General features: G+C 38.1%; 1 protein-coding gene across 1 annotated transcript; it reads right to left on the reverse strand.

The window, feature by feature from the left end:
• Positions 1–50,537: 50,537 nt before the first annotated feature.
• METTL21C (methyltransferase 21C, AARS1 lysine) lies at positions 50,538–117,560 on the reverse strand. The gene is made up of 5 exons (XM_044071248.1): positions 117,457–117,560; positions 110,995–111,122; positions 95,903–96,051; positions 90,370–90,487; positions 50,538–52,189 (listed from the first exon to the last, which is right to left on the reverse strand). The coding sequence occupies exons 2-5, from the start codon at positions 111,110–111,112 to the stop codon at positions 51,798–51,800; spliced, it is 777 nt and encodes a 258-aa protein (XP_043927183.1). The 5' UTR covers positions 111,113–111,122; positions 117,457–117,560; the 3' UTR covers positions 50,538–51,797.
• Positions 117,561–144,179: the final 26,619 nt, after the last annotated feature.

Raw genomic sequence — 144,179 nt, forward strand, 5'->3', positions numbered from 1 at the left:
TATACAGCAATGTGCTGGTACAGTGAAAGTGGGAACATAAGATGGAAAAAAGTCAAGCTCATTTTTTTTCACTAGGCATAGCAGATGAGCTTCACAAAATCATGAATGCTGACATGATGCAGTACAGAATCCCACTGATCCACAGGTGAGGCCTTGTCACCCCTACATTTCTTTTTGTTAGCACCATTAGTAGGGGGTTCCTCACTATGTTATGTATGTACATGGCTTTTTTTTGCCCTGACACCACTACAACACTGTCATTTGCACATGGAGTAGAGAGCATCACCTGTGACAGTGGTTCAGCCCTTTGTACAGTGGACCTACCGTGTTTCACAAGGCGCATAGGTTCATCACATGGAAGTGAAACCCAATGAATGTGTGTGGATTGTGGTTCATCACTTGGTACAGGGGATCTAGTGTGTCACAAGACATATGGGTTCATCATATAGAAGTGAAAGACATTCATTGTGTGCAGACTGAGAGTCTGATTCAGGGATACTGGAACCAATGCCAAACTCACCAGATGGGAGCATGGGGTTGTGGTTGATATTTCCAGTTGGCAAAGTTATGTTTTGCAAGTCAAAGCTACTGGGGTACTGTGAGCCTGCTAATTGCAGAACAGTAATACTTTGCAGCAGCTGGCTGCTCAGACTTGATACTGGTTGCATGAGTTTGCCATCAGTGTACTACAGATGCTTTCTACTGCTTGGAAGTGACCCATTTTTATTCCTGTCACTCTTAGATGGTGGACAGTTATCAATGGCTGCATGTAAAACTTAATTTTCATTGGCCATGGATCACAGCAACCTTTGTAACTGTGGGGGGTATGAGGCCACACTCCTGAGATAGTAACTGCAGCCACTGCAGTGATGACTCAGGTGAACCACCCTTATCATCACTATTTGAGGTGTCCTCAACACTGCTTGGACTTTCAAAACTATCCTTCAAGATAAAGGCAAGGACAGGCACACTGTATTCTACTTCATTTTCATTCTCAATTTCATCCTCAAGTTTTTTCAAGAAGTTGTCATCCTCTCAGCGGCTGACTTCAGCAGCCATCTTTGCATTGTAGGATTCCATTACTGGTAGGTACACCAGTTATGTCCAAATGGAAGGCTTACTCACAATCATTTGCTGTGTATTGTGCAGTTTGCCTTACTGCTCAGTGACTTTAGGTATCCCAAGTTGTGGTATCTTTTCCTTGATCAGGTACATAATATCTTGAGATCTGTAAGGATGCATAAGCAGAGACTGCATTGATACTTGTGAATCATTATGCACATCTGTTTGTACATGGAGTTTCACAGATAAACTTGTCAAATCACTGTTTGTAACAGTATCGTTGCTGAAGCAATATAGAAACATTTTTACAGATGTCTCCCTCCTAGACAGCAATATCAGACCCTGGACTCAGATTCACCCCCCCCCCAGACAGCAAGACCTGAGCCTGTACATGGATACATCCCCAAAGACAAGAAGACCTGCCTAGACACAGACACCTCTCCTCAGACAGCAAGACCTGAACCTGGATACAGACACTTCCCCCAGCCAGCAAGACCTAAGCCTGGTCATAGGCATGTCTTCCTAGTCAGCAAGACCAAGTCCAGCAGTACTGATGGCAAACCTTCCCTTTGCAAACTCTGACATGCACAAAACTTGGGTTGGAAATATAGCTAAAAGTCATGTGATCCCCACATCTAGACAAAACAACCAAACAATTGGACAGCAGTCACAATATATGGACATGTGTCAGCAGCACTGGAAGTTACAGAGAAACAAAATGGAACAACATTCAGCATAACCATGCACTCTGGTAACAGTACAGATAACGTAGCTGTAAAGTACAAGTGTACAGTCCGCAAGCCTAATTGAGTGACCAGTACATCTCCACTGCAAACTGTGACATACAGCAAATGTAGGATGGAAGCATAGCTAAAAGGCCTGTGATCAACACATCTACACAAAACACCCCTCCCTAGACAGTGAATGCTCCTCCTAGACAGAGGCATCCCTTGCTAGACAGTGGGTGCTCTCCACAGACAGAAGCATCCCTTCCTACACAGAGCCAAAAATAAAGTAAACAAATCATAAAAATAAACATCATATACAATCATCCAAATAACAAAATGCATGAGAACAAATAAAACATACTTTGTTTCAACAATACTAAATATAAGCAATATAAATTTACATATAAAGACGCATCATAAATCTAATAAAATATACACACATATATATATATATATATATATATATATATATATACACACATACACACACACACACTGTGTGTGTGTGTGTGTGTATAAAACACAGCATAACCTGATGTTACTAATTGTACTCAACAACAGGAATAATAGCTTACCATGCAATTTGAAATTCTAAATAGGTCAGCGCTAACACCTTGGGTAGTGAAGCAGAGAAAAGCAAGATCATTAGCACTTCCTCAACCAACATTTAGCACATTTTTTCAGAGAGTAAATGGTATTCACAGCTTGATAAAAGTCCAGCATTAATAGGTAATATATTTATTTCATAACTCATATGATATAAAATGTGAGAACATACATTGTAAGGAATGAAAAGTGTCCCTGGTCTCCAACCCCTAACAGAATTATATACGGCAGCCCACCCACACACACAAACAAACATGTTAGAGCTCCACTGTATTGAATTTAAGTGTCACTGCTGTATAGTGTACCCTCCACCACCCACACCCCTTCCACTTGTTCATAGTCAGCTTACAGCACAGGGCATTAAATAACTAACTAAATTGTTTGTGTCTTTTGGCTTTTCCCAGTTAGGGGTCGCCACAGCGGAACTCCGGTCCGCTAATGATTGGCAGTAGATTTTTACGTGCCGAGTTGCCAGCCCTGACACACAACCTTCAATGAAGGTATGCCCATTCACGCATGTCTCCACACAGAAGACGCTCTAGCTGAGAATCGAACAGGACAGCATCTTACTGTGAGGCGACAACGCTACCGCAGCACCACCACCGCAGTAAATTGCTAACTAACTAAATAAAAAGGCTATATGTAAGAGATTCCTTGTAGAGAATGAAAAGTGTTCCTGGTATCTATTGCCCCACCCCCACCCACACACAATTTTGAATGTAAATTCCTCTTATACGTAACTTGCAGTACAGTGCAAAATAAATAAATACAGTGATATTTAAGAGCTCCATTGTAAAGAATGAAAAGTGTCCCTTTTCTTTTTTAACAGCAACACTGGATACACTATGCATAATGCAGCATCCACCCTGCTTCTAAAAGCTGGACACCGTCTCCACACATAGGATCTAGCAAGCCCCTAAATAATGGTAAACATTTGAGTTTTGGACTTCATATTCTTCAGAAACTACATGTTAATACAAAATATGTTATTCTAACAACTTTCTAAGTTTCAAGAGGCATTATGTGAAATATGTTCCATCATTATTTTTGGCACTGTCCAGATTTCTAGCACTAAGAAATTGAGAGGTATGTCTTCTGATTTTCTGAGCTTACAAGTTTGTATAGAATAGAAGCATATACAAGCATTGTAATCAATTTCTTCAATCCCCAAGTGTCTATGAGAAATAAACAGTCAGACTACATGCATTAGGTTTATTTTGTTTCATATTTGCTTGGTGATGTGTTAATGATCAGTTCATTTGTGTGAGTGATGACAAGTTGTTAGCACACAATATGGATTTTTTTTTTGCAGAATGATATAGGGGAGACATCAATGGATTTGAACACCTACCTTTCTAAATGATATTCTTTAGACAAGTGAATTAGCACATTATGGTGAAGGTGTCAGAAAACATACATTTCAAGGAATGTGAGAAAGATGTTAAACATATTAAAATGAACTCTGTAAAACAGCATTCAACAATCAGGAGATTACCCACAGTGTATTGACAACGTGCAGATCACTGCATAACTACACTGAGCAAGGCTAGTTGGTGCATACATAATGTTTCCTTATTTCATATTTATATGGTAAATGTTTAGCTCATACTACGGACCTTTATTCATTTTTGCCATTAGATGGGAAATGCCATTTCTTTTTGTTTATGTATGTACATCACAGTTGCTCTCTACAACCTATTACATAATGTACCACCAAAGAAAGTTTATTTTATTCTTTTATAAGCCTTTTTTAGGAATGTATGTGGTGTACTAATGTATTTTTGACAAGGTTAAAGTTTTGAGAAGACCTAGGGTAGAGATGAAAAGGGCAGCAAACAGAAGGTACGACACAAGGTGAGGAAAGAAAGATTAAGGAGCATGGAAGTGGGTGAAGAAGAAAAATAAGACATCAGTAGATATGAACTCATGCTTTTCATATTGATATTATGTATAACAGTGCATTAGCAAGGGGAGCAACTGAAGTGCTGTCAAAGGAAAAACAACTTCAAAATGATCAACACACGGCAGGTTCAGGTTAAGGCACTTTAATCTTGCAGCAAGGAGACAAAAACATGCTAATACAGAGTTTGTCTAACTAGAATCACGAAGTGAAGCTATTCTTATACATTTCTTACAAGACATTGCCTACCAAGCTGACGTAATAAATCACAAGTTATTTCATAGCAGCTGTTTGTCCATGATTTTCTGCTGGCACATCAAGTTTACAAAAAAAACTTCCTAAGAAAAACAACATGGCCTTGATGACCACCGGTCAGATACAACTTCTCACTATGTAATGTTACCATCCAAGGTACTATGGCTAATTTGAGCACAAAGCAAGTACAGATTATAGTTCATTTCTTCAAGCAGTCTTTGTTTGATGTATCTTTTCTGCAGCTGTGCATGTTCTCAATAACACAAACAGAGCTGAATTTTCATATTCAATAACATTATAGAAAACAATATTGTTCTATTCATTCACTATTCATTCATTTTCCTGACCTAGCAGATCATCACCTGCTTCTCAGTAGATTTCCAAAAGGCATAAACATGAATTTTGCTGTGCTAGCAAATACTAGGTCAGAGAGCATCTTGCAATATCAGAAAGCATACTGCAGTTTGAAAAAGCATCTTATAATTTCATACAGAATTAAGCTGTACATAAAATAGAATGAAATGTGTTAACCCTTTTAGCTTCTAATAAGCACTAAACATATACATTAGTACATATTTTTCTAACATTTCCCCCCTGTTAATACTTTTTATTCTATTTTCAAAAGCATAAACAGTTGCTTCTTCTCCTAACCTCTTTCTGTTTAGAATTTGCAGTTAAGAGAGTCATTTAGTTTAAACTTATGAAAGTGTTTCATTTTTCAATGGTTCTTCAATTTCAGTACTTTGATACAAAGTCTCAGAAACTGACATGCCTATAAAATCTTTGATTAATCTTTTCATGCAGGGAATACCACAACAAACACACACTCCTAATAGGAGTAATCCCACACAAATGGCAATCAGGATGTTCATTAGGATGCTACCCCACCCCCCAAACAAATTCTGGGAAAAATCCATCAGTGGGTTTGGGCCTGGTTTGGTCATGGCCCACACTTGCTGAATCACCTCAAGATGGTCGTTTATCTCATGCTGGTTGTCAGGAATATATGAACAGCACTCCTCTTTTATTAAAGCGCACATACCACCTTTCGTCGCTAGGGTGAAGTCGAGAGCCATGCGGTTTTGAAGCACCACAGTTGTCATAGCGTTCAGTTCATCAGTCACTAATTCGAGAGCAGAAAAAGTTGCATTGCTAATTACTTTGAGAAGTTTGGACAGTTTTCTCAGCTCCCAAATCGATTTCACTGCGCCATATGCAGGGGCTATACCCACGATATAATAGTGTCACTCAAGTCCATGTGTGTCAGTTTATCTTTATTTTTCACAGAGTTATGGTTTCTCCAGCCTGCTTCATTTCGTCCCATTGGATTCTCAGGTCTCTTGATTGGATTTCCAGTTTTCTTGGTGACCTCTCTGGCACTTCGAATTCTTCCCTGAGGCAAAACTGCAGTGTGTCGTATGGCCGGAATCAGGTAACCCAAAAAACAACTGCCGGACCAATTCTCAGGTAACCATTTGTATACCTTTTTCCCACACACAAAATAACAATTCTCTACTTTAGTATTAATATATACTTGCCCTGCATGAAACATTTTCTTATCAATGATAGATAGTTGTTTAAAAAGAACAGGATTATTTTGTACTTCATCAACCATTTTGTGCATTAGTTCAAAATAAGAGTCATAGTTTGTATCACAAATATAACCTGCATTATTAGCTTTGATATAACATTTGTATGGAACAGTCACATTACAATTGCTCCAACCCACCTGTATTGTATCATTTTTGTAAAAACATACAATTCCCTTTTGTGTAACAGGCAGGTACAATGCTATTTTGTCTTGTGATTTCACAGTTGTAGTATCGAAAATCAAATTTTCCCAGGTCTCATTGACCCCTAGGGGGACAGCAGTCATTAATAATCCCCCGTATGCTGTTGGTATAGCTGTGCAGATCCAGCAATTCGAAATATTAAAAGTTTCAGCATATACATATTTAATTGCTTGGTAAGTGTTAAAGTTTGGATGCCAGTCTATAAGTAACGAATCTCGTTTATTCAGTTCAGCTTGTGTGGCTGGAAAAAGGAAAGGCCACAACAAAAAGATTAATGTTATCAATACGGCCAACAGAATGATCATGCAATACTTCTGAGTTTGTTCAACATTTCTATTTGTTCCGTATCTGGTCATTTTGTTCTTGTGTAACAGTAACAAGTTTTTTGTCCAGTTCAAAGTTTTTAACCAATTTACAGTGTGTCAGGTGAATCCAGGACGCTTGCTCTGTGATCTTGACTGCAGTGGGTGTTGACAGTAGCACTTGGTATGGCCCCTCCCACTTCAGTGTGGTCCAATTCTTCTTCTTGATAACTTTCACCCAGACCCACGTGCCTGGGACTACTGCTGCTTCCGATGGTCTGGTTTGTTCTTTATCTGAAACAGAATTTAACTGCAAAAGTTGTTTATTACTTAAAAGTCGTCTCATGTATTCTGCAAGTGAACTGTCGGCCTTCTGGTCTGCAGGCATGAGAGGTTTCCACTGAGGTATATAATATGCCCTCCCAAACAGTATTTCAAAAGGAGTTAGCCCCTTTGCATTTGGAACAGTTTTCATGCTCAACAGTGCCAGAGGCAGGCAGTGCACCCAGTTCTTTTGTGTCTCACTAATCAATTTCCTAAGTTTGTTTTTCAAAACCCCATTATGCCTCTCTACTAATCCTGCGGATTGGGGGTGGTATGCACAATGGTTCTTTAAGGAAATTTCAAAATATCGGCTCAACTGTTGTATAGTTTGATTTACAAAGTGTGTGCCATTGTCACTGTAGATCTTTTCCGGTATGCCAAATCTAGGAATAATTTCTTTAACAAGGACTTTTGCAACAGTAGCTGCATCTGGATTTTTGGTCGGAAAAGCTTCCACCCATTTGGAAAACATATCTATAATGACAAGACAATATTTCTTATTTTCACATTTGTTTAGTTCTATGAAATCGATACAGATAGTATGGAACGGGTATAGTGGTGTTGGGAAACTCCCTTGCTTAGGCTTCAATGCCCCTTGTGCATGATGCTTGTTACAAACATGGCATGCTGCACAAAATTTTTTTGTGTGGTTTGTAAATCCATATGCAGTGAACACTCAGTTCACTAACTGTACCATCCCCCGTGTTGAGACATGGCACTGCCCATGGCTCAACAAAGCTGCATATCTAAACAAGTTAGACGGCAAAATTGGTTTTCCTTCTTTTGGAGATGTACAGCCCTTTCTCAAGAATTGCTCTTCTTTTTATCCATTTCTGTTTTTCTATTTTCATAGTAAGTGTTTGCATTGTTTTCAACATTTCTAAATCTAAAATCTCAGTAGGTTGTAATTCCTCACTCAAAAGAAATACTTCAGAAGCTGAAGCTGCCTGCTTTGCAGCTGTATCAGCTCTCGCATTACCTTTTGAAATCCTATCCTGTTGCTTGGTATGAGCTACACATTTACAAATAGCTACTTGCTGAGGTAACTGAATGGATTCTAACAAATCTAAAGTAAATTGCGCATGATTAATCGGTTTACCAGTAGATGTTATCATTCCTCTATTTTTCCACTGTTGTGCAAAAACATGTACAGTAGAAAAAGCGTACTGGCTGTCATTGCCGAGGTACATGCCCTTGTCAAGGCAATCAATTCTGCTGCTTGCGCAGATAAGTTGTGTGGTAAAGACTTTGCTTCTAAAATCTCAGTATCAGAAACTACTGCATACCCCACTAGGTTCTGTCCTGTAGGACCCCTTCTGCATGAGCCATCCATGTAATATGTCACCTCGGCATTATCCAAGAGAACATCCATTAGATCTTTTCTAGGCAGTGTCTTTTGCTCAATCTCCTGCAGGCAGCTGTGTGGTGTGCCATCCACATGGGTTGGGAGCAAGGTAGACGGATTTAAAGTTGTACATCATTCAATTGTCATATGAGGTTGGCTCAAGAGTATAGTCATACAGGAAAGATGTCTAGCAGGAGAAAGATATGCTACTTTTTCTTGCAGTAAAATAACTGTGACTGCATGAGGCACTCTCAATGTGAGAGGGTGGAACAACACTACTGAGGCTGAAGCCTGTACTGCCATTGCAGCTGCAACTACTGCTTGTACACAGTGGGGCAGGGATCGTACCACTGGGTCCAGCTGTGATGAATAATAAGCTATGGGATGTTGCTTATCCCCATGTTGCTGTGTTAACACTGATGTCATGTAACCTTGCTTACAATCTACAGTTTGGAAAAAACGTTTATGATAGTTTGGTAATCCTAAAACTAATGAGGATGCTATCAATTGTTTCAGTTTGCAGAAAGCTGATTCTGCTTCTGGTGTCCATTGTAATAAATCTTGTGCTGCCATAAGCTTCTTGTATATCAAGTTGGTCAGTGGAGCAGACTCCAAGGCATAGTTTGGAATCCAACTCCGACAGAAATTAGTTGTGCCCAGAAAGGACATAATTTCCTTCTTGGTAGTCGGTTTGGGTGCTTGTAAAATTGCTATTTTCCTATCTTCATCGAATGTTCTGCCTTCTTTGGATCTTACATATCCCAGGTATTTAACATGCTTTCTCCAAAGCTGCACTTTGTTTTTGTTTACTTTATGTCCTTGAGTGGCTAGAAATTGTAGTAATGCTATGGTATCTTCTCTGCATTCTTGCTGGGTGGGGGCTGCCAGCAGGATGTCGTCTACATAAAGTAAAATTTGGCTGCCTCTTGGTGGGCTAAACCCTGCCAAGTTGCTTGCCATCTCTTGTGCAAATATTGTTGGGCTTTCACAATACCCCTGTGGTAGTCGCGTGTATGTATACCTTTTCCCCTGAAATGTGAATGCAAACCAATGTTGGCTGTCAGGGTGTATCGGTATCGAAAAGAATGCATTGCTAATATCTACCCCAGAAAAATACTTCTGTTGAGGCTTCAAATCATTCAATAGGGTGTGTGGATCTGGCACAATAGGTGCTCTAGGTATTACTGCATCATTTACAGCTTGTAAATCTTGGACCATACGCCATTCTCCATTTGCTTTCCTGGCAGGAAATAAGGGTGTGTTACATGGTAAATCGGAAAATTCTACCAGTACTCCTTCCTTAAGTAAAGCTGCTATTATAGGTTTGATTCCTACTTCTGCATCCTTTCTTAAGGGATACTGTCTCTTTTGAGGTCTAAATGATGATTTTTGCATAATAGTAACTGGTCCTGCTGTACGAATTAGTCCTACATCTGATTTCCCTGTTGACCAGAGAGTTTCTGGTATGCTCCATAAGGCATTTTCTTCCTCTTCTAGTAAGAGTGCTAATCAGCTGTCCTCGCTAGACTGCAAGTGTACAGCTGGGTGTGTCTGCGTAATCCAATTTAACTTCTGCTTCTGTACTCCCTCTTCTGACAATTCTAACTCTGTTTTTCCCACTTTGTGACTTTTTCTCCTAGATCTATCCATTTCACATTCTTGTCCTTAGTTAAACTAACATGTGGTAATTGATTAGATTTATAGAGTGCAAAGAATTCCTGGGGAAATGAACAGCTAACTACACTGTTCCTTTCTGTGTCCCAGTACAGATTACGTAATACTAATCTGTTTGCATGGTTTTTAAACAGTTCTTGCTCATATTCCTTATCAGGTCCTGGTGTGCTACAATAATACAGAGTACAGTGCAACAAATGCTGTTTATCAGTGTCAAGGGAGGGGGACTTACTGATGGCTACGTTCATCAGTTCTTCGGTTACTGCCCCTGGACCAGTCGTGACTAAGTCCTGGCTGTACCAATAAAATGTTTGACCCTCCGGTCGCACCACAAAAGTATCCATTTGTCACTGTGCTTCCATACCCTGCATAGTCGGTACTACTGCAATGCCAAATATCTGCATACGATCTCTGCCCAAAAGGTTTACTGGGCATTTTGCAGAAACAACAATTTTGCTTTTCTGGGTCATCCCTGAAACAGGGTCAGTTATTGCTATGTTATGGGAGAGTGGCTCCCGATACAGCTGCCCATTAGCTGATTTCACTAATATGTAATCAAGTGATTCTGAATTTTCTGGTAGTTTGGAAGGATGTATCAGGGTTCGTGAAGCCCCTGAGTCACACAAGAATTTAACTTCCCTCCCCTCTACCAGAAGTGTACTTCCAGTTTCGTGTCTGCTAAATAGAGCTCTAGGGTCAATAATGCTAAGTCCAAAATTTCACTTTCTTCACCATCGGTGATTTCTTGTACTTCCTCTATTTCTTCTATCACATCCTCTATTCCCTCTATCACATTTGCATTTGTCTTTTCTCGGTTACTCCCTTCTAGTGATTCTTGACTATCATATAGTCAGTCCTCACCCTCCTTATCTTCCATGGCTACCTTCTTGTTTTGCTTGCAATCCCTTGCTAAATGTCCCTTCTTTCCGCACTTATAACATTCACCCCTTTTCTTTCTCTCTTCAAACTCTTCTGATCGTTTATCAGATTGTTTGTTTCCCTGGGCATTTTTCTTGCCCTTTTTTTCGGACTGTACTACATAAACTTCTGCTCCATCTTCTACAGAAAATATTTGGACTTTCTTTTTCTTTTTACTATTAAAATGCCTTTCAGCATGTCTAGCATATTCAAGTAGTGACTGTAATCTACTCGTACGATGGTCTACCATGTGCTTTGTAATAAATCTGCTTATAGGCAAAATACTGCCTTTCAAAAATGCATTCTTTAGTTGCTGCTCATACGGGGAATCATGTGTTTGGTCTTCAGGTACTTGCATTCCACAATGGTTATTAAAACACTCTAATAATCTACCATAATATCTGTCAACAGTTTCACCTTCCTGTTGAATGCATTGATTAATGCAAGTCCAGTCTGCCCTAGGCTTTCACTTCTCAGAGATTCGGTCTGTTAGACCTTTCACTCTGTTATCCAGTTCTGCGTTGCTATGTGGGAGTGGCTTGTGTTCTGCATCACGGGGATTCCAGTTGCCACTGATCATGTGCCAATCTGGACCTACGATTTGTCTCACTACTTTTTCTACTTCTCCATTCAAATGATAGCTTAACCTCATGCCCTGTAAGTCTTCTATGAATTTTCTAAAATTAACTTTTGGATGGGGAATTCCCACTGTTGCTTTCCGGATGTCTTCCGGTGTCCACGGTCTATATACTAGGAGAGTCGGGTCCTGTCCTGCCTGAGGATTTGGTACCTCTATGAGTGGACATATCTCTTCACTCATAACTCGTGAATTTTTGTTTATTTCATATAACTCAGTATCTCCTCTTAAGTTACGTGTTTGAGACCTAGTCTCGATGGGATCTCTAACATACGGTCTTGGCTTTGCGGTAACAGCCGGGTATAGCGGAGGTGGACCAGGTTGTCCACTCGCTTCATATTCTGGTGCGGGAAGCGAAGGGGGTAGAGGGGCTGATGCTATTACCAAATTATTGTCTTCCTTATCTAGAAACATAGCTTTTGAATTATTACTTTTTTGTTCTCTACGGTTTGCTTCCTCAATCCACCTGTGTGCCTGAGGAATGCCTAATTGACGTTGCTTTTTTACCTGACCTTTTGCGTCAGTTTTAAGCTGTTTGATAAGTTTAATAAGCGAGGATTTTTCTAATTTGCCATTAAATTCATATTTATTAACCCATTTTGTATAGTATCTAACATTGTCGGCACGCTGTAATTGCATATATTTTGCATCTTCGGTTAGCGGTGGATCTTGGGAACTTTTTGTGCACTTATTACCCATATTGTTCTGACTGTTAAAAATATTATGTAACCCTTCTTATTTTCATGTGGTACCAAGATTTTCTGTTTCACAGTTTATCTAGAATAACTGTCTTACCAGTTCTGTTTCCCTGATCTATGACAAGACTGCAATCTTTCTGTCCCTGACTTGTACAAAACAAATCTCCTGACAGATGATTCAAATCAAGTCCCTGATCTAAAACAGAAAAAAGGTAAATTTCACCTTACCTGAGCCTCCGTGATTGACCGTCTCTGGTTCGTATGCTAACTCGTCCTCCAATCGCAGATCAGAAAAGTGGCTAGCCTCTTTTGAATGACAAGTCAGTCGGAGGTCTTTCAAAGCAGAAGAACCAATGTGGTTTCTTCTCCATAAGGTTTCATGCCACCTGGCCCATCTGACCTGAGGCGAAGTGAGAGTTTCCGGTCCGAAGGACCAATCTGTCAAAAGAAAAACAACTTCAAAATGATCAACGCACGGCAGGTTCAGGTTAAGGCACTTTAATCTTGCAGCAAGGAGACAAAAACGTGATAATACAGAGTTTGTCTAACTAGAATCAGGAAGTGAAGCTATTATTATACATTTCTTACAAGACATTGCCTACCAAGCTGACATAATAAATCACAAGTTCTTTCAATATTATTTCATAGCAGCTGTTTGTCCATGATTTTCTGGCGGCACATCAAGTTTACAAAAAAAACTTCCTAAGAAAAACAACGTGGCCTTGATGACCACCGGTCAGATACAACTTCTCACTATGCAATGTTACCATCCAAGGTACTATGGCTAATTTGAGCACAAAGCAAGTACAGATTATAGTTCATTTCTTCAAGCAGTCTTTGTTTGATGTATCTTTTCTTTTCCGCAGCTGTGCATGTTCTCATAACATGAACAGAGCTGATTGTTCATATTCAATAACATTATAGAAAACAATATTGTTCTATTCATTAATTTTCCTGACCTAGCAGATAATCGCCTGCTTCTCAGTAGATTTCCAAAAGGCATAAACATGAATTTTGCTGTGCTAGCAAATTCTAGGTCAGAGAGCATCTTGCAATATCAGAAAGCATACTGCAGTTTGAAAAAGCATCTTATAATTTCATACAGAATTAAGCTGTACATAAAACAGAATGAAATGTGTTAACCCTTTTAGCTTTTAATAAGCACTAAACATATACATTAGTACATATTTTTCTAACAAGAGCACTGAATAAAATGGGTCATGTAATATGCATATCAGGGAATATAGCATATAGGTAGAGTGATAACAATAAAAACAAAATAGGTTGCAATAATTTGGAATACAAGCCTTTCATAGTCATGTTCTCCATAGCAGTGCATTAACAAGGGTGCCAGTGAAGCTGTCAAGCTCTAAGGGTTCATTAAAAACACAACAAATCAGAGATATGTTGAGCATTTGTACAGTAAATAATAATCAGTGTAAAACACCATAAAACCCCACTGGGACTTCAACACCCCATAGAGTATGTTGGCATGGTAGAAATAATTTCTTGAGTACACTGAGCCTTCAAATTGGCTAGAATAAAGGCATTCACTTAGCTGTATTGTACATTTCCCTGCTGACTTGAATCTCTGCTTAGCTCATTGCTTTGATTGATAGTAAGACTTTATTGCATCCCAAGAATTTTTCTTCATTTCTGTCATAGGACAGGAAGTATAATTTATCTGTGGTTATATATATATATATAATCCTCAATGTTGCAATCTGCTAACTGTCATGCAACATATAACTGCAGAAAGATGATTTGCACTATAAACTCTGTGTGGGCATAGGTGTTATGTTTATCTGCTTTTTAACCAGGTTGAAGGTTGGAAATGAGAACATAAGACAGGGGTGAAAAGGGAAAGCCCACAGAGGGTAGAGCTATTAAAAATGAGCTGGATGGAGGTGGGTTAGGAGCATAACTCATAACTTCTCAACCTGAAAAATGTTCATTGAATCCATATTTACATTTGGTTACAAAGTGCCAAACTCTCTGGCAGAATTTACACAACAATGAAAGGAATGTTTCTGGAGAATGGAACATGTGATAGCAAGAAAATAGAAATACACATGAAAGCATTTGAATCCATGACTTTATCACTTATAATCCATGTACCAGAGAATAGTCTGGTATGCCACAGAAACATTCATAGGAAAGGTATTCGAAAAAAAAAATCAGTACAGAGGGAATGGAATATCATTGCACACTGGAAATTAAATATTATAAAACAGCATACTAACCTCAGCGGGTTACAACCCTCCACCCAGTGCACTGAAAATGGACTCATCACATCACGAATACTTTAAGCCACAGAGACTAAGTATTAGCGTTAGCATATTTCATTACTGCTTGGTGATGCACAGCTCACTTCATTTGTATGACTGATGGCTGTATTGTTTGCACATGAAAAGGATTTTTCTTCCTTTTTGCCATAGGATATCGAGTATCATTTTTCTATGGTTACATGTGACCATTGACATTGCTTTCTGCCAAATGTCAAGCAATGTATGGCCACAGGAAGATGATTTTGAATTATAACTCACGTGTGGGCATGTGTATGTGGTGTTTTCCACTATTTTTGACCACATTATAGGTTGGAAATGAGTATAGTATAGAGATGAGAAGGGGGAAGCAAGCAGAGGGTATAACACGAGGTGAGTAAATGAGGAATGAGTAGTACGGAGATGAGCCAGACGTACATCTCTCAACTTCTTAGTGCAGTAATTATGTGGATCTACAGCAACGTCTGTAATAATTTACTGAAAGTAATTCTCAGTGATTCGTCAGACATGTATACTTTTTAGAATGAATGATTGTAGCCAATCATGTGGATATTACTGAAATATATGGTAAGTTGAGAGGTATGGCCTGGATGGGAACATTTTCTCTGTGGTGCAGATTTCCTTTATTTTATTTATTTTTTTGTTGAGAAGGGAAAGTTAGGAAAAGAAGTCAGGGAAATAAGAGGTGGTGGGTAGTTTGCAGGGAAAGACACATGACTGACAGAATGGGTAACACAGTGAATGAGTGGGAACACAATGGTGAAGGAGACATCAGACAAACGGAGGGAAGACAATGATGAGGGGAAGACTCTACAGCATACATGTGTGGGTAGAGACACAAAATGGAGGGGAGCACTGGGTTTAGGGATAGGATTCAGTGTTCAGAGATGCAGTCTCTGCCACCTTAGACCCAGTGAGAGATTATTTATCATCCTGGTACCCGATACTAATAGGTCCTACCTCAGAATCTGAATACAGCAATGGGCAGGGAAACAATTCAATGTGTCACTGGACCATTGGCCATATACCACCAATACTGGCATCTAACCTCTGTCTATTATCTCTCCCACAGGCTCTGCCAACTCCTGATGGGCAGCAAAAGTGTCCCCACTCGCACTGCTACTGGCAGGTACCACTGTACCAGCCTCTGCTGTAGGGCTACCTGACATAGGTGCTGCAGGTAGGGCTGGAGGTTTGGAGGCAATTGTTGCAGCCTGGGACCCAGATGTACTGGATGCCTCTTGTGGTGGTGGTGGTACTACATGTGTGTGTGTGTGTGGGGGGGGGGGGGTGACAGGTCTTGCCAGTGTGGGTGGTAAAGGCTGCTGTGCTGCAGGTTGTTGTATTGCCGGATATTGTAAGAGAAATGAAAAAAAAAAAAAAATGTATATATATATATATATATATATATATATATATATGAAAGAAAAAGGATAGCATCAAAGATGGTGGGGAAAGAGGCATACAAATTCAGGAAATTGCATTCTTAACCATGTTGAAACTCATACAATGAAGGAAAATAACTTTTAGTACTAGGGCCTACACAGGTGTGCCATCAGCCTGTTTGTCTGAGTATTATATTTGGGAGGGCGGTGCCTAAGCCAAAAGCCATCTTCATATGCAGTTTGACATGAGCATACCAACTGCAGGAAGCAGTACGCAATCTGACATAACATGCAATTTGATGTATAAAAGGAGGAAGAAAATCATGCCAAAAATTAGGAGGTGCAGCACCCAGCAGGATAAAAGGCACTGTAATCAAACTAAACAAACAACTCAGGGGACAAATAAAGTCTACCAAAGCCAAATTTGAGGTAAGTTTGCCCTTCCAGACCAAGGACAACCACAAATCATTTTTTAACTATGTCCGCAACCTCAAAGGCAATACACAACTCTGTGTAGAGCTCATTGCAAATGGAACCATCTATACTGAGCCTGAAGATATAGCAAACCTCCTGGTTGATAAATTCAGCTCCAACTTTACTCCTCTCTCCCCCTCAGCCTTCCCTCACGAAATATCAATTATAACTTCCCCTACTATCACTAGGGAACAAATCCTTAATGCTCTCTCTAATACCAAGAACATTGCATCAATGGGCCCAGACAATATCCCAGGATGCCTTCTAAATAGCATGAAACATGACCTATCATGGCCTATGGAATTACTATTTAACTGTAGCCTCCAAGAAGGCCTTATGCCTCATGGATGGAGAAAGGCAGCAGTCACCCCTCTGCACAAAGGTGGGCCATCTACAGACCCTGGAAACTACAGACCCATAAGTGTCACTAGTCTTATATGTAAAGCCATGGAAAGAATTATCATGGAGATGATCAATAGAGAAATAGTAAACCGCTAGGCACTGGACCCAACTCAGTTTGGTTTTATCAAGGGCAGATCATGCCTACTCAACCTGGTGGACTTTGAGAAGGTCACCAAAGCAATGGATGAGGTTGAAATCGTTCACACTGCCTACCTTGACCTAGCCAAGGCATTTGACACAATACCCAACTCAGGCATTGTTGACAAACTCAAAAGGTTAGGTACAAACCTGTAAGTCACCTGGTGGATAGCTAACTGGCTCACAGACAAGGCCCAAGAAGTTAGAATTGGGGAATCCACCTCTACAAAGAGGCCAGTCACAAGTGGAGTCCCTCAGGGATCAGTCCTTGGACTTTTCCTTTTTGGCATTTACTTCTCAGAAGTCAAGGCCAATGTCAGTAGTCTCTGGCTGACTAAATTTGCAGATGATTGCACATTAGGAGCTGGGATGGGCTGACACAGACAAACAACTGGTGTCAGAGTCATGGACTAAAACTAAATGCTAGGAAATGCATAATAGTATCCTTTGGGAATTCATCCATCCCTGGTAACTATCATATTGACAACACACCCCGTAGAAATGACCCAGTAGTCAGGGACTTAGGGACACACATAGATAGTGATCTAGCCTTTGATCATCACATGTCTACAGTGGTGAGAAAATCATTCTATGTTGTGCAACTTATAAATAAAGGTATGGCATCTAAGTCCAATGAAGCCATTGCTCTATTGTATTCGTCTTTCATCAGACCTATCATTGAGTACAACACCCCTTTGGTATGTACCTAACCAGGCATATCCAACAACTGGAATATCCACAGAGGTTCCTCATTTAAAGAATACAGTGTGTAAGTAATATGGCCTATGCAGACCACCTCAAGGCCCTATCCCTGTATTCTGTCTCCTACAGGCTTTTGAGGGAGAGCTATGCCTGGCATACAGAGCAATGTCAGATCCCATTCTGATGGACCACCTGCATATCCACAAAAAAACAGTACCAGAATTACCTGTTCTAAAGACTTAAACCTTGCCTGTGCTATAAATAGGACATGCTGTAAAGATAGGTATGTATCCCAGTGACTCCCCATCTATGGAACAGGCTCCACATCCATGTGAAGCAGCATTCCTCCCTAACTGAATTCAAGTGCAACTTGGACAACTGGATGGGAAAATGGAAATTCATCCCTGGTTTGGCACCTATGTCCCTGATGCAAACAGGTAACCTGTAAATGGTTCATCTCCCAGGCCCATGCTTACACTTATCAAGGGTATGAGAACTTGTCAGAAATGTGGGATGCATGGCTAGGCTTAGAAAGGCCTTGTGGTCATTAGCCCAGTAAACACCTATGAACCTATAAGTGCACACTAACTGCAGGAAAGAGTATGCAGTCTGATATGAACATACTAACTGCAGGAGATATCAGGACAACATGTCTGCGCCTGCAGACAGTGGTGCTGTTACAGTTTTGACAATAATATGACTGTACATATACATGAGAAATATGCTGATCGTACAATCAAAATGTTAAGTACAGGTGATATATGAGGGACAGATAGATATACTGTATACTATGAAGTGTCCAGTCAGCTAATAATTATGCATATGATATATATGGACCTGGCAGTGGTGCAGTGATATTACTGATGCGACACATGTACTCCATGACAAAAGATTATCCTTGGGGAATAGGAAATTGAATTCATAACCACTGTAGCAATTTCAGTGCAAATAGACATTATGCGCCACATGTTCAACTATACATGGAGAGGTATGCAGAAGCACACCATGGCACAGTTATACTATTTCCATTAAGGTATGCCAGTGCTGACAGATGTGGTACTGGTGTATTAAAGTTATGCAGAATTGTTTTTAATGGCTACAATTGTTACTATGTAAACAGACCCATCTTTCATAACAGCAGGTCTACTTACCCTGGCTCTCTCTTAGGCACTCTTATTTGTTCATGTATATCTGCCTGTTCCTTTCAATACCTGCAGAGGCTTGAGATATAAGCAGGTCATGATGTGATACTGAATGCTACTATCCAATATTACATAAACAGGGCATAATGTGATACTGGATAGTTGCATGAATTAGCAGATTATTTGCTTACCTAAAAGATGGTATACTTAATATACTGAGGTGGTGATGTACCCTAACTTCTGCCTTCCATTGGCCAAGGAGGTCAGGCCAGCATTGATTCAAGTCACTGTAGTGGTGATGGCACTATTCCTCATGTATGCAATGTGAGTAGTGTGGGTGACAGCCTTTGTCAAACTGTTCTTTCATATCAACCTTTTACTGTGACCCAATATAGCCCTCCTGCCTAAAATGTTCATGTAGAATGTCCAGAAAATCTTGGACTCCTCCTCACACCACTTTTGTGCTCTAAAAGGAGAACTACCCTCACCTTCTCCAGCCATAATTGCCTCACCTTTAAAGACCTCAAGAAAAATGGCAGGGAACTGGCACCTAAAGCAATTCTTGGGTATCTCTGCATTTGTACAAATACTGGCACTGACAGGCACCTCATTTACATGATGAATGGCAAAGTAAAATATACATACTGTGTTATTATTCTGAGTCAAGTATCCTGCATATATATGGTAAGAGATACCTCTTACACAATAAGTTCAGTTCTATAATGTTATCTTTGACTGTTTATATTGTGGACCATAATGCCTGTGAGGGATGTCACTTTGTCAATCCTTTTAACGTGTTGAAGCTGTCTTGTGAGGCACATTGTAAGAGTACTGCAAGTACTTGACTGTGGATGGCTGTAAGGCTGATGATAGACACTGCCCTAAGCTCATATTCTGAGTGATATTCATTACTGTTTTGCTGCTGTGTACCTTACATATATGTAATTAGACACACAGCCTTATTAAATAATTATTTTATGGGAAATAAGTGGTCAGTACACATACCATGTTTGACTGTTCCTTAAAGATTGTGTGTAGATATATATAACTGTCAGGCAGACATTGACCATGATATATACCCAGGATAAGAGCAATGTACAGATTTCTTATAGCCATGCAAGAGCAAAGCTATTAATTCCTGCATTTCCACACCAAGAGAGCAATGCCTAAGAAAACTGTAGAATCTAGAGGCCCATCCACATCCACCTGCAAACCCAAATTTACAGATGTAGAAATTGAGGTGGTACTACAGCTCCTCTATCTCAGTGGCCAATGACTCTTCACTACCTATACTGCTGACTAACCCTTTTGTAACTGTGCTTGGGCTGATAGTGTCACAAATGTAAATGTAGTGGGAGGTCATGGCCACAACTATGACATGGTCTGTTACTGGTCAGTTGGATATGATCCATGCTGCCGTCAATCAGCAGAGGCTGTGGCATGAGAACTGAGGGCAGCTGGTGCTGGGCCATTGACTAAGCCACGTACAGGGATGGAGGAGTTTCTTACCTCTTTGAAAGGCAGTATCACCTCCACAGAGTTCCATAGTGCAGTGCTAGATGTTAGGGCTGAGCTGGACAGGCCTCAGAGAGTTGCAACTTAACATGCACCAGGTATGTATTCCTACTGGTTTACCTTCATATGGTTGGGAATGGTTTGTGCGATCGTGCATAACATCAACCGATATGAGCGAATTTCAGAACGTGTTTGCGGCACTATGGCAAAACTCACTATGTGGAATATGGATGTCGAACAGATGTTATTCATTTGAATGGCACAGTGCATTCACACTTCAGCCATTTGAACGTCTGTGAAGTGACATTCTGGATTTTTGCCATTGTACTTTCACTCAATTGTCTGTCGCACAAACCCTCTGTGGCCTTATGGAGGTAAACCATTCCTACTTCATGTTATTCATAGCTCCAATTTGCTAGTGTAATGTTCTTTAAATTTATCTGACTTATGGTATACAGTTACATTGGAGATCCACATTCCACATCCATCTGCATGATGTATGGCCAAAGGTATTAATTGTTATCATGGCTTTATAACTTTAAAACTACCAGTTGCATGTGAAGTTGTAGTTCTGGGTCCTACTTACACTGAGTATATTTTTTTGCTTTGGTATACATGCATGTGACTCTTTATCTAGCACCAGCACTGTAGAACTGCACTTATCAGATGTTGGAGGGTCTGTTACCTGTGATATTGATGTCAGGTATGAGCTGCCACATTTAAGGAGTGCAGAGTGTATGTTGCATACATGGAGTGTGACCCACACATCTCCTACTCAGAGTGTGGACAGTCAGTATGGCTGAAGTTACTCAGGAAACACAAACTTTCTGAGATTGGGCAGGTCAATGGGTCACACTAATTTAGGGAGGTGTGGTTGCTCCCACATCAGATATGCCTGCATCTGCCCCTAACACTGGTGAGTATTGTGGTCCACATGAGGAGGAGGAGGGAGTGGAGTGGTAATGGTCCTTCCCAGAAGTATGGTTACTGCCCTCTTCCTGATGTTGATGTGTCAGTAGCCTCACACTGAGCATATTTACAGAGTCATTATGTAACCGCATGTTAGTTCCATCAGTGCCATGGCAGAGATAGTAAATGTTATTTAAGCTGTGCACATTGACCTACAAGAGTGCATGACCCATATCTGTGTTTTGTTAGACTGAATCACACACTGGACATTTCAGCGTCTTCTCTGGGTCATATATTAGGAGTAAGGTGGTCATCCCTATGGCTGGTCATCTGCTACATCCACAGATGTTAACCACCATGACCAAGGATGAGTGAAATCCCTCTCTCACAGTGCTAGCACTTCCAAAGTAACATCGACTGTGGAGTTGTCTGTGCCCAGGATAGGTCATCACCGTGGTCAGGGTCATGATGGCACATCTGCTAGTGGATGTCAATCTTGGTCATGCAGCACACCACCACTGAACCAACGGCATGATATAAGTAGTGCAACTCCTGGTAGAGCCAGCTGTCATGAGAGGGGCTGTGTAAGGGATGCTGAACCCTCTTTTATACATAACCTGCACTTGCCCAGTATGCCAAGTCACAGTGCTGCCCCACATGCTGAGGCTGCATCCCTGCATGCACACACACACACACACACACATCAAAACAGCCCCAAGCACATCACACCCACTCACCAACCTTGGCCCTTCAATGGATTAACACCACCACCAAGCAATCAAGTTCTAGCAATGCATATAAATGCACTTTTTGTTTTACTACTCCTCAGGATTCATATGCATACACTTTTCAGTGAAAGATATGGATTCTTGTACTCCCTTCCCCACCTGTGCAAATGATGATAACTGTGCCCTGCCCTTTTTACATTGGTTCATAGGTTTCATAGGTTCATAGGTTGGTACTAGGCTATCGGCCCTAGGCCCTATACAAGGCTAGCCATAACAATTCCCTGGATATTTCTTCCCACAGTATTTACTTCCCTGGACCCCTGTCCAGCAGGGCGGCTGACGTGATCCCCTGGGTAAATTTCCTATCTCCCATCCAGTCGTCAAGGTTCCTTTTGAAGAGGGCCAAGGAGGTGCTCTGCTTGACATGTATGGGCAGTCTATTCCAGAGTATGGGGAGTTTCTGGGTCAGGAACCTATCCCTCCAGCATGTTTTGTTCATTGTAATGACAAAATTTAGGTTCCTGGAGCATGTGGCTCTGATGGATTGGGATTTCTTTAAGTGTAGCATGTCCAACAGCTCTGGGTTTGACATGGCCTTGTATGTTAAGCAGAGATTGCCTCTGAGTCGACGATATGCCACAGAGTATAGCTGGAGTTTTTTTAGTCGATCAGCATATGGCATCTGCTTTAGGCCTGTGCTTCTTTTAGTGAGATGTTTCTGCGGCCTTTCCAATTGTTGCAGATGTCTTGTGAGGTACATACCAAATGGGGCATTGTACTCTATGATGGGTCTAATGAGGGATGAGTACAGTGGGACAATGACCTCCTTTTTTCTGGATGAAAAGACATTAGTGATGAGGTGTGCCCCACAGAAGGATTTCCTGACTGTTGTGGCGATGTGGTTATCGACGGTGAGACCACTGTCCACCTGTGTTCCTAATTCTTTTGTCACACTTTCGGTGTTTAGTGTACTGCCACCTATGTGGTAATTCATGGGTACATGTTTTTTCCCAAAGGGGATAACTATACATTTCTTGGCATTGAGCTTGAGTCCATGGCTCTGGCACCAAGCATCTGTTTCTGTAAGGCCCTTTTTTAGAATATCTACATCATTTGGGGATTCAATAATGGCTCCCAGTTTGCAGTCATCTGTGAACTTTGTTGGCCAGAGTCCCTTAGTGTTGGGCTTTACTTCAGAGAAGTAGATGCCAAACAAGAGTGGTCCCAGGACTGAACCCTGAGGTACTTCACTTGTCACTTGCTTGGAGCTGGATTTGGAGTCGGCTACTTTTACAGTGTGGGTTCTGTCAGTAAGCCAGTTGGAAACCCGTCGAATGATGTAGGGATTTATGCCCAGCTTAGTAAGTTTATCTATGATTCCAGAGTGGGGGATGGAGTCTAAGGCCTTGGCGAGGTCCAGATAGGCTGTGTGGACCACCTTACCCTCGTCCACATCTCTGGAGACTGATACAAAGAAGTCAGTCAGGTTCAGGAGACACGATCAGCCCTTCATGAACCCAAACTGGGTGGGGTCCAGTGTTTGAAGGTTGCCAAGGTCTTTGTTTATAAGTTCCATGATAATACATTCCATGGCCTTGCAGATCAGGCTCATCAGACTGATGGGATGGTAGTTCCCAGGATCCAAGGTGGATCCCCCCTTGTGAAGTGGGATAACTGTAGCTGTGCGTCACTCAGTGGGCACGAAGCCTGAGGTGAGGCTATGATTAAACATGACACTTAGGTGAGGTGCCAGTTCATTTTGTAGTTCATGTAGTACACAGTCTGGGATGTTGTCTGGTCCCATGGATGCTGTATTCTTAGCTTTGGAGAGTGCTGTTTTTACCTGTGTGGCTGTGATTACCGGAATTTGACAATCTTTTGGTATTGAGGTGGGCCCTTTAGGGGGTGAGAGGGGGGTGAATTTGGCACTGAATCGAACTGCCAGGATATTGGCAATGTCCTTGGGATCAGTATATTTAATGCCATTCTGTTGTAGCTCAGAGCAGATCTGAGCATTGCCATTTAGATTCTTGACATGGCTATAGAATGCCTTGTGGTTGTCTTTGGAATCTTTGGCAATTTTATTTTCGTGACCAGCTTTGGAGGATTTTATGAGAGATCTCAGGTTCTTACTGAGGCTGGTAAGGGAGTTTTTTTGCATCCTGGGATTTTCCTCTTTTCTGCAACAGTTCTTTCCTTCTGTTGTATAGTTTGTTTATGACAGGGGACCACCAGATTGGCTTCCTTTTTTAGAAGGAGAGAGTCTTGGTTCTATTTGGGATGGTACGATTCATGCACGAGTGGATGTGCTCATACAGTGGTTTAGTGTAGGATTCGGCAGTCGAACTTTCAGTTCCCATCTGCATGGGTGTCAAGAAGTTTGTCACTTCTGACTTGAGTAGCATGAAGATGGCCTTGGAGAAGTTTTTTTATGAATGTTTCCTTACTGGGGGGTGGGATGTGGATGTCAAAGGTGATTAGCTTATGGTCAGACCTAACCAACGAGGGGTTGACCACTGGTGTGGAGCATCGATTTCCCATGTTGGTAATGACCAGATCCAGGATATTGGAGCCCCTGGTGGGACTATGGATTAGTTGATCCAGGGCATTGGAATTTATGAATTCCAAGAACCGTTGAGCAATGGTGTTGGTAAACGAGTAGTTTTCCCAGTTAATGGCAGGGTAATTGAAATCACCCAGTATTAAGGTGTTTGGTTGTATCTTAATATTTTCCAGTATGTTTAGAAAGGTGTAGTGAGAATCTTGGGGCATGGAGGGGGATCTGTAGCAACTATAATTTGGATTGCAGTCTTACCTAGTGTTAGTTGTACCTGGAGAATTTCAGATGCATTGTGTTGGGCAACTTGCCTGGAGGTATGAATATCCTTGGTGAATATGGACACTCCACCTTTAGTGTTTTGGTCCTGGTTTGGTGGCCGAAAAGTGTGGTAAGAGTTGTAGCCTGATACTGCAGGGGTGGTCTCTGGAGCCTTGAACCAGGTCTCAGTTACTGTACAGATATCCATGTTCTCTATTTTTAGGAGTGCCTTGAGAGAGTGCATTTTGAAGTTTAGACTTCTAGCACTAAGTAGCATTACCTTCAGATTTTGCATACTTGTACCTGTTACAGTGGTGGTTTTGTCCTTTGAGCCTTGCCTAAAAAAGGTACTATAGGGCTGGCAAGAGCCTTAGCCAGTAACCTGAATCCCAGGGGCAACAGGTGCAGACCATCTCTGGCAAATCATCGTGGTTTGTCGATCATGTCATCCCAGGCAATGACAGAGTCATATTTGTACTTGTTGTGGAATGACTTGAGTGCATGCATTATGTGGTGGATCCTGGCACCCGACAGACAGCTGACAGAAATTTTCTCCTTGTTCAGCCTGGTGAGTGGGACACCAGTGTGCCTAACTATAGAGTCACCTATGACTAAAGTGTTGAGTATGTTGTCTTACCTTAGGGGCTGTTGTTGGGTGGCACACTGGTGTTGTGAGCTATGTGATACTTTGGTTGTGATTGGTGTTTGTTTGCGTTTCAGCTTTGGTGGTCCTTGTTGCTTGGGCAGGTTAAGGGCCTCCGCATATGTGAGTTTAGTGTTGCTATGTGTGGGTGTTGGTGGTGGGGGTTTTGAAGGGCTATGTGTTGCTTGAGGTGTAGTGTGGGTGTTAACCTTCTCCTCTTGATTGTCTAGCACAATCTTGGCTGGGGAGAGCTTTGTTTCCAATTTGGCTATGTAAGTGCATCTCTCGCAGGTTGTAGTGTTGGGTGGTAGGAGGAGAGGGTTGTCTGTGTACATGAGGCAATTGCTGCATTGCCCCAGTATGCCCAGATTCACCAGGTGGACAAGAGAAATTACCGGAAGCTGACCCTTGGACATGCCTGGTTAGGCGTTAATGAGTTATCTGTCTGGTGTACTGCATGGCCAGCTTAAGCGTGGTTAGACATAGTCTAGTGTTACTGTATACATCATTTTTACTGTATGTATCTGCTTAGCTCTTATATAGTTATGTTGTTAAACTACGAGCAGTGTGTTGCCTCTTTGCTAGTGCCATGGCATAATGTGCCCACCAATGTCTGGTATGATCATACCCTGTTGCTGGATCTTCTTGTGTCTCAGCTGGTGCTGCCTGTGGTGCTGGGAGCTGCAGTCCCTGCAAGAGGCCACCCTGCAGTAACTGCTTCCCCAATATCATGTTATTTAACATAGTACATATGGTCAGTATTTTTCACATGTGGCAAGGTCATACTCCTGGACACCAGCAGATGTGTCCAGACAGTGTTATCTTCAGCAGCCCAAACACATGCTCGGTGATATTACTTGTTTATGATATTGCATGGTTGTACACCTGGTCAGTTTGATTTTGTGGATTTCTGATGGGTGTCCGGTGCCAAGTTTCTAGGGCATATTCAGCATCACCCATATGATGTGACTTTGGGAAGTCATCCCTTGCAGACCATAGATAAAGGCCACATGTGCGTCATATGCCTGAGCCATGAAAACTGCCTGTGCGGCCGGCGCGCGCACGCACACACACACACACACACACACACACACACACACACACACACACACACATTATAAATACCCTGTGCATCACAGACCACCTGGTATTGATGGAGTGATACACTTTGTGGTTCACATACCTCCTTCCCAGTTACCAGGTAGGGCCTTTATTTCAATGTGGATGCAGTCTATTGCCCTAAAACCTCAGGAAAATAGGCTATGTCATAGAACCCCTGCATGATGTTTGTTCTTTCCTTTGGGTTACATGGAAACCACACATGCTCCCCCCATAAGCTCATGCATGGCATCAAGGAATTGATGGAATGTTCTGAAGGCAGATGCTTGAGTTACCCCCACTGTGTCCCCAGTAGGTAACTGAAAGGTCACTGTAGCTAATATAGATAAAGCAACAAGACAAAACCCACAAAGTCCCTCAAAGTTTCAGTAAGCCAAGTGTCACTCACTTATTCCATAAAACCAAATACTGTAAGAAGCTTTCCACCAGGTGTTCTCAGTGGAATAACTATACAAAAATACTCCCCAGACTTGAAACAATATAAACCTAGTACTGGTATTAACTGTTATTAAACTTAAGCTTAAAAAATAATAAAATATAAAGCTGTCTACTCTAACAAATCTCTTAAACTTAGTAAATCAAGTAAAAAATCTAATCCAGGATATGTTGAATTTGCAGTTCCTTTATCATTAAGTCTGATGGAGTGCTCATCTGTCCTTACTAATAAAGGAATTGCAAATTTAGCATATCCTGGATTGGATTTGTTACTTGATATACTAAGTTTAAGAGATTTATTCCAGTAGACAGCTTTGTATTTTATTATTTTTTAAGTTTAGGTTTTAAGTTTAATAACAGTTAATACTAGTACTACGTTCATATTGTTTCAGATCTGGTGAGTATTTTTGTATAGTTATTTCACTGAGAACATCTGGTGGAAAGTTTCTTACAGTGTTTGTTTTTTGTCTGTGTGTGTGACACTTGGCTTACTGAAATTTTGAGGGACTCAGCGGATTTTATCTTGTTTTGTCTTCTTACTAATGTGTTACTAATAAAGGAACTGCAAATTCAACATATCCTGCATTGGATATTTTACTTGATTTACCAAGTTTAAGAGATTTATTCAAGTAGACAGCTTCCTATTTTATTACTTTTCAGTTTAAGGTTTAAGTTTAATAACAGTTAATACCTGTACTAGGTTCATATTGTTTCAAATTTGGGTAGTATTTTTGTATAGTTATTCCACTGAGAACACCCAGTGGGAAGTTTTGTATGGTATTTGGTTTAATATACATAAAGCTACTCATACCTTAGTATCCACTGGGGTAGAAACTCTACAACTCCCGCAAGGCTGCAGCAGAAGCTGACACATGTCCATAATTCCTTGCATAGTGTCCCTGTTCACAAAGTACCAGGTCACTATGTTAGTGTCATGGAAGGCACAAAATGTTAAGTGGGGTTGGATGACACGGTACTTCCAGGAAGGATATTGCAGACTGTCAAGCACAGCAGCTGCTATAAGACCCTCTTGCAGCAACACCTAACATCATACACTACTCTGGCTGAATATTAGCATATGGCCATGTACAATCCTAAAGCAAGTGCAGCATCGCTGCATGGCATTTAAGGGATTCTGAATATCTCCGACATGTTTTTTTTTCCTCATTAGCATATGTAACACTTCATTATACAGTCATTAACATATAACACAGCAGCAGACCATGTTACTATTACCCTACTACAACTAGGGTTGCTATTTTTTCTAACTCACACACACCCTGTGCATGGCCTCTTGTCACACAAATTCACTTAATGCAATGTGGCAAAGTTTTCTGAATCTGGCCCTGTGATTTGGCTGAACCTTTTAATTCAATAGAAAGAGCAACAAAGTTGGCAAAATGGAAACCCAGAAATAATGCTATGGAATAAAAAGGCAGGCAGAGTTTTTGAGCACTTTTTGCTACCTTGCTTCACCCTACAGCCTTCCTACACAGTACCCCATGTCTGTGGCAGGTCTGCCAGCTACTCTGCTTCAAACATACTCCAAAGCAGCTGAGGCCAGTTTGAGAACCTAAGTGTGTCCTGGGTGTCGCTTGTCCCTCTCTAACATAGATGACAAGCAGGTGAGGTATTTCATTTAGATGCTTTAATACATAGAAACACATCAGGATGGATAGCAGTATTTGTCTGGGGCTTACATATTTCTCTAAATTTACTTTTTACGCACTCAGGGTCCTCCCTTGACTCAACTGGTACAACAATATGATGTTTTTCCCCCTCTCCTGTATAGCTAGCAGGTGCATACACAAATGAACATTTCCTTTCAATGACTTCTGACCCAGCTAAATTAAGCAGAAAAAATGCCTTTGTACAGTCATCTTTATCAGAAAATGCAGCCTGTATGAAAATATCATACTCTTGCTCAAACACTCTTCCATTCCTAGCAATATTGTTATCAAGCACAAGTGCATTGGGGTTTTCAAAATTCGTCTGCTATGCCCACAAAGTATGCACAAACACACTGAAAATATGGCCCTTGTAATTATGTACGAATAAACTGTTCTGTGAGCTTGTGATAACATTCAAATGCACAATAAACTCTTTAAAATACTGTACTTTGCAAAATATGCTCTGAAGTGGCTGTATTTTGTGAAATACATTTACTGTAATACTGCACAGACGTGAACACTTTATACACTTGATAACTCGCATATCTTTAATTAATACAAAAAATACGTGCTTAGCGAAAATGCAGTTGTTTCCTCTTAAGTAATTTGGACTTTATTTCAAACATTTTCAGTAGTAATTCAAATATTTTTATCAATATAGGTCATATTGGTTTATGCGAATATCGTTTAGAGCATTCTGTATGCCTCATTTCATATTTTGCGAATAAGAAATAGTTTTGAGCAAGTTTTAACATCAGAAATTAATTTCTGACCTGTTTTGTGAATTATGCGTGCAGTAGGGATGATTCACTACTCTATATTCCTCCATTGCCAACCGGGTGTCTCTTGGACTCAAATGGAAGAAATTGGAACTCTTTCTGGCAACAAGTTGTTTTGACCATGCTTCTTCTAACATCATGTCCCTTTAGGCTTGCTGCTTCTGATACCATGTCACTCGTCCTTCTCTAACACAGATGACAAGCAGGTGGGGTATTTAATTTAGATGCTTTAATACATAGAAACACATCAGGATGGATAGCAGCATCATAAAATATAAACAAACTGGTTAACAGACAGACCTTACCTACATACATGCTAACATTTGGCATTTACATTTTACATTATATTATAATTATATTATTTTATTGCATTTTACATTTGACAATTGGATGGGAGATAGGAAATTCACCTCGGTGATCACGTCAGTCACCCGGGTCTATATGACGCTATCGAATGGACTAAATAGCGAATGCTATTTAGTCTATCTGATACTGTTGAAATGGCAAAATATCGAAGTCACGGAACATCGAATTTTTTCCCAGGGAAAAATTCGGTGAGCCGTCATTGGGACTTTGCCATTTCCTCCATTATGGTGCGATCTCGGAGTTGGTATATTTAAGTAGGGGGGTGTGGGGGGCTGGGGGGGCGAAGCCCCCCACTTAAATTTGTGTTTAAGTTTATTTATTTATTTTTTTACAGAGCAGCGAATTTTTTCCCTGGGAAAAAAAATTGCTGTTCCGTTTGTTCGATATTTTGTTGTTTCGATATTATCGGTACGATGAAATAGCATTCACTATTTACATCGTATGATAATATGATATAGACGCAGTCGCCCTGCTAGACAGGGGTCCAGGGAAGTAAATATTGTGGGAAGAAATATCCAGGGAATTGTTATGGCTAGGCTTGTATGGACCCTAGGGCCGACAGCCTAGTACTAACCTATGAACATCTCAACAGCTTACTACAAAATGGCAGTCAGGTTTGCACATGCTCAGTATTTAAACACTTGTGCAAGCACTTAGATAGATTCTTAAAGATATATACACACACATTGATCTACACTGGAGATCTTGACTATCACCATTAGCCAGGAGTTTTATACTTGGGCTAACCCTATTACTTCACCCCTATTGTGGTCTGTGGTTGTATCAAAGGGAAAGATGTGCAGTGTATCACCCTCACTGTGCCTCCATGGCAACTCAGCCCTGACCACCACCAATGTACTCGATTTCCACCAGAGATCGTCGCAGACAGCACCCACATAACCATCACCCCCCAGGAGGGGCTCACTCATCCCTCACCATCCTGCTCTGTTAGTCACCTGAGCTACTAAGTGAACCCAGGTCAGCTGGGCCTTAATAAGGGCTTTATCCCTGTATGCCATCAGAGCAACAGAGGTGGAGATATTGACTGTAAACTGAAGTTTGGGGGCACCAGCATTTGCTGGTAGGGTGTAACAATATATATATATATATATATATATATATATATATATATATATATATATATATCCGGGTTCATATTACGTTATCGAAAGATAATGTAATTGAACGGCCAAAATATCAAAACGGCCACATTTCAAATCTTTTATTGTGCAGGGCTGTGCCCCCCACACCCCCCGCTAAATATATATTCCAACTCTGAGATTGCGCTACAGTGAGGAAAGGGCAAATATCCCAATCTTCACTGTACTACGATCCCACAATTCAAACTTTGAAATGCGGCCGTTTCGATGTTTGGCCATTCGATTACGTTATCTTTCGATAACGTAATAGGAACCCTATATATTCTACTTCCTTTAAGGTGTGTTCCAAAGGTTTTATTTCTCTAAGTAATGTAAATGTGCACTATCTGGAAAGAATAGCAGTATCAATTTGGTCATTTGGACAAAAAATGGGGTTATTTTTGGAAAATGAGCAATAACATAATGAGACTCATTATTTTAGTTAGCATTTGACAGGTTGAGGTTTATTTATGCACAGTTGCTAAAAAATGTGTTATTTTGTTGAGTACGTTTTTGTATTCATATGATGATAAAGCACCAGTTACAGTGATGTCAACAAATAAGACTTTATTTTTATAAATCTAACAAAATGGGAATGAATAGGCCAAATTGCTCTTGCTCATGGCTTAACTGCATTATTTCAGTTGTTTTATTGTATTATAATTTAAACAAAGAATAAACTAAAAAAGAAAATTGGACAAGGGATGTCAATCCTTTGCAATCCCATTAGGAAAAAATAGAAAAGTATATATATATATATATATATATATATATATATATATATCATCAAAATGAAGAGTGAAGGTTCGGAGAAAACAAGAATGTCGAACGTAAGTTGGCTGATTCCCTTATTGCCAACCTACAAATCTCCGAGTATCCTGTGCAGTGAATGCAACTGTGCATTTGCTTATATGTGGTCGATGTAACAAATAGAGATTGAGGTACAGTGCAGATCGGGAAATGAATCCTTTTCCTCACTGTAGTGTGACCTTGGAGTTGGAATATATAGTTTGCAGGGGGTGTGGGGGGAATTGGGGCTTGCCCCCCTGCAAATATGTGAGTTGCAGCATTGTACAGTACTGAACTGCTTACGTTTGTACAGCAGAAAAGGCAGGCTGGTGAAAAAGCTTGTCGAAAAACACAGAATTCACATTTGGATATTCTTTTTCTGACGTTTTGACCTAATTAATATGCATGACATCGCACATGCGAGTTGACCACATAAACACATTATATAATTATTCTCAACCATACATATCTATAGATACAAAACATATACATACATACTTACTGTAATGACAATGATTGAATTTGGTAAACTTGATAATAAGTAGTAAAAGACATGTCCACGAAAAAATAAAGCATTGGATTTTAATGTATGGTATTCTCAGTTCTTGTCTGCTGAGTTTTGCTATTACTGAAAACATCTATTAGAAAAGTTCTTGAAGCTCCATACAGATAAAATGAAGTAGTGATATCAGTAAAGGGATTATTTTGCATAATTTTCCCTGCAGATGTGTAACATTTTCCTCTGGTAATCTGATCTTGTTAAGGTGTAATAAATAACCCATAATTCTAATAGAAAATATTCTTACGCTGGATCCCCTATTCTCCCAGAAGAAGACAGCTGCCATTTGGGGTCTTTGTACATTTCTTCTCTTCTCTTCATAGCTGCCCTGTTATCACTTCCAAACCTGAATCATTTGTCTTACAAGTATAGCAGTACAATTTAATAATTTGCTTCTCACTTGTATTGGTTGATCTAAAATGGACCCTTCACAGCCATGTCATGGGGCAGAGATAGAAAAAGGGAGACTACAGTTAAATCCAAAATACATTAAGCATGTAAATATGGTTGCACTGAACTGTCTGACCAACTAGATGAACAGACAGACAGCAGTGATTCACAAATTGTTCCAGCTGGCTAATACAAACAATGCATTCACATTGTACTTTGTGGGGCATGTGTACACATACCCAGAAGCAGTAGAATCAGGTCGTTTAGCAACATGCTATTCTACCAGGGTATCTGATGTCTCTGTAAGCAGAACTTCAGTAATCTTGGAAAATGTTACTCTTCTTTCAAAGAAAAATACAATATGAATTGTACTAAAGCTGTAGTAATTCACAGTAAAATAAAAGTCATATTGTACTTGCAGAAATGTAACATGTGAAAGAAAACCTGCAAAGTGGCATTTAATTGCACCCCAGCCTCCAGTCATAGACAAAAGAAGTTTTGACTGTCACCCATCTTGTTTGTTTGATTACCTGCAAGAAAGCTAGAGGGGAAGGTTGAGGGAGGAAGGGGTTTCTGATACTAGCTTGCCCATCCTGTGTGTGTGTGGGGGGGGGGTCCTGGCTTGCTATATTAGTGACATCTACTAGTAGATAAGTGATCACTCATGGAAGAGATCAGAGCAAGCTTGACCTGTTAAGCAGTGCATGCTCTGCTGAGTCAAGGATGATATGGGGAGGAGTGTGTGCCCATTATTATCCATTGTGAGTATGATGGCTGCCTGTGAGGAGGAGGAGGAGTAAACAGGGACATACTGGGGTTCTCTATGAGACCAGTAAGCTGGCTTGCTTCCTAAAGCATGACTTTTATCTCCAGGGGGATGACTTGGATGATCAGGCTCCAAACGGGAATGAGTACTCAAAGTGCTCTTGCCCAGTTCAGGGATGCCTCTTCACCACTGGCAGAATGGATAAGCCAATGAAGTACATGCAGGGATGCCATTGGGCATGTGTCATGGAAAATGCAAAAAGGGTACATAATTGTATTTTCCATTGTGAACATGTATTGAAATTTGAAGCTGGAACAGAATTTGATTCCTCAATATTTGTACGATTGCAAAGTCTTCTGCTTGAAGTTTATGGCTAGGTCATGGGATGTTGTCTTATTTGAACAACCATCTGTTTTGACTTTCCCCCTCTCCTTATGTATGTAACTGTAGAAACAGGAAGGTTATAGTCTAATATTCAAACCAAAGTAACAGGAAATACTGTTAGGAGAATTACAAATAGAGAGACTGAATAATAATTAAAAATGATAGCAGACATACAGAATCTACTGGGGTTAAGCTTTGATGGGGAATACTCTTGATCCCTCCGCACCACATGCTGCAAAGAGCTCAACCTCATCACCACAATAAACAGAACCTGCTGCAGGGACAGGTTCCTAACCCAGAGACTTCCCATACTCTGGAATAAACTCCCCATTTATGTCAAGCAGAGCACTTCACTAGCCCTCTTTAAGAAAAATCTTGACGACTGGATGGGTAACAGGAACTTCACCCTGAGGATCACTTCAACAGCCTTGCTTGATAGGGGCACAAGGAACTAACCGGCAACAGGACAACTGGGAATATCCTTGGGCTAGGCTTGTGAACCTATAAGATAGAGCTCAAACTATAACACCTGTAACAATTAAAAAGCCAGAAACAGTAGTGGTACAGTGTATCTTTAACCAGAAGCAGATAGTTTCTAATTTACACATTTGGCAGAATTTGTCTCACCATCTTTTTTTAATGCTTTACTTTCAATTTCTTGTTAATGCTGTTACTGTCTGCATATTTACTTGGAAAATACTTAAATATAGTTATTACAAATAAATAATTTTATTAGTCAACTTTGAATGCTTGTAGCTGATGTTCTGTTTGTTAGTTTAAGGGTTTATCCATTTTAACTGAGCACCAAACTGTGTGGTGTCTGTCCTTGGAAGGGTGACTGTTCAGAGGTAGTAGCTACCATTTGAATATTTACATGTTGGCTTATTTTAAGGGAAAACAGTAAGGTTTGTTTTTGTTTTGTTAGTTTTGACTAATAGGAGAGAGCACACCTTAAAGCTTGAGGAGGAGGAGGAGTTTGTGCTGTTTAACTTCCCCTTCTGAAAAGTATTGTGTGTGTGGTCTATATTATGATGTCGAACGATAAAAAGAGCGAACGCTCTTTTATCGAACACTAAAAGTCGAAAGCACTGAATGCTGAACACACGGAACAGCAATTTTTTTCACAGAGAAAAAAATCTCTGTGCCGTTTTCGGGACTTTGTCATTTCCTCCATTGTGGTGTGATCTCGGAGTTGGTATATTTAAGTAGTGGGTGTGTGGGTGGTGGTGAAGCCTCCCCCCCCCCCACTTTATCTTGTGTTTGGATTTGTTTTTTTTTTTTTTTTGTGGAGCAGTGATTTTTTTCCCTGGGGAAAATAATCGCTGTTCCGTGTGTTTGACATTTACTGCATTCAGTTTTTAGTGTTTGATAAAAGAGCGCTCGCTCTTTTTATCATTTGACGTCTTGATATAGTCCCTGTGTGTGTATGTGTAATTAGTCTACAGTTTAATTTACTGTTGGTACATTTGCACTGAAAGGCACTGTCTCAGTCTGAGGTGACAGTGATTAGAACTCTAATCTGTTACTGTGCAAATCTGAACTACTCTATCTATGGATGGTATTGGCTATAAGATAAGACAAGATTTCTTTATTGTCATTGCACAAGTACAACAAAAATTGTAGCAATCCTCCTAAGGTGCATTCACATATAATGAACATGAATAAATTAGAGAATACAATTCAATACAATGCCAAACAATACAATATAAAACAATGCAGTGCAGTAAACAACTAAGTTATTGCACTTGGGTATATTGCACATGAAAGGAATCAAGTAATGTGGAAAGGAATGTAAACATATAAGTTAGAGTGCAAATGGCTAATATCTGTACTCAGTGTATTTAACATTGTTCAGTTCACATATGCCCATGGGATAGAAACTGTTCTTAAGTCTCTTTGTCCAAGATGAAATGGAGCTGAACCACCTGCCAGAAGTCAGCAGCTCAAGTAGGTGATGTCCAGGGTGAGAAGGGTCTTTCATTATGTTGGTTGCCCTGCTGACACAGTGAGAGATGAAGAATTCCTCCAAAGAGAGCAGTGAGCAGCTAATGATTTTCTGGAAAGAGTTAATGGTGCTTTGAAGGGCCTTCATGTCTGCTGCCAAGCTGTTGGCATACCATGTGGAAATGTAGTATGTCAGCACACTTTCAATAAAGCAGTGGAAAAAGACACCAGTAGTTTCTCTTGCAGGTTATTTTTCCTGAGGATCCTTAGGAAATGGAGTTTATGCTATGCCTTCTTGACTGCCTCTGTGGTGTTTATGGACCAAGAGAGATCTTTTGCAACATGTACACCTAGAAACTTGAAGGCAGGAACCCTTTTTACACCATCACCATTGATGTATATTGGGTTGTGATCTGAGTTGTGCTTCCAGAAATCTATTGAGTTATTTTGCTTTGTCAGAGTTCAAGACAAGTTTGTTCTCAGTACACCATGCAGCCAGTCTTTGAACTTCATCTCTATATGCTGTCTCATCTCCTCCTGAAATAAGTCCAACCATTGTGGTGTCATACACAAACTTAGTGATGGTATTAGTAGAATGAGCGGGGACACAGTCGTGGGTGTAAAGATTATACAGAAAGGGCTCACCACACAACCTTGTGGGGCACCAGTGTTTAGCCTGAGAGTGGAGGAGAGGTACGAGCCTAGTCTAATCATCTGAGGATGGTTAGTTAGACAGTCTTTAATCCAAAGGCAGGTAGGTTCTGAAACTCCTAGACCAGTGAGTTTAGTGACCAGTCTATCTGAGATAACTGTGTTAAATGCTGAACTAAAGCCTACAAAGAGCATCCTCACATAGCTCCCCTGCTGCTCAAGACGACAAAGTGCAGTGTGTAAGGCAGTGGCGATGGCATCTTCCATAGACCTATTTGTTCTGTAAACATACTGATGTGTATCTGAGATAACTGGGAGACTTTCCTTAATGTGTCACAGAACCAGTTGCTCAAAACACTTCATGATGACTGGAGTAAGTGCCACTGGACTGTAGTCATTGAGACTACTGATGACAGCTTTCTTTGGCAGTGGAATGATCATAGTTGACTTTAGACAAAACGGAATAGTAGACTTGGACAGAGACAGGTTGAAGATCTTTGTAAAGACCCCACAGAGCTGGTCCATGAATTCTTTCGGCACCTATGCCATCACTCCATCGGGGCAGCAGCCTTGTTTGGATTGAACACACATCTTACATTATGCTCTTGTACTGTGAGGATGTGGTTGTAAGAGGCTGGTATAGATGATGTGAGACTGCTATGGCCTATCTGCTGGTGCCTAGGTGTGACTGTCTTTGCTGTTCACACCTCAAAATGGGCGAAAAAATAATTAAGTTCCTTTGCCATCGAGGCATCTCCATCAACAGCAATATGGTTACTGGTTTTATGATTGGTAATCTGCTGAATACCTTGTCATAGTCATTGTGTGTTCTTTTGGTAAAATGGTCCTCTATCTTCATTTTATAGGCCGCTTTAGCCTCTCTGATGGCTTTATGTATGTTGGATCTAGCCACATTGTAAAGAACTCTGTTTTCAGACCTGAAGGCTGTATTGTGGTGCCTGAGAAGAGATCTGACCTCATTCATCATCCAGGGCTTCTGATTAGGGTACTCACGAATGTGCTTGCTGATGGTGACATTGTCAACACAGGTGTTTAGATAGCAGAGTACCATTGATGTGTACTCTTCCAGATCCTGATCCTTGAAAATGTCCCAGTTAGTTTTTTCTAAGCAATCCTGTAGCTGTGAGAGTGCAGTTCCAGATATATTTCAACAATATTTGTAGTAATGTGGTCTTTTCTCCTAAAAGGAGTGTATGCTGGAGTCAAGAGTAGGGACAAATGGTCTGACTGGCCTAGATGAGGTAGCTGTTTTGCCCTATAGCCATCCTTGATATTTGAGTAGGTCTTGTCCAGTGTTTTTTCCTCCCTGGTTGCACAATTGATGTGTTGATAAAATCTATGGATAATTGACTTTAAGTCTAGCTAATTGAAATCACCAGCTATGATATGAACAGCTTCAGGATGGATGTTTTTGTTGCAAGTTAATGATGTCAAATAGGTGACCTAGAGCTTTGCAAGCATTAGCAGCTGGTGGAATGTAAACAGCTGTAGCTATAACAGCAGTGAACTCCTGAGGTAAATAAAAAGGGCCTGCATTTGATTATCATATACTCCAGATCAGGAGATTAGTAACTTTGATTAGTAATTGTCTACAATCTTTGAATTGGTACACCATAATTGATTCACATAGATGCAAAGCCCCCACCTCTGCTCTTACCTGAGTCTTTATTCCTGTCCCACCAAAAAGCTGTGTGCCTGCCGGCTTAATGGCTACATCTGGTATACATGAGTGTAGCCATGTCTCTGTAAATAATAAAATACAACAATCTGTTACAAGTTTGCTCTCAGAAATCTGTACTGAAGTTTGAAGTTCATCCGTTTTGTTTGCAATAGATCTGGCATTAGCAAGAAATATGCTGGGAAGAGGTGGTTTATGAGGATGTTTCCTTAGCCTAGCATGTAGGCTGGACCTGCAGCCACGCTTTTGCTTCCTGTGTCTCCACAATCTTCTCTTGATTGGGATGACAGCAATCCAAGGAGTGCCTGGTGTTCTTGCTATTTCTTCTGGTATGTCATGTAAGTGTGACAATTCACTTGTAACAGCCTGATGGCACTGAAACCTGATACGCAACAGATCTTGCTGACTGTATCTAAGATCAGACTGGCTGAACTTGACAGAAGAGAATATACATACGAACACAAAAAACACAGAAAACAAGCACAAAGAAGGAGAGCAGGTACCAATGGTGGGACCCAAACCCTAAACTGACGGTTCTATTGTACATTTAAATATTGATGCCAGTATTGTGGTAGATAAAGCCTGCAGCCCCGGTCCATCACATTAACTGTTGGCAGCAGGTTGGGTTTGCAAGCCTCTCCATCACAACCTCAACCACTGGTAACCTCTAGATGTGTGCTGTGTAAATTATTTTTCATAATTTTAAACATTGGATGAGCTGCCAGAAGGCCAAGATATTTTCCATCTACTGAAAACTATGAAAAAAGAAAAGAAAAATGAGCTTATGGTAGGTTGGTGAGGACTGTGTGTATGTTAAAAAATTGAGTCTTTGGCAAAATTAAGGGGGTGATTAATACAGAGAGCACTGGGACCAGTTTTGGACACTGAAAGGTATATATTGTGTTTGGAGTATGTATATCTTATGTTTTGTTCTATAAACAATTCACAGAACAATGTCTGCTGCATTTTTTTGCTTTACTACTTGACCACCTTTGCTCATTTATTTATTTATTGGCATTTATTTACCAGGAAAATCCACTGGGCCAAGAAGAGCCCATTTTCAGTGGTGACCCAGGGAGAAAAGCCTCCACAAATATGACAGTGAAGCAAGATGCATTGTACAAAAATATAGAAAATGCATTATAAACGCAAGCAGAATAAAAACAAAGTCAAGGTGCAATGCACAAACCACACCAAAAGCATCATTAAACAACAGTAAAAAAAAATACAAATTTAGGCACAGATATTAGTTAAAGCTGTCCAATAACAATTCAGGGCTCATTTAGATAATATTTTAGGATATCCAATTTCAGAGTTTTCTTTAGTGTGAACAAGTAAGTGTAGAAGAGAAATATGAAAGGGTAAATAGGAAGGCTTGTGAAGTTAGGTGATAGCTGCTTGAGGTATATGACAGTTACAAATCCTTTTGGAGAGAAGATATGTGTGGAGGGAGGTTTTAAAGGTGGCAAAACTTTGAAGTATTCGAATGCATGAAGGTAGGCTGTTTCATGTTTTGGCAATGATCCAAGAACATAATAGCTGACCGGCTAGTAATTTGAGTTTGTAAATTTGAAGAAGGTGTTGGTTTTCAGATTTTAGGGGCCAATTTGGGTTGCAATGGATGAATAGGGGCGTTAGGGCAGGGCAATCTTGTGGTTTATTAATTAGTTTGTGTGTGGTCATTAGTTGAAGATAGTTTAAGTAGTGGGGGAATTTGAACCAATGCAGTTTGCTTAGGGCTGTGCAGTGGTGGGTAGAATGGTGACTCTGTTGCAAATTTGGCTGTCTTATTAGAGCATATTTCTAGTTTGGTTTTCAGGGATTAATTGAGGTTAGTTAGCAATGGAGCACTGTAAACTGGGGAAGGAAGCAGGTAGGGTGAAGGAAGTATTTCATTTGTGAGGAGGGAGAGGAACATATTGTGTCTGTAGATTAGTCCAGGTTTTCTCTGAGTCTTAGTAATATTGTTATATACATGGATATCAAATCTGAGGTTTTCATCGATTATTACCTCTAACAGTTTTGTATGGGTGACTAATTTAATTTTAGTGGAATTAAGAGATAATATATTGAAAAGGGATTTGTCAAGGTTTTTTTTTTCTTGGGAGTGAAAATCATGAGTTTGGTTTTATTGGGGTTTAGGGACAGATGATTATTGTGGAACCGAGTCTCTAGTGTGAAAAATGCAGTTTGGGTAATCTGCTGTAGTAGGGGTTGGGTTATCAGCATTGCAGACTGTTGTTGAGTCATCTGCACACTGAACTAGGGTCCCCTGCTGGATAGTTTGATGGAGGTTATTGATAAAAAGGTTAAATGGAAGTTGTCTTAATGCTGAGCCTTGGGGGACACAGGTGGGATTGTGAATGTAGGGTGATATGGAGTTTTGCCATTTGACAGCATGTTTCCTGTTGGAAAGGTAGCTTTTAAACCAACTAAGAGAGGAAGGTGAAAGTCCTATGCTGGCAAGTTGAAAGAGGAGGATAGTGTGAGAGATGGTATCAAATGCTTTAGAAAGTTCCAAGAATAAAGCAGAGACAATGCTCCCCGAGTCATGAGGTTTGTTAACTTCATCTAGGAAAGATATTTGGGCAGTAGAGGTGCTATGTCCTGGTCTAAAGCCGTGCTGTGTATGGCAGAAGATATGATATTTTAGGAGAAAATGTAAGAGTAGCTTCTGAATGCATTTCTCTAGAAGTTTGGAGATGGGGGAAATAATGGCAATGGGACAAAAGTTGGAAATTTAGGTTTTAGAGCCCCCTTTGTGAAAGGGTAGAATGATTGTTTTTTTTCCAGAGGGTAGGGATGTAGGACTCATGGATAGATCTATTTATGAGAATACTAATGGAACAGGCCACAGCATAAGTGGCAATTTTGAGGTATTTTGCTGGTATACCATCAGCATTAGAGCAAAGTTTTAATTTCATGAGGAGTTTTTTGATGGTTGTAGTTGGGATGGGACAGAGTTTGAATTCTGCTTGGGAAGAAGGTTGTTTAGGGTTACTGTGGTTGGGTGGAGGTGATTGGGAACTTGGTGAGGGGTATCTTAATATTTTTGTAGTAGAGGGAGGGGGTTGAGGCTGAGAGTTCTGAGTGAGGTAGGTGTTGTTAGAGAGATTGTTATTTCGGAGAGGTAGTGGAAAGGTTTGGCAATAGTGTCTAGAAAATAGGAGTTAAAAATGTTAGCAATTTGGTCAAGAGTTTTATCGGGGTGTGGGCATGGATTAGGTTTAGTTACAGGATTTAGAAGATAATTTAGGATTATTTTTGTGATATTTTGGAGATTCCAGTAATATTCTTTTTTGACTTTTAGTATAGGTTTTTAGGTTGGTTGTGAAGCTGTTTGTACTTTAGTAGATCAGGGTTATTCTGATGTTTATATCATGACTTCCATGCTTTGTTCAAGGCTCCAGAGAGCACCCCTGCACTACCAGGCTATAACTCATACCACACTTTTCGGCCATGTAACCTGGACCAGAACACCAAAGGCGGAGGTGTGTCCATATTCATTAAGGATATCCACACCTCCAGGTTAGTTGCTCAGCATAATGCAGCCAATGTTATCCAAGTGCAACTAACTCTGGGCAAAACTGCAATCCAAATTGTAGCTTGCTACAGATCACCCACCATGCCCCAGGATTCCCACTCCTCTTTTCTTGATGTACTGGAAAATATTAGGGTTCAACCAAACACCCTAATAATGGGTAATTTCAACTACCCCACCATTAACTGGGAAAACTACTCATGTACCAACTCCTTTGCTTAATGCTTTCTGAAATTCATAAACCCCAATGCCCTGGATCAACTTATCCACACCCCCACCAGGGGCAACAATATCCTAAATCTAGTCATTACCAAAATGAGTGACCGGTGTTCCACACCTTAAGTCAACACCTCATTGGTCCGATCCGACCATAAGCTAATTACCCTAGATATCCACATCCTGCCCCCACCCCCCATTAAGGAAACCATGGTAAAAAATGTCTCCAAAGCCAACTTCATGCTTCTTAAGACAGAAGTGGTGAACTTCATGACACCCATGCAGATGGACAATACAGTTACGACTACTGAATCCTACACAATTGCACTTCTTAAGCACTTACATGAGTGCATGGATCATGCTATCCCAAACAGAACCAAGACGCTATCCTCCAAAAAAAGGAAGCCAATCTGGTGGTCCCCTGCCATAAACAAACTGTACAACAGAAGGAAGAAACTGTTGCAAAAGAGAGTAAAATCCCATGAGTGGAGGAGCTCCCTGGTCAGCCTCAGTAAGAAGCTGCGATGCCTGATAAAATCCTCCAAAGCTAGTTACAAAAACAAAATTGCCACTGATTCTAAAGACAACCACAAAGCATTCTATAGCTATGTCAAGAATCTCAGTGGCAACACTCAGATCTGCTCTGAGTTACGGCACAATGGCACTAAATATACAGACCCAACTGATACTGCCAACATCCTGGCAGATAGGTTCAGTGCTAACTTTACCCCCCTTTCACCCCCTAAAGAGCCCATCTCTATACCGGAAGAATGCAAAGTTCCTGTAATCACGGCTGCACAGGTAAAAACCACACTCTCCAAAGCCAAGAACACAGCATCCATGGGACCAGACAACATCCCAGGCTGCATTCTACACAAACTACAGAACAAACTGGCACCCCACCTAACTACCATGTTCAATCATAGCCTCACCTCAGGCTTTGTGCCTGCTGAATGGCGCAGAGCGATGGTTATCCCACTCTACAAGGGGGGAGCCACCACGGACCCCGGGAACTACCTCCCCATTAGCCTGATGAGCCTGGTCTGCAAGGCCATGGAACGTATCATCATGGAACTTATAAACATAGATATTGGTAATCTTCAAACTCTGGACCCCACCCAGTTCAGGTTTGTAAAAGGCAAATCATGTCTCCTAAACCTGATAGACTTCTTTGAAGCAGTCACCAAAGCTGTAGACAAGGGTAAGGTGGTTCACACAGCCTATCTAGATCTTGCCAAGGCTTCCAACACCATCCCCCACTCTGGAATTATAGATAAACTCACTAAACTAGGTATAAATCCCTATGTCACAATATGGGTTGCCAACTGGCTCACTGACAGAACCCACACTGTGAAAGTAGCTGACTCCAAATCCGACTTCAGACCAGTGACAAGTGGAGTACCACAGGGTTCAGTCCTGGGTCCTCTCCTGTTTGGTATCTACTTCTCTGAAGTACAGGCTAACACAGAAGGTCTTTGGCTAATGAAGTTCACAGATGACTGCAAACTAGGAGCTATAATCGAAACTCCTAACTATGTGGACATCCTACAAAAGGGCCTCACTGAGACAGATGCCTGGTGTCAAAGCCATGGCCTCAAGTTCAATGCCAAAAAGTGCATTGTCATCCCCTTTGGTAAAAACTCTGTACCCATGAACTATAACATAGGCGGTAGTATACTTAACACCGAAAGTGTGATAAGAGACCTTGGGACACAGGTGGACAGTAGTCTCTCCTTTGATAATCACATCGCCACAGTAGTCAGGAAATCCTTCTATGTGTTACACCTCATCACAAAAGGTTTCTCATCCAGAAAAAAAGAGGTCATTGTTCCCCTCTACTCATCACTCATTAGACCCATTATAGAGTACGCCTTTTGGTATGTACCTCACAAGACATCTACAACAATTGGAAAGGCCGCAGAAATACCTCACAAAGAGGATTACTGGCCTCAAATAGATGCCCTACTCAGACCGTCTCAAAAACTCCAGCTTTACTCTGTCGCATATCGACTACTCAGAGGTGATCTCTGCCTAACATACAAAGCTATGTCAAACCCAGAGGTGTTGGACATGCTCCACTTAAAGAAATCCCAATCCCTCCGAGCTACACGCTCTAGGGACCTAAACCTTGTCACCACAATAAACAGAGCATGCCAGAGGAATAGATTCCTGTCCCAGAGACTTCCCATACTCTGGAATAAACTACCTATCTATATCAAACAAAGCTCTTCATTAGCACTCTTCAAGAAAAATCTTGATGATTGGATGGTAAATAGGAAATTCACCCCGGGTATCACCTCTGTGGCTCTGCTCGACAGTGGCACAGGAAAATAATTTTCTTATAGGTTCAGAGGTTCATAGGTAGGTACTAGGCTATCAGCCCAAGGGCCTACGTAAGCCTAGCCAACAAGGTTCCCTGGCTTATGCCACCCAAGAAAGTTAATTTCCTGTGCCACTGTCGAGCAGAGACACAGAAGTGATCCCCAGGGTGTATTTCCTATTTCCCATCCAATCATGAAGATTTTTCTTTAAGAGTGCTAATGAAGAACTTTGCTTGACATAGATGGGTAGCCTGTTCCAGAGTATGGGAAGTCTCTGGGATAGGAATCTATCCCTCCAGCATGTCCTGTTTATTGTGTGACAAGGTTTAGGTCCCTAGAGCATGTAGCTCGGAGGGATTGGGATTTCTTTAGGTGTAGCATGTCCAACAGCTCTGGGTTTGACACAGCTTTATATGTTAGGCAGAGATCACCTCGGAGTAGGCGATATGCTATGGAGTAAAGCTGGAGTTTTTTGAGATGTTCAGTGTAGGGCATTTGTTTGAGTCCAGTAATCCTCTTTGTGAGTTACTTCTGTGGCCTTTCCAGCTGCTGCAGATGTCTTGTGAGGTACATTCAAAGGGCGTTGTACTATAATGGGTCTAATGAGTGTCGAATAGAGGGAATGATGACCTCTTTCCTGGATAAGAACCCTTTATGATGAGGTGTGCCATGTAGAAGGACTTCCTGACTACTGTGGCAATGTGACTATCAAAGGAGAGACTACTGTTCACCTGGGTCCCAAGGTATCTTATCATGCATTCAGTGTTAAGTAGATTGCTGCCTATGTGGTAGTTCATGGGTGCAGGGTTTTTACCAAAGGGGATGACACTGCACTTTTTGGCATTGAGCTTGAGGCTATGGCTCTGACACCAGGCATCTGTCTCAGAGAGGCCCTTCTGTAGGATGTTCACATCATTTGGGGACTTGACTATGGCTCCTAGTTTGCAGTCATCTGCGAACTTCATTAGCCAGAGGCCTTCTGTGTTAGCCTGTACTTCAGAGAAGTAGATACCAAACAGGAGTGATCCCAGGACGGAACCCTGTGGTACACCACTTATCACTGGTTTGAGGTCAGATTTGGAGTCTGCAACTTTTACAGTGTGGGTTCTCTCAGTGAGCCAGTTGGCAACCCATCTTGTGACGTAGGGATTTATGCCTAGTTTATTGAGTTTAGCTATAATTCCAGAATGGGGGATGGTGTCGAATGCCTTGGTGAGGTCAAGATAGGCTGTGTGAACCACCTCACCCTCATCTATGGCTTTGGTGACTGCCTCAAAGAAGTTGATCAGGTTCAGGAGGCATGATCTGCCTTTCACAAACCCGAACTGGGTGGGATCCAGAGTTTGGAGGTTACCAATGTCTTTGTTTATGAGTTCCATGATGATACGTTCCATGGCCTTGCAGACCAAGCTCTTCAGGCTAATAGGTCTATAGTTCCCGGGATCATTGGTGGCTCCCCCTTTGTGGAGTGGTATAACTGTTGCTGTGCGCCATTCATTGGGCACAAAGCCTGATGCGAGGCTATTATTGAGCATGGTGCTTAAGTGAGGAGGCTGTTCATTCTGAAGTTCATGTAAAACGCAGCCTGGGATGTTGTCCGGTCCCATGGATGCTGTGTTTTTGGTTTTAGAGAGTGCAACTTTCACCTGCGTAGTTGTGATTACAGGGACTCTGCATTCTTCCTGTATAGATATGGGCCCTTTAGGGGGTAAGGGGGGTAAATTTAGCACTGAACCTATCTGCCAGGATGTTGGCAATATCAGTTGGTTCTGTAATTTTCGTGCCTTTGTGCCATAACTCAGAGCAGATCTAGGTGTTGCCATTGAGATTCTTGACATAGCTATAGAATGCTTTGTGGTTGTCCTTGGAATTAGTGGCGATTTTATTTTCGTAGCTAGCTTTGGAGGATCTTATAAGGGATCTCAGCTTCTTACTGAGGCTGACCAGGGAGCTCCTCCACTCATGGGATTTTACTCTCTTTTGCAGCAGTTTCTTCCTTCTGTTGTACAGTTTGTTTATGGCAGGGGACCACCAAATTGGCTTCCTTTTTTTGGAGGATAGCATCTTGGTTCTGTTTGGGATAGCACGATCCATGCACTCATGTAAGTGCTTATAGAGTGCATTTGTGTAGGATTCAGCAGTTGTAACTGTATTGTCCATCTGCATGGGTGTCATGAAGTTCACTACTTCTGTCTTAAGAAGCATGAAGTTGGCTTTGGAGAAATTTTTTACTGTGGTTTCCTTAATGGGGGGGGGGTGGATGTGGATATCAAGGGTGATTAGCTTATGGTCGGATCGGACCAACGAGGATTTGACTTCAGGTGTGGAACACCGGTCACTCATGTTGGTAATGACTAGGTCTAGGATATTGTTGCCCCTGGTGGGGGTGTGTATAAGTTGATCTAGGGCAAAATAAGTTGATCTTGGGTGGCAAAAGCCAGGGTACCTTTTTAGCTGGGCTTGTATAGGCCCCAGGGCTGATAGCCTAGTACCTACCTATGTCCCAGATTAACATATTTTCTTTAGTAGATTTGGTTAGCCAGGGGGCATGATTAGTCCTTGTTCTTTTAGTTCTAGTTGGGGCTGGTTATCTAGTATTTTCAAAAAAAGTGTTATTAAAGAAGAGCAGAGGGTCATCTAGGGAATGGGTTTTGAGGATATTCCAGCTGATACTTTTTAGGGTACTATTGAATGTATGGGGGTTGAATTTAGATTAATTTCTGACTAGTTTGATGTGTTTTTTTGGGGTCGGTGGACAGCAGTGGATAATGAAGGCTGGTAGGTGATCACTAATGGAATTAGGAAGAGTACCAGCTGATAAGATCTTAGAAGGGTCTTAAACTAGGATCCAATTTAGGATGGATCCTTCATTGGTTCTGTTATTGTATCTAGTAGTAGAGGTTATCAACTGAGTATACTAAAACAGGATTATGCGGGAGGAAGTTGTTTTAGGGAAGATATTAGACCAGTCAATGTTCACATTGCCTAGGATAATTGTTTCATTTTTTTATAGTACAGTACGTCCAGGATAAAATTTCTAGTACTGGTATGTTGTTTCCTGGAAGAATGTAAAGGACTGTGATACAAAGTTTTTTGGAGCTACTGATTTCTAAGAAGGAGATCAAGATTTTGGTGTTTTGGAATTGTGGGATCTGGTCAGTGAATGGGATAATGTTAAGGGTATTAGGGTAAATGATGGCCACACCACCACCTTTCTTGTTATGTCTATCAGCTGTTATTATGCTATACTTTGGGGAGAGTAATTCAGAGTCCTTAATGTTGGGTTTTAACTAGGTCTCTGTAGTGGCTAAAATGTCTGTATTGTTTAGGGTTAGCCAAAAGTGTAATTCGGAGGTCTTACTGCAGATGCTTATAGGTTTAGTGTGGTTATGTGTAAAGATTTTGGGCTTTTTGGATGGATTATATTGGTTGGGGAATGTATTGTGGATGGGCCTGTGATAGGATGAATGTCACCGGACTGGCCTAGGGTAGAGACAGTGTGAGAAATCTGGTGTGAGATATGTGAGAGTTTGGAGGTAATATAATGAAGTACTTGGTGATAGGTAATGTATGTGGGATGTGAATTAAGTTTAGTGGGGAAGATATAAGTTTTAAGGCAGAAGAGAGAGTTTATATTAAACAGGCTGGGGCTAGTTTTGGCCAACCAGGATGGTTTTGACCAGCAAATATTTGTTGAACTAAATGAACTGCTTATGGATTGCAGTCAATTACTCGTTTTGACAAACTTATGACATTCCATCTTACCAGAGTTGTATAGATACAAAACACACATGCATACATTGTAAGATATATAGATATAGTACTAAATGAGTACAGTAACAGAATGATCACATATTAGAAAGCAGCATCACAAAACTATGATACAGAACTCCAAATAAATGTCAAACTTTGAGCTACTACAGTGAGTTAAAGACAGCATGATTGGTGGGTGTCACCCTAGAAGAACATAGCTATTTTGTCTTCAGCAGTGGGCAGCTGTGGAGCCTACTTCTTTTACAACTTTGTGCACTTTTTCAGTTGTGCACTTCTTCAGCAGCTGCGACAGAATAGTTCATAAATGTTACTTTACTGCCAGAAACTCTGGTCTAGCTAGAGAAAACTGCATTATCTCCTACCCTTACCTCTCAACTACTTTAGCAAGAATTCTGTACAAAGCCAAAAATAACACAGACCCAAAATCAGGGACAGTTTTTAAATATTACTGTAATTCACTTGAAAAGTAAATAGAACAACATGATTTGTAACAACATGCATTTTCTAAATGATAAGGAGTATGAAAACTGTCTGGCATTGTTGCCCGACTGTAGTCCTCAATGATTTACCAGAAAATCAAAATTTTGTGAGAAACAAATCAAAATATGAGGCTAAACCAATGACATTCTGGAAAGTTGGAGAGTTGAGATGATGCTCATCCCTTGCTAGTGTAAGAAGTGTAACGGTTTAAGATGTCTGCCGAGTCCCAGAATGTGGAGACAGAATTACTGAAAATCTGGGTTTGCATATTTTAAGACCAAGCTTGCCATCCCTGAATATTCCCTTTTCACCAACGTGTGGCAGTGTCACAACTGGTACAAGTCCAGGGATGTGTGAGAGGGGCTTGCCCCCCCCCCCTCCATATTGGGGGTGCAAGGGGACTTGCTGTCCTGTAATAAACGAGTTTAAAGGAGAAGATGTTCAATATTTGCTCTATTCCTGTATATTTAGTCTCTTTTTTTTTTCACTGTTTTGGGAATTGGCATTGCAAGTCCAAACATTTTAATAGAGACTAATAGGGAGCAACAGCAAATTTAGGGTACATGCTTACGACCCTGCATCTGGTCACTACACCTGCAATGCAGCATGGGCCTCAGGCCGTTATGTGAGCATATGTGCAACATTTCAGTTACTATCATTTGTGCCAGCCTTCAAGGGCAAACCCATGTTTTCAGCCTTCTACGGTGATCTTAAACATCACAAAATCTGAACAGACTCCACTTTTTATGAAATGCTCAAGAAGAAACAAGGAAACTCAAAATGTTTAGGAAATATAGAATTTGATGTTTATTTACATAACAAATTTCAGTGCTCACAATATTTTATATTGCCACTAATTTTAATCTACAAGCAATATAATACAGCAAATAATACTTCTTTGCTTATAAATGATTAAACTGTACAAAGAGTAAATATCATCCAAAATTACTATGTGTATCATTTTACTACAGCATCAGCTGCTCTTAACCTATTTTGAAAATAAATATTTTCAGGAAAGCTTCAGTTATTCCTTTAAAGTTGGTTTGAAATAAAAAAAAAATCATGCCTTTGTATGAAAGTTAAAGATTAAATGCCAGCCAGAGTTTAAATGTTTCAAATTACCTCTACTTTGGGTTTGTTTGGTGCATTTTATTAACTCAATATTAACAAAAGGTTCATATGTATGTTTTATAGTTTACATCCCCTGAGCTACAGAATTCTAACATATGATACATGTGTGCTGGTGTGATCACTAAGTAAAACAGGACAGACTGTATAAATAAAGTGTTAAAATTTCTGTTTAAATTAATGATGGATGAATGTTGAACAAAAACAGAAAATGAATCAATATTTCAAAACCATCTGAAATACTGATCTCTAGTTTAACTGTGACAGTCTTTTAAAGTCTATATAAAATAGTTTCTATTTTGCTGTTTTCATGTGAAGGAGAAATGGACTTGTTACTTGGGTGTGTTTGGAACTCTAAAGAAATTCACAAGTGTGCTTTTGCAAGACGTGAGAAAAGCAGACTCGCTAGAACATCGTCTGTTCCGTGGCTATACTGCACTGTGCTACTGACTGGAGTGTCAGGTACATGGTCATTTGGCTCAAGTCTTCTTGGAGTAAGGCATGTAAAAATAAAAACAGGAACAGGAATGATCATGAAATGAGTACAGTGCACTTCTGACCAGGCATTCAGTTTTAGTGGGCAAGTGGCACATGACATAGGTTCATAGGAGATTACTAGGCTAATGACTTAGCCCTTACAAACCTAGCCAATGTAACCTGATTTTATACAATATATGGCCTCTAGGGGCAAGAAGATAGCATGGATTTGCCCCTATGTCGTGAGTATGTTACAGATTGCCCCTGTCCATAAGGGACATAGGCACTACCCCATGTGTGAATTAGTCTGCCTATAGAGGAGCTAACCATGTAGACTGAGGGGAAACCAATTAACTGTTTACTATACTTTTTACCACCTACTCTTCTGAAACTTATATTTTTACCCAACTGTTTTATTCACTGATTTGCTGTTAGTGGTGACCCCAGGAAAATATTACTTTCCTTGTATCCTTTGAGAATTGATTTGCAGTATTGGAAAACTATTTTATTGGAACAGAAAGACAAGATTTGTATAATAAATATTTAATTCAAAGCATGTCATTAACTTTTTAAGCCTCTAAAAGAGCACAAAGGAGAAAACAGTGAACAGTATTTCCATCTAAATTTTACCCACTGAATTCGGTCTCCTTTTTAATTTGGCCTGCCTCTCCTCATTCAGTGCGTACTTCACCTGAGCAGTGGACCCCTGCATTATTTACAAAGTACCTCTATCCCAAGGAGAATGAGAATTTAGAAGGCCTCCTCGGCAGTGACTCAGTTATAGGAGGAATACCATTGCTCAAGGAATGGCTGATTTTGTACGGTCTCCCATGTGTAATTGGTGTCATAAATATAGTTTTGTATGCATAGACAAATAACAGGACCCCTAAGCCCAAAGCACTGCTGTTATCTAGAAGCTTAATGTTTGAAATCTCCTGGGATCATCTCTAATGTACAACAAAATTGCATAATTCATCAGTACTGACCTCCCTTAAGTGATCTCTGACTCCCTTGGTTTATCTGAAAATTGGGATCACAACTGTAGCGAAGGCAAGGTATAACAGATTACCTTAATCTTGCCTTGTTATCTATTTTGGAATGACTGTTAATAATGAAAAGTCATCTTTCACATTCCTATATATACATACCCACTAATTACTATGGCATGCTCTGGTTCCTTACCCCTGACTCAATAATGGGCAAAGCAGGTGCTGAAAATTGATACTTATGTGTATGCCTTTGCACAAAATGGAGCAAAATAGTCTACGTTTAAACTATTTAAAGCTGTAGTACTGTACTTTCAAGATTATCAGTCATGGGGGGATTTATATATGTGGCAACAGTAATATTACATGGATTAGATTGCTTATAAAAGAGCATATTTTGTACATATGGCTGGTAGCAGATGAAAGCAAATTATTCCCTAATCTGGCATAATCTACTACAAATGAATCACAAAGGTCATTACAATTCAGTTAACTAATACACATTGGAAACATTGCTTTATCAATTGACAGCCTTGTTTGATGAAACTGAACAACCTCCACAAATGCATTGAACATTCATGGTAAAATATTACTAGTCTGTGTGGGTAGTAATACTTTCTTATTATGCATGATACAAAAGTGAAAAATAAAGTGCTTTGTCATAGCATAATAACATAACATGTCAGTGACACTGGACATTGCAGAATGCTAGGTTGGCTCTATTGCAATGTCACAAAATATACCTCAAATGGTATTTTGGCCGATCAACTGGTTTGTGGTTGCCAGTATTACATTTTTGCCTTACTGTTTTACTGTTGCTCTAAATAACTTAACCTCTATGTCTGGAAAATTTGCAATGCATTTTGCATCAAATGTGTTAGAAAATCGTTCTACGAATTTGTAGTCTGTTGGCAGTCGGAATTTGTTTGCCCATAATACCACTGTTCCAGGCTGACAGAAATATTCCATTGTCATAATTAACTCATCCAAATAATTGTGTGAATAAACTACGTCAGCTGCCAAAACATAATCAAACCGATACTGGCTTTTGGGAAAGTTCTGTTCCAAGTTTTGGCCCCAACACAGCTCTTTGACATCAGGAATAGTTCTACTTCTGTTTCTGGTATTTCTTGCGATATTGAATCTCATGTTCCCCAGTATATCGGGCAGGTCTGTAGCAATGACGCGAGCACCTAAAGAAAAAAGACAGTTATTAGTTTGTATATGATTCATAATCTACAAACGCATTACACAAACATAGATATTTTTAAAATACAACATCACACATCTGTAAGTTATTAGGGCTTGTTTGCTATGTAAGTGGGTTAATGTCATAGAAAGGATTTAACTCATTTGTTCTGGCACTGATGATCACTGCTTGCTTCAAATGCCGATGTCTACATTAGCTAATGAGAACACATTATCAGAATGATAATTAAAAATTGGCACACAGAGAGTTTCAGGTTTAAAAAATATAGCAATGGGTTTAGCAGTGTTGTTAGCTAAAATCCTTAACACAGGCTGGTTCTGTATTATAGATGGACGAAAACTAATTAGGCACTAAAAATGAGTGATTAAATTGACTGGTTGAATACCGCTTAATAAGGATTTATTTGCATTTCATACTGGGTTCCTAGTGATGCATGCCTTTCTTCTGTATAAAAAGTACAGCTTGTATAGGCCTCAAAACTGGCAACATTCCAAGTTGAATGCAGGAGTGCAACAGTCATTCCTCTCCACAAGGGCAGACCATCAACAGACCCAAAGAACTACAGACCCATCAGTCTAACAAGCCTAATGTGCAAAGTCATGGAATGAATTATCATGGAAATGATAAACAAGGACATTGGCAATCTATAGACACTGGACCCATCCAGATATGGTATCATTAAGGTAAGGTCGTGTCTACTTAACCTGGTAGACTTCTTTGAAAGAGTCACCAAGGCAAAGGATGAGGGTAAAACAGTGCATACTATCAATCTTGACCTGGGCCAAGACAGTCAATACAATACCCCACTCAGGCATTTTTGACAAGCTCCCTCTAGGCATGAATCCCTACATAAGTCCCTAGATTGCTGGCTGGCTCTTAGACAGGATTGAAAAAGTTGTATCAGGAAGACTACCTCCATCAAGGGACCATCACCAGAGGAGTACCCTAAGGCTCCATACTGGGCTCACTTCTTTTTGGCATCTACTTCTCGGAGGTCAAGTTCAAGGCCTCTGGCTCACAAACATCAGAGATGACTGTAAATTGAGAGCTGTTATAGAGTCCCCCAGTCATTAACATCTTGCAAGTGGGTTCATCACAGACAAATGACTGGTGCAAAAGCCACAGGCTTAAAACTCAAAGCAAAAAAATACATTATTATGCCCTTTGAGAAACTGTCAACCCAAGTTAATTAATCCATCAATAAAACATCCATAAGAGTTGACCTAATAGGGATCTAGGAACATATCTAGACAACAGTCTGGCCTTTGACCAACACATAGCTAAGATAGCAAGAAAATCATTCTATATCACCCAACTTACAGGTAAGAGTATGGCATCCATATTCAAGGATGTTATGCAACCACTCTACTTGGCCCTTATCTGTCCTGTGATTGAGTACAATGCCCCCTTTGGCATGTATCTAACCAGACACCTGCACCAGTTGGAATGTCTACAAAGGCTTCTCACCAGGAGAATTCAGGGCATGAATACCCTGTCCTATACTTATCAGTTAAAAGGCTCTGTCTCTGTATTCAGTCTCCTACAGGCCGCTGAGAGATCTTTGTCTGGTTTACACATCTTCCTCAGATCCAGCCCTGATGAATCTGTTGCACATGTGCAAAACCAACAGCACCAGAAACACTATATCCATGGATCTGAACTTTGCTTATGACATAAACAAAATGTGCTTTGGAATCGTCTCCCAACCATGTAAAACAGAGTTCATCCCTGACCCTGTTCAAACAAAACATTGACAACTGGATGGGAAATCATAAATGTATCCACGGTCTAGCCCTCATGTCCTTTGTGGACAGTGGTCATCAATAAGAAAAGTATTATCATAACATCCCCTACAAATCCTTAGTTGACTCCCTACTACCATTCCCCTCCCATATAGATGTCCATAATACTCGGGACTTAAATTGTTTTGCATGCACTGCTGGATTTGTAAGGGTCCTACTAGTTATTAAGCTAGTAATAACCCATGAACCTATTATGTGAATGACAACGAGTAAGTGTGACTTTGGAAAAGGAAATGCCTGTACAAATATCATCTTTAAGCACAGAAACACTGCTTCCTCTCTAGGAGAAGACTAATCCAGTGTTGCGGCTGTGGGACAGGGACAGGTTTATAGTTCTGTCTGGTGGATATACATGGCACCAGTGGCTTGAACTTGCAGATCCACCCAGCATACAGCCTTAGTGTTTTTTTCCAGTAAAATAACTGTTTATGTGACAGAGGATATCCACCATAGGCCTTTGTTTTTGCATATGTACTTCTTTTGGCTGGTCTTACAAGAAAAACTAATCTTTGTTCTTTTTAGTTCACTATGAATAGCTGCATTATGTGATGTATCTATGACCTGTAGCACTGTATATGACACTTGCAGTGAAAACAACGTAGATTTTGAAAGCAAATGAGGTATGACTGACCCAAATATTTCTATATTAATTTGTCAGTATACTGTATAAGCTGGAGTGTAATCCATTTACATGAGTTTTGATTTTTATTTATTTTTTGTTTATTGACCAGTTTAGTCCCAGTAGGCTGTTGGTCTGTTTTCAGGGAAAACACAAACTGGTAGTTGTAATACTAGGGGAAATATGGACAGGGTATCACAGAAACTTCCCCTACTCTTTTTGATAGGTGCCATGGGATCTTTTACATCCACCTGGGCTACCACCAACTTGAGCAGATGGGACCTTGGTTTAACATCTCATCCAAAGGATGACACACTCAGTAGTGCATCAGGCCTCCAACTTATGTTGCATTGTAGTGTCAGCTAGAATAGTTCAGATACCAGATGGTGAAACTGCAGGTAGATGTCAAGAGAAAAGCCCAAACCAAAAATTTTAATTGGCTTTTCTGTAGTGGACAAACTTCCCTCTTCACTGATGGGGCTGTGCCCTCAATAACTCTTAATTAATACAATGAACTCTTCAATCACTTCACTTCTAGGTAAATGAAAAAAAAAATCAAGACTTCAACAATGGTGAATGTTTGCCAATTAATAGTGTAGTTTGACCATCTAGTAGCCTGTTAAACATATGAACTTAATTTTTATAATATTAATGGAAAGTAAATATGCGCAAGTGTTGTTTTGACTTGAATCTGACTGGGTGAAAAGAGTATATAAAATATGTTCAACATGATATAAAACAGGCTTCTGAAATTTACTGGGAGGGCACTTGTTCTATACAATCAAAAACTGTTTTATTCTTCATTGCAGGGTCTGTGTGTCTGTGTATGTGCATTCTCTCTTTCTCTCTATTTATATATATATATATATATATATATATATATATATATATATACATGCATACTTGTGTGTGTGTGTGTGTGTGTGTGTGTGTGTGTGTGTGTGTGTGTGTGTGTATATATATATATATATATATATATATATATATACACACATACTCACACTGATACAGACACAAGTGCATGTGTGCACATATATATATATATATATATATATATATATATATATATACATACATACATATATGTATATGTATATATAGAGAGAGACAGACAGATCAATACATAAGAGATGTGTGTGTTGTATATATATATATATATATATATATATATATATATATATATATATATATATAATATATATATAATATATATATATATGTCTACACACAAATATATATATATATATATATACATATATATATCTATATATGTTTAAATCACAATTTTATATCATTTAAATGAAACACTTTGCATTACTTTGATCTCCGTACCCATAAATAAAAGGAAAAATGTCCCCACTCTTTCCTCCATAACACCACATCTCTAAATATATTAACTTTGAAAGCACACACCAGTGGTGAAAATGACAAGCTTCCTTAACCCCACTGTTCCTCTATTGACAAAACAGGAGTTGATGGAATATTACCTACCCTTTCTGTTTACATACACACACACACTCCTTGTCACAATTGGTGACCGAGTATCACATAACATGGTCCTACACACAATAACAGAAATTACTGGGAAGCCAACTACTTCATAAACAAGAAAGGTATTCTTCTCAGTTGGTGAAATGCATATGTAATTTTTCACTACTGATATAGTCACTTGATATGTCACATAATACAGAGTTTTGGAAATTACTGGGAGGACAGCTATTCTGTAAAACTACAAACATTTTATTCTACCCCTCCCCCCAAAAATGTTATTCTTTCCAGTGGGGATTGTATATGCTCATTTATTCCCTTACCTATGTGTTTTTCATATACATTGCATATGTACACAAACAAAGGAGACCTCCAAGGCAAAGGAGACCCAATCAAAGGAGACCTCTGAGGCAAAAACACATACGATCTCCACAGCCCTCCACACCACATACTATGCATAGTCCACACACCTATGTCTCACAGCTACTAAGGCTTCACCATAAGCCTAACATATTAGTCATAGGGGACACACAGATGTGCCTCTTACCAGGCTGAATAAGGAGAAAGTCACGGTTAGTTGTCTGTCAGGTGCCAGAACCCACATATCACACACGCACTCAAGTCTCTCAACAACAGGTACTGTTATGACTCTGTCATAGTTCATGTTGGTGTGAAGGACTTGAGACGTACCTCTCTGGACTATATGAAGAGAAACATGACTGAGCTTGCTGTTTATGTGCCCCGGGCAGGTATGTCCCTAGCCTTAAGCAGCATTCTGCCATGGGTCTATATTAGAAGCACGAAAGTGCTTCTGTGTGAATGTAAAAAGAGCAACATAAATACATCGAAATGCATTTGAGCATTTCGATGTATTTGTCATAAGGCAAGGAGGTAGTTGGCCAACTACCTGGAGTTGCCCTTTCTGTCACTATAGTGCGATCTTGGAGTTGGTATATCTAGTTGGGGGGGTGTGGGGGTGAAGCTCCCCACCTGTTTATGGTTGTATTTTAGTTTTTTTTCGCGAATGGCCACGTGAATTTTTTCCCTAGGAAAAAATTTGATTTCATGGCCATTCGTGATTTCTAGGTTTCGTGCATTATGTGTTGACTTTTATGTAGTTGGACATACGCAATTTCGCTAGAATAATATAGAACCTTCTGCCATCACTCAGAATGATGCCTCAATGCAAACAGAAAATTATTTACTTTAATAATTGGCTTAGTTTCTGGTGTCATTCCAGGAGGATCCAGTACCTGACGGATGATATGATCAACAGACCATGATGCTTTGCCAGAGATGGTCTGCATCTTTCTCACTTGGGCTTCAGGCTTCTAGCAAAGACTCTTGCCTCTCCCATAGTGCCTTTTTTAGGAAAAGTGCTGAGGTCGATAAAACCAACATAAAATTTTCAACAAAACACAAATTAAAGGTCGTGCTGCTAAACACTAGGAGTTTAAACATGAAACTGCACTCATTGCAAGCATTCTTAACCCTGGAAAATGCTGACATCTGTGCAGTCACAGAAACCTGGTTCAAAGCTGTGTAGAGCACCCCAGCCTTACCTAGTTACTCATCCTATCATACATTCAGACCCCAAACTGTGGGCAGTAAAGCCAAAGGAGATGAAGTTTCAAAATATATTAAAGATACACACACCTCCAGGCTGGTCAAACAGTATGATGCACAGGAGACATTCCAGGTGCAGTTAACCATTAACAAGACCCCTATTCAAATCATGGCTAGCTACCAGCCCCCAAATCTGACTCAAGATGCACAATCTGCCTATTTGGACTTGTTCAACTCTATCACGATTCAACACTTTACCCTGATTCTGGGTAACTTTAACTTCCCAAACATAGACAGGAAGAACTACTCATGCCAGAACACAAATTCCCAGAGATTCTTCAGTTTTGTCAATGCAAATGCCTTGGAACAGCTAGTTGATACCCCCACAAGAGGTGATAATATCTTGGACTTGGTATTAACCAACATGAGTAACCACTGCACCATCCCTATAGTATCATCCTCCCTGGTAAGATCCAGCCATAAAGTGGTCACTTTCAAAGTCACCACCTCTTCCAACCCACCTCTAGCTAGGATCAGACATAAAAACTTCTCCAAAGCTGATTAGAGCCTCCTGAGGGATGGTATAAACAACTTCACGGCCTCCTCCCCCTCTGTAGGAACTGGCACCAATATCCAAAACTACACCAAGCACTATATGAGCATTTATGTAGATGCATGGAATCAGGAATACCCAACAGGACTAAATCATCCTCTGAAAGGAAGAGTAAACCTGTCTGGTGGACATCTGCAATAAACAAACTCTATAACAAAAGGAAAAAAATGCTGTCCAAGACCAAGAAGGAGCAGGTGTCCAATTGGAATCAATGTCTCCTTAGCCTGAACAAGCAAATAAGAGCATTAGTGAAATCCTCCAAAGCAAACTTGAGTCCAAATTGGACATATCTATTAAAGACAATCATAAGGCCTTCTTCACATATGTCCACAACCTCAAAGGAAGCACCCAGATCTGTTCAGAACTGGTGGTTAAGGACATCACATATAGAAATGTCGTAGATATAGCAAACTTGCTGGCTGACAGATTCTGTGTCTGCGAAAACTTCACTTCTCTGTTCCCACCATCAGTAAATCAGGACATCCCCAGAACCTGCCCCCTTCCCCTTATATCTAGGGAACAGGTCATCACTGCTCTCTCAAAGGCAAAAATTACAGCTTCCAAGGGACCCAATAACATACTAGGCTGCATCCTACATGAACTCAGGCAGGAACTTGCAACACCATTAAGTGCTCTATTCAACCAAAGCCTGAGTACCGGCTTCATCCCAGCTGAGCAGAGGACAGCCACTGTCATCCCTTTGTACAAAGGTGGAGCATCCACCAATCTGGGAAATTATAGACCCTTCAGCCTAGCTAGCCTGATCTGCAAGGCCATGGAACAGATTATCATGGAACTCATTAACAAGGATATTGGCAAACTCCAAACACTTGATCCCACATAGTTGGCTTCATCAAGGGGTTGTCATGTCTGCTAAATTTGGTCAACTACTTTGAGACAGTCACCAAAGCCATGGATGAGAGGAAGATGGTACACACTGCCTACCTTGACCTAGCCAAAGCCTTTGACACTATTCCCCACTCAGGCATAATAGATAAACTCTTTCAACTAGGCATCAATTTGTATGATACCAGATGGGTAGCAAACTGGCTCACTGATAGAACCCACCTAGGAAAAATAGAGGAAGTCACCTCAAGCGGTAGACCTGTAACAAGCAGCGTACCCCAAGCTTCAGTCATGGGGACTCTGTTATTTGGGATATACTTTTCTGTGGTGCAGGCCAAAACCAGTGGGCTATGGCTGACCAAGTTTGCAGATGACTGCAAGCTGGGTACTGTCATCGATTCCCCTAGTGATGTGGACATCCTCCAAGAGGGTCTCACTCAGACAAATGACTGGTGCCAGAAACATGGCCTCAAGCTGAATACCAAAAAATGCATCATCCCCTTTGGGGAGAGTGACGTCCCCACATATGATCACATTAATAACAATCTCCTAAGCACGCAATCATTTGTGAGGGATTTGGGCACCCAAATTGATGGCAACCTGACTTTTGACCACCATGTTGCTTCTGTTGTATTGAAAGCCTTCTACATGGCTCACATCATAAGTAAGGGTATCTCATCCTGGGACAAGGAGGTCATAACATCCCTGTATTCGTTCCTTATAGGGGCCATTATTGAGTACAATGCCCCTTTCGGCATGTACCTTGCAAAGCACATGCAACAGCTGGAGAGACCACAGAGGTTCTTCACCAGGAGAATCCAGGGCCTCAAACATCTACCATATACAGATAAGCTAAAAGCCCTATCCCTGTACACAGTTTCATACAGACTCCTTAGAGGTGACATCTGGCATACAATGCGATCACAGACCCCACTTTGACGGGACTGCTGCATATAATCCTATGATCCTAAGTACTTTTCTTATAATAGTCTATTTGTCTGCCTCCACTATCTTTAAACAACCACTATAAAAAGTAGTTCATGCTTTTCTACAGTCATAATATGATTAGCCAAAGCATTATTTTTGTCTTTAATTTTTAATCACATTTAAACCCTCATTACTTCCTTCTTTAAAAACTATATTCTGTTTTGCCACATCATAACACTGCATTCATATTTACATTATGTTAGTTGTCATCACCACATGTCAAATAATATACCATGGAGTGAGTTTAAAATCTGTCCTGTCTGAATATGCATGAACATGTGATATTTGAAATAAGAACGAGTGGTATATGATGTGACTTTACATCTAAAGTAAAACTTCAAGAGAAAAACATCCAGGCTAGAGTTCTCACATTGCGAAACCTTAGGCCACCTGAATGGAGGCCCATGGGATATATGCAAACGACCCCTTAAGGACATCAAATGTTTCACCATATCACTCAAGTGTACCTCATTATGTGGAATATTCCTCATTTTCAGTTTTAAAAAGTCCATATTCCACATTTATTGCACATTGAAAGGGTCTGTCACACATTCAGTGCTAAGATTTTTTGTTAAACTGATATCCATGTTAAATAATACTGAATCATATTAATTCATCAAAATGACTTTTTATAAGCACAAAGTAGCTAATTTTAACTATCCTGTGAACTTTCTAGTTGAAATTATTAGTAGGGTGCTAGTAACTGTTCCACTTTTTGCCCGTTTATTCCATATTATTAGAAGTGGTGCCCAAGATTTTGGAGATAGAAGATAGTGATATGGTTTCTGAATGTCTATAGCTTTTTATGTACATTCAAACCAATAAAGCAAAACTCCACTAAGTTTAGACATACAAGTTTCAGCCTTTTTAGTCACATCATCAGGACAGCATAAGCAGATTGTTTCACTATATTTTATAAACACGGGACTTCAAACCCAGCTGTTGCCCATAAACATTAAGGTGCCAATAACTTATCCCAACTAACATCCAAGCCAAGGGGTAAAATGGTCACACAGACAAACCATCCAGTAAAAACCCAGCCAAGCTAGAATTTTCACTGTGTAATATCTTAAACCTCCTGTAATGGAGGCCCATGGGATATATGCAAATGACTCCTTAAGGACATCAACTGTTTCAGCTATGTTGCTTCTGAATATTCATGACACTTTACTTTTTACTTTTTAAGTCTTTATGGGTACATTCAGGGCAATAAAGCCAAACCAACTAACATCCAAACCAAAAAGGTAGAAAGGTCATACAGACAGGCCTGAATTAGATTGATTAACTGAAGACTGTTTGGTTAACACTGACAATGTGAATGGTGTTTCAGTGAAATTTGGGGAGTATATGGTTTAATCACATCAACTAAATTTGTTTTCTTGGAATTACCCATATCAAATGTCTGTAACAGCAACTATCTCTGTTGTGACTGTGATGTATGGGAATTTTTCACTTTATGGGTGGTACCTGGTGGAGTATGCAAGTTCTGAGGACATTTTTATTTATTCATTTTTATTTTCACTTTGTTAACTGGGTTAGTCCCACTAAATCAATCCCCACTTTTCGGGGAAGACCTGAGGTGATATTCATACAAACTAGGTGAAATTGGCCAGGGCACCAGGGAAGTTCACCTATTATTTTTAAGTTGTCATGAGAAGAACATTATGGAGATGATGGAGAATATAGCAGGAGGTTTCCTTTCAAAGGAACAAGTGAAACTCATTTGGCAGTGGTTATAGGGAATATTTCAACCTGTGAGGTGACTGTTCTGTTGACGGGTAGTTTGGAGTATTCAGCTTTACAAAAGATGATTTCAGAAAATGCACTAAGCAACTCAATGGTGGTTTCTTGGTTGCAGATGATGGATCATTTAGGCCAGGAAGCATTAGTAGAGATAATTTAAAATTATCTTTACCAGGAAGGATGGAAGAAACACATTGCTGTGTAGGAAACAGGTAAGCTTTCATTTGAATTTCAAAATAAGTCATATGCTGAGGTAACTGCAGTAGTTAAAGAAATGATTTACATTTACCAAAGAAAATGAAAGAGATACAGTGTCCAGTTGTGTGGCTTTTTCTAAAGAGCAGCAAGAGCTGGACAGATACTTTATTTGGGACATCATTATTTGCCTGTTGGGATTTCATCCTACGGGCATTATGTCTGTCATTCATTTGATTAAGGAGAAATTTTGTTCTGTGACTTTTGAAACTGTACCACTATTGCTAAAATGTTTGCAGTTAGAGAAAAAATGAGTATCTGTGGAATGCATTGACTTTTTTCATCTGATATAAATGATGTTAAAAAATAATAGTGTAATTTCTCAATGACTGGATAAAGAGACATTCATGCATAATTTTCCTCTATATGTAAAGAAGTTTTTTTCTGTAAACACTGTTGGACAATAGGCTGATCTGGACTGGGGCTTGGGAGATGTGGACTGTTTTGCATATGAATAATGACAAATCAAGCATTTGCCTTGCAATATTCTGATAAATAATATATGTGCCACACTGTGGTATCAGGAACAACCAAAATATGTTTCTTTTGTTATAGTGAAACATTTTGATAAATTCTTTTTCCATTGAAAATATACTATGTTTGGGGAAATGTGTCATTTAACAAAAGACCAAATTTTGTCATTTCTGTTGTAAAGAAAATAGTCTTGGAGGTTAATATTGCTTATAGGAATACAAGACTGCCTCTTATTTTAAATGAAGCAGATAACGCAATAGCTTTGGTTAAGAACAAAATATGGGCAAAAAGAGCATTGCAGAACTTGAAGGAAAATGTAGGATTAGTTGGGTTAAAACTGAGTTTGGATAAGAGTAAATGACTTGGAAAAATGTATAGAGTAGATGAGATTCATTTTTCTAGAAAAGAAATTGAAGTTCTGGAGATAATGTTTGGAAAAGGGAAGTTATTTTGGAGCACTGGAAGGAAACAGAGAGAGTTACATTAAATAAAAAAATGGAAAGTTTATGACTTATGTTTTAGTAGGAAAGTTTACTTATTACATTTGGTTTCCTTAGGGAAATTAGATTACTTAGGTAATGTATTTTTATTCCCAAAGTGTATGGAAAAGGATTTAGTAGGTTAATCTTTAGTGCAATTTGGGATTCACTGTTAAATCCTATTAAAAGGAGTATTATTTATAATAAAAGAGAAAATGGTGGTTTAGGATTAACTACTCAATTGATTTTAATTCATTATTGTTATTTGGAAGTATTAAAAAAGGAAAGGGAGAGTTAATCACTAATGTTGTTTGGTACAAATACTTAGAAATGTGTCAAATATATTTGAAATGAAAGAGTGTGTGTTTGAATGGCAATATGTAGAATTTAGGTAATAAGGTAAAGGATTGAAAAGTAGATATAAATAATTTACAAACAAGTAGAAAAGAATGGTATGAAAAATGATGGACATTTTATATTAACCCATGGATTAGTCTACAACAAGATAAAAAATCTGTTAAAGCAAGGATTTTATGTGGAGATTATCTTTAAAAACTTACAAGATAAAAGTAGGATGATGTACAAATGCCATGAAAAAAGATACTGTAGTAGATGTAATGAGATTAAAAATGTAGACAGTGCCTTTTTAGACTGTGAAAGAGTGAAAGATATTTAAGTTATTGTAAAAATATGCGAATGAGGGCATGTATTACATATTAATACGAATATAGTACATTTATGGTTATTATATAAAAAAATGAACTATCAGAAAGTTACTGCAGTTGATGTTAATGTTTTTTTCTGCATTTGAAATTTATTGTTAGTGAGCAGTGGTGAAATAATGTATGATAAGAATTAGTGTGTTGATGAACTGAAAGAAAAATGCATTTTGATCATGGAACAAAGGGTAGGGGTTAGCAATTATTTAAAACTGGTGAGTTTTTAAAGGTTTCTTTGATTAAGTAATGGAAGGGTGATTATTTTTAACTTTGATGTATTTTAATAAAGACCTTCTGCTTTTTTTAGGACTCTTTGTGAGTTGTTTGCTACATTGAGCTCGAAGGCTGTTACCAGTGATCATGGAATCCAATACAGATGTTGTGAGTGGAGATTACATTAAAAATAAAGAAATGGAAAGTGTAATTCAGAAGGAAAATGATGCACTGGATGTGTATATCATGGCATCAGGGGCCTGGATGACTCTGCCTTACAAAAAATGATGGATAGAGAACTAGAGGAGTCAAATTCCATGCAGTGGAGTATGATAACAGACTAGCTATTTGGCAATGAGAAGATTACAGAAATTAGGAAGGATACTGTATATGATTATATGGGTAGAGAGGGAGCACACCTGGCCATTGGAGTAACTTATTTTAAGGGTGTGCTCTGAGTTGGGCTGCAGGAAGATGGAGCAGAGAATGGTAAACAAAGAGAGAATGACAGCAGTGTTATCAGAGGAAAACCTTATGTCGCAACAATAGCAGGTTCCAGTGAAAGACTGCAGAAAGAAAAAAGGATGTGCAGGGTGTAGTGCAGACAGACTGGATTTGATGAGAGAAAGAGAAAATGGCCTATGGTAAGGGTAAACACAAAGGATGGGCAACAAATTAAAAAGCTTCTACATTTTAGACAATGTTATCATGCCCTTAGGATTAATTTTGTTTGATATTAGGGCATTAATACATATAGGAACTGAACCTTTCTTTGTAATAACCTTTGAGACATTTTCACTAACAGAAGATTTTGTCAATGAATGTAAAAGGCGAAGTACTATATCTCCTTGGAAGGACTATTTTTAACCAAAATCTAAATGTACATTTAAAAGGAAAACTGTTGTTACAATGTAAGAATGACTGAGATGGAAGAAAATTAGTTAGAATATTTTTCTAAGCTTATGTCAAGATGTGCATGATATTAAAAAAAAAAGCATGGACTGGGGGATAGAAAGTTTATGTAACTTTAAAATAGAAAATAACCAGAGTTGCAGCATTTGTCTAATTAATAAGTAATGAATAGGAAGAAGTGAGTGCTAAGTTCTGGGGGCGGCTGAAAGCATTTTTTTTTTTGGAGAGATGAATCCAGGATTGTACAAAAAGACACCAAAAAGAAGGTGTGGACAGTGTGGGAAAATTTGGACTTTCTGGGAAAAAAAACTGTAAACCCGTTGTAGGAAATGTGGAAGTAAGGAGCATTTTGGTTTGATTGTCCATTAATTAACAGAAAAAAGGGGAAAAAAGTGAGGCAAAATGAGGAGACAGAACAAGTTTTTTTTATGCAAGAAAAGGTGGAAGATAATGAGGAAAGGATGTGAGTGGGTGGGGTGAGGAGCCACAAGGTCAAAATATAGTAAAAATGCATTAGATGAAGTCCAGAAACTACTAAATGAAAAATAAACATGTGTATAGATGGAAACAGGTTTGAGACATTGTGGGAAGATGAAGAGGGAGATAAAAGCTAGAATTCAGAAAAAAAGGTGGAAGTTTCTTTTGGGGAAGGGTGAAGGGAAAGAAAAGGAGGCCAAAAGATGAACTAAAAAATTGAGAAGGATAATATAAGTATGGCATCAACAAATGAGAATATCATGAAGGGTAATGTTAGAAAAATGATTATTTTTGAATGATGTGTAAAAATAAATGCAGAGGTCATTTGCTAGATATAAACTGTACTGATAAAAGGAAAAGGTGAAGACTGGGATGAAGTCAAAAAGAAAAGTGGTGTGGGCTGTAGGAAGTGATACATGTTCAGGTATTGCAATACTGCAATATTATTAAAAATTAGGAGATTAAAATATTAGATATATTTGTAGTGGTGGCAGGGAGACTTTTAGTGTATGAACTTGAAGTAAGAAAGTGGAAGAAGGTGTTTAGAATAGTAGTAGTGTATGTGTATACAAATTTAAATGAAAGAAAAATTGTTTGAAGAAATCCAAAATGTTGTGGTCATAAATATGTGTTATATTCTAGTAGAAGACTTTAGCTATAATTAAACAAAGAAGAAAGGGAAAATAGCACAAGATGTAAAATGATGAGAGATGTAGTAAATAATGCCAGGTTAAGAATAGGTAGAGGAAGAGAAAATATTTATAAGGGGGTACTACTGTTTTCAGATGACATGAGAAGAATAAAAGATGGAAATAGAGAAACAAAGTTTGCAGATCATAGAACTGTATGACTAATGAACGGGGAGAATGAAAATGTAATAAAAGAAAGAAAAGAGTTAAAAGAATGACAGAAAAATAACAGGAATGGAATGTCTTAAAAAGAAAGAGGGCAATTATGGGAAAGTACTGAGTAGTGTATAAAGAAACATTTAAAATATACTTAACAGAGAAAGCAATGATAAGGAAAAAATGAAATATAATAAACAAAAGGAAATGTGTGAAAGAAAAATAGAGAACGAGGGATTCTTGAACATCAAGAAATGAAAGAATATAAATATGATAACGAAAAAAATGGAAAGAAAGATATTTAGACAAAAGTATTGTTTGAAAGGGAGAAAAGAAGATGTTTCCCCATTTTAGGTAAGAAACTTGAGATATAATGAGAGAAAATGGATATATCGAAGGTTGAAAAAGGACAGTTAAAATATAAACTAGAGGAAATTATGGATATAGCTGAAATGTATGTAAAGAATATGTATGAAAAACAATATAAGTGGGAAGATATAGAAATTAAAGAAGATGAAAAGAAAGCAGGGGAAGAATGGGGAAAGAATTGAGACAGAAGAGTTAGAGAATGTTATAAAAGAAGGTAAACAAAAATCTGCACCAAGTCCAGAGGGATTAGGGTATAGTTTTTATAAAAAAATGTTAGATAACAAAAAGGACATTTTTCTGGAAATATTGAATGAACGGATAGAGGAAGATATTAAAGGAAGAGATTTGTAAGGGGGTTATATAATTTACATTGAAAACAGAGAATGAGAAGAAATAAAAAAAAAAACTGAAGACCAATTAAGTTGGAAAATACTGACTATAAAATATTTATGAAGATCATTCAAAAAAGAATGATGGATGTAATGAAAGAAGAACTGGATGAAGGGGAAGGTATGTTGTTAAATGGGAAAGAGTAAGTGAAATGCTAATAACAGTTAAATAATTGGTCAAGTGCATAGATAAGGATGAGAAAGGAAAAGTAGCAGTATATGATCTTTCTAAGACAGCTGATAATAGTGATCATGTTGAGCATTTTAAAAGAATACGAGTTAGGAGAAAGAATAAGGATAGTTAGAACAGAGAGAAGAGAATAAAGCAAAGTTGTGCATTGAGCATGTTGTTATTTGTGATGGTAATGAATGCATTATATAAACATGTAGGTCAGGTTTAGAGAACAGTATATCTGAAATTAAAGAAGAAATAAAGGTACCATTAATATTAACCTATGTAGGTTATTTTTTTATTTTTATTTTTTTTTTTGCCAAGAACAAACACTAAATGAAAAAGATAACTTTTGGAACATAACAAATTTTGGGTGCAGTAGGATTACAGTCAAATAAGTCAAAAAGTAATTGCTAGAGGAGCTCCATTAGTGATAGAAAAGAAAATAAAAGATAATAATGGTAGATTTGTAGCAACAATGTGCTACTGGCAAGGGAGGAGGATTAAGTTGGCATCTATTTATATTTCATCTAAAGCTGCTACAGTGAAGCTTAAGAAAATTCTGAGAGAAATAATCAGCTTTCATCAGGGAATATTACTTATAGATGGGGACTGGAATTTGATTTGCAACAGTGAGGATATAGCAGGGGGCTTAGAAGGAAAATATAACAAAAGAAGGTATATTTTTGAAGAAAGTTATAAAATATTTGGTATGGAAGATGTGAATTCAGTAGGAGAAGCTTGGAGAAAATTTACACATTATTCCCCAAAGTACAAAAGCTGGGCTTAGCCAGACAGAATGTATATTTCACAGGAATATGTTCATTTAGTTGAATGTTTTGCTAAACATCCAATAAGTATTTCATACCATGTCAATAATAACTGCTGCGGTGGTGGTGCTGCGGTAGCATTGTCGCCTCACAGTAAGACGTTGTCCTGTTCGATTCTCAGCTAAAGCGTCTTCTGTGTGGAGACATGCGTGAATGAGCGTACCTTCGTTGAAGGTTGTGCATCAGGCCTGGCAAGTCGGTACGTAAAAATTTACTGCCAATCATTAGCGGACCGGAGTTCCGCTGTGGCGACCCCTAACTGGGAAAAGCCGAAAGATACAACAACAACAACCATGTCAATAATAACTAACATAAAAATACAGGGTAATGAAATAAAAATGAGACACTGGCACTTCCCCAACTATCTGTTAGGCTGAGAGGAATTTAAGGAATGGGTAATGGAAATTATTCAACATTTATTAGGAAAGACAGAAAATTCTTCAGAAAATATAGCTAGGTAGTGGGATAAAATGAAAGTGGAGCTTAAAAGTAGGGTAGAAATAAAAGAAAAAGAACTATTGTTAAGAAGTAATAAAAATTATTTAGAGGGACTGACAAATGTTAAAGTATTACAGAACAAGAGAAAATCTTACAGAACAAGAAGAGGTGCAACTGCTGAGTACTAAATAGAAAATAAAGGACTACCTCGATAATATGCACACATTTAGAAAGATTGCTGTTAAGCAACTGTTTTTTGATAATAACTCTAGAGCACAAAAGCTTTAGGCACAAAGGTTCAGGCAAAAGAAAGTAGAAAGGGTTGTTGCCAAGCTTAGGGAGCCTATAACAAGGAAAATAACCAGAGATCCTGTAAAGGTATAAGAAATATTTCAGACATTTTATGAAAATCTGTATAAAACAGACAAATGTGGAAATCAAGGAAAAGTACAAATGGAAATGTTTATGGATGAATCAAATATGCCAGTGTTAGAGGTAGATGAGGCTTAATTACTAACAGTTAGGCTAGGTGGAGATGAACCGATGTTGTGCAGTGCTCAACATGGAGGCTATGAGGTATCCAAAAGAAGTTCAAAATTGTAGGTGGGGATGTCCAAAAATGCAAAATAGTATCAGTAACTGTAGAAACATGATGGTCGCAATTAAATAATCTGTATTTAACAACAAATAGATGTCAGTAAAACAATAGTTTAGCCCTTTCATCTCACCAATGTAAGGATTTCATCAGAACTAACATGCAGTTAAAACAGTTCTCATTTTAAAAAAGTGCCTCAATTAGTGCTCACCAATCAAAAGGCTGTGACAATCAAGCAATTAAGCATAAGGTCATCCTTGTATATAAAAATCTCCCAGTTATTCCTTATACAAATTCATGAACCATAAAATATAAGAAAAAACACTATTATCAAAAACTTGATGTTAAAATACTAATAACAAAAAAATATATAATAAATACATATAAATGTTTATATTTTGTGAAAGTATGTATGTATAGTTACAAAATCATGTATGTTCATGTAAATAAAAAATAAATGGAATTCAAAAAAAAAAATAATTAATTAAATAACATACAGTTAAAAGTTTATAGTTAGCTACCCTGATTTTCGATACAGGCAAAATAGAAACAGTTTCATTCAATCCAGAAAGATATAAAGTATTTGGTCTCAGATGGCTAAGAAATTGCAGATATTCTAGTATGCCCCCCCCTTCCATCTACTGTAACTACATCTATAATACAAAACAGGAATCTTTTAACATTGTTACAAATAATTGAATGCTTATCTTCTTCTTCTTCTTCTTTCGGCTTTTTCCCGGTTAGGGGTCACTACAGCAGATCACCTGTCTGCTCATGATTGGCAGTGGAGTTTTTACAGTGTCGAGTTGCCAGCCCGGTGCCCAACCTTCCACAGAAGGCACACACATGCACACACTCACACCTAGGGCCAATTTAGAGTGTCCAATCCACCTACAGCATGTCTTTGCGATGTGGGAGGAAACCGGAGCACCCGGAGGAAACCCACACGACCACAGGGAGGACATGCAGACTTCGTACAGAAGGCACCCCAGCTGAGGACTGAACTGGAGAACCTCTTGCTGAGAGGTGGCAATGCTAACCGCTGCACCACCGTGGCCGCCAAATAATTGAATGCTTATAAATGGCATTATTATCTCTCTTGCTCTTAATAACATAGTAATGTTCATAACTTCTTGTGTGTAGGTATCTTTTCATTTTACCTATGTAAAATAAAGGACAGATAGAACATGTAGCTGGGTAAACAACTCCCTTACTGTGACAATTCCCATGTATTTGTACAATTTGCACACTAATGGGACCTCCACACTAAATACCTATTTCCTGTAAAAATATATTTGCACTGAGAGCAACATCCACAAAGTTCTGCTCCATTATTCTCAATTTGATCAGTGGGGTTATCTCTTAAATTATTTTTGACTAGTTTTTTTAATATTCCTAGCTGCTTTGTATTCAAATGTTGGTCTTTCACCTGTTATATTGAAAACTGCTTCACTAGCCTTAAAAATAACCCAGTTTTTATTAATAATTTCTCTAATTTTGTCAGTTCCTGTATTGTACTCAGTAATTAATGCTAACTTGAATACCTATTAGGGGGGGGGGCTGTTGCTTAATTCTTTCCATAACACTTTCTGTTTTGTTTAAACATTTACCTAATAAAGGGCAAACACTAAGATCTTCTACTTAAAATATTCTCATAAATCTTAGTAATAAAACTTTCCAGATATCCCCTATCTTTAAACATTAAAATCAATTTTGCAGCTTCTTCCCTGACCAAATTATCATCTGAAATCATTCTAGAAAATCATGTAAATTGCCCCTTCACAAATCTTTTCTTAACAGTATAGGGGTGAATACTTGTGTAATGTATATAATTATTACTAAAAGTAGGTTTAAGATATATATTAGATTTAAAAGTGTGAAATTGATTAAAATGTTTAAAGATAGGAGATATCCAGAGAGTCACACTAAGTGGGTTGTTTACTTCGCTATATATGCTACTTTTCTTTTGTTTTATGTAGGTAAAAAGGAGAGACACCTATATAAAAGAATTAATGAACATTACTATGATATTAAAGACAAAAAGCTCAAGAAACAAGGATAGACTGGGATTTTGGATGCAGGCCTTTAAGGAGAATAACAATAATCATACAGAATATTATATCTATAAAGTAGCAGAAAGTATTCTAAGAACTAAGCCAACACAGGAATAGGGAAAGGAGATTCTGCCGATAGGGATTACCGCAATTAGGGATACAGACAATAGGCAAGAGGGGGCTGGAATTTATTGGGGAAAACTGGCAAAGGAACCAAGGTATTGGGAGCAAATAAGAGAGGGGAAAGATGATACAATGGAAAGATGCCAAGAATTTATTTGGACTGCAGGTTAGAGAATTCCTTCCCTATCAAGGATTAATATCAGAGTATAGGCAAAGAGAGGGGGTCCTAAACAATGAGCAGCACTGGTAGAGTTCGTAGTAGAATCTAGAACAGAAGTTGCCATTAAAAGGGAATAAGCATATAAAATATTGCATGATAACTATAAGACTCAATCAGAGGAGGTTAGTAAGGATTGGGAAGAAAGATTGGATAAGCAACACACAAATAAAAATGGGAGGATATATGTATGTCTCCCAAATATGCAACATCTAGATTTAGGATTTTTGCTTGGAAATGTTTACTTTTATGTTTTTATTCCCCAAGTAGACTCCAAAGAATTTTTCCTCAGGTAGATAGCAAATGTTGGGGGGTGTGATGAAGAAGAAAGAGGTAATTGGGAACATATTTTCTGGGAGTGCAGTGAGTTGGTGGACCTTAAAGATTCCCTGTGGGATGCACTGTTAGGCATGTTGGGTGGGCAGATTGGTTTGATGAGGGAGATGATTTTTCTGAGCTATGATACAGAATCGGAATTGCCTAGACATGGTAAGGACTTGCTGTCTCTAATTATGGTAGCTGCCAAAAAAGCAATTACTAGAAAATGGAAATCAAAATCTAAACCAACTATATTAGAAGTAGTGAATATAGTAACAGAGATTAAAGAACTGGAATTGAGATGTTTGGAAAAAGATAGAAGCAAACTACATAGGAAAAATGGGAATTGTGGGAACAATTTATACAGCGGAGCAATGAGGTTTAAAAGAAGGCAAGACTTAAATGAGCTATGTAATGTTTGACTGAAAAGAATTGGGTAGATTATAAGTGATGTATAATGCTTGCAATTGGGAGTGTGTCACTATGGTTTGCAATGTAACATGCTTGCAACTAGGATTGTGTTGGTGTAGTTTGTTTTCATTCATATAAATGTATGATTGCTTATGTTTAATAAAGATTTTTCTTGTTTAAAAAAAGGGGGACAGGAATTGAATCATTTATGTAATGCTGTTTAGGTTATATGATATATAGCAATGTACATGAATCATAATGTTTGTTAATTTTGACTTGTTAATACAGTTTGATTACTTTTATATAAATGTAAATGTGCCTGTGTCACAAGGGATAATTCAATAAAGTTGTTTAGAAAAGATAGATAATAATGCACTTTATAAGCATTCAATTATTTGTAACAACTGTAAAAGATTCCTATTTTGTATTATAGATATAGATATAGTAGATGGGAGAGGGGCAAGGGAAAACATATTTCGAATTACTGTGACAACTGAGATTGAATGCTTCAGCTCCTCCTGAATTGAAAGAAAATGTTTCCAATTTGCCAGTACTGAAAATCAGAGAAGCTAAATTGTAACATTTTAACAGTATGTTGAACAAAAAACGGTGCCAAACAGGTGTAACACAGCAAAACGAATCCAAGTACAAATACACCTCACAGCCAAAGTCCTCCAAACACAGAACACAGTTTATTCACAAAATAATAGAATGGTTAAGCGCTTTCATCAATTGACTTCATCAGAACCATACTTACATGTAAAACACTCACTTAAGTATAAAACCTTACCCATAATTACATGAACAGGTGACCAATCATTGAAAAAAGCAGTCCTTAAAGTGGAAAAATCCATGTGGAAAGAATGATGAATAAATAGTTAGAAATAACAATAACATACTATATTAATTGCTTTAAAAATACTGTCACATTAATATAATAGTAAAACTACTGTCCTATGATATACAAAAAAAACGTGCCACATAAAAAAACACATATAATATATACATAAATGGCTGCAATAAAATAAATATAGATAGTTCAACTGCCATCCCAAAAAATCACATATCACTAATTGTAAGAATATTGGTGTATAAATATATAAATAACGGTATGTTACTTGAGTAATTTATTTATTATTTTTTTAATCCCAATTGTTGATTTATTTATGTAAGCATATGTGATTTTGAACCTATACATATATACTTTCACAACTTATAAACATTTATATATACTTATTGTAATTTTTATTAGTATTTTGACATCAGGCTTTTGATAATAGTATTTGTTAAATTTTTTTACATAGGTGGTCTTATATTTTATGGTTCTTGAATTTGTATAAGGAATAATCGGGAGATTTTTACATACAAGGTCGCTTTTAGGATGACCTTATGCTTCATTGCTTGATTGTCACAACCTTTTGACTGGTGAGCACTAACTGAGGCACTTTTTAAAATGAGAACTGTTTTAACTGCATGTTAGCTCTGATGAAGTCCCTACATTGGTGGGACAAAACCGCCAAACTATTGTTTTACTAACATCTATTTACAATTAAATAAAAATTATTTAATTGCAACCATCATGTTTCTACACTTACTGATACTATTTGGCATGGACATCCTCACCTATGATTGTGAACTTCTTTTTGGATACCTCATAGCCTCTGTGTTGACCAATGCACAACATTGGTTTGTTTTATTAGTATTGGGTTGTGCACCAGAATTTTTGGTTTATAGGAGGAGATGAGATAAAAGTGGTGATGTATAATAAATCTACAGGAAAGTCTCCAGAAATAGATGGTATTCCTGTAGAGGTATGGAAGCTAGAAAGGGAGGAACTGATAAAGATATGGAAGGTTTTGTTTAACAGTATTTTAAAAGGAGGAGAATCATCAACATCCTGCAAGAAAGCTGTGGTGGCTATAATGCCTAAAGATGGTAAAGACTGATGAGATCCAGCTTAATATAGCTCAGTTCAATTCAAAACCATAATTATAAAGTGTTTATGTCTATCATGATTAAAACAATGGCAAAGGTGAATCCACAATTGATAGATATGGATCAATATGGTTTTATGGAGGTGAGGCAAACATTTGGCAATTTTACTAGAACAATGATGATACAGAAGGAAGTAGAATGTAAAAAAATACCACAGTTGTTAGTGGATCTTGATGTAGAGAAAGCATTCAACAGCGTAAGCTGGGATTTTATTAATAGGGCAATTTAAGCATTTGCATTCCCTGACAAAATAATAAGGTTACTTAGGAGGATATATGAGGGATTGGAGGTGAAAATTAATGTTGGGGTGGTTCCTCGCTGGTAAGTTCGGTCTGAATACAGGAACCAGGCAGAAGTGTCCTCTTTCCCCTTTGTTATTTAGTGTCGATATTACAAGATCGAATACTTAGGTGATCGAACACCTAAACATCGAACTTGTAATATCAAACCCAAAAATGTCGAACGGCGCAGGAAAACACGTCGGTCGGCCACAAAAAAAAAAAAAAACTTTACACCCAAACTAAGTGGGGGCTTCACCCCCCCCCCAACGCGGAGGGCTGTGCTTCCCACACCCCACTAACTAAATATACCAATTCCAAGATCGCTCTACAGTAGACAAAACTGCAAAATCCGGTGAATGGCAAAGGGAAATCTTTCCCTGCATTAGATCGGGGGTTTGATGTTTTTTGCTTTTGATATTATAAGTTTGATGTTTAGGTGTTCGATCATCTAAGCATTTGATCTTGTAATATAGACCCATTATTTGTGTTATATTTAGAACCATTGGCAAATAAAAAAGGGACTCACAAATTCAAGGATTATAATTGGTATGGTAATCAAGAAAAGCTGGCTTTATTTGTGTATGATATTATTTTGCACCTGATAAAACCAGAAAAGGACATTTCAGTGTTGTGGAACATTCTGAGACAGTTTCAAGTCCTTTTGGGATACAAAATTAATGAAGATAAAACAAAAGGCAATAGCTGTAAACTATGTACCCACACAAAAATTGGTTTAGCAATACCTATATTTATGGGGACATGATAAAATTAACTGCTTATGCTTATGGGTTAAAAAGGAGTCTGTTATGGCAGCTAAGGATACATGGGAAGAGACTAAACAAAATATAATACAAAAACCGAGAAGCTGAAATCTATGTTTTATGGTTATGGATATCAAGATACCAGCAGTGAAAATGTTTTTAGTCCCTTTAGTTTTGTGTACAGGCCAGGCATATTTTTATCAACCCGAGGAGAATTTGTGGATAGCAATTAATAAAGAGTTGAAAGATTTTATTGGGGGGGGCAAGAGAGAAGTGGGATAATTTGATCTTTTCAATAGAACAAGGTGGTTTGGGATTACCTGGTTTGAATGGGGTATTTTAGAGGTACACAGTTAAGGCTCCAATACATAGCACAAGTAGAAAGCTATAATTCAAAGTGGAAATGGATAAGGAAAAAACAAAGGGGTTAAGAAATAAGGAGAGACTGGGATTTTGGATGCAGACCCTTAAGGAAAATAACAATAACAATACAGAATATTATGGAGAATGGACAGATGATAAGTCAGCAAGCAAAGGAGAGTAGTATTGCTGAAACTGACTTCATCCTCAAGTCTTAATAAGTATCTTCATGAGATGGACCCTGTTTTCACAAAATCTCACCAAGACAACACTGATATATGGGCTGTATTTTACATAGCATATATCATAGACAGAAGTAAGTCATAAATTAAAAAAGATAGGTGGATGCACAAGACCCAGGATAAAAAAGTGCCCAATCCTAGTAGGTGCACTCTCATGACAGTGTAGAATTCTCAAAATACGGAAACATTCCTACAATAGGGCCAGGCCCAGGGGGAGTATGGCCCCCTTGTTGTAGAAAGAAGTAGCAGTCCACAAAAACTGATAGACCAAAGAAGAGCCATAAGGATGATAGAGTGGACTATTGATGATAAAAAAGAAATTATGTTCTGTTACTATTATGCAAAAAGCCCAGGAAAATTAGAAGAGTGAAATTAGAGGAAAGAAAAATGCTTCCACAAGAAAAGCTGTCAGAAGCTTCAAATAAAAATGTGTTCATACGATATATTTATGAAAAACATCATTATACAGACCAAGAAACTTTGATCTGTTTAGAAAAAGAAGCATCTGATGAAGGGTAAAATATATACAACAAAACCTAAAGATTTTTGAAAAGTATAAAAAAGAAATATGGACATGGGAAAGAAGGAGAAATTTGATATGGTACAATATTTATGTAAAGTCGAAAGCCAAATTAATCAATACAAAAAAGGCAGCCCCAAAATTTGAAGAGAAATACAGGAAAAAGCATCCAGATATGGAAAATTTCACAATAAAAAATAATATCACAGAGAGGGAATGTAGAAAATCAGATTAGTAAAGTAGAAGTTAAAAAAATAGAAGTTGATGTTATGGAATGCATGAGAAGTGAAGGATTTGATGTAGAAGGTCTAACACAGGTTACATCAGAGCATGACAGAATGAGTCCCCAAAGTAAGGAGAAACAGGAAGATCAGGAAACATCTGAAGAAGAAATATGGACATGGGAAAGAAAAAGACATTTAATATGGTGTAATATTAATGCAAAGGAGAAAGCAAAACTAATAAATACAAAAAGAGCAGCACCAAAGATATTTGAAGAGAAATACAGGCAAAGGAATCCAGAAATGGAAAACTTTACAATACAAAAAATAAGGAGACGAAGAGGAAAAGTAGAAAAGAAAATTAGTAATGGAGAAGTTAAAGAAACAGAAACTGAGGTTATGGAGTACCTGCAAAGTGAAGGATTCAGTGTAGAAAATCTAACTCAGAAAGCACAGCAGGATAGAGCAATAGGCATACAGATTAAGGAGAAACCAGTGGAATGGGAAGCAACTGGTCAGTTGCCATATGAAGATATTTTGGAGCCTTCCACAGGAAACCAGTATAAATGTTCACTTGAAGCTGGACAGCAAGGGAAGGAACAGGAAACTGGAAACTCTAACGCAGTCAATGATGAGGAGTGATAGGATAGTGAGTGCCCATATGACAGAGCAATGAATGACACAGGATGAAATTGAAGAGAATGTGTCACAGGAAGATGTTATAGAACAAAAAATGTGCCCTCAGTTTTGAAGAAAATGAGCTAACAGAAGAGTTGCTTGATTTAATACAGAAAGACAGACATGCTAAGATCAATGAAAGAAATAGACCACTGAAGGTCAATAAAACCCAAAACATTAAAAGTTTGATAAAACAAATGAAAACGGTAATTAGGACTGTCCATACAGATCCATGTGCTATAACAGAAGTAACAGGATATATTACTGTGCAGCTAAATTAATAACTGATAAAATTCTACCACAAAAACATAAGGTAGTAAAGGAAAGGAAGGGGAGAAATTGAATATCATCATGGAAGTATAGAATAGAAAAACTATAAAGCAATTAAGAAGTGTCACTGTTAGAAGAGTATAGAAGAGGGAACAGACCAACAAAAATACTCAGAAAGATAGACGTGATAGATAAAAGCAACGCGCAGTATCACAGGTGATCAGGATTTATCATGCACTATCCCAAATAATAAACTAAAAATATCAGCACAGGCAGAAAAACTTAGAAGAGACACAGATAAACATAAATGATTACCCAAATAAGTTTTATAGAGAATTGGGAAACATGGTAAAAAGAATTGAAAGACAACCAAAAAATAGAAGAAACAGATACATTTTGGAGAAGTATTTATGAAGATCCTGTGGAACATAACAAAGATGCTAAATGGATAGAAGAAGTAAAAGAAAGAATAAGAAGTTCAAATGTACAGGATATGAAATAGGATGAAATAACAGCAAGAGAGATTGAAACAAAGTTAAGAAAAGCTTCTAAATGGAACCCCCCAGGCCCAGATGCAGTACCCAACTTCTGATTAAAAGTATTAACATCTTTGCATGAAGATTTAGACATGAGAAAGAACTATATATATGCACATCCTGAACAGATACCAACCTGGCTACCAACAGGAAAAATAATGCACCTACTTAAGAGTGAACCTGCAAGCTACCCTAAAAATTATAGGTTCATAGGTTCATATGTTGGTACTAGGCTATTGGCCCTAGGGCCTATACAAGCCTGGCCATAACAATTCCCTGGATATTTCTTCCCACAATATTTACTTCTCTGGACCCCTGTCTATCAGGGCGACTGACATGATCCCTGGAGTGAATTTCCTATCTCCCATGCAATTATCATGGTTCCTTTTGAAGAGGGCCAATGAGGCGCTCTGCTTGACATGTATGGGCAGTCAATTACAGAGTACGGGGAGTCTATGGGTCAGGAACCTATCCCTCCAGCATGTTTTGTTCATTGTGATGACAAGGTTTAGATCCCTGGAGCGTGTACCTCTGAGGGATTGAAATTTCTTTAAGTGGAGCATGTCCAACAGCTCAGGGTTTGACATGGCCTTGTATGTTAAGCAGAGATCGCCTCTGAGTAGATGATATTCCATAGAGTATAGCTGAAGTCTTTTAGATGGTCAGCATATGGCATCTGCTTTAGGCCTGTGATTCTTTTAGTGAGGTATTTCTGTGGCCTTTCTAGCTGTTGCAGATGTCTTGTGAGGTCCATACCAAACGGGGCATTATACTCTATAATGGGTCTAATGAGGGATGAGTACAGTGGGACAATGACCTCCTTTTTTCTGAATGAAAAGCCCTTAGTGATGAGGTGTGCCACAAAGAAGGATTTCCTGACTGTTGTGGCAATGTGGTTATCGAAAGTGAGACCACTGTCCATCTGTGTCCCTAAGTCTCTCATCACACTTTCGATGTTTAGTGCACAGCCACCTATGTGGTAATTCATGGGTACATATTTTTTTCCAAAAGGGATAACTATACATTTCTTGGCATTAAGCTTGAGCCCATGGCTCTCGCACCAGGCATCTGTTTCTGTAAGGCCCTTTTGTAGAATATCCACATCATTTGGGTATTCAGTAATGGCTCCCAGTTTGCAGTCATCTGTGAACTTTGTTAGCCAGAGTCCCTTAGTGTTGGCCTGTACTTCAGAGAAGTAGATGCCAAACAAGAGTGGTCCCAGGACTGAACCCTGAGGTACTCTACTTGACACTTGTCTGGAGCTGGATTTGTAGTTGGCTACTTTTACAGTCTAGGTTCTGTCAGTAAGCCAGTTGGCAACCCATCGAGTGACATAGGGATTTATGCCCAGCTTAGTAAGTTTATCTATGATTCCAGAGTGGGGGATGGTGTCGAAGGCCTTGGCGAGGTCCAGATAGGCTGTGTGGACCACCTTACCCTCGTCCACAGCTCGGGAGACTGATTCGTAGAAGTCAATCAGATTCAGGAGACAAGATTAGCCCTTCACAAACCCAAACTTGGTGGGGTCCAGTGTTTGAAGGTTGCCAATGTCTGTTTATAAGTTCCATGATAATGCGTTCCATACCCTTGCAGATCAGGCTTGTCAGTCTGATGGGACAGTAGCTCCCGGGATACAAGGTGGATTCCTCCCTTGTGGAGTGGGATAAATGTAGCAGTGCACCACTCAGTGGGCACAAAGCCTGAGGCAAGGTTTTGATTAAACATGACACTTAGGTGAGGTGCCATTTCATTTTGTAGTTCATGTAGTACACAGCCTGGGATGTCATCTGGTCCCATTGATGCTGTATTCTTAGCTTTGGGGAGTGTGGTTTCTACCTGTGTGGCCATGATTACTGGAATTTGGCAATCTTTTGGTATTGAGATGGGCCCTTTAGGGGGTGAGAGGGGGGTGAAGATGGCACTAAATCGATCTGCCAGGATATTGGCAATATCCTTGGGATCAGTATATTTAATGCCATTCTGTTGTAGCTCAGAGCAGATCTGAGCATTGCCATTTAGATTCTTGACGTAACTATAGAATGCCTTGTGGTTGTCTTTGGAATCTTTGGCAATTTTATTTTTGTAACTAGCTTTTGATGATTTTATGAGGGATCTCAGCTTCTTACTGAGGCTGGTGAGGGAGTTTTTTGCATCCTGGGATTTTCCTCGTTTCTGCAACAGTTTCTTCCTTCTGTTTTATAGTTTGTTTATAGCAGGGGACCACCAGATTGGCTTCCTTTTTTTGGAGAAGAGCATCTTGGTTCTATTTGGGATGGCACGATTCATGCACGAGTGGATGTACTCGTACATTGCCTTAGTGTAGCATTCTGCAGTCGAACTTTCAGATCCCGTCTGCATGGGTGTCGTGAAGTTTGTCACTTCTGACTTCAGTAGCATGAAGTTGGCTTTGGAGAAGTTTTTTAAAGAGGTTTCCTTACTGGGGGATGGGGGTGGGATGTGGATGTCAAGGGTGATTTGCTTATGGTCAGATCTGACCAATGAGGGGGTGACCACTGGTGTGGAGCATCTATCTCCAATGTTGGTAATGACCAGGTCTAGGATATTGGAGCCCCTGGTGGGACAATGGATTAGTTGATCCAGGGCATTGGAATTTATGAATTCCAAGAACCGTTGGGAAAAGGAGTTGGTACCCGAGTAGTTTTCCCAGTTAATGGCAGGGTAGTTGAAATCACCCAGTATTAGGGTGTTTGGTTGTATCTTAATATTTTCCAGTATGTTTAGAAAGGTGTAGTGAGAATCTTGGGGCATGGTGTGGGATCTGTAGCAAGCTACAATTTGGATTGCAGTCTTACCTAGTGTTAATTGCACTTAGGTTCATAGGTTCATAGGTTCATACTAGGCTATCTGCCCTAGGGCATTTATAAGCCTAGATAGAGTATGTTTGGCTTTCGCCACCCATTTTAAATTAATTTTGCTATGCCCTTTTTCGAGGTTAGTATACTGTGCCTCTGTCTAACAGTGACACAGAAGTGATACCCGGGGTAAACCTACAATCTCCCATCCACTCATCAAGATTCCTCTTGAAGAGAGTCAATGAGGGACTCTGCCTAACCAGGACTGGGATTTTATTCCAGAGTGAAGGGAGTCTCTGGGTTATGAATCTGTCCCTCCAGCATGTCCTATTTATTTCAGTGCTGAGGTTCAAGTCTCTTGAGCGTGTAACTCGATGGGATTTGGATTTTTTGAGGTGCAGCATGTCCCTTAATTCCGGGTTGGACATGGCTTTATACGTCAGGCACAGGTCACCTCTGAGCAGGCGGTATGCCACTGAGTAGAGCTGGAGTTTCTTTAACCAGGTAGCATATAGCATATGTTTGAGCCCTTTGATCCTCTTGGTGAGGTACTTTTGGGGTCTTTCCAGTTGCTGCAGGTGTTTGGTAAGGTACATCCCAAAAGGGGCATTGTACTCGATTATGGGCCTGATGAGGGATGAGTAAAGAGGCACGATGACCTCCCCTAATCTAGATGTGAATCCCCTCATGATTAGGTGGGCTATATAAAATGTTTTTCTAACCACTTTGGCCATGTGGTTGTCAAATGAGAGATTGCTATCAACTTGGGTCCCCAGGTCCCTAATTACTTCTTCTGTACGTAATGGATTACCACCTATGTGGTAATTTGTGGGCACTTTGTTTTTGCCAAACGGGATGACTATACACTTTTTGGCGTTTAGCTTGAGGCCATGGCTCTGGCACCAGTTGTCTGTTTCTATGAGGCCCTTTTGGAGGATGCTTGTGTCGGCTGGAGAGTCGATTATGGCACCCAGTTTGCAGTCATCTGCGAACTTGGTCGGCCACAGTCCTTCTGTGTTGGCCTGTACCTCAGAGAAATATATACCGAACAAGAGAGGTCCCAGGACTGAGCCTTGTCGGACGCCACTTATAACTGGTTTGGAGTCTGACATGGCTCCAGCAATTCTAACCATGTGGGTTCTATCCTTGTGCCAGTTTGCAACCCATCTAGTGACATAGGGGTTTATATTTAAGCTGGTGAGCTTATCTATAATGCCCGAGTGGGGTATTGTATCAAAGGCTTTTGCGAGGTCCAGATAGGCTGTGTGGACCACCTTCCCCTCGTCAATGGCCTTGGTGACTGTTTCAAAGAAGTCGACCAGGTTTAAGAGGCAGGATCTGCCCTTAACAAAGCCGAACTGGGTAGGATCCAGTGTCTGTAGGTCCCCAATATCTTTATTTATGAGGCCCATGATGATCCTTTCCATAGCTTTGCAGACCAAGCTAGTCAGGCTTATGGGGCAATAGTTTCCAGGGTCCGTTGAGGCACCACCTTTGTGGAGAGGGACCGCTATTGCTGTACGCCACTCTTTGGGTACATATCCTGTAGTAAGGCTGAGATTGAACAGTAGTTTTATGTTTGGGTTTAGCTCTTCTTGGAGTTCATGTAGGACGCAGCCCAGGACACCGTCTGGTCCCATTGATGCTGTGTTTTTTGCTTTGGAGAGGGCGACTCTTACCTGAGCATCTGAGATGTCAGGAGGGCAGCACTCTGCTGGGATAGATATTTGCCCTTTTGGTGGGGAGGGGGGGAGAAGTTTGCGCTGAACCTGTCAGCTAGGATGTTGGCAATGTCTGTGGGTTCGGTGTATTTTTTGTCATTTTGGACTAATTCTGAGCATATCTGGGAATTCCCACCCAGGTTCCTAACATAACTAAAGAAAGCTTTGTGATTATCCTTAGTGTCCTGTGCAATTTTTCTCTCGAAGCTGGCCTTAGACGATTTTATGAGTGCCATTAGTTTTTTGCTAATACTGATCAGAGATGCCTTCCCTTTTTGGGATTTTGCTCTATCATGTAGTAGCTTCCTCCTTCTATTGTATAGTTTGTTTATGGCTGGCGTCCACCAGACAGGGCGTCTGCCTTTGGAGGATTGGGTCTTGGTTTTATTTGGGATTGCATGATCCATGCATTCCTGAAGGTGTTCATAGAATGCATTTATAAAGGATTCTGCGGTCTGGGCCGTATTTTCCACAGGCCCGGGGGCTTTGAAGGATTCCACCTCGGTTTTGAGGAGTGTGAAATTTGCTTTAGAGAACTTGGAGAATTTCAGATGCATTGTGTTGGGCAACTAGCCTGGAGGTGTGAATATCCTTGGTGAACATGGACACTCCTCCACCTTTAGTGTTTCGGTCTTGGTTTTGTGGCCGAAAAGTGTGGTAAGAGTTGTAGCCTGGTATTGCTGGGGTGCTTTCTGGAGTCTTGAACCAGGTCTCAGTTAGTGCACAGATATCGATGTTCTCCATTTTTAGGAGTGCCTCGAGAGAGTGCATTTTGAGGTTTAGACTTCTAGCATTCAGTAGCATTACCTTCAGATTTTGCATGCTTGTGTCTGTTATGGTGGTGGTTTTGTCTTTTGAACCTTGCCTAAAAAAGGCACTATAGGGGTGGCAAGAGCTTTAGCCAGTAACCTGAATCCCAGGGGTGACAAGTGCAGACCATCTCTGGCAAAGCATTGTGGTTTGTCGATCATGTCTTCCCAGGAAGACAGATACTGGATCCCCTTTGAATGACACCAGAAGCTTAGCCAATTGTTGAAGTCAATCATTTTGACCTTATACTGTGGTATAATTCTGGGCGAAGGCAGGATGCTACTCAGGGCTACGGTCATACCTGCCTGGGCCACATGATCCAAGAGCTCTTCCATGTCTCTTTACATGTAGTCCAGGGAGGTATGTCTCAAGTCATTCACTCCAGCATGGACAATGACAGAGTCATATTTGTACTTGTTGTGGAGTGACTTGAGTGCATGCATTATGTGGCAGATCCTGGCACCTGTGTACAGGAGGCAGTTGCCACATTGCCCCAATATGTCTAGATTCACCAGGTGGACAGGAGAAATCACTGGAAGCTGACCCTTGGACATGCCTGTTTAGGTGCTTTTTTTGTAAAGTTTAAGAGCTGTTTTCCCTTACCTTTGCAAGGTACTTTGCAATTATATGCTGTTTAGTGCCTAGAATTAATTTCTCCTTATTGACAAGGGGAGTTGAGTGCTTGTATCAGTTTCAGGATTCCTAGTGCTTTCCAGCAGGTTCTAGAGCAAGTGCTAGTCACAGGGGTTCAAATTTTAGTGCTACTACTGAGAAACCAGATAGTTCTAAGGGAAAATTTGAAGAGCAGACTTTCTGGCACCTGGAATACTTTAACTGTAGCCTCGTAGTGCTGCACGATGCGAAAAATGTGCAAACACATGCATTTTTAAGCCAGAAAGTTGAAAGGGATACAAATCAGCCCAGAAAGGCTAATAAAATTACAATTTCAGAGCTGGAAACCACTCCTCTAGCATTAGATAGGCAGTACAATGCTCACCACTCCCACTGGTAAGCAGTAGGACTTCCCTCTACTACAGCAAGGTCTGGATAGCTCTGAACACAGAAATTTAAAGTCCTGAGACAAGCAAAGCCTGGAATCTGGACTGGCTAGGAAAGTTGGGAAATGAGCAAACAAGATAGTATTTTTTTGTTGAAACAGGCTAAACAATGCAATAATACAGTAAGTAAACACAGAAAAGGCTAACACACTTGAGTGTGTAGTCCTAAACAGTAAATGCAATTAAAACTATAATTTCCTGCTTTAAAGATTGTTTTTGCACATTTATCAAGACCAATTTATTGTTTATCAAGACATTCTTATATCATATGAAAAAATTTTGACAACGTGCAGTTGTGCTTTCAGTTCCTCATCTGATGAGCTCTACAGTTTTAAATTATTGACAGAGAGGATGAGAAGTCTTTACACTTTGTTGCTTTCTGGGAGCCAGAATATAGCCATGACTGTTATATGCTGAAAACAGCATTGACATCTAAGAACAAAATTCAAGTTATAAACCAATTTGCTCTTCCTGTCCTAACTTACAGTTTTGGAGTGATTGCCTTCTGATGACATATAAACTATACACCAGAACTGATGCTGACAAGAATTTATAGTCATTTAGAAAAAAAACTCAATTACATCAATAGAACAAAAAGGCAATAAAAGAAAGTCATATGGAACAAAGGATCATTTGTTGTTAAATAAAGTCATAGTGGAGAACTGTAAAAAGGGGAAGAATCTAAGTATGGCATGGATTGACTACAAAAAAGCATTTGACAGTATCTCACATTCATGGATAAAAGATTGCTTAAAAATGTAACCCTACACTGATAAAGTACATCACAGCGACCATGAAACAGTAGCAAACCACTTTGCAGTTAAACCATGATAAAGGACAAATTATTATTCCAGGGATAAAAAAATCCAAAGTGGGACATTCCAGGGTGAATCTCTGTCACGGTTGTTCTTTTGCCTTGCTCTTAACCCATTAAGCTGTCTAACAGATTAGGTCATGGCTATAATCTGGCTCCCAGAAAGCAACAAAGTGTAAAGACTTCTCATCTTCTCTTTGTCAATAATTTAAAACTGTTGAGCTCATCAGATGAAGAACTGAAAGCACAACTGCAAGTAGTCAAAACTTTTTCAGATGATATAAGAATGTCTTGATAAACAATAAATTGGCCTTGATAAATGTGCAAAAACAACCTTTAAAGCAGGAAAGCTACAGTACCAAGAAAACATCAGTTTGGGACAAGAATGTGATATAAGAGAAATTGAGCAAGAAGGAGTGTATAAATATTTGGGACTTGATGAAGGATTAATGACAAAACATGAACAAATGCAAGTAAAAATTAGTAAGAAATATTTTAGAAGATATAAATTAATCCTGAAAACAGCATTGACATCTAGGAACAAAATTCAGGCTATAAACCAATTTGCTCTTCCTGTCCTAACTTACAGTTTTGGAGTGATTGACTGGTCCTAAAAGGTGTTGGATAGTTTAGACAGGAAAACAAGAAAGATGTTTCATGCTCATCAAATGATTTATAAAAATCAGTGTATTCCAAGATTATATATTCCCATTTCTGAAGGAGGTATGGGCCTACTTAAAATTGATTACATGTACAGTTCTGCAGTTGTGGGACTGCATACATATCTGCTGACCTCACAAGACCCAAATATAATGAAAGTTTTGAAACAGGAGGAGAATAAATCTAAGATGACTTCCCTTTTTAGTCTAGCAAGAAGCATATCAGTGTCAAGAAGGAATGGAAATCAAACCAGAAGTAGATAAAAATCAAGTAGCAACTAAATGTGCCAAAAACAAAATAAAATATAAGGTGAAGGATCAGATGAGAAGGCAAGAAATGTGGAAAATACATAAATATAGTTACAAGTATAGAAAACCCCTGGAAGAACCTCATATTGATCAGGATTGAACACAGGAATGGTTAAGGAGAGGAGAATTCAAACCAAAAAAAATGAAAGGTTAATATTGGCGGCCCAAGATAGTGGGCTATGTACACATTGGTTCACAAAGTCCATTGAACGTGTGGGAGAAACAGACAAATTTAGACTTTGAAAAATAGAACTGGAAACAGTCGCACACCTTGTTGCTGGTTGTCATATACTAATGGCCGAAGGACTGTATACTGAAAGGCACAATAATGTGGCAAGACTGTTGCACTGGAGATTGTGCAAACATTATAATATTGAAGTTGCTGAAAAACACTGGAAACATGAGCCACAATGCATCACACAAAATGATGAAGTCTACATCACATGGGATCACACATTACCAACAGTTCAAAAGAAAGATGCGAGACAACCAGATATAGTGGTCCATGAAAAAAAGACAAAAGTAGCATTGATCATTGAAATTGCTACACCCAGTGGCTACAGTGTCTTGCATGTAGAGAGACACAAAGTCATAAAATAACAGGATTTGCAGGCAGAAATGAAAGCAATGTGGAAGAAAGATACCCAGACAGTTCCAATAGTAGTAGGAGCAAGGGGTCTTACTTTAATCATACTTTGACTTAGGAAGGGGAGTCCTTTCCCATCATGGTATTACAAACCCAAAATATTTATAGAAATTAAATATGATATTCATAAGAGGGACCTAGCTAGGAAAGATGTGCAGCAGGTAAAGGTGATAAAGGATAATGAGGGAAACATACTCACAAGCGAGGAGAGTGTGTTGAGGAGATGGAAAGAGTACTTTGAGGGGTTGATGAATGAAGAGAATGAGAGGGAGAGAAGGTTGGATGATGTAGGGATAGTGAATCATGAAGTACAATGGATTAGCAAGGAGGAAGTAAGGATAGCTATGAAGAGAATGAAGAATGGAAAGGCTGTTGGCCCAGATGACATACCTGTGGAAGCATGGAGGTGTTTAGGTGAAATGGCAGTGCAGTTTTTAACCAGATTGTTTAATGAAATCTTAGAAAGTGAGAAGATGCCTGAGGAATGGAGAAAAAGTGTTTTGGTACCGATTTTTAAGAATAAGGGTGATGTGCAGAGCTGTAGTAACTACAAAGGGATTAAATTGATCAGCCACAGCATGAAGTTATGGGAAAGAGTAGTGGAAGCTAGGTTAAGAAGGGACGTGATGATTAGTGAACAGCAGTATGGTTTCATGCCAGGAAAGAGCACTACAGATGTGATGTTTGCTCTGAGAGTGTTGATGGAGAAGTACAGAGAAGGTCAGAAGGAGTTGCATTGTGTTTTTGTAGACTTAGAGAAAGCATATGACAGGGTGCCTAGAGAGGAGTTGTGGTATTGTATGAGGAAGTCACGAGTGTCAGAGAGGTATGCACGAGTGGTACAGGATATGTACGAGGGTAGTGTGACAGCGGTGAGGTCTGCGGTGGGAGTGACGGATGCATTTAAGGTGGAGGTGGGGTTACATCAAGGATCAGCTCTGAGCCCTTTCTTATTTGCAATGGTGATGGACAGGTTGACAGACGAGATCAGACAGGAGTCCCCATGGACTATGATGTTTGCAGATGACATTGTGATCTGTAGTGAGAGTAGGGAACAGGTGGAGGACACCCTGGAGAGATGGAGATATGCTCTAGAGAGAAGAGGAATGAAGGTCAGCAGGACTAAGACAGAATATATGTGTGTGAAAGAGAGGGAGGATAGAGGAATGGTGAGGATGCAAGGAGTAGAGGTGGCGAAGGTGGATGAGTTTAAATACTTGGGGTCAATAGTTCAGAGTAACGGTGAGTGTGGAAGAGAGGTGAAGAAGAGAGTACAGGCAAGATGGAGTGGGTGGAGAAGAATGTCAGGAGTGATTTGTGACAGACGAATACCTGTAAGAGTGAAAGGGAAGGTCTACAAGAGGGTAGTGAGACCAGCTATGTTATATGGGTTGGATACAGTGGCATTGACAAAAAGGCAGGAGTTTGAGCTGGATGTGGCAGAGTTAAAGATGTTAAGATTTGCACTGGGTGTGACGAGGGTGGACAGGATTAGGAATAAGTATATTAGAGGGTCAGCCCAGGTTGGAAGGTTTGGAGACAAAGCCAGAGAGGCAGGATTACGTTGGTTTGGACATGTGCTGAGGAGGGATGCTGAGTATATTGGGAAAAAGATGCTAAGGATGAAGCTACCAGGTAACAGGAAAAGAGGAAGGCCTAAGATAAGGTTTATGGATGTGGTGAGAGAGGACATGCAGGTGGTTCGTGTGACAGAGCAAGATGCAGAGGACAGGAAGAAATGGAAACAGGTGATCCGCTGTGGTGACCCCTAACGGGAACAGCCGAAAGAAGATGATGATGATTCATAAAATAACAGAAAGTATTCTAAAAACAAAGCTGAAATGGGAATGGAGAAAAGAGACTCTGCTGATAGGGATGACTGCAATTAGGGGTACAGAAAATAAGCAAGAGAGGCTGGAATTTATTGGAGAAAACTGGCAAAAGATTAAAGTATAGGAAAGAAATAATTAGAGAGGGAAAAATAACAGAATGGGAGAAGGTCAATAATTCATTTGGTCTGCAGGCTAGAGATTCCCTTCCCTATCAAGGATTGATATGAGAGTATAGGAAAAGAGAAAGGAATAGGGGGATCCTAAGGGAAACAGGTTTTTTAATATTATCTGGAGCAGAAGCTGCTGTTTATAAAGGAATAATTGGTAAGGCATATAAAAATTGCATAATAACTACAGGAATCAATCAGAGGAGGTTAGAAAGAATTGAGAAGAGGGACTGGATGAGCAATTTGTAAAGAAATAATGGGAGGGTATACGTATGCTCCCAAATATGAAACAAAGTCTAGGAGATTTTAATATCTTTACTTGGAAGTATTTGCATGGACATTTTTATACCCCAAGCAGAATCCAAAGAATTCTTCCTCAGATAGATTGCGAATGTTGGAGGTGGGACGGGGAAGAAAGACATAACTGGTAACGTATTTTTTGGGAGCATAATGAGCATGCACACTACTCTTTCAGAATTACTGGGTGAACAAATTGGTGTAGCTAAGAAAATTATTTTTTGAACTGTGATACAGAATCAGAATTGCCTAGACATAGTAAGGCCTTGATGAGTTAATTTCTGGTGGCTATCAAAAAAGCAACTACTAGAAAATGGAAATCAAAGTCTAAACCAACCATACTAGAAATAGTGAATATAGTAACAAAGATAAAATAACTGGAAGTGAAATCTTTACAAAAAGGGGTAGGAGCAACTTACAGAGAAAAAGGTGGGAATTATGGATCAATACATACAGAATAATGTTTTGGAGGCAGAATGACATTTAAGAGAATTCAGGAATTGAATGAGCTAGGTAATGTTTGACAATGACCATATAGAAGATTACATGTGATATAATGTTTACAAATGAAAATCTGTCAATATGATTTGTATTCATTTTTTATAACTACATGATTGCCTGTGTCATAATTGGTAATTCAAGAAGGATGCTTCTTGTTTAAAAAAAGACTTAAGATTGGGGATTGTTGGGTACAAAGATGAGGGTTATCGTGAAGATGCTGAATAAGAACAAATAAAGAATGAAACGCAGAAGGATTTAACATCCTGGCTGTCCAACTTCTCTTCTGATGACAGCTATGCAGAGGAATTTATTCTGCTGACGGAAATGTCTTTTAGAATTGGAAGCATTGTGCAGCATGTGGTTGATGAGCATTGCATTCCCAGTGTCTGAGGATTATCCTGTTAAATGTTTTAATGAAGTCTGTATTTTGAGTACTTTCCTTTATTGTGCTAGCCATAAGTTTTGTTTAACTCAACATTGCTGTCACACATTTGCAACAAATACAGATAATCATGTTTAAATCAAGTACTTGGCTTGGCCTATAAATGGTACCAATTAATGAAAAGCATGGATTGGTACAACAGGTGAAAATCCCACAGATTAATCACCTGCAAAATGCACATATGCCAGGACCATCAGTAGCTAGGAAAATGCACAATTAAATAGCAATAGCATAACTAGTAAACAAACAATGAAGTATTATCCAAATTATACAAACCAAGTAGACTTGCCAGGATGGAGACTAAACCAGTTCCAGCTCCAAGTTCCAACACTGTTTTATCTGTCAGATTGAGCTCCTGTTGATTGTTTTCCATGTAACTGCACAATCCCTCAGCCTATGATAAAATATATCAATGTTTCAATCTTTCATGTATTTCTGTAAATTAAAAAATCATTTACAAATAAAAAAGATGTTGAACAACTTTAGTGTGTGTGTGGGGGGGGGGGCTGGACATGTTGAAAATAGCAGGCATTGAGCTTTTATTTTGGGGTATGCAATGCTTGATACAGTGTACTGTATGAGTAACAAAGATGCTGGAGCAAAGTCTCTACAAACTGATTGTGTTAATGAATTCCATTCCCTAGGAGACATACTGATTTTAATAAATAAGATGTTTTTAATACAAAACATTCTGGGTAGTATGTTATACTATAAAACATCTGCTTTAAAACAGACTGCCATAACAGCAGAAATGTTAAGTACATTTATCAAAAAAGTGATCATTATAATGTCAGCTTATTTGATAAACTAATATTATACAATGAGCCTTGCTATTTAATAGGTTAGAAAGAAAATATTACAATATAGTATGACAAATGACTGCATAGTGTAATTTTATAAACAACGGTTAAGCTTAATAGGGCAGGGAACTATATACTTAGGAAAAATAAGACCAGGTAGAATGCCATATTGATATACGAATAGGTTCCATATTCCAAAACAAGAAAATCTCCAAGGAAAGACAGATGTTTTCTTTAAAGTGGAAACATTCACATACCTGAAATAATATTCAAAATAGGTGGGAGGTTAAATATAGACGATTATGAACTCACTTATTATGTGTTCAAGACATGGATGCCAAGAAATAAGAAATTCGCCTCAAGAGCGAAGCTCAAGAGGTGAATCTTGGCATGTCCAGAATACATACTATACGGTTATGATCGGTAAGACAATCATAATTCCTTGCAGAGTATGGAGCTTTATCAGCTCAATGTACTATTAGTTACAGGGAAAAATCACTAAGTATTTTATTGGCTTTCAAAGTCAAAAACACTTAGCAGATGCTGCCAGAAAGACACAGTGCAATGCTGTCCATCATGTTTACACTTACCTTTAATGTCTTGCTACTGTTTAGATTTTCGCAGAACAACCAGATTATTGTCTCATAGTTTTGGTCTGCTATTTATAAAATATGTGGTTGTCAGATAAAGCACTGAAGATTGCAGTCACTAAATAATGACATACATTTAAGTTTCAGAGTTCCTGTTCCTCATGTTATGCAGGTGAACACTTTCTGTTATTCTAGCACCTTTCTAATTTTTTTTTTTTACAGGAAGGATTATGTTAAGTGTATGTTCAGCAGGCAGAAAAAATCTTTTGCTTTGCTGCTGTCATTTGGTAGTCTGCAGAGGCAGACTTTAATGCCAAGCAGTACACCCGCTCTTAACAACCTAAGTATGAGGTGCTTGACAATTGTTAAGGTCAGGTTGCGCCCCACACTGGCACTTAACTGGTTTGTCTTTTTCTGAATATTGGAGTGGAATCACCACATTCCATGCACTATATATTAATAATATACTTATTTTTTATATTGTAAAAGTACATTTTTTCTAGCACTGGAAATTTCAGTACACTTGTTAACATGCAGAGCCACCTTTTTGGGTATGCGAACTAGGCGATTGTATATGATGCAATGCTTGCAGGGAGCTCTTTTGCTATTTATTTATTTATTTATTCTTTTAGAGCAATGTTTTGTTTTTTTTTTTGCTCTAAAAATAAATAAATAAAGCATTATGGTAGAACATGTGCCTGTGGAACATCAGGCGATCGAGGATGGTGATGCTCCACTTGACTTGCTATAAATGTTACAATGTTACGGGAATAGAGAACTTGTAGCATTCAGATGTAGGCACAAAAGTGATTTTTCTGTCATATTATATATGAAACAATTCTGTAGAATGCTCTTGACTTTATGGACAGAGTGCAAGGAATGGTACAGTGAGATAATTCTACTAATATTTTCACATTTTGGTAATATTTCTTGCTTAGTTATATGTGTGGTGAGATAAATGAACTATTTTTACAATAATGTTAAATCAGCGAATTCAACACAGTCAGAGGTGCAGAAATGGAGCCTCGAAGATGCATGCTTTACAGTAATCCAAAAATGTTTAATAGTTACATTAATTCAAAAATCTGACTGTGTTGAACTTGCTGATTTAATAGTTGGCAAAGTGTGCATCTTCAAGGCTTCATTTCTGTGCCTCTGACTGTGTTGAATACACGGATTTAATAGTTGGCACAGTGTGCTCTCAACACAATAATGTTGACAGTGATCAGCCAGATATTTTGACAATATTTCTGGCTTTGTTTGGACAGTTGAAATGAGAGACGTAGTGTGGTGGTATGAGATATGTCAAAGTGTTATTACTATTTTACAGTATTGCTGGCAATGATCAGCCAGATATTTTTTTGGCAATATTTCTCTGGCTTTGTTATTTTTTGTGGGGCAACTTGATTGGAATACTTTATCATTTGGCAACTTGTTTATGTGAACTGTGGATATGAAATAATATTACACAGCCATCAGAAAATGTGGCTATAACTACTAAGAGGGGGTTGGGATTGGCTGGATGAAAATAACTGACCCTCTTGTCATTTGATCAGTTTACAACAGTCACTGTCTGGCTTTGCAGGACTGGTGTGTATTCGGGAGAAGTAAGATGGGCTACTTAACTGAACACCTGATATGCGCAAACAGAGTAAGTATAATTGATGTGGCTATATTCTGTGGAGGAAAATGACCAGTTGCCTGGTGCTGTTTGCTTAATATTTTGGCTTTTCAAGACAAATGTGATCATGTGAAGCAACTTGCAATATTTTAATGTATGACAATTGTTTGGAACAAAGGAGAAATACATTATGTGGTCATTCTCTTTTATCATAATTAGATGTCTGAATTATACATAGAAGTGGCTATAACTGTTGGGTTGGTGTTGCCTGGATGAAAGCAACTGACCATGTTGTCACTTGCTCAGTTTATCAGTCATCTCAAAAGAAACATAAGGGGTAAATGTAGCACAGAATACACAAACATTCAGAACGTCTGGGGGCTGGGGGCCCTCTCACACCAAAGCTGTATAGGTGGATTTTGACATGGGCTTAGTAATCACCTCTGCCCCGAACCCTGTCTAGTCTAAAACCAACCTTGCTCAGATGAGTACATATAAGGTCTTTGTATTTTTTGTTGTGGGCTGGGGACAAGGTTATTATTTTTTTTTAATATTCCTCCCAAACCTCAGAGGTCATTATATCTTGTGTTGGGCTGGGGACAGTGTGATCATTATTTTTTTTAACTTTCCTCATAAACTACAGAGAGGTGCTTGGAGGCTCACCATAGCTTCTATAAGAGCTCTGTACATTACCTGAACTACTTGAAGTAACAAGTTGGATTGTTACTGTAATATTTTTTTTTCATTTTCCTCAAAATGAAGCATCTGATGCATATACAGGTGGCTGTCTTTTGGTAGTGAGTAAATAAGTATGATGTTTATATATATATATATATATATATATATATATATATATATATATATATATATATATATCTGACAGCAAACATGGTATGTCCCATTTGTTGTTTTAGATTTGCATCAGTCTGTTCGGAATAGAAAACAGACGGTGGCTGTCTTTTGTGGGGTAGGGAGTGAGGAGGCATGCTGTATATAAATATAACTGCAGCAGCTTGAAATATGACTATGGGCATTTGTGGGTTGAGGGCAGGTAATATTCATAGATATAATATGTCTCCTCAAAAGCATTTGTCTTCTCTGTTTGTTATGAACTGGTGCTTGGTCAGCTTTGAGCAATAAAAGTTGGATACAACTTATTTCTTCCTTGAAATAAAAAGTAGGATTGAATTTCTGGTGATTGTTTACTTTAGGTCATACAAGGATGCACAGTAGCAAGTGCTGCCCTGTGTGGCATGTGCTGAGACAAGGCTGAATGAATTCAGGATGATTTTGACCACTTTAAGGGCAATTTAATCAGAGAATTATTATTATTGTGTTATTGTTGTTATTATTATTATTTTATTTTTTTCGAGCTTTAGGAAATAAGAGATTAAAAATGTCAGACAATGTAATACCACTGGGGGGGGCTACTTCCCCCCACACCCTTAACAGTAGGATAAATTACTTGAAATTATGTACAGAAGGTGGTGCAAGGGAAGGCACCCCCCCTTGGTTGATGTTGCTAGTCATCTCAGTGATTGTTTACTTTAGGACATCTTAATGTACAAAGAATTAGATTGACATGTCATCCCACAAGCAAACACACATAACTGACAGCCCTATCAGGATGTCAATCAAGTCAGTGCCGCCCACACCTGCGTGAACTACAACGGCGGGTTGTAATGTAAACAACCACTGAATTTCTTTTCTGTACACATGAATTTTGTTCAGGCCATCACTGGATCAAAAGGTTGGGAAAAAGTTCTAAAATGTACCTCAGAACATCTGTTACCCCATGGCTTCTGGATGCCTAGCAGCCCCTAACCCCACCCCCACCGGCTTAATTTGATTATTACAGTGTAGACTTCATCAGTTATGGTGTGTTGAAAGGATGCAGGAAAAAGCAAAGTTGAAGAGGAAGACTGAATTTCTTTCCTTAAACATGTTTTTTATTCAGGCCATCACTGGATAAAAAGGTTGTTTAAAAAAGTCTAAATCCATCTGAGAGCAGCTAGAAACCTCATGGCTTGATACAGTTATTTCAGTTAGGATGTGGTGGAAGGAAGCAGGAAAAAGCAATGTTGAAGAGTAAGACTAAATGTCTTTCTTTGATTGTGCTTTTTGTTCAGGAAATCACTGGAAGGGAAAAGTTGTTTAAAAAACTCTAAAATGTACTTCAGAGCATCTGGAAAAAAACTATGGCTTCTGGGGGTCTTGCAGCCCACAGACCACCGGCTTAATGAAATTATTTCCATAGTTATTACGGTGTAGTCATGCTCACATAGAATATGTTGAATGAGTGAATGAATGAATGAATGTATAATTATGTTGACTGAAAGACTTCAGAAAAAAACTGAAGAGTAAGACAAATTGTAACAAAAAGGGAGAAAATAAGTAGCCTGGATAATGTGAGTAGGCCAGGATGGGTTGGGCATTATGCAGCCTTTTTGCCTGGATAGCATGAATAGGCCAGGATAGGTTGGGTACAACTGAGCCTTTTTGCTTAGGGTTCTGGTTTACTTAAAGCCAACCCTGTTAACATGTTAATATAATATACATTAAAGAGTTTTGCTTATTTTTGTAAGTCATAAGTCACACATTTACGTGTACACTCTAATGCTTTCCACTGAACAGACCTATAAGAAAACATGCTGAATAGTTGCATGACAGTGATGAAACACAGCTACTTTCTAGAAAGATCATTTTCATGCAGTCTGGACATGTATTCTGTTAAAAAAATAACAACAGTTTGACAACAATTGATTAAGATGTAGTTTTTTTGAAATAGGATAACTTACTCCTGGCCATGGCACAGCACCATAACTATCAATGGATTCCTGAATAAAGATCTCATATCCTGCAAACCAATACTTCTCGCTGCCATAACAAGTGGAATATTTTGGGGTCCAGTGATTTTTGACAACTGATTTTTTCCCAGTTCTAGTTTCTGTAAGCAATTAGAAAAAATCATTAAGTATTCATGCATATGATTGATCATCAGAAAAAATGACATAGTTATCTCACACGCAGTCTACTTCTGAAAAAGCAAATCTAGATATTAACTGTCAATATTACACAATGCTAAGATGCAAGTAAATCAGTTTGGTCTATTCACTGGACAAATTTACAGTTTGATGACAAGTCAAAAGCAGTTAACTAAATTTAAAGCAATCTGAAGAATCTGTGATTTGAAGCCGTCTTTAATAAGCCTATCAAAAGATGCAAACCATAATGCACCTGTTGTTTGAGGCATATATATATATATATATATATATATATATATATATATATATATATATATATATATATACATATATGAAAGGAAAAAGTTAATCCCTTCCTGCACCATTGAAAGTAGTAAAAAGGATACAGAAATCATTGTGGAGAACTAGCAGTATCTAATATATATTATGAGACATCCATAGAAATTGACAAGAATCTTGAATGTTGTACTGTTTTGCCTGGGTGACAGACCAGTGCTGTTACTTTCCATAAACAGATAAATCAGCATATAAGTTGTGACGATAGGAGGTGCATTCAGCCATGCCAGGGGGAAGTAGGGCAGTGGATGAAGACCTTGTACCAGCACAGCTAGTTGGAGTTTTGTAAATAATTATATGTCATCTGTACCAATCCACTTAATATATAAATGGCATATAATTATTTACAAAATTCCAGCTAGCTGTGTTGGCACAAGTCATACATCCACTGCCCTATTGTGCCCATCACGCATTGGCAGCAGTGGTGGGTGTCACAGTAATAGTAATACTAATACAAATGGTAGTAGTTCACCAAGATGGCTAGGCCTTCTGGAGTGGTCCATACAGTGTCACCAAATAAATATAAGTAGTCTCAAAGGTTAATACTTTCTAAAAAGGACCAGCAACAATGAAAAGTTTAAATATAGTTAATAATAAAAAATAAAACAACATGAAAATACTGAATATATATTCATAGTAAGCCACATAGTTAGGTTCACAGGAAATATTGAGACAAATAAAGAAAAATAATATCTAAACTAAGCTTAACTATATTCCTGACAGAATCTAAGAGAATTATACTGTTCCCTAATAACTTACTTGCTTGAGCAAGGCAGAATGAAATACTTGAGCAGTCTTTCTAGTCATATCCCAAACAGAATACTCTCTATTTTGAGATTACTCCCTGTAAAATATAATATCCAAGATGACTTGCAGAATGACATCATCTGGTCACCTGACTCTAGGTTTCCACAATATCTCCATTTGAAGTTTGAGACAGGACTTTAGCAGACTGCTACAATGCACATTTAGAGCTTTTATGGGAATGCCTGGAGCCAGAAATATTTACAACGCTTCCCCCGTTCTAAAAGCTAACAGATAATGGCTGCTCTGGGTCTACTCAGCACTGTAGGGTACCATTCAATGATTTAACAGCTCATTTACATTTTCCTTATTTTTTAAATAAGCCAGCTGGTTAACCATTGCTGTGCTAGTGTCCTCTATTAAAACATATACATTTAATTCAGTTACTATGTACATTTCTCTTCATTTCAGCAGAGTGCACTGTTGATGCATTTTAACACAATTAACACAAGCAAAGCTCACAAATACATTTTCAGAACAAGTATCTGTACATATCAGTTTGATATACTAATGACATATAATTATTTACAAAATTCCAGTTAGCTGTGCTGGCACAAGTCATATATCCACTGCCCTTCTTCTCCTTGGCAAGGCTGGCAGTACCTCCTATTGTCACAGAAGCTGAGAAGGAACATGTAACACTGTTCACATGTGCTGGAACACAATGCAATGGAACACAATACCAGGACATCAGCGTATTAAAGGATTCCTACTGAAGTGACAATATGAAATGGAAATGGGTTCTGTTTGTAAAGATCGGCATTTCTGCATCTTTTAGTTAAATGTTTTTTTAACATATAAAGTGTATGGGAGAGACATATATTGCTGGTGCTAACATCTGCTGCATCACTGAGCATCACCTGTTAACCCAACTTCATGTAGTCCAGGTTACCAAGACGTTTTCTTGAGTGTCACTCTTGAGAGCAACATAGCTTACCTGGCAACATCTCAAAAGGTTGGCTATATAGCTAAGCATGTGTGGTCATCCATATTTCTCTAGCTGACAGGGTACTGAGAGTTCATGCAGTGATTCATTTTCTGCACACACTTTATCTGAATAAGGGTCTTGAGGAGTCAGAGTTTATCTCAGAAAACAATGGTCTTAAGACATGAACCAGTCCCGGATAGGGTCTTAGTCCAATGCAGGATGTACACACACACACACACACACACACACACACACACACACACACACACACACACACACACACACACACACACACACACACACATCTGTAGACAATTTTGAGTATCCACAGTTCAAGTAGTGCTCGTACACCCATGTCTTTAAGATACCAGAAGAAACTAAAGACCCCATTAAAATACTGTGCAGACACAGCAAACATACACTGACTGCACAGAAAGCACCCCATTGGGGAACCAAACAAGATAACCAAGTGCTGTAAAGCTGTGAGGCTGTGAGGCAGCATGGCTACTCACTACATTATTGTTACTGAGAGGTAATGCTTCCAAAAGTAAATATAACTGCAGAGATAATTATTTTTCTTTGGACTGGGGTAAATTATCCCCATATAAATCATATATCTGTCTCACGTTATCTTTAATTCCTCTCACTGTTCAAAACTGTTAGTTACTCAACAAGGTTTCACTGCAATGTTCCTTTGCCTTCTGAGAATATCTCTTTTGCTTTTGCTGTCTTACTCTATTTCTTGTTTTAGATGTTACTATTTTTATAACTGTTCCAGTCTCCTGTCTGTTATTTGTCTGTTAGGTCTCTCTATTCTGAGGTTACTGATGGCTTTGGATTCCAATGCTAGTGTATGTGCTCTGCCTAAGAATGAGTTCCCCACTACATTCCATAAATAAAGGTGCTTGTATCTGACACGTTGTCAATAAAGTATTTTCGCCTGACATGTTTACATTTTCTGGGGAACACTGTGGTGTTAATCCTTGTAAGAATAATCCCAATTTTAACCATGGTATGACATTCTGAGATTCTTATATCATAATTAATTAAATATTTATTTTACAAGTCGTGAACTTCATGACACTCATGCAGATGGACAATACAGTTACAACTGCTGAATCCTACACAAAGCACTCTAGAAGCATTTACACGAGTGCATGGATCGTGCTATCCCAAACAGAACCAAGATGCTATCCTCCAAAAAAAGGAAGCCAATCTGGTGGTCCCGTGCCATAAACACACTGTACAACAGAAGGAAGAAACTGTTGCAAAAGAGAGTAAAATCCCATGAGTGGAGGAGTTCCCTGGTCAGCCTCAGTAAGAAGCTGAGATCCCTTATAAGATCCTCCAAAGCTAGCTACGAAAACAAAATCGCCACTAAATCCAAGGACAACCACAAAACATTCTATAGCTATGTCAAGAATCTAGATGACAACACCCAGATCTGCTCTGAGTTACTCACAAAGGCACGAAAATTACAGAACCAACTGATATTGCCAACATCCTGGCAGATAGGTTCAGTGCTAACTTTACCCCCCTCTCACCACCTAAAGGGCCCATATCTATACAGGAAGAATGCAGAGTCCCTGTAATCACAACTATATGGCTAAAAGCTGCACTCTCTAAAGCCAAAAACACAGCATCCATGGGACTGGACAACATCCCAGGCTGCGTTTTACACAAACATCAGAATGAACTGGCTCCCCACTTAAGCACCATGTTCAGTAATAGCCTCGCTTCAGGCTTTGTGCCCACTGAATGGCGCACAGCAGCAGTTATCCCACTCCACAAAGGGGGAGCCACCACTGATCCTGGGAACTATTGACCTATTAGCCTGATGAGCCTCATCTGCAAGGCCATGGAACGTATCATCATGGAACTCATAAACAAAAACATTGGTAACCTCCAAACTCTGGATCCCACCCAGTTCAGGTTTGTGAAAGGCAGATAATGCCTCCTGAACCTGATCAACTTCTTTGAGGCAGTCACCAAAGCCGTGGATGAGAGTAAGGTGGTTCACACAGCCTATCTTGACCTCGCCAAGGCTTTTGACACCATCCCCCATTTTGGAATTATAGCTAAACTCACTAAACTAGGTATAAATCCCTACATCACAAGATGGGTTGCCAACTGGCTCACTGACAGAACCCACATTGTAAAAGTTGCAGACTCCAAATCTGACCTCAAAGCAGTGACAAGTGGAGTACCACAGGGTTCCATCCTGGGACCTCTCTTGTTTGGTATCTACTTCTCTGAAGTACAGGCTAACACAGAAGGCCTCTGGCTAATGAAGTTCGCAGATGACTGCAAACTAGGAGCCATAGTCAAGTCCCCAAATAATGTTGACATCCTACAGAAGGGCCTCACTGAGACAGATGCCTGGTGTCAGAGCCATGGCCTCAAGCTCAATGCCAAAATGTGCAGTGTCATCCCCTTTGGTAAAAACTCTGTACCCATGAACTACCACATAGGCAGCAATCTACTTAACATCGAATGCGTGATAAGAGACCTTGGGTCCCAGGTGGACAGTAATCTCTCCTTTGATAGTCACATCGCCACAGTAGTCAGGAAGTCCTTCTATGTGGCACACCTCATCATAAAAGGATTCTCATCCAGGAAAAAGAGGTCATTGTTCCCCTCTACTCATCACTCATTAGACCCATTATAGAGTACAATGCCCCTTTTGGAATGTACCTCACAAGACATCTGCAGCAGCTGTAAAGGCCACAGAAGTACCTCACAAAGAGGATTACTGGCCTCAAGCAAATGCCCTACACTGACCGCCTCAAAAAACTTCAGCTTTACTTCGTAACATATCACCTACTCTGAAGTGATCTCTGTCTAACATATAAAGCTATGTCAAACCCAGAGCTGTTGGACAATGCTACACCTAAAGAAATCCCAATCCCTCCGAGCTACACACTCTAGAGACCTAAACCTTGTCACCACAATAAACAGGACATGCTGGAGGGATAGATTCCTGTCCCAGAGACTTCCTATACTCTGGAACAAGCTACTCATCTATGTCAAGCAAAGTTCTTCATTAGCACTCTTCAAGAAACATCTTGATGAGTGGATGGGAAATAGGAAATACACCCTTGTGTCTCTGCTCGACAGTGGCACAGGAAAATAACTTTCTTGGGTGGCATAAGCTATGGAACCTTGCTGACTAGGCTTACGTAGACCCTTGGGTCAATAGCCTAGTACCTACCTATGAACCTATGAACCTATAAGAGATACTAGCTAAAATAGAGAAGAAAGAGAGGGCCAACAAGATGGCTGTGTTGTCAAGAGTTGTCAGCTGTTCCCTCAGGTGAAGTAGTGACACTCCAGACCTTCAAGATTGTAAGAAACCATTGTTCATTTGCAGGTTCCTTCAAAGGATTTAGAGAGTCCAACAAGTAGGGGACAAATCTTTTGACATTTTTATTGCTGAAGAAGGATAAGCACCCTAAATGTTTGTAAAGGGGAACCCTGTGTATGACAATGATCAGACTAATAAGTAATCAGCCTGGGTATCTCATTGCAGTTTTTCTCCATCAGAAGAGCTCTTCTAACAAGTAGCACACACCCAAAAAATTGGAGACTGCATATCCTACAGAAGCAGTCAGACCCATATCACATTTGTAGATGGTACTTGCATCACTAAAGAATTCTTTAGATTTGCCACACATATGCTGACTGATACTGACATTTGTTACCAGTATCACAAGCTAAATTTCTTATTTTCCAAACAGGTTTGTCACATTTGGAAAATCAATGTCACTCTGTTATTCACTGGTTCAACCAGCATCAGCCTTGTCTCTCTATGGGTGCAGTCAGTATCACCATAGCAAATCCAACAAGTGGCAGTTCCTTCTTCGTCAGTTCCCATTCCAAAAAATAATGTCTAGTAATCCTTCCTTGTATTTTTTGCTCTTATAGTTTATAGTTTATATAAATCCTTCGAACTTTTCTTGAGTGACAGACATCGGACTGTTACAGATGTTTTTCCTCCATCATAGTCTTCAGTCAAGTCTGTTAGGAAATATGCTTCTGTTCTTCCTCAGGAAAAGAAGAAACAATCTCTTGAATGAATTCTGATTTTTGCTGAATCCTGAGCATGCCCATTTTTTAGTGAAAGGAAAAACTGCACTTTTGTTGGATATTTCCTTTACTATGGCTTTATTGTAATTTTAATGTAATTGTAATGTTTATGTAGTGAGAACTGCCCCTTCCTTGTACCCGTGCAAACCCATCTAGCTAGAAATTCTTGCTTATGACAGATTTTGACCAGCCTCCATTAGTCATTTCTGCAACAATTCAGAGCTGTTACAAAAATAAATAAATAAAGCAAAGAAAAGATTTGTTCAACACTCATTTTAGATCAGTATAATACATGACTTCACTGGGGGAAGGTAAGAATACTAGGAAAAATTCTTAAGGTAAGTATGCCAATACGCAAGGTATTAGAGCACAGACGACTGTCCCAAGGTAAGCTTAAACATTTGCCACTGCCAAAATACCACCTGCACTGTAAATAAAGTACAACAATAATGGCCTGATGTGTATAATGAAAGCAGAAGTCAGAGAAGAAATAGAAGTGATACATTTATATTTGATGCATTTTGAATGTTTTCTAGACAAGTTCTATATGGGGAAATTACATCAGGTTACAGAAATGGACACCTGCTGCCATGGGTATGTTACACGCCCAGGATGCCATTAAAGAATAACTACGTGTGTAGTATTCAGTAGTGCAAATTACTAACTACTAACTTTATGTGGCTGCATTTCCAAAGTGAAATGCATGACAGTAACATTGTTGGCTTTCGACTATTATGACTATAGCTGAATGCATTTTTTTATTCATATTTTACTATCCTAACTTTAAATTTGTGACCCTGTCTCATGTACTGTCATGCTACTGGTTTCCCAGCACATGAATTGCTTTCCGCTTGTGCCTCCCCCACTCCTTCGACCTTGCCTTAATTCCATTACAGTTCACATTGCAGGTTAGCTATGTGTACGGATCACAGTAATTTGCACATACATTTCCTTTTGTTACAGTCTGTGCCCCCCAATGTCCAAAGTTGAATGGCTTACTTAAGTCCCCACACCCATAAGGAGAGACACATGGCATCATAGTGCTGACAGTTTGACTTCTTCTAGGTCAGCCTTCTATGAGCCTGGGGTAATAATACAACAGAAATTGTTTCCAGCTTATTCTCCACCCCCCCAACACTTGACATTCCATGCCTACCTTTAACAAGCTTCATCTCACAAGGTAATGGTGGAAGACAGTACTTACCGTGATTAATACTTTTCCCCTTCTAAAAATCTTTGAATTCTTTCTTGAAATGTCCAAATGTGATATTCCAGATCCCCCTACGTCTACAGCATCTAGGTTTAACTGCTTCCACTCAGGGGATAGTTACATATAGTTCTCCTCTCTGTTGCGACTTCTTTCCTTTCTTGTAAGTGCAGTCTTTTCCCTTAGCTGTTGTTGCTTTCTGAAAAGTGGAAACATCTCCTTTCCTGTGGAACCAGTTACTGCTGTGCTTGATTCAGCCCTTTCTGCACCTTCCCCTCATTGTTGCAATGTATCCTTTCCTACAATAACTGTATAAGTCACCTGGCTATTGAAGAATGTTGAGAGTTTTGTTGGGGAAGTTACTGTCTTAGTAGTCCAATAACAACTGCTGGATATATGTGTCTCCACCAAACTCCCTTCTCTTTGCACACTCTTATTGTAGCAGAGAAAGCGTTCACTTCCTTCATATCTCATAAGCAAAGTCGTAGTCTACATACACTCTTTTGTCATCAGTTGGCAGTTTTTTATACCTGGCTCCCATGTCTTGTGCAAGATTCTCTTCTTGAGATCATAACAAAGAAATCTTACAGTTATTGGCCACTGTTATCACCTCCCCTCTTTGTTTGGGCACCAAGCTGTCCTATGTCCATCTTAGTCCAGCTGGCTATCCATTTTCTCACTTCCATTCCTTCCCATTCTTCTTGAATACTACTGATTTTCACATTCTTCCACGTCTCTCGACCTTCCAGATTTATCAGCTTCTGCTCCATACAGTCTGCCTTGACCTCAACTGTTCCATTCTCACCTGAAGTTCAGTGTACTCCTCAATCAAGCCTTGGATAATAGTTGTTCATTGACTCCTTGATAGATACTCTCTAGTTTCTTCTCCTGACTCAATAGGCTGTCCTTTACTGTTTGTTTCAGGTCCTTTATTTCTGACCAGATTACTGCAAATGTGACATTTTTACCAACCATATCCCCTCCACTTTTCCTCTCATTACTTTAAAAAAACACAAAAGGCTCACTAAATTGACACACAAATTGTTTTATGAGTTTATTCATCTGACTTCACCTTCCACCCTGTGAGATCGTGTCTCCATTACTTTACTCTTCTCTCCTCAAGTCCTTTCTTCTCTCTTCTATTCCTCTTTGACATGCACCTGGGTGGCTTCTAGGCTCAAGTATGCCTGTGTTAGGGTCATTTGCTTGATTTTCTTTTCACTCTTTTGGTCTTCTGCAGTGAAACACTCAGAGTGGAGTATTATTGGGTCAGGCCATATTGAAAGTCCAATGGAATACATTTTTATAACTCTTTGTCAAGGAAAAAAATAATACAATTATACAAATCCTTCTTAAAAGGTCATTTTCAAACCAAGTGCAAAGTTGAATTTTGTTTTGCTAGATACAAAAAGGAAAAAAATGAAATAGATCTAAAAGCGAACAGATTCTGTATCCATGTAAAACTTAGAAGGAGTCTTGATGCATTAAGGTTTGAAAGCTTATACTAAGATTGCCAGAGTCAATAAATTGCATTCATCCATACAACCATGGTGTTTTACCCCAGAGAAGTTTGTGCATTTTAGTTCCAAATTTCAACAAAATATTTTATGCAGCAAATAACAATCAAAGATAATCGTTAAATGTGTAGCTTTAGGTGACCAACTTATTTGAAAAAGCTGTTAATTTGAACATCTTGAGAGAGAAATACAAAGCTGCCTATACTGAGGAACAGCGATGGCCTAATCAAAAAAATGGTGTTAATAAATCTGGCATTTAATTTTCTTTTAAGTTTTCAACATAGTCATTTTTGCAACCTTGTGCCTAGAAAGTGATTTCATATAGTGAGTATGAAATAAACCTTCCAGAGATACTTGCACAATAAAAGGGCTCCCTAATGAAATGTCGGCACTCAAAATGCTGAATAGCCAAAAAAAAAAATAAAATAAAAGACCAAAAAGACAGGAGAAAAGTGAATCTCAAAGATCACTCTTCTCCTTAAAACTTATTTTTGCAAGGTGGGAACTCTGCACCCCCCCAACTTATATACGCCAGCTTCAAGATTGCCAAAATATTGGAGAAAATGGAATATTCCAAGAAATGGCATCTTGGAGTTTGTATATATAAGTCTGATATTTTGGACATTTAGTCTCTGAGTTTCTGGACTTGCTCTAGAAGGTCCTGACATTTCAAATATATACCCAATAAATACTTCATAATGCAAAGGTCATGTAAAGGAGTGTGTTGAGGTTTTAGGTTTGAAATATTGAATAGGAAGCATTCATTCAGTTATTTAGTTGTTTATTTAATTACTTACTTACATTTGTTTACTGGGAAAATCTAAATGGGTCATACTAGATCTCTTTGCAGTAGAGGCCCAGGGAGAAAAGCTTCAAGAAGTAAATGTTAAATGCATTAAATAAAGGCTAATAATTTTGATAATGAATGAGATAATTCTAGACCATCCCCTGGGAGTCAGAAGGATTTAACATGATTCAGAAGCTTTACTTTGAAAAGTTTCTGCATTGTGCTAAGCCTTTTAATTCAAAAACTGCTTTTTTTTCAGTGATCTGAGCATGGTACATTTCCTAATGGCATGCGCCCAACATCACCTTGATTGACTCCTCTTAATGCAGAAGATCAGCAGGTCTACTGCAAGATCCTCCCATATTGCAGAACTCCTCACTTTTCATGGACAGCTGTGCTGTCTTGTAAAGGAATTTCATTTCTACTCTTGTATCCATACTTAAACCTCACAATAACAGGGAATGATAGGGAAAGAGTTTGCCCAGTAAACTGGGGACTTCATCCTTTGACTCAACTCTTGTACTGTTTGCTATACCAATCTGATGGCCAGCCACCTAATCAATTCTACTTTTACTGGTGGACAAGATTCCAAGATACTTAAACATCTTTTGGGGTAGCTGCTCCTCCACATTTGCAGAGAACAATCTAATCTTTTCTGGGAGAAAAGCATGACCTATGATTTAGGTGCTAATTTTCATTGCAAACACTTTCATTCATCTGCAACCACTGTTGTGTGTGATAGAGATCACAGTCACTTAAGTAAAAAATGGCAACAGACATCATGTCTCTGAAGTGAATAATCTTCAAACTTTGCATGCACATTTGTATCCTGTCTATGAAAATAATTAGCAGGAGGGGAAATAGGGCACAGCTTTGGTGAAGCCCTAAGCACACTCTGAATGTTCTCCGCCTAATTCACCCCAGGGATCACGTCAGTCTCCCTGCTAGACAGGGGTCCAGGGAAGTAAATATTGTGGGAAGTAATAGCCAGGGAATTGTTATGGCTAGGCTTGTATAGGCCCTAGGGCTGATAGCTTTGTACCAACCTATGAATATATGATCCTATGAACACTAATAACATAATTACAACTTTTGCTCTGCAAATATGGAGACCAAGAGTCATGCAGCAGTGACCTCTGGGCATTATTCAGTTACTGTCCTACAAAAAAAAAAAAAAAAAAACATTTTGGGTTATGTGGTCATATACTTTTTCTGCATATAGACAGAGGTGACTAACTTCTACATATTATTTTTGCATTAGAAACTTGACTACCGAAGAAGAAAGAAACAGGAACAGGTATTCCAAAAATATCGAGGTTATGATTCCTATATAATTGGAATGTACCTTTCTGTCTCCCATTTTTGAAAATAGGAATCAGTACAACAGTCTGGCAACCCAGACTAATTCTCCTCACCTCCCCTGCAATACTGGAAAGGCATGGTAACCATGACACCAGGTGCATTCAGCATTTCTCTCGATATCCTAACTCTACAGGTCTGTCACAGCAAAACTGTTTAACTGCTACAGTCATCTCATCTACAGAAATGCAGTCCAGCCAGTTCCAGTTATTTGTAGCACCGTTTGCGCATAATAGAGTATTACCATCAGTTACAAAAGTGCGTCAACATGTTCCTTCAGCTTCATATAAGATGCTGGATCAAGGTCAGTGTTTCTTTACTCTTGATGAAAAACAATGTGGGCAATGACCCCCTCAGTCATCACATGGTTTGCTAGAACCTCTATGAGGTCATCTGAAAACTTCTATAGCCGTTTTTGTTTTTTAATAGGTGGTGTTTCATGCCATGGATGCTAACCATTGAGCTCCTCAAATAAATTCTGACCATGTGTTCCCAATGCCCTGGGTGCTTCCCAATAAAGCTGAGAACAGGCCAAGAGGGCCATTGTACAGGCAGCCATGGCAGTAGTGCTTTTGCCAGCATTTTTGAGGGCTACTGTCACCAGCTTGGGATCACTAAGCTCAGGTCTCCCAGTCCTGTAGCCATCAGTATTGTACAAGCATCCACTTGCATGTGAGCAAGTTGGCCTGATTGAGAGACCACCAATCCCCTCCCCCACTCACATGATGGGTGACCTGATGTGAGCTGGCTCTTCCAAAGACCAAACGTGTACTAAAGCATGGGTCATCTGGGTTATATTCAGGGTTTTGTCCCTGTATTCCACCGATCCAGGCTTCTACAACTGGGCATTTATTTCAGTGACTGCCATAGTTACTGCTATCCTGGCTTAGTAGTACATGTTAGCCATCTGGAGAGTCCTCTGCTAGTACTGCATGGGAAGCCTCTTTCTTTAACTTGACTGCATAGATCCTAGGGTTATCACCACAACAAGCACCAGCTACTTTTTGGTTACAGCCTCTTGCTGTCACCTCAGCTACAGAGGTCCTGAATAGAGTCCATCTGGACTTCATGTTCCTGACCTCCCAGGTATATAACAGAAGTTCTAACAGAAATAGAAGTTCATTCTTTCACAGGTGGGGAATTAAACTCATCACACATAAAACCATCCAGTAGGCATTCTTAGGAAATCCTCACTATATACAGAGTGGAGAATGGGATCTGCTCAGTGGAGATTTTCAGTGTGAAGCCTATTGTTTGATGTGGATGGTGTAGGTCTATACAGATGCCCACGGTGCATATTTAGGAATAGGCTGCACTTAGGAAGTTGTTTGTTGATTCATATGTGTGTGTTTTTTATACATTAATTTGTTTGAGACCAATGTTGTGATTAAATAGACCATACCCGATTGAATAGACCATACCTTTGATGGCCATCAGCTTGTAATACTTAAGATTTTTATATTTCAAGATTAATTTATTGGTGGGCAATGGAGAGGCTCACAGTACTATAGCCCTCTGACTACCATCTCCTTTTCACAATGCTACATTTGGAGATACCACTGCACAATTTTGCTTTTAATAAACAATTTTGCACAGATGGACAATCAGCTTCATGTGTCTGGATTGTACAGTGATACTGTTTGAAGGTCATAATGATGAGGGCAATGAGAAATTCTAAAATCTGTCTTATATTTAGTGACAGCTGTCAAAGTCTACATTAAATCCAAAAAAGCAATCTCATAACTTTGTAACTGTTCAACATTTCAATGTGAACCTTATATACAATTACTATATGTTATCATATCAAAGCAACATTATCGGTTTTGTCACACCAATGGACCTCTTAACGTCACCATTGCAAATATCTAGCTAAAGACATATATGTTTTACTTTTCTGTGGTTGTAGAAAAAATATATAAAACAGATTTAAAAACTGAGAGCTGCACCTTTAACTTGGTAAATGTAGTCTCCTACCTTCAAAGATATTCAGTATAATGAGTTCAATTTTGTATTATATTCACTATTTCAGATCATCTCAGTATTGTCATTGTACATACAGCATTGCCAAATGCTTCTTAACTGCATCAGCTTATTAACTATGTTAAACAGATTTCAGCTAACACAGAAACATGCATCCATCCTACGAATGGCCCTACCCCATGCCTTCTTGAATTCAGTCAGTATTGTTAACCATAGCACTTCTTCAGAAAGGCTGTTCCGGTAATTTTTAATCATGCTACCTGTTCGGAAAGGCTGTTTAAGTAATCTACAAACATTTCCATGAAATAATACTTCTTTATATCTTTCATGAACTGCCTAGCCTGTATCCCCTAATTGTTATGTCTTTTTTACATCTATCACTTTTTGAAGGCTGGTACCTACTTGGAATCTTATGAATTTCCTTAAGGTATTCAGTTTCTGTTATGCTTCCTTTGTCTCCATTCTTCAAGACTATACACACCAAGCTCTTTTGTTTTTCTTTATACAGATTCTGATACACAGCACATTTTTTACACTGCCTCCTTTCTGCCTTACTCTTTACATTGATGAGGTCTTCAGAAATGCACTAAAGTACTCTCTGTGAAACCTCATCTCATGTCTTTAAAGGAGCACAATAATTTCTAATTTACTAACAGTGATGCCTTTCCCTGTTTACCCAGTATTCTTTAGTATTACTTTCTTGTACTGCCTGCTTACATTTAGGTCATCCGATATGAGTACTCCTCAGACCCCATTTCTCTTTTATTGCAATACATTCTTCTTCACCTATTGTTTCCTTTCCTCGCCTTTAGCTTCCCAGAGCCAGTATTCTATATTTAATTTATACTGACATGTTTTAGACTATTCCTTCCCTCTTACCAAGTCTCTTGTTCTTCAGAATATTTTTTTCTAGTCCTGATGCACAGATTGGTGTCATCAGTAGATGATCAAACATTTTTCAGCTGTTCTGCTTTTGGTAAGCCATTTCCTCTCTTAATCCAGACAGCTGTCTTTGAATGGGGTAACGCTGTATCCTCTGGAAGGTCTCCCTGAAGACTGCTTCTTTGTGGCCACTGTGCAGTACCACTCAGGCACCCCCATCATCCCGTAATCCCTTTTTTTTTTGTTTTACTTGCAGGTTTAATCCTGTCACTTAAGTCTCTACTGACTTCCAAGAAGGAATAATCCTATAATGACCTGCCTGAGCAAAGAGGGAGAGGTGGTAACCCTACTTCCAGGTAGTTTTAATTACTTCTGTGAGACATAACTATGCCATTAAATCGTATTGCTTAATTATTATTCTGTTTAATTCGAGGATCATTTTATATGAATTTTTTTTTTACTGCAACAGCAACATTTTTAGAGCAGTGTGGGTATCACTGTTAAATTACATAGTGTGTGAACAACGTTCTAAAAATTATTTGAAACGTCTCTGAAGATAACCACAAAAGAAAACTATTAAAGTATAAAAAGTATATAAAAGTATAAGTCTTTAGCTAGGGACGAGGTGGGGAGGCAGTTAAAGAGTAAGAAAACATGCTCTAGATATTGGTGGGCTACGTTCTCTTCCTGAAAGGTTAAAGTGAAAAAGCCCGAGAAGCTGAGAAATGCCCATCTTAAGGGAAATGATGAATTGAACGACAGAGAGAGGAACGAGAGAGAGAGACAGAGAATGCTCAATTTTGATGTACTACATCCCCCCCCCAGCTGTAGGGCTGAAGTTACCAAATGCGATTCCTGAATCACTTGAATCCTGCCAACTGTACTGTAACACAGGCTAAACATGCTGGCGGGTACTATATGCATAAAAAAACGAATACAAGCCATTGTAATTTTCTAATCTCTGGGCACATAAAAATGCAAGTCATTGCTATTTCACAGTTTTAGCAGAAGGGCACATACCCTCCGCGGCGCTGGAGCAGTCATTAGACTCATGGACTTCCCCAGGGGTGTAGTTGTCGTTCTCCTCCTTATTACAACATCCCTGCTGTGGGGTAGGTGTAAGCCTGATATCCTCCATGGCACAAGTTCTATGAGGAAAAAAACAAAATACAGTATTAATACAGGAAACTTAAGCTTTCTCCAACCGTACGTCACTCTACCTAGGCATGCAAGCTATTGCTTGTTGTTCACATAATCCTCAGACAACTGCGCAACTTGTGCCAAAAATATGTATGCGTGGCATTCCTTTCAGCTGTAAAAGTACTGCACCTTGATCCAGACCTGTCCAATAGAATTATTTGTTAGGTTACTCTGCAGCTGAAAGGGTTGAAGTGCCAGGTTATGCCATCATCTTGTGCGTAGGAAATGTTATTATACACGTACTTTGCGCCAAGTTGCGCAACTTGCAAATCAGCTGCAGCTGGAAAGTTCAACGCTGGAACCACATATGCTCTTTTCATCTCCTGTGTCAAGCACATACCTGGACGATGACTTAAGAACTAGCGGAGGAAGTCTCCATAGTGTATTTTAGAGCAGTCACGAAGCCCCCCCACAGCTGTCAACCGCTTACCTCCAGAATCAGGGACAAATCCAGAAATAATCGGAGTCAACCAGGACATGTTTTCTAAAGTATTAGTACTATTAACATGAGATGTTGACACTGACAAAATAGGAGAATGTGACTTTTCTGAAGTAAAAGATATAATTCTAACTATTGTCATTGTTTATATAAGTGTAATCCACCAATTTGTGTCCTAAAATTGCCCGTTTTAGGAATTCTTAGAAAGAACAGAGCTGACCTCTCAGACAAAAAGTATGGACCGCCCAAAAACTAGTATTTGGACGCCGAAAAAGGTGTTTACCTAGAACACGGCAAATTACCGGTACATACTTTCCAAAATGTGGAGTGGAAAGTATCTTTTCATAAGGGCAAGTTGGCGCTTAACAGTTACTTACAATTACAACCAACAAGGTCCCACGGCATGATTAAAGTCTGTTAACTACCTGCTAACAACAAGTTCTGTTGATTAGGATGACAAAGAAATATGCACCAAAGTAATATGCCATGGCTATTAAAATGTTAATGAATGTGTAAAGGTTTATATTAGAACACTGAAGTTTTAAAACAACGAATGTTCTAATATCGACCCCAAAACAGCAAACGCTGAAAATAGCGACGCTGCAGAACACCGATTTTTTTCCGTTTCTGTGGCTTTGCTATTTTCAATCTTTTACTTCATGCTGCAAAGTTTTAGAAGTAATACACACAGATTGACCTGTAGCAAAGTTTTAGGAGTAGTGTAAACAGACTGACCCATAGTTTTAGGAGTAGTATACACAGACTGACCCATAGCAATGTTTTAGGAGTAGTATGCACGGATTGATCCATAGCAAAGTTTTAGGAGTAGTACACACAGACTGACAAATAACAAAGTTTTAGGAGTAGTACACACAGACTGACCCATCGCAAAGTTTTAGGAGTAGTACACACAGACTGACCATAGCAAAGTTTTAGGAGCAGTACACACAGACTGACCCATAGCAAAGTTTAGGATTAGTATGCAAAGACTGACCCATAGCAAAGTTTTAGGAGTAGTACTCACAGACTGATCTGTAGCTACAATTCGCTTACATTATAACAGGCATGTGTACCCCACTATGTTGATCTGTCTCACAAAGGAGCATTTACAGTTGCTCACATTTAGTTGCAACAATGGTACATTATAACAACTCTATTTACAGGGCTGGACTTGTGTGAAATGGCATCATAGGCCCTCCCTACCCCCCCCCACAAACACACACACACTCAAGCATATCCTCCAGTGTTCCCCACATCACACATATAATTTTTTTCTTTCTTTTCTCACATTTTTCTTTAATCTTTAGCTTTTTTCAAGAAGCCACAACTTTCTATATGCTCTGAAGTGCATTTTAAAGTTTTTTTGCTTTCTTTTTTTTTTTGTATAACCTTTTTGTGCAATGATGGCATGATTAAGGAAAGAAGTTTAGTGTTGCTGTTCAACTTTAATTTTCCTTGCATCCTTTCAACACACCTTTCCTGACCAAGACAGCACAGTAATAGCCATTTAGGAAATAACTCAATTAACCTGAGGCTTCCAGAACCCATAGGGTTACAGAGGCTCTTGAATGCATTTTAGAGCATTTTCCAACCTTTTAATCCAATGGTGGCCCAAACAAATATCATGAGTAAGAAAATAATTTGTCTTATTAATTTTTTTTTCTTTCAAGGAAGGCATAAGTTGTGCCCAAGGCTTAATGTTCAAAGCTGACAAAATAGTTGCTCACTATAAACTAACAAGCCAATTGCCGCAAGGATACACAGATCTAATCTGGGAACACTGGCTGTCAGTTCATTTCCTTCAGTTACCCTGTTCTTGTAGTTACACAATGAGCACAGATTAATGGATTTTTTTTTTAGTTTTAAAATCTTATTAAAATTAAATTTTAAAAGAGTACATAAAATGTTTCTAAGAGCTACTTTAAATTTTAATGCATTGCAAGCTTATTTCACTTACATGCAATGTTGTCAGGTTAACTATCATTTCTTTTCTACCAGATCATTTTTACTAGTAAAATGCTGTGTCTAATTTATACCATTTTAAAATACTATTGTTCACTAAAAATAAATTATGCTTATCAGGCATCAGCAGTATTTTGTACTGTATTCAATAAACCAAAAAAAAAATTGTGAAGGTAAATGCACAGAAGGTACAGAAAACAGAGCTAAAACACACTTTTCAGCTGTGGATATTGGAAATGATCTGCATTAGATAGCGTGTTTTAGCATTTAACTGTTTTGTAACCTTGTTGCCCCATGTAGCATGTTTCCAGATAAGACAAACTGCACTGCAGGTGCTGTATTCCTAGTAAGCATAGTTTCTCATTAGCAGGTGATCTACCTATTTTACTGTGGACTGAATTATCTGTTAATAACATCTTTAAAGAAGCTTTTAATGTTTTCTAAAAAGGACATGTTGCATGCTTCTGTTTTTGCCACTTCAGATTTATCATATGCATAGACTGCTGCCTATAATTTCATAAATTAATTTTATATGGTCTAGATGAAATATCAGTACATTGCCACATTAGAATTGTTTCATAGAGATCTGCAGTGGAGAATTATTTCTTCTTTTGTTTAACTATTAACATACCAAATATGAAAGTGCACTTGTACCAGATGTACATTAAAATATATATTTTTTGGTGCTTTCAATGGGACTTCAGAAAACTAAGCACTTAAAATTCAAAAGTATACATAATGTTTAAATGTCGCATACTTTTCATGCAACCCAATTATTTACATATAATTATCTTAAAGAAATAAAAATATTTTATCAAAATTTTATCTCAAACCTCTCAACTTCATTATATTTTTAACACTAACATGATTCTAAAAGGTTCATAGTCTCAGAGTTAAGTACTAGTCTAGCTTCCCTTGAGGGTCATTTTAAGCCTATCCAATTTCCATTTTTGTGCTCAAATTAAGTGGCTAATAATTATATATTAGCCCTAAAGAGAATAACTGGGATCATACCATAGATAATTTGAGGGGACCCATGCATAGGTTGAAGCATTTAGGAGGTACATTTGTCCATTAGTAGAACAAGGTGCAGTCCTGGGGTACGTGTTCTGTTTCCCATCCACAGAATCTTTGTTTTGTTTTCATGTTTGCTTTTGCTTGTCAGTACTATGTCCTCTAACTGTAAGCTACCATTATGCCTAGATCATGTTGTATTGCCTGGCTAGATAACGTTATGATGGTCAGAGGCAGCAGTGTACCTGCATGTGATGCATCCCAACCCTTACGAGATTTTCTTAAAAAATAAAGTGCCATTATTTATTTCCCACACTAACATAAGCCATACAGCATGATTTGAAGCTAACACTTCTCAGATGGGCAGCAATGAATGTGAAAGGATGACTACATAGGTATTAATAGCATTTTCTGCAGCCCTGCTATATGCTGAATTAATAACAATGAAACATTATTATGAATATGCAGATCAAAGTTAACCACTTGGAGTACAATTCATCCAGGAGGTGGGGCTTTGTGGCATCACTAATTCTGCTGAGGGAGCTCTGACTTTACTTCTAATGCAAGAAATACCAGAGTTGTCTTGACTGCACTGATGATAGCAGAGTAGAAATCTTCATCGGTTCCTCCCACCCAAGCCCCCCTCCCTTTTCTGAGCAAACATCTAGCTCATTGTTAACCTGCATCATAATAAAAATTGTATTATACAAGGATGGTTTGCCATGGATTAAAAGCATGTATGACTTGAACACAGATGATGATACATTGTGAGGTTGACATGCATTTTCTTATAGTCACCATCTCATATGGAATGTGGGTAATAGTATCTTGTGATTCAGGAATACAATGTACAGTGCCTTAGTTAAAATTAAGTGTGGTTGGTTCAATCAGAGTTTAACTTTTAGTGAATTAATTGTGCTACTTCTGGACTGATGTATTTGTCTGAAGGAATTTTATTATTTAGGAATTCACAAATGTACTTTCAAGTGCTACAGTGGTATATCCTACTTAAGATGAAAATGGCCTGCTACCCTTCAAAAGGGTTAGAGCTTGTTGTTAGATGAGATGCACCCAAGGGTACTTGGGACTGAAAATTGTGTTAGGTAAATCCATGGTAGTGGCAGTGAACTTGACTTGTCGACATAATGGTATGGCTAGAGGTTTCAGCAATGATCTTTAACTTACATTTACTACATGCTCTCAAAAAGTTTGGTTTCAATTTCCACAGCCTCTGATTGCATTGTCCACCCCCATGTTAGCCTTTCATAATCTGTGTCATATATCATAGAACTATATTTATTAAGCAGTTCATCAATGAAGCATGGTTATGTTTACTTGGTGTTTCTGTTACTTTATGGCCATGCAGATTGTGTCCTGGGTCATACCTGAAAATGGTTATTGTGTCACAGTTAGCTTAACAGATCAATGCCTGTTAAATAAAACAAATGTTTGTTGCTTTTGCATTAGTTTTTATGTATTGATTACCCAGTATAGCAAATACCTCAATTTTTTCTGTAACAAAGGGAATGCAATTCATGTGCTAATAGAGATTTAAGCAATGTGTTATACCGCTATCACTGTATCAGCTATGACTGCCCCTTTATTAAATACTATTATTATAAATCAATGCAGATTTTTTGTACTCCCTTTTATTGCAGTTTTTGCATATCTAAGAGCAGTCTTATGGTAAGATGTAAATGATTATTTTGGATGCATATTTTTGCCCTTTTTAATTACGTTCCTCAGTGGCCAACACAAATGTGTCTAGAGCTCAAGGTCTACAACATTTCTATACTTCTTTCTTGGACTACTGCATAATAAATAATAGAATAATATGAATTCTATTTTTTTCTAAAATATTTATATAGCTGCAGTAGAACTGCTACTGTCATGCAACCAAATAACTATGATATATAAATAGAAATGCACATCCTTATGTAATCTGGGGTTTTTATCTGCAAGAGGAGTCCCTAAATAGTTTTGTCTTCATTGCTGATGTCCTGCGAAATTAATATGACTTTTGAAGTTATTTGATGCTGAACTGTTAGTCATGTCACATGATGGCTTTAGTCTATGTTGTACATACATTTATATCTACTGCAAGTTAACCGCCTTGAAGGCTAACTCTACTAATATAATTACTATACATGTGTGAAATACATCAGACATTTCTCTTTACATCATTGTTCTTATGTGTAATTTATTTTATATATGTCTTACCTGCTCCTATTATATGCTTGCACTATGTTTTGAAGCTTTTTTATCTGGGACTGCCTGAAAACGAAACTTGCCAACTTGACATACCTGATCAACAAACATAAGTAATAAACAAAGAAATACATGCATACATAAAATACATATGCTAAGGTACCCTGGGAATTAAAAATAACTATCATAATGCATGTTATTTAATACCAAGATCACAACTGTTATGCAAAGTGATACCACTTCAGGGAATTTTGCCTTCATGAATATTTTCATACAAATTTGTCTCAACATCGCAAAGTACTGTAATCTCAGGCAAAATACCTTGGCTTTAAGGTGACTATAGTACAGTCTTCCTGAATGCAAACTATAGGCTATTAAATTCCAGGCTAATCTTCTGATGGTTTCACAGCTGCTTGCATGTTCTGTGCTTTGCAAAAATCCTTAAATAACACAGTGCAATATAATTTAAGATCTATGATTTCATTTAACAGCTATAAAACAATCCTTTAAAGCTACACTTCTAATAACCCAAGCACTGCAAAACTGCAGTCATGCTAAAAGGCATTAAAAGCAAATTCCTGGATGCACACCATACTTATAGGTGTTACTTATAACATCAATCTGCAGAAACACAGAAGTTTAATCTGTAAATGTTTTACCTTGTCTTGGAATTCAGCAGTTGTTCCGCACTAACATTCTCTTTGCAGTACGCAGTTTATAAATTAATGCACCTGAGGAAATACACCTCCTCCCTGCTAAAGGCCAGCCAATGTAATTGCTTTCTATTTAGAGAAGCATTACACATTATTGTTATTTAGTCTTTACTACTGCTCACGAGGAGGCTTTACACATATACATATTAGAGTTGATGTCATGTACTATAATAGCACACAGACTGCATGTAACAAAAGAATATCTGATATGAAACATACTCCAGTACGGCATGTCAGTTATGAAAATGGGAACATCCCTAGACCACATTTCAACACCTCCTCTGTAGCGTTGTTAACTTTAGACTGCAGACATTAGTAAGGCTGCTCATGTCTGTATGTAAACTCTCCAAACCAAAGGAAGAACATCATAGAGCAGTGTGTCTTTACGATAGGTATACCAGGAGCTGAGTCATTTACAAACTGTCTTCCTCAACAAAATGCATTAAATGGCCTGCGTATAGACATTTGCATGTTAAATATACATCTTTGTCTAAAAGTACATTGATACAGAACTGGCATGTAGAACATTTTTTCAAAACAACCATTATTGCGTCTATACCACTTTCATGTCTATATTACAGATTACAGAAACAAAAAAGTATTTTTTGCTAAGAACTACCCCATCTTTACATTTCCCTGTTATGTCTGCTTCTGTCTCTGTAGACAATGCTCATTTAGGACTCTCTTACTCTTTTAACTACCCCTTTATACTTTTTGTCTATTTTCATGAATTCCATTATATTTTTAGACCCTAAGACCTTTGCTGAGTAACTAATTTGAATATACACTACCCTTTCTATGAATAAATTCCTCAGTATAGTTTGTTTCAGTAACTTTTCTTACTGCCGGCTTTGTAGGATGATATCTTGCTCTTGAGCATATATTTGGCTAGAAAATTCTTTCTTTCGTTTTTATGGATTCATTTGTGAAAGATCAGGATTTTTTTCACTTCCTGTTCCTGACCTGTCTGTTAGATGGCGTATACTTGACCATTCCAGCCCACTAATACATGCCAGTTCTGTATCAATGTCCTTTTTGTTCTTGCTGCTTTCCCATCTAGAACTTACTTCACAACACAGGTTTCTGAACTCCATGCATTACTTAGGGTGGGGGAGGGGTCACAGTAGTGGTCAAAGTGAATATAAGGCACATGATTGTAACCTGTTCTGTCAAAGACTGTTTGGCAGGGTCTGGAAAATCAAATGGCAACTGCCATTTTTAAGTAGCAGTCAATGCCTCTTACACACCCAGTGCAGGTGGCTGTCTTCCTGCCTCCCCCCTGCCCAAATTGATATAGCTAGCTTAGTCGTCTTTAGATCCCAAAGTGAGTTATAACTACATTGTCTGGCTACCCATTCAGTCTCCAGGACTGGACCAAAGAGACGTTAGGAGTCTGGGAAGTGACGGAGTAAATAGATATCAGTTTGTGCAGATGCATTATACATTTCTCAAGAATTGTATACCTTTTTAATTTATTTTAACCAGGCAGTCACACTACACTGATTAATCATGGCTCTTACCAGGCAAGATCTGGGTGAGGTAAGTGAAAGATCATGATTTTTGTACAGGATTTGTGATAAACACTACAAAGAGCACACCATGGAAAATACTAAAATATATAGCTGCATCTTATATGTTCCATAGGCATACAGTGCCATATGGCATTATATTAAAACTGAAAGAAATTAAAAGAAGCATTAACCAGGTTAAACATTGAACAAAAAAAGTTTATTCTTTGTTCCTTTCAGGATAGTGGCACACATTTCTTTGTGGTGAAATGACCTAAGGCTAGTCTTAAATAATTTTAAAGGTGTAGAAAAGATTGCAAAAAAAGTAGAATGATGTCAACCACATTGTCACTTAAGTAAGTACTTCCACAAACGACCTTTTTTCTCTACCACTTTTTCATTTCCCACTATTCCTCTATTCTATCCATTTTTGTACTATTCCTACCACAATACCCCCCATCCTTTACCACCCCCTAATTTATCTAGCGCTACTGTTTTTCTCCTCAGTCTTCTCCCCCCTTCCCCTGTACTGAGGTCTCCACCAACCTTTCCTTTTTCTCATACTGTACAAAAACTGACAGTGCCAATTCTGTTAATGCTAAACACATTTTTATGCAAAATGGTTTGTATCTAAACCAACTCATTCATATGTAACTTAGAAAAAAACGCTAAAATTACTCATTGTAGATTTTGTATTTTAAGCTGCTATTCTTCTTGGATCTGTACAATATTGCTTGCTGCATTTGAAGTTATTATTCTGTCTTTGTATTGTACTCCACTATTTTTTCTTTCTGTGGAGCTTTTCCTCCCGGGCCTCTGCTGAACATAGGAAATTCACCCATTCAGACTATCCCAGTAACCAAATATTAAATAAATAAATAAATAAAATGAATTCTGTATTGTTTTCCTGTTTAGATGAGACAACTTAACTCAAAAATTTTGTTTCTGTATATTCTGTTTACTGATCATATGATTTTAATAACATACTGCTTTTCTCCATTTCTGTTGTGCTGTTTTGTTTGTCTTTTCCTAGTGTTTCCTATGAAGTTGTTTAAAAAGCATTATCTTTACATTATTTTCATTTTATATCATGTTATTTACCATTCAAAGCCTACATGCTGTATCATATGCGTTTGCATATATATGTGCATGCAAAGATTAGATAACATCCTATGGCAGGATTCCAAAAGCTTTACTCTAAATTTACCGCAGGTTCCTTAACTGTAATTTTATCTACAAAGCAGACTATTTTGGAGTTGCTTAGAGTAAAGCTTTTGGAATACCCTGGACTGATTAGGTCCTAAAACCTGCACTGACTATATACAGATCTTCATACAATCATTCAGGCATGATGTAAAGGTCCATAATATATCAGCCTTGTTTGTTCTGTAGGAAGTTTATACCGTGCTAATTAAAGTTGTTCACCTGAACAGAATTATTGATTTATTTACTGATATGCTTCTGTTTGAAATATAAACATTGTGTGTCATAAACATACCATGTCTGGTGCTTGTTTTGATCTTAATCTAAAGAGTGTATTTATTTTTAATACCTTTGTAGGCAAAGATCATATCAGCTGTATGAGTGGCCACTGAGTTGCTTTGTAGTGTTGTGAGTTTAATTTCCCTCAGACACTATTTGCCAACTCTGTGACTAAGCAAGTCACCCTATAAGACACTACTTCTGGACTAAGTCTGACAAAGGACCACATGAATGGGTGCACTACTGCAGTTAAATAGAAATAAATAAATAACTTCTAAATAGTAAATACATTTAGACTGTACAGGTTTAATGTGATTAATTTCTCTTTGTATGTTAAATCATTGTCATCATCATCAGCCCTCTTTTTCCCATTTGTACATGGTGTCAGGGTGTTGCAACAATAGTCAGTGTGACCAAATCACTTTCAGCCAGTGTTTACACTGCCAAGTGACTAGCCCTTAATTCCTGTTATTTTTCTAGGTGAATTAGTTTTGAATTATTTTCCTGTTCTTTACATAAATGGTTGTCACATGCTGCTGGTACAAAAATACTACGGTTTGTTTTTAATCATACTTGGTATAAAAAGTGGTAGTAATACATCTTTTTTTTATACTAGTGAATTTTAATAATATACTTCCTAAGTTTGCATCTTTATGACAATGTTGTCTTCATTATATGTTTTCCTTTGGCCTGTTTGTAGCACTAAATTCTTTTATGTTCTAGTGTCTCTTACATCTGATTATTCATTTGATAAACTGTATCGATCTTTGGTTTTCTAGAAATTTTTTTTTTTATATTTTGCATATGTTTACATTAGATTATTTTGATTTGCATACAGGCTTATGTTACCAATAGTATCAATGTTTCATCCTATTTTGAATTATGACCCTAGTTTTGATATCATCTGCATAATTAATGCAAAACATGGGATCCCCTTAATTACATATTATTTTTGAATATTTTGAATAAATAAGAGTGTAGTCCTGATCCCTAAAAAAAAATTGTTTGCAATATATTAAGAGTCTGACCAACATAAAATGTAAGGTGCTACTTCGCAGTGGAACTCAACAACAAACCAATCAAGAGTAGGAGTACATGTCACAACCCTCTAGCCTTAATAATCAACCATTATCACTATCCACTATCTATCATCTACTTGTCCCCCTTCCAGCATATGTCTGAATACACATACACATATCATATGTAGCATCACCTTGTGGCCAACAGTGTGGCTAAAATGGTAAAACTAGTCAAGGAAAAAGTACATCGTACATCTCTCTTACCTGGTTCACAAATAAGTACATTAAAAAAGCCACACCTATTTCCAGTGGAGTTTTCAGCATGATAGCTCACAGGTCTCACCACTGCAGATTCCTCTGTGGCAGAGATGATTACCTGGACTGTAGGTTCAGTCATCAATACCGTGAATAATCTGGTGGCACTATCAAGGAGGAAAATTACAACTTCTCTTCCATCCTTAGATTTTAATATAAAAACAGGCAAAATAGAAATTATAGTAGTAATGAGGTTAGACAAAATGGTAAGCAAACATTAAACTTTTTGGACATATGGCTAATTAATGTGTCATGGAAAGTAAGAACTAGAAATTCTGTCTGCTGAAAATACCCTCCCATTGAACCAAAGTAAATGTCTCTAACTTTGTGACAGCAGAAATCTGATGGGATTCAACAACTAAACATAAAAGGGCAATGTACCATTCTGAAACCAAATCAGACATTGATATTATCATCTTTCTCCCATTACACTATGATTTTTCCTGTCATGTATTTATATGCCTTTTGTTTTCCTTTATTTTTCTACTACCTCTGTTTATTTTTGTATTTCATTTCTATCTTATGCAGTTCCTTGTTAAAACTACCCTTTTCCGGTCCTTTAGCTATCTTGTCAGTTGCTATCCACTTGCTTTCTATTAGCATTATCAAGAAAAATCTTCTTGTTTGGGCAGTAAAAAGACACCACCAAATCACTATGCACACAAGTAGGATTCTCTCCATACCTACATACATTGTAAAAATATTTAATGTATTGCTGAATCCGTTGTACTTCATGTATACACCATATGGTGTTGCATAAAAAACAGGATATCATTAACCAGAAATGGCAGATTCTGTGGAGGCAGAATCTACAGTGGCTCAGAAAAAATACTTCCTTTACATAAGGAGGATAATTTTTAGCAGAGAACAAATAGTTTGGGAGGTGATGGTTTCAAACTAACAAAATCTGAAAATGTATGTAGGCTAAATGGTTATTTGTGGTAATAAATTTCAGGCCTGCATAGGACTTTCTGTGTTTTCAAGCCCCATAGCAGATACACTGTATCCCATAGTTGCATTTTTGTATTTATTTTATTTAGACAGAGGATCAGTTTTGGAGTTCTCTTCTACAGATCCTGTTCTTCTGCTGTAACAGTCTGTTATTGTTTGAATACATGACTGTATTCCTGAGAATTTGCTCGGCCATTATGATGTACCCTTCTACAGGTAAATGTGTTAATGGTATCAGAGAAACAATCTCAATTTAGAACCATTCAGTGCTCTTCTGTAGGTTCAGACCTGTTTCTCTAAACTACTTTTCAGATGTATTTAGGCTTCAGTTTTAATACAGATAGATGACATGTCATAGTTATTCTGACACATATAAGGATAACTGTGAAACAGTCTATTCTTATGCAAACTTGAGCTGTATTTTCATGAGTTAAACATGTCTGAAATAATTAGGCCAGTCTGTAGCCCATGCAGGGTATGTTCTGTCCTATCCGTTATTACACTTTTGCTTTTCTCATCTTTCTCACATTGTACTTGTATTTTTCCTGCCATGTATTTATATGCCTTCTGTTTTCTATTCTCTTTCCACTATCTTTATTTATTTTTGTACTTCAGATCCATTCAACACAATTCCTTGTTAAAACTAATTTCCTTTCCTTTAAATAACCTCTTATCTTGTCTGTCTTGAAGATATTTTAAACTTATTTTTCAAAATTTCCATTAATATCATACTATGTATTTTGACATCTAAATATACAATATTCATCTGTAGCCTATTTTCAGAAGATTTTGTATGCTCCCTATAATCTGATGACTATATATTGTAACAGACCTTCTTGCTTTAGAAACGTACTTGTAAGTTGCATTAACCTATACCATTCAGTATCTGCTTTGTATATATCATTAATCAGGTACAGTAACTTGCCCATATTTAGTAGCAAGCTTATTGGCTGATATTTAAATTGTGAATCTGAGCTGCTTTTGTTAAGGTAATTCTAGTCAAGCTCTTTATTATATTCAAAAATTGCTATATTCATCTTTATTATATTCAAAATAAACTCCTTCCGCTTCTGGGTCAGAAAGAGCTCTCCTTTAGAGCAGCTGTTGGCAAAGGAGTTCTCCTTTCTCAACTTGAATATGGGATCCCAATTCTTGCTTCTGCCTCCAAGAAAAACAATGTCATGCTCCAAACTATTTCTAGCAGAACCTGCTGCTTCATTACAAACTTACCTTTCTGTGAGCATCATTGTATCACCCTAGAAAAAAACAAATGGCTACACATAAAACAAAGATCTAACCTACTTTCAGGATTCCAACTTTACAAACTACTCCAATGCCACACATTTACTCCCCACTTGCAGCTAGATGTCATGAAAAAACATTCTCATACAACCTGGGACAATACTCACAAGTCACACTGACTCTCATTACTCCTACAAACAAACTCCACAACACTACACATGCTTTCTCCTCTCAGATACCTACTTTTTTGCAAGCTCTTCTCATCGACATTAAGGAAATCAACACGTATTCCAAATTCAGAATACAAAAGCACTTCTTCAAACAGGACACATCACCTAACCTGTCTCCTTTCCGAGTCTCTTCTCTTTCAAGATTCAATGAAAATGTACCTAATTTAGAAACTAATCTATATATTGCACATTAGAGTCTGCTTGATTGTACATTGCACTGTGCTTATTCACTGGAATGTATATACACTATTTTTTCTATGTAACTAATTTGAACTATTCTGTTATCACTTGTATCTTTGTATTTTTTGTTTGTGAAATATTTTGTATTTCTCCTAGGCTGAGTCTTCAATTGATCAATATTGATCAGTGCACTATCCCAGTAAACAAATACAAACAAACAAACAAATAAACAAACAAATAAACAAACAAACAAAATACTGTTGGGTATTATTGCTACATTGGGTGACTACCAATAAGCCAAAATGCAGTTCATTAACCTTTGTCATTTTTCTTTGTATTAAAGCAACTGACATTCTAAGATTTGTTGAATGTGGTTTGGGATATTACGTGCTGTTACATACTAGAGCTACATGATGACCTTAGTCTTTTATCACCATGTTTTACATCCATTGTTTTACCCATATACTATCACATGACCTTAAAACCGATTTATGATTAGCACTAGCAAAGCATTTGCTCACGGCCTAACTCCATTACAATAGATTTATAACTTTGGGTTATTGAAATGCAGCATGTCTTAGAGTTTGAGATGGGACATGAAATATAACTATCTTAATGCAAATGTGACACAAATCTTAACGACAGTGTGACACAAATGGCATAAAGATGGTACAGAGGCACAGTAGCTGCTGTCACTGCAACATACTGAGTAAGGTAGACACATATGTCATTTGAAATAGAATATTTTCATGTAAATATATGACACGGAGTTTCAGGCCATCAGGCAGCATGTTTAAGGTCAACACCTTTTTGGATGTCCAAAGTGGGACAATTTTTGGGGAAATATGAGACTGCTGGAGAAACCATACGTACAACCCTTGCAAAGGAATGAACTTCACTTTATTTCCAAAATAAAAGCTCACTCTTGTAGAATTTGAGTTGTTTCTATAGATTCATCCAATAGTAAGGTGTTTTAGGTATAACATCAATAGTAAGGTGTTTTAGGTATAACATCAATAGTAAGGTGTTTTAGGTATAACATTATTGTTCTACGTAACTATTAGAGAAAATTAGAAATATTTTAATCTTTAAACCTCAAGCCATTTGCTATTTTTCATTTTTTTTTTTTTTTTGCAGAAAACAACTGCTGTCCTGCACGGGGTGGGGGTTGGGGTTAGTTGGTAACCCTAAGCATGTTTCTGTTTCAACTACATCTCTTCAAAAGGCACATTTGGATCTCCATAAAGGCAGGAAATAGTCAAGTGATCTGATTTTAAGTTTATAACTAGCTAGTCAATATATAGCACTAATAAAGGGAGTCTAGATCATATTATTGAAACCTCAGTCCATCAAAAACCTCTTCATTGACCAGTTTTCATCAAAACCTGAATTATTCTAATGATTGAACTTTTTCTCATGGTAAGTAACCAGTGGACCAACCTAACGACTGCATCAAAAACAGAAAAATGTAACCCCTCCCAATATGGGTGGCTGTACCCCCTCCCCCACTAAATATACCAACTCCAAGATTGCACTACAGTGGGGAAAAGGGCAAATTCCCAATGATGGCTCACTGGTTACTAACCGTGGGAGAAAGTTCGATGGTACGTTCATTCAATGAATTCAGGTTTCAATGAAAATGGGTCGATGAAGAGGTGTTCAATGGATTGAGGTTTCGATAATAGGATATAGACCCTAATAAAGGACATGAATCATGAATGAGGCTATATATGCTAACATCTCATACACACTGTGGATTTTAATACTATTTATTTGGGCAACTGATACCCAGGACAATAGCGGTGGCTTGGTGAAATGGTTCTGGGAATGAAGCACTGCTGCTTCATCAAAGATCTGTGGATGAGTCAGTACAACCTTTATTCCTAAAGTAACTCTCCCAAAGGCTAAAGAATGAATCTGCATAACAGAGTGAGATCTGCTGAAATGTCTTTAAATATGCTTTCTTGTAAATGACTTTCAACAGTACATGACCCCTCTTTTGAAACAGCAAGCAAAACTTCTGTATAAAGCATTTTGCAATGCAAGACTCATCACATATTTTCCAGAGAAACACAGGCTAATGAATAATTCATTGGAACATGCAAAATAAAATTATGTCATTTTTGTTCTTGTTTGCAGTGGAACAAATTATTATAAAGAATAAACTGAAATGTCCAAAAATGCTAGTACCTATAAAAAAAGAAAAAAAGGTTAAGACACAGGTAGCTATATGTATTTACTAAAATACATATATATTTACTAAAATAAGCTGGTTTCTTTAGTAAACCTTATAGTGCCTTAGTTGCACAATTGTCCTTCATGTGTGTGTGTGTTCTTCATTTTAGAAAGCTTTACACTGACATACTTTTGCAGTCAGTGGTCTGTATGTTAACAGCTCCAAAGTAATAATTTTCAGTAAAGTGCATCACAAAAGAACAGTGTCTTGTCAGGGTGAGTCTTCCACCTGTGCTACTGATTGTACATCCTTTAAAGTCACATGCATAGATGGACCTCTATTTTTGTGGAGCAATTTGAAAACTTACTATTTCCAGGGAATCTTCTTTTGTTTTTTGTACTCCTGATGGTTGTGCTGATATTGGCAGTAAATCTCTGTTTATTGTTTGCCTGTTGCCAAAACAGGGTACTCGTACTGTGCTATAGCCTGATATTTTGGCACAGGCATAAACAGGAAACTATTAACTGATGATCCATTCTCTGCCTTCAGAAGTTTAAATGTACAGAAGATTTTAGAAGTTTTGTATGTAGTGCAGACATACTTGCATTTGCTGATGGGGATGTCAATCTCTTTGTACTGAGTAAACCAGAATATTTATACATCAAGACTGAGATGTACTCAAGAGTTGTTTATAGGACCAAAAACTCATTGATGGCTTATCTCTATGGGACTTTAGGTATCTTTAGTTGTTTAAGTATATAGACTCAGACTTGTCAGCATTGGATTGACATGCATACAGTATTTAAGAACAGTTTTCTTCAGATAATCCATTCTATAGGACCATATTTTTGTCTGTTAAAACAGCATGTGTTGTAACTATGCCCAGATCTGCTTGGCACATCTGTTACTACAATACAATAAATAACTAAAGGTTGAGGCATATCCGATTTGAAAGACCACAAATTAGTGGGTAAATAAGTAAATAAATACATTGAATAGTCATCCCAGTCATCAGACAACATATTTCTGTTTCAGCTTTACTCTTCAAAGTGCACATTTGAACCTACTGTATACACAAGATGAAAACTCTCCAGTGTCCTTATTATAAGACTTTTATTTTTTTACCAGCTGACTAATGAGATTACATCACTAATGAGGGGAGGAATCATTCATAAGGCTATACATGTTAATTTTCCATATCTAGGTTGTGAACCAATTAAATTAGTTTAATGTTTTTCAAGGATACAATAAACCTAGGGCAACAGTAGTGGTTTGATGAAATCATGCCCAGCAATGAAGCATTGTTATTGAGGCAAAGATTCTTGGCTGAATCAATGACACCTCCATTTCTCCACTAGCTCTTCAAAGACTAGAAAATCCATGTAACTTGGGATCTGTTGAATTCTCTATGAGCACAACTTCCTGTAAATGGCTTCCAACACTATATAGCAGATATCCAAGACAGAAAGTTAGGAGACAGACAGAGAGAGAGAGAGGGAGAATGAAAAAGCAAGTACCCTTAGAAGTATTATGATCCAGCACCAGCCTAGACCATGTTTAGTTGGTGACTTTTTTACAGTTTCATAACAAGTAAAGGTGTAAGGTTTAGACTGTTAGGTGTTACCTTTCCATAATCATTTAGTAGGTCATGCTTTGGTCATCCATGATGCTTAAAAAGTAGAAAAACAAAGGCTTGTTATGTTTATTGTTGTTTTAAGTATTCTGTATATGCATTAAGATCCTTACAGTTATTAGTCTAATAAACCATTCAAGGGTTTAAAAAGTAGATGTGTTTTAATCAAGAACTGCGTTTTCATTTAGATCATCTTGCAGTACTAAGGGCAATACTATTTTGTGTACATTTTGACTATAAATATGAGAACACTATCAGACTGCAGTGATAGACAAGTAAAGTCTTTAGTTATACTGGGTTGTCTCAATAGTCAGTACAGCATAGTCTTTAATGAATTTTACTTTATCACATTCAACACATGTAGTCTTTCTCTTTTATTGTTAATGCTGCATGTAATACCTTAGCCTTAAATGTATCTGAAAGTCTAACAATATCAACATACTTGCATTTGAGCTGAAATGACTCCTGTATTAGGATTTCTGTAGTATATTTCTGAGGTTTGCTAGTAAGCCAGTGGCTCAAGAAGCCTCTGGATATCATAGGTTCATAGTTCAATTGTCAAGCTTACATCCGACTGACGTTCAAGAAAATTCATTGTCATAAGCCCATGTTGATTTTTTCTACTTCCCATATCTGTTGCATGTGTGTGTGTGTGTGTGTGTGTGTGTACACACACACACACACATGTATATATATATATATATATATATATATATATATATATATACTCACACACACACACACACACACATATGTTTGAAAGGAAGGTCACGACTCATCTGTTCTGTTAGTAAGGCGAAACTTATTTCATAAACATGGAAGGTGTTGTGTAATGTATCTTTCACTATTTTTGGTATTTATTTTTAGTATTAAGTTCCCTGATCATGTGTTAGCTTTCCTAGCATTACATTCTGGACATAGACTTTCAAATAGAATTGCATCAGGCCTTCTCTTGGAGACCAGCCAGAGATCACCTTTAAGTAACTTTAAAGAAACATAACATAATGACAATTCCTGAGGCTTTTCTGAATAGTTTTAAATTTTCCATTCCTATGATTATTCTAGTAGGGAATAATTGTACCTTTTTAAGCTCTTTCAGGTGGATTGTACAAAGGTTGCAAAACACAGTATCATAATCAATATTGCGTCAGATCACTGAAGTATAAAATAGTATAATGATTTTCCTGAAGTGATTAGACATTCCCTTTAGAATTAGATGGGCTACAAAACACACTTTTCTGACGTTGAGAGCTATACATTTATCAGATTTTAAATTGTCAAATATTTTCCTAGGTCTATGGTGAGTGGTATAAGCTTCTTATCATTTATTTATTTTTTTAATCATAATTTATGTCCTTTTTTCAAGTCTCATGATACTAAATTTCCTGACATTAAAGGCAAGATTATTACTACTGCAGTAAGTGTGTACCTTTAGTAAAACAATTATGTTACCAGAGTCCAGTATACAGCAAATGTGGTTATCTACTGCTTACTTCCTACATTTGTAATTGAGAAGAATATTTTAACAAGAAGTGGACCCAGTGAAGAACCCTATGGGACACTGTTGGTAACCCCTGTCAGACCAGACAAGTAAACCCTACTCTGACCTCTAATGTACTGTTGCTTAACAAGTGTTTTATACATTAACTTATGAGTGAGTTTTACATTTCATACTTTTGTGTTATGGGATTTCCACCTGCAAATAATGGTTTCTTGGTGAATTTTACATGCTTTTATGCTTCACTTGTCTTGACTATGGCAACCACGTCCTTAAGCTAATATAGCCATGCATTTTGCATATGAACAATTAAATTTTAAGAAGTTAATGAGAAGTGAAAACACGATCTCTTTGAAATGCCTTTGACATACAGCTATCTACCAAACTGCAAGATTCAGTAGCAGCCTATATACCAGCATAGCTCTTCAAAAACAACACATGTTTTGAGAACGGAAAAGAAGAACACATAGTTTATATGAAACTTGCATGCAGATGTTTATTACTTTCAAATATAAAATGCAGCTGTTGGTTCAAGCAACCTACTAGGAAGGCATAAAAAGTAAATTTTAAGTATGGAGTCAGTTATGACTATATGAATAAACACAGTAAAATTATGGTCCTGGGTGAAATGGTGGGCAAGCTTCTACAGCCACTATACAGGGAAATTTCTTAATGCATCATACTTAATATAATTGGCTTGAAGGATCTACAAGCATAGGCTAGCTTATACATTTTTGAAGAAATGGGACCTAGTGGAAGGGAATGTATCCCATCTCGTACTATCTCTGTCTCCCTTTTACCTGTACCTGCTCAATACTCTTTCATAATTGCAACCATCTTCATCCTATAATTACTTTACTGTCTCCTACTCAATATATATTTTCAATTGATTCCATTTGAAAGTAACTAGGCTCTTATAAGCTTGATATTAACTAATATTTTACTGTATTCTTCATTTAACTGTCATGTTTTCATTAACTACCATATCATTACAATTTTCTATATGTACATTTACTATTCTGTGTAAGTACATTTATTATTTTTTGATTACCTGTCAAATAATTACTAGCCTATGTATGTATGTGCATTTATTATGTAAATCTTGTATAATTGTTTTCTAGTCATTCTGTAAAATGGAACATCTCTCCCTGGGCTGCCGCCAAAAATGGGACTTGTGCCCAGTCAGAAATTCCCAGTAAACAATAACTAACTAAGTAACTAACTAACTAACTAACTAACTAACTAACTAACTAACTAACTAACTAACTAACTAACTAACTAGTCTATTTATCCATGTGTTCCCTTCCCTTTCTAAGAGTCTCAGGATGAAAACCGCATTATAAAAGGAGAGCAGGTCCTAACCTGGCTATGTGCCTAGAAGGATAAAGACTTGACTGCACACCAGGCATCCCATGTTCAAGTAGTGGCATAGAGAGCCAGGAGAGACAATGTGTATGCATGGGGTGGGAGTGAGTGAAATTTGACAGCTTGCCTATCCTGTTGGGGGAGATCGTTTGACCCTGATGCTAAATATAAGACAGCATAATGGTCATTAGGAGACTGTACTGCATGGAGCTGAGAAGATTTGCATGAGAGAATGACAGGCCCTATGAGCATTTCCACTGAATACTAGGGTTATCACCTGTCTCTCTTTGTGAGGGACAGTCCTTCTTTGCCCAGTATCCTGTATCCTGAATAAAAAATAAAAAATGGCAAATGTCCTGAGATTTTAGGACCAAAAATATTCAGAAGTTTTATTTAATAGTTGCATATGACGGTTATTTTGTATATCAGGCACCTAAATGTTATATGAAATAGCATAAACAAATCAAACACTATAAGAATAAGCTTTTATTTTGACAAAAAGGTGAAATGTTGTCCTTTGCAGTGGCCATGGGTATCTTTTGTCCTGCAAAAATCATAACTTTCTAAAAAATGTTTCACTTTAGGCATTTGAAAAGGTGGCAACCATAATGAATACTTGTAGTGCTTACCACTTGTGCATGTGCAGCAGGGGCTGATGTTGCAACTTTATTTTATTTATTTCTTTCTATACAAAGAAATATTTCTTTGCTTAAACAATAAATAAAGCAATAAAATTACCACTGGCAGTCCTGTGTATGATGATGCAACTTCTGGCTTATTTCCTTCCAGTGACTCAGTGGAGCAGAAAGACCCACAAATATTAGACAGTAAATCTGAAAGCTGTGGACAACTGCAGAAGGTCATGGAAATGAGAATTAATTATATATATATATATATATATATATATATATATATATATATATAAATTCTTGCAAGCAGCAACAAGATATAACATTGATAACTACAGTTTAGGGGGACTGAAGGCCAGCTGTTGATGAAATCAGCTTGTTGTTTTCTCAGTTTAAAGCCACCATTATTTATAGCCATATGCTCTAAATAACTTACTAACAGAAAAAGAGGCAGGCAGAAGTGCTGAAATTGATGTTTCTAGGTCCAAGACAAGATACAAAATGCACAGACTTTCTCTCTGAGAGAGTTCTTAAATTAATAATACACATTACTGCTGGGTTAGCCTGGATGCCATCATTCTTTGTCACCTGCCTTCAGTTCCCAGGCTAACAGAAACTAACATAATTTTTAACATCTCTGTGTGAGAAGTACATATCTCTCATAAGTTTGCAGAACATGGAAGTCGTAAAATAATTAAACACTTTTACATTTGAAACCTAGCAATTACTTCTCTCCAAGACAATAGAAAGAAACTTCTAGCTCTAGACATTGTGTCTGTTTCTGGCACTGAAACTACTTTTTATAGCACACCATAAAGCACTTTTAATTTCAACTTATTTTCTTGAAGGTTTGCAAGTTAACTCTGTATGTTCCAGCTTCTACTATTAACACATACATATGCACAGATATATAGTTTATATGCATTTCTGTTCTTTTCCAGTAGAGTACACTGTGGTTACATCCTTTTTTAAAAAAAAAAAAAAACATTTTTTATTGATTTTCATGAAATCAAATAATACAAGAAATATGTACAATATATGTCTTAAAACATCATAACATGGAAAAATAACTATTTACAATGTCCATAACAGATATAATGTCATTGTTGTGATTACATTTTATCTAGTAGTTTTTCAAGCTTCAGCCAAGTTAATTTCTTATGTGTTATTCTAGTAGTTCTTTCTGAAAGAGTTTGCAACTCCCTATTACATACAAGTTTAGCTAATAGTAAATAATCTGTAAATGATAGGATTTTTTTACACTTCCAATTTGACATAATGATTTTTCTTCCAATTGCAAGCAAGCACCAAAGAAGGTGCACCTGTATTTTGGTGATATGTGTTGGTATTGGTGCATTGAACAGTAATAATAACTTAGATACTTCACACTTGTCCAACCACAATGCTTTTATGAAATTTCTGAACTCTATCCAGAATAGAGTTACTATTTTACATGTAAGAAACATGTGTACCCAATCTGCACAAAGTATTTCCGCACATCTCCAACATTTATTAAGATTATTTTCTTCTATCAAGTCCATCTTATGTGGGGTAATAAAGCTCCTATGGATGTATTTCCAAGTGAAGATTTTCCAAGAAGGGGATGATGTGCTACTAATTGATTTAAGTACTAATTCTTTATCATTATCTGAAAAAATGGATTTGTTTATTCTCTCTGTGAAATTCCATAAGGAGTCCTCTGGGATTTGCATATTGGTTTTTAAAGATTTATAAAAACTTGACAATGATAGAATATTATTATTAACGTGCAAAGTGTTTATTTCACAAAGAAGAGGAACTATTTTAGGTAAAGGTGTTGTGCTGGTGATATGACATATTTTGAATTCATTAACTATGTATTCCCTAAATATTTATATGTTCAGCCGGTAGTTGTGCTTTATGTTATGCCTGGCCATAAGAGAACATTGTTCGTGGATATTATTATTGCAGAGAAACTTTTGCCAGAAAACTAAGACATTTTCTTCCGTTACTTTTATTTTAGATACGTTGAAAGACTCTAGACATGTCTTCATGAATGCTATGGGAAATATTAAAAATATTAAGCTTTTTGTCATATGATTTTTGTTTATTATCTTTCTAAAATTATCTAATATATAATTAGTGAAAAGAGAATTTTTTTATTCTTATTGGTATTGTAGAAATGTTCTTTGACAACAAGGAAGATCTTTTTATTTTCTGAGAACATATCATTGTCAATATTTGTGTCTATGTCAGATAATAAGATACTTACATGGAGATTTTTCCGATTAGAACTATATTTGGAGTTTAACCATTGGCTCATCACATTAAGTATGGTCGATTCTGCATAAAGTTCTAAATTTGGGAATGCTATTCCCCCATCTTTCCAGCTTCTGTAGTGCCAAGCATGGCTGATTCTTGGCTTTTGAGGAAACCATAGGAAATTTATTAACATAGAATTTAGTTGCTTCATTAACTTTTTGGATGGGGAGGCAATTAAAGTTTGGAAGTAGAACAAAATTTTGGGTAATATGATCATTTTTATTAATGACAGTCTTTCTTCTATCGTGAAATACATTTTATTCCATCTGTTTAAAAATTCCTTAACTGTGGATAATAGGTATTTGTAATTTGTTTTTAAAGTATTATTCCAGTTTGACTTTATGTATATTCCTAAGTACTTAATGGTGTCATTTGCCCAGTTAAAATTGTGTTTTCTTAGTAAAGTGTTTACGTTTTTATTTATTAATAATGTTTCTGTTTTGGTGTGATTAAAGCTTAGGCCTGAAAACTCTTCAAAAACTTGCAGGGATTTTGTTATGTGATCTATATAAGAATCTATATTTCCAATTGTTAGCATGACATCATCCGCAAAAAGGTGTATTTTAGAAATGTAGCTTGGACTAACAGAAAATCCCCTTATATTAGAATTTGCTCTTATGAAGTTAGCTAGAGGTTCTACTGATAGGGCAAATAATAAGGGGGAGAGTGGGCAGCCTTGTTTAGTGCCTTTTAGGATGTTGAGCGAACCTGATAAAAAAGCGCCAATTATGATGTATGATATTGAGTTAACATATAATCTGTTAATTATATTGATAAAGTCAGGGGAGAAGTTATACACTTCTAATACTTTAAATAAATAGGACCAATTTATAGAGTCAAAAGCCTTGTTTATGTCTAGGCTAATAATTGATAGTTCTTTTTTTTTCCTGTTAGCATGATCTACTAAGGAAAGAAGCCTGATAACATTGTCTTGTACTCTTCTATTTAGGAAGAAGCCTGTTTGATCATCACCTATTATGTTAGGCATCAGTTGATTTAATCTGTTAGCTAAAATTTATGTAAAAAATGTTATAGTATACATTTAGTAGTGAAATGGGACGATACAAAGTTACTATTTTGGGGTCTTTGTCCTGTTTTAGTATAGGGGAAATCATGGCATATTTCCAGGAAGGGAATGAGCTTGTCTTTTTTCCTGAATTCCTCAAAAGCTTTTAAAAGTATCTTTAATGCATCGTCTGTGAGTACTTTATACATTTCTCCTATTAATCCATCTAATCCTGGGGCTTTATTGTTCTTAAGGCTTTGAATTCTCTCTTTTAGTTCACTTAATGTCATTGGTTTGAGAAGTCTGGTATTCTGTTCTATTGATAGTTTATTGCCTATGTTCTCATTTAAGAAGTTATCTTTTGGGACGTTGTTATTAATATTTGGATTTGTGTTTATTATTTCAGGATGTTTTCTGAAAGTCTCAAGAATATCTTCTAAATCTGTTACAATTTTAGTTTTAGTTTTAGTTTCATCAACAATTTCCCTTATATGTTTAACATTGGTTAAGCTTTTTGATTTCACAGCTAATCTATGCATGTTTTTTGGGTTAACAGAGTAAGACTGTAATTTGATTCTTTCTAAATTTATTGCCACTTTGTGATTAAGAATTTCCATGTAATCAAGGTTCAATTGTTTCAGTTCTGTATTTGTGTTTATGTCTTTATTATTTCGATTTATTTTTAGTTCATCAATTTTTTATTGTATTCTCGATAGCGTACTATCCCATGCCTTTCATTTTTTTAGGTACCAGGTTTTGATTTTGCCAAAAATGTAAGATTTCAGCGTATCCCAGACAACTTTAGAAATACTATCATTGTCATTTATGTCTAGAAATATTTTGATTTCTTTCAGTAACCATTCCTTAAACCCAGTTATCTTAACAATGAATGTTGGTATTCTTTGCCAATATACTAGATGACCAGAGTTCATGTGGATTTTAAAGAAAATAGCATTGTGGTCGGATACTGGACAGGAGCTAATGAAAACTTCCTGAATTTTTGAGAATAAATAATTTGTACCCAATACCTTATAGATGGTAGTTTGTGTACTGAATCTGTATGAATAATGTGTGTATTTTAGGGATTTGGGTTCTATTTTTTTCATAAATATCTCTTATATTTGAATTATTGATGAAGTTGTTCAATCTTTTAGCAGGTGCAGATATCTTAACCTTATCGCATTTAGTAGTGTCACTTCTGGAGAGAATACAGTTAAAATCACCTGCATATATTATTTCTCCCTTAGATTTGATTGCAAGTAAGTCAAGATATTTATTCACTGTTGCAACACCGACACTGGGTATCCAATAAGTATTGGCTAATGTGATTAGTTTTTTTATTTAGTTCTAGAATAATTAAGCAGAACATGCCATTTTTGTCTGAATATGTGTCGACTATTTTAGGTACTGGTATTGTTTTCCTCCACAATATCATGGTACCTTTTCTTTTGGTCTGAAAATGAGATTCTGCAAGTATAGAGTAGCCATTAAAAGACATCCTATTCAAATCTTCTTCTATTATATGAGTTTCTTGCAAGAATGCAATATCTACTTTCTTAGTTTTCAAATACTTGGTTAAGCTTCCTCTCTTTATAGGATTGTTGAGTCCATTTACATTTAAGGGCAAACATTTATAAGAAAAGATTCCAGCTAAGCACATAACATACAGTTCTGCACCAGTAGTTTAATATACACATAGCATATAGTTCTCTTACATTTGTAAGACATGCATATAAATCATATTAATATTCACAAATGACTGGCTGGCAGTGTCGCAATTCTATATAAATCATTTTAATATTTTCAAGTGGCATATAATTATTTACAAAATTCCAGATAGCTGGACTGGCAGTATTTCCCTGGTGTCACACAAGGTTGAACGACATTCACAGTTCATTGTGTATTGCTTCAACTCAGCCACATGCTGCATCATGAGGACTAAAATTAAAATTTTCCAGTATCATGAACACTTTTGGTTCAAAATGTCCTATTTGCAGTTTAGTGATTTTCTTGTAGCTTTTACCCTTCAATTCTATGAACTGGTCCAAATTGTAAAGAAACCTATATGTGGAAGACTGAGTAATGTCAGTACAGACTTATCTTATCTTCAGGGATGTCATTTGCCAGGTTTATCTTAACTTGCTGAAACTTAAATCCTCACAGTGTTTGCTTAAGCATGTTGACTCAAGGTTTTATTTGTTATTAATGTGATTGCTCACTCTGTAGTTTGAGTTCTCCAAGACTGATAGGTAGCAGAGAAAGAACCATCACTGTTTTTTTATGTTTTAAAAATGACCACCTTTATTAAGTTAGAGCAACCTGTGGCTGAGAATATATATATATATATATATATATATATATATATATATATATATATATATATATATATATATATTACTAAGGGGTGCGAGTGGTGAACTCCCCCCTTCCATGGGAGTACAGGGGTTTATCCCCCCAGCAGAAACACTTATTTTAGATTTGATCAGATTTACATAAATGCTCATGCTACTTAGATACAAATGTTTAGATATCAGAGATACTTATATAGATTCCATGCATAAAAGTATGAGCTACTATATTTACAGGTGTACATTCTGTACAAATGTAGTAGACAGACAAATTTTCTCAGTATATGCTATAGACTATGACTCTGTAGCTGGCATAAATTTGCTGATTCTCCACAAATTAATAATCTTATAGTCATATTTATTAATCTCATTACCACTTTTTCTCTGGTATGTGCTCTACTGAGACAGAAGACATGAAGAGGTGGAACATGTTCTAAAGGTGAATTCTATTAGTGGAGCAATGTGCATCTACACAGATATGTTCTGTGTTGTAACCCAACTCGCTGTTATATAAATCCAATACTGCTGACATTTGGATAACAGTCTCAAAATACAACCACAGTGAACTTATATTAGCATAACAGATAATTTCAAAATTAAATGTTAAAATTTTGTAAAAGTGACAAAATGATCAAATAGATTATAACAGTGATTCTGGCTCTGTGGCATAAACTAATAAGGCCATGACTATGACCCAGATGACCAGAAGTCAACCATTGGCTTGGGCACTGGAAAAACTAGGCAGGGAGGGTAGGCAAGAGCAGTAAATGCCCTGGGGGGGGGGGGAGTGAAGCAGCCATAACTAGACACGTGGACTTGATACATTAAACTGGTTATGGCAGTCCTCATTAGTGTGTGTGTGTGTGTGTGTGTGTGTGTGTGTGTGTGTGTGTGTGTGTGTGTGTGTGCGCGCATGTGCACATGCACTTGCACATGCGTGTGTGCCCCTGGAGACATTCACATGCGGGGGAGGGCACTGTAGACCCTCTTGGTGATGGAGGCAATTACATCAACCACCAAGGGCTGGAGTTAGGGCCTTAATAGGAGCATCCTGTAAAGGCTGCCTGAGTGACATACTGTTTATCTCTATTACTACTGGGAATGAATGGGCTGATGTCCAGCATTTAGCAGGGAGGTGAGGGTAAATGAGCTAAAAAAATATCAGTATTTAATTATAAAGCTTAGCAGCAAAATGAAATAACAATGAATAACACAATGATGAATGAATGATATGATTTAAGTTAGTATAAGTAGAAATTGCTAGCTATGTATGGTTAGCTGCACAGCTTTCTACAAGTAGGACAATTGTTTTGTTATGATGACTTAGGACTGATTTATGCCACAAATTAGAGAATAGAAGGAAAAGAAAACTGGAAAAGGGACAAATAATGTAAGAATTTATGTAAGACATGGTCTCTGCTGTCCACTACTGATTGAAACTAAGGTTAAAGCAAGTGAGGCGAAAGAGAAAGAAAAGTAAACATATTAAATATGTTGGAGGAAATGGCTGACTAACCTAGACAGGAGAGAGGTGAGTTTATACATACATACACACACACACACACACACACACACACACACACACACACACACACACACACACATATATATATATATATATATATATAGAGAGAGAGAGAGAAAGTAAGAAAGAAATATTAAAGGATACTAAAGAGGCTAGTGAAATAAGATATGTAGGAAATACACATGTACTTTATAGATGGGGCTGAATGAAAACATGAAGAGACTATATGTAGATTTGAAAAGAATACACAGTTAGGAAGAGAAGAATAGGGAGAGAAACTTCTGTGATGGCTGCAGTGGTGTACAATCTCAGAAAAACACATAAAATAAATATGTGCTCAAATTCAGAAAAATTATTTTGAGGTGCATATGAGGTGATAGCCGGCCTTAGGCATAGACCAAGTAGGCGTATGCTAAAGAGGTATTCTGGGGAAGATGCATATGGTAATTAGCCATGTGGTCTCCCTGGAACTGCCTGTGGTAATGGTAAAGCCTTTATTTAGCCAAGAGATTCCCACATAACATAACATGGCCACTCCTAGCTGCTGAACATGAACAAAATGTTATGTTCATCCATTGCAGTCGAGGTTAGTACTAGGGAGTTCAGTGGTCTGGTAGTGCTAAGGGGGTGTATGAGTCTGTTTGAAGGCATGATTGTGTGAGCTTGTGTCTGACTGGGAGGTTGCAGTAGGTGGTTAATGAGTGTGTGTGTGTGTGTGTGTGTGTGTGTGTGTGTGTGTGTGTGTGTGTGTGTGTGCGTGTGTGTGTGTGTAAAGCGCAGCAGACAGGGGGAAGGTGAACCACATTGTTTTGTGGCGGGAGGGGGTTCCCTGGGGGAAAGGTATTTGTAAAAGTGTGTGTGTGTGTGTGTGTGTGTGTGTGTGTGTGTGTGTGTGTGTGTGTGTGTGTGTGTGTGTGTGCGTGTGTGTGTGTGTAAATCGCAGCAGACAGGGGGAAGGTGAACCACATTGTTTTGTGGCGGGAGGGGGTTCCCTGGGGGAAAGGTATTTGTAAAAGTGTGTGTGTGTGTGTGTGTGTGTGTGTGTGTGTGTGTGTGTGTGTGTGTGTGTGTGTGTGTGTGTGTGTGTGTCTGTGTGTATAAAGTGCAGCAGACAGGGGGAAGGTGAAACACATTGTTTTGTGACGGGAGGGGGTTCCCTGGGGAAAAGGTAGTTGTAAAAGTGTGTGTTTGCGTGTGTGTGTATGTAATGAATGCGGTAATCTGGGTGTTTATGTGTGAATGTGTGTGGGATGTGGTGGCTGTCATGCTTCCATGTTCCTCTAGATATCAACTAGAAAGGGGGGATTTGAACCCTGCACACTTGCCACAGAAAACCACAGTATTAATCATTGATCACCATCTGATCATTGTGTTCCTTCCACTGTAGGCTCTGGCTCACCCTTTACCCTCCCCTTCCCTCCTCACTTAATCTCTCAGACCTGTTATAACATGCTTCACTACCTCACTTTATCTCAACTCCAAATACATATCCAACTGACTTACACCTGGCGTCCTCTCACTATCACATATACTACTCACTCGGTTTCCTCTCTTACTCTTATATCTTCCCCTTCCATCCCATTACCCCTTCTAGCTTGTTCTACCTTAGTGTGGAGCATCTGCTTTGTATCTGAGTTTAGTGCAATGTTTGTATATAAGAGTTAGGTTTATGAGTTTAGAACAGTATACATTTCAGCTTAGTAATATCTATGTATACATTCTACCTTTATTCATAGCCTCTAGCTAGATATTGGTATATCTGTTCATTACTATGTCTCATATTGTATGTATATCTAATGTTTGCTGCAGTATGTATTATTTCTATTGTATGTATATTCAATTGTTTTTCATGTACTCGGTTGCTCATTTATTGTTCTGTGGAGCTTTTCTCCCCGGATCTCCAATGAAAAAGGACCTGTGTGCAGTTGGAATTTCCCGGTAAATAAAATAATTAAATAATTAAACCAATAGCTAAAAGTTAAGTTGTTAAGCAAAGGGAATAAGAACAATATTTTGGCTGCAAACACTGGGAAGGACACAATATTAAGCAAAAGATATCTCATGTTTAGAAATTCTGATAGCATTCTTCTGACAGTTGCTGATGTGATCATGGTTGTGGTGATGCTGTCTCTGGTTAGACTACAAAACACTTTGAGAAAAAAAATATTAGCAAAAATCCTAAAACATATAAATAAATAGATTAACAAACAAGAAAAGAATGAAAATTCTGGACCACAAAATCTTGAACATATACGTCACGTGCATACATGTTTATATATACATGTATGTGTATTTTCTATATTTATATTTATCATACTATTTGTATATACATATACAGATGCATTTGCACTGCTTAAAGTCTGACACTGCAGATCGTAATTAGCCTTGGTGTGCCTCCCTTCTTCCTATTGGCTTCTAAATAAATCATAATATTTATTATTCCATATGTTTTAAGTCATAGATAATTTTCTGTGCCAATTTTCTGCTGAAAGATTCTACCAACTGTTATTCTTTCCTACTATCTGACTTTATTCCCCATATCATTTCAAAACATGTATAACAGTGATATTTGATATATTTATATGTGTGTGTGTGTGTGTGTGTGTGTATATATATATATATATATATATATATATATATATATATATATATATATATATACATATATACATACATAGTGCTTACTATTACTTATTTAAATATAAAACAGGAGCTGCCTCTCCACACACTTCCTATGAGTCTGTGGGTAAGGTATTTTTAGGTTGATGTTAAGTTATATCTGTATCGTTTTTACATGCTGTTCTCATTAAGAAACTTCAGTTTCTCCTTCTTGTGTAACTGTTACAGAAGCTTGGTGTCCTGATCTGAATTGCTCTCATTCTGCATATATATTCAATTGTTTTTCATGTACTCGGTTGCTCATTTATTGTTCTGAAAAAGGATCTCTGTCCAGTTGGAATTTCCCGGTAAACAAATGTATATAAAATAATAAATAATAAATAAATGAATACATAATTAATTAACATAAGTTAGTACAGCAGCTTTGTAACATACATTGAGGATCCTTGTGATTATTCAATACCTGTAACAGTTTATGACTCATAAAGCAGAGGTGCAGAGAACATTAAACATACCTTGCAGTCTCTCTGTGTAAGAAAATCATGACAAAGCTAATGTTGGGGCACACTCATGGACAGATTTTAATTATTCATCCTACAAAGTTAGAAAATCACTAGAATAATAGCTTTTGCAATTGCATACATTCATTGAATGACATTAAGTGTGAAACTTTAATATCTGTCATTAATGACTGACTGTAATCATCCAAGATTTACCAGAGCAGGAAAAATGAGACATCAGGGATATTCTGACAACACAGGTATCGGTATGGGATATTTGGTATGTGTGTGAGTGAGACAGTTTGTGTGTTTGTGTGTGTGTGTGTGTGTGTGTGTGTGTGTGTGTGTGTGTGTGTGTGTGTGTGTGTGTGTGTGTGTGTGCTTTTGAATTAAAGTGGATGCCTGTGCACTAGTTAAAGGTAATACACACATATGCAATTTAGCTGATATACAAAATAATGTACTGTGGAAACAGTGCCATTTTATAGCAGCCCTTAATGCAGGCAGTGGAGGTCTTTCTGAATTCATGATATTCTTAAAGCATGGTCATACATTTCAATACATTGACAAGTAAAATGCTAGAGACAATGAAATGTCTCAGTCTACAAGAATTCCAAGACATTAAGTGATCAATTTAACCTGCAAGGCCACAACTTCATTAAAATACATTCGCATGCAGTTATAACGTAATTCAATGAGCATATAAAATCACAATATTAAAACCTGAAGAAATTTATTTATTTAGAAATGTTAGCTGCATCACGACACACAATGAACGAAGGGCAAAATGGCATGAACTGAAATAAAAAAGTCAGATTTGCCAAGGAAAAGTAGCTCCTGAAATCTTTATATCTGTACATATAACACATATAGAAGAGAAGAAATGTTACATACAGAAACCAATAGTCAGTAAGAGCAAACTAGGTTGGTTTATCTCTATTCGATATCATAACTAATTTTTCTGAAGTTATCTAGGAAAAGAAGAAACATGTAATACTAAGATCCTCATGTAAAATTAAACCAATAGCTAAAAGTTAAGTTGCTAAGCAAAGGGAATAAGAACAATATTTTGGCTGCAAACACTAGGAAGGACACAATATTAAGCAAAAGATATCTCATGTTTAGAAATTCTGATAGCATTCTTCTGACAGTTGCTGATGTGATCATGGTTGTGGTGATGCTGTCTCTGGTTAGACTACAAAACACTTTGAGAAAAAAAATATTAGCAAAAATCCTAAAACATATAAAAAATAGATTAGCAAACAAGAAAAGATTGAAAATTCTGCACCACAAAATCTTCTTGAACATATATGTGCATACATGTTTATATATACATGTATGTGTATTTTCTATATTTATATTTATCATACTATTTGTATATACATATACAGATGCATTTGCACTGATTAAAGTCTGACACTGCAGATCGTAATTAGCCTTGGTGTGCCTCCCTTCTTCCTATTGGCTTCTAAATAAATCATAATGTTTATTATTCCATATGTTTTAAGTCATAGATCATTTTCTGTGCCAATTTTCTGCTGAAAGATTCTACCAACTGTTATACTTTCCTACTATCTGACTTTATTCCCCATATAATTTCAAAACATGTATAACAGTGATATTTGATATATTTATGTGTGTGTGTGTGTGTGTGTGTGTGTGTGTGTGTATGTGTGTGTGTGTGTGTGTGTGTATATATATATATATATATATATATATATATATATATATATATATATATATATGGTTCTACCTGACTAGGGAGGCGGGTAGAGGAGGGAAGGTATAGTAGCCGGACCTACCTTAGGGTTAGGTAGTAAGTAGTGTGGCTTTGTAAGGATGTTGGTGTGCTTGTGTTGTGTGTGTGGTTTGTGGAATGGGGATGTTTTGTTTTTAATTGTTATTGTGGTGTGTGCAGTGTATGGGACTATGTCAGGTAGAACCATATATATATATATACATATATACATGCATAGTGCTTACTATTACTTATTTAAATATAAAACAGGAGCTGCCTCTCCACACACTTCATATGAGTCTGTGGGTAAGGTATTTTTAGGTTGATGTTAAGTTATATCTGTATCGTTTTTACATGCTGTTCTCATTAAGAAACTTCAGTTTCTCCTTCTTGTGTAACTGTTA

This window comes from Protopterus annectens, chromosome 5.part0, assembly GCF_019279795.1.
Source record: "Protopterus annectens isolate FY-2018-M chromosome 5.part0, PAN1.0, whole genome shotgun sequence".
NCBI lineage: Eukaryota > Metazoa > Chordata > Ceratodontiformes > Protopteridae > Protopterus > Protopterus annectens.

What these genes read in the sequence shown, in the direction of transcription:
- METTL21C (XM_044071248.1), bottom strand. Translation starts at nt 111,112, where the DNA reads ATGGAGGATATCAGGCTTACACCTACCCCACAGCAGGGATGTTGTAAT. An exon ending in CTGCTCCAGCGCCGCGGAGG is followed by an intron (nt 96,052 to 110,994) that starts GTATGTGCCCTT and finishes AATTGCTTACAG; the next exon opens with AAACTAGAACTGGGAAAAAA. An exon ending in CATCCTGGCAAGTCTACTTG is followed by an intron (nt 52,190 to 90,369) that starts GTTTGTATAATT and finishes TTTTTTCTTTAG; the next exon opens with GTGCTCGCGTCATTGCTACA.